The 135,000-nt window shown below is 49.4% G+C and overlaps 1 protein-coding gene, 2 non-coding genes and 1 pseudogene across 11 annotated transcripts; 3 read left to right on the top strand and 1 right to left on the bottom strand.

The window, feature by feature from the left end:
* Positions 1-23,931: 23,931 nt before the first annotated feature.
* On the top strand, positions 23,932-132,571 carry PRRC2B (proline rich coiled-coil 2B). 8 transcript variants are annotated; one of them, XM_023216922.2, is made up of 33 exons: positions 49,934-51,087; positions 53,638-53,824; positions 61,205-61,374; positions 63,368-63,545; positions 67,270-67,372; positions 70,132-70,204; positions 75,295-75,438; positions 77,790-78,031; positions 78,473-78,594; positions 79,053-79,195; positions 86,646-86,736; positions 91,010-91,202; positions 96,945-97,263; positions 100,078-100,268; positions 103,256-103,451; positions 105,794-106,010; positions 106,730-108,805; positions 110,020-110,225; positions 110,748-110,893; positions 111,513-111,654; positions 113,993-114,075; positions 114,643-114,834; positions 114,980-115,177; positions 115,615-115,701; positions 116,945-117,049; positions 117,207-117,399; positions 118,357-118,454; positions 119,436-119,563; positions 120,125-120,365; positions 123,836-123,991; positions 124,598-124,680; positions 126,793-126,874; positions 128,123-132,571. In XM_023216922.2, the coding sequence occupies exons 3-33, from the start codon at positions 61,260-61,262 to the stop codon at positions 128,255-128,257; spliced, it is 6,678 nt and encodes a 2,225-aa protein (XP_023072690.2). In that variant the 5' UTR covers positions 49,934-51,087; positions 53,638-53,824; positions 61,205-61,259; the 3' UTR covers positions 128,258-132,571. The 8 variants fall into 8 exon arrangements, 7 of the variants coding, with proteins under 7 accessions (XP_023072692.2, XP_023072691.2, XP_026312916.1 ...); XM_023216924.2 differs by lacking the exons at positions 49,934-51,087; positions 53,638-53,824 and adding an exon at positions 23,932-24,141 and having other exon boundaries at positions 91,016-91,202; XM_023216923.3 differs by lacking the exons at positions 49,934-51,087; positions 53,638-53,824 and adding an exon at positions 23,933-24,141 and having other exon boundaries at positions 114,646-114,834.
* Positions 117,939-118,024, top strand: LOC111545985. The gene has a single exon (XR_002732602.1). It is a non-coding gene; the product is annotated as a small nucleolar RNA SNORD62 (small nucleolar RNA).
* Positions 122,708-122,793, top strand: LOC111545983. Its single transcript, XR_002732601.1, has one exon. It is a non-coding gene; the product is annotated as a small nucleolar RNA SNORD62 (small nucleolar RNA).
* LOC111545826 lies at positions 128,735-132,536 on the bottom strand (annotated as a pseudogene). Its single transcript, XR_002732554.1, has one exon. The product of XR_002732554.1 is annotated as an uncharacterized LOC111545826 (transcript).
* Positions 132,572-135,000: the final 2,429 nt, after the last annotated feature.

Below are 135,000 nucleotides of genomic sequence, written 5' to 3'. Positions count from 1 at the left end.
CAATGGTCTTTGGTTAGCAAGATATAAGTAAACAATTCAAGATTACTTTTGGGTGTTCCTATACTGATAAACAATCCTGTGTTTTTTTCTCCCTAGATAATTTTAATGATCTGGAATGCTTTTAATGACCTAATTTGGGTCTGGGCATTCATACCTGTAATCCTAGCGCTTTGGGAGGCTGAGGTGGGAGGATTGCTTGAGCTTAGGAGTTTGAGACCAGCCTGGGCAATAGTGAGATCCCAGTCTCTACAAACATTAAAAAAAAAATTAGCCTGGCATTGCAGTGTATGCCTGTAGTCCCTGCTACTCAGGAAGCTGCGATGGAAGGATCACTTGAGCCTGGGAGGTTGAGGCTGCAGTGAGCTGCTGATTGTACCACTGCACTGCAGCCTGGGAGAAAGTGAGGCTACGTCTCAAAAAAAAAAAAAAAAATTCTGACTTGGGAATATTTTCTTTTCTTTTTTCTTTCCTTTTTTTTTTTTTTGAGACAGAGTCTTGCTCTTTCGCCCAGGCTGGAGTACAGTGACACAATCTCAGCTCACTGCAACCTCCACCTCCCAGGTTCAAGCGATTCTCCTGCCTCAGCCTTCTGAATAGCTGGAATTACCGGCACATGCCACCACGCCTGGCTAATTTTTGTATTTTTAGTAGAGACAAGGTTTTACCATGTTGGTCAGGCTGGTCTCAAACACCTGATCTCATGATCCGCCCGCCTTGGCCTCCCAAAGGGTGGATTACAGGCATGAGCCACCTCGCCCACCCGGATGTATTTTCAAAACAACTCTAAAGCAGAATGCTATTCAAGTCACCTAATTTCTGCCTCATATGGTGTCTCTTTATATGCATAAGCCTCACTGTTTCCATGGGTCCCTTGGAGATACTATCACAAAGGTGATTGGCTGATGGACTTCATCTTTTGGTATCATTATATACTTCTGGTGGCATGTTACCCTTGTTTAACAAGCCCAAGAGGCACTGCTTGCAGAGATTTTCACTAGACATGATCGTCAGTGTCAGCTTATTAAATATAAACAAGTGGCATCAGAAATAAGATCTACCATTATCCTTTCCCGTTTTTCTGATAACATGGAAATTTTGCCCAGTTTTCAGGCTATTGCCATTCTTGCCACCGCCTAGTTTTACAATCACAACAGAAAGTACAGCGTAACTGAGAATTCGAATAAACCTTCCAAAAATCTTCTCTCTGAAAATGAACTGGATCTCTCTTGGGCCTCATATACCTCACAGATAACAAATTTTCATCCAGAAAAACGTTTAGCTCTTTGTTACGATGAATTTTTTGCGAGTCTTCCATTTAACTTCTTCAACAACTTCACGATGATCTTTGCAGATAAGCTCATTCCCACAGAGGTTCCTTCGAGGAGGGAGTTTTGGGTTTTGTTTTTTTTCCCCCACAGATCAAAAGCTACAGAAATGAGAGGCCATGGCCGGGCGCGGTGGCTCACGCCTGTAATCCCAGCACTTTCGGAGGCCGAGGTAGGCGGATCACCAGGTCAGGAGATTGAGACCATCCTGGTTAACACGGTGAAACCCCGTCTCTACTAAAAATACAAAAAAAGTATCCAGGCGTGGTGGTGGGCACCCGCAGTCCCAGCTACTCGGGAGGCTGATGCAGGAGAATGGCGAGAACCCAGGAGGCAGAGCTTGCAGTGAGCCAAGATCGCGCCACTGCACTCCACCCTGGGTGACAGAGTGAGACTCTGTCTCAAAAAAAAAAAAAAGAAAAGAAAAGAAATGAGAGGCCATGTACCAATTTTTGCTGGTCACAGTTCTGGATCCTTCTCCTTTGACCAAATGTCCTCAATTCCCCCACATGGCTCTGGAGATGGGTTTGTAAACCGAGAGACCCTGCTGTCAGCAATTAGCTTCCCTCCCCCACCGCTGCCGCCGCCGCAGCCGCCAAGACGGAGTCTCACTTTGTTGCCCAGGCTGGAGTGTACTGGCGGAATCTCAGCTCACTGCAACCTCCGCCTCCCGGGGTTAAGCAATTCTCCTGCCTCAGCCTCCCAAGTAGCTGGGTTTACAGGCGTGTGCCACCACGCCCGGCTAATTTTTGTATTTTTAGTAGAGACGAGGCTTCACCATGTAGGCCAGGCTGGTCTCGAACTCCTGACCTCGCGATCCCCCGGCCTAGGCCTCCCAAAGTGTTGGGTTACAGGCGTGAGCCAACGCGCCCGGCCTTTAGCACTTAGCTTTTTGATTTTTTCTTCCCTTTGCTCATAAACATCTACAAGCCGATCACTGCTCTGCCGCAGAAGCGCCACCTGCCCCGACAGACTCAAGATTGTGTACTGCCGCTGATGGGTGTGTCCATTTGCTTTCGGAGAAGTCTCCAGGTCTAGGTTCCGAATTCGGCTGCAAGCTGGGGACTTTACTGGGGGTCCTGTGCACAGACCACGGCGTCTGGCTTCCTCTCAATCTCCCCCACCAAGGCTCCCGTCAGCATCTTGGACGGTCTTTCCCGGGACAGAGGCCACCACCCCGCCAAGGCTGGCCCTCCGCCCTCGAGCCGGACTGTCGCAGTCTCGGATCGCTTCGCAATACCCGACACATGGAGCACGGATACGCGCGGCGGGACCCTGCGGGAGTCAACTGCTAGCGTCTCAGCCTAGCTGACGTGAAAGTTAGTCAAAACGCATGGCGCTATTTCGGCCAGTCGGAGCTGACCAATGGATGAGAGGCAGCTACTTCATGCAATCACGTCCGTCCGATGGCCCACAGGTCGCCCAATCGCAAAACGATGCAGCCAAAGTCGCTTCCGGAAGACGCAGGGAAGGCGGGGAATAGGGAAGGGGTGTGGCCACAGGCCCCGCCTTCCGCTCTGGGCAGCCGCGGTTCTGGGCGTGCGTGAGGGAGGGTGGGTGCTGAAGGTGGAGGCGGCACCCACGCCAGGTGAGCAGACGTTCTTTTGGGTGGCTCTTTTACGATCGCTCGGCTACAAAGAAAAGGTAAATGTTTGAGATAATGGATATTTCCGTCACCTTGATTCGTTCATTACACATTGTACGCATGCATCAAAATAACATGTACCCCCTCAAATAAGTACTATTATCAATTTAAAAAATACCAAAGAAAACCACTCGTCCACACTGTGAGTTAGCGTGGTTAAAACTAAACACACTGTGGCTGGGTGCGGTGGCTCACGCCTGTAATCCCAGCACTTTGGGAGGCCGAGGTGGGTGGATCACCTTCCGAGGTTAGGAGTTCGAGACCAACCTGACCAAGATGAGGAAACCTCGCCTCTGCTAAAAATGCAAAATTCAAAAATTAGCTGGGTGTGGTGGCGGCGCCTGTAATCCCAGCTACTCGGGAGGCTGAGGCAGGAGAATCACTTGAACCTGGGAGGTGGAGACTGCAGTGAACCAAGATCACGTCATTACACTCCAGCCTGGGTGACAGAGCGAGCCTGTCTCAAAACAAAAACAAAAGCAAAAAACGAAAAAAAAAACCACTAAACACACTTCACTGGTTCACTTATCCAAGAGTTGCAGGTGACGCCTTCTGTTTATATTTATCTGTATTCTGAAAAAAGAAAAAAGTCAGAACGATATTAAGTTTTGCTAACATGTATTACACAGATTGAACCCACTCGGCGTCAGTCTGTATAATGCATATGGTAAAGTTTAACCTTGCTCTTTTTTTTTTTTTTTTTTTTTGGCGGGATCTCAGTTCACTGCAAGCTCCGCCTCCCGGGTTCACGCCGCCTTTCTCCTGCCTCAGCCTCCCGGGTAGCTGGGACTACAGGCGCCTGCCACCTCGCCCGGCTAGTGTTTTTTTGTAGTTTTAAGTAGAGACGGGGTTTCACCGTGTTAGCCAGGATGGTCTCGATCTCCTGACTTCGTGATCCGCCCGTCTCGGCCTCCCAAAGTGCTGGGATTACAGGCTTGAGCCACCGCGCCCGGCCAACCTTGCTCCTTTTTGAGACAGACTCTCACTTCATCCCTCAGGCTAGAGTGCAGTGGCGTGATCTCAGCTCACTGCAACCTCTGCCTCCCGGGTTCAACTGATTCTCCTGCCTCAGCCTCCTGAGTAGCTGGGATTAGAGGCATGTGCCACCACGTCCAGCTAATTTTTGTATTTTTAGTTGAGACGGGGTTTTCTCCATGTTGGCCAGGCTGGTCTCGAACTCCTGACTTCAGGTGATCTGCCCACTTTGGCCTCCCAAAGTGCTGGAATTACAGGCGTGAGCCACCATGCCCAGCCGATTTTTTTTTTTAGATTACAGATAAATGTAAATAGAAGGATCATATTTCCCGCACACATCCCAGTGGACCAGCTTGCACCCTCCCCAGGGTACCACTGCCTCTCTTAGGAGACTGCCCCACAACACTTCAGTTTATTGTTTGTAGAGAGGCAGAAGCTGGGCAATTAATGTATAGGTAGACGGGAGACAGACTACCCAGGTTTGAGTCCTGTCCCTTCCATATACATCCTGAGTGACCTCAAGTCACATAACTTCTCCGTGCAATTTCCTCATCTTCAAAATAAGGTCATTGGCCAGGCGCTGTGGCTTACGCCTGTAATCCCAGCACTTTGGGAGGCCGAGGCAGGTGAATCACAAGGTCAGGAGTTTGAGACCAGCCAGACCAACATGGTGAAACCCTGTCTCTACTAAAAATACAAAAATTAGCCGGGCGTGGTGGCATGCACCTGTAATCCCAGCTACTTGGGAGGCTGAGGCAGGAAAATTGCTTGAATCCTGGAGGCGAAGGTTGCAGTGAGTTGAGATCGCGCCATTGTACTCTAGCCTGGGCGACAGAGCAAAACTCTGTCTCAAAAAAAAAAGCATTGCCGGGCGCGGTGGCTCAAGCCTGTAATCCCAGCACTTTGGGAGGCCGAGACGGGCGGATCACGAAGTCAGGAGATCGAGACCATCCTGGCTAACATGGTGAAACCCCGTCTCTACTAAAAAATACAAAAAACTAGCCGGGCGACGTGGCGGGCGCCTGTAGTCCCAGCTACCTGGAAGGCTGAGGCAGGAGAATGGCGTAAACCCGGGAGGTGGAGCTTGCAGTGAGCTGAGATCCGGCCACTGCACTTCAGCCTGGGCGACGGAGCCAGACTCCGTCTCAAAAAAAAAAAAGCATTAACAATAGCTGTCTGGCAGGGTTTTTGTGAGGATTGAATGAGTTATTATGAAGGTGCTTAGAATAATGCGTAATCCATAATCTGCACTTAATAAATGATGCTGTTGAGGGAATGGGTGTTGTCTCAGAGCAGGTGGAAGCTCCCCATGTTATCTGTCCTTATTTCATTGTTTGCCACAGGCTTTGGGGTCGGAAGGAACTTGTCCACGTCGGTTCTCCAAGCATGCACCTTTTACCTTATAAAATTTACCTAAACATTCTGAGACTCAGTCTCCTCTGTAAATGAGAACTGATGTTAAGGATGAAATTAGGCTGGGCATGGCGGCTCACGTCTGTCATCCCAGCACTTTGGGAGGCCGAGGCAGGCGGATCACCCGAGGTGCAAGACCAGCCTGAGGTCAGGAGTTCAAGACCAGCCTGGCCAATGTGGTGAAACCCCATCTCTACTAAAAATACAGAAATTAGCCGTGCATGGTGGCAAGTGCCTGTCATCCCAGCTACTCGGGAGGCTGAGGCAGGAGAATCACCTGAACCAGGGAGGCGGAGGTTGCGGTGAGCTGAGATCGCACCACTGCACTCCAGCCTGAGCAACAGTGAGACTCTGTCTCAAAAAAAAAAAAAAAAAAAAAGGCTGGGTATGGTGGCTCACATCTGTAATCCCAGCACTTTGGAAGGCTGAGGCAGGCGGATCATCATCTGAGGTCAGGAATTCAAGACCAGCCTGACCAACATAGTGAAACCCCGTCTCTACTAAAAATACAAAAAAATCAGCCAGGTGTGGTGGCACGCACCTGTAATCCCAGCTAATCGGGAGGCTGAGGCAGGAGAATTGCTTGAACCCGAGAGGTGGAGGTTGCAGTGAGTGGAGATTGCGCCAATGCACTCCAGCCTGGGTGACAGAGCGAGAGTCCGTCTCCAAAAAAAAAAAGAAGAGGGCTGGTACCATGATGGCAGTTTGGAGGTAGACACCCACAGGGAAGGGTTTTTTTTGAGACGGAGTCTCGCTCTGTCGCCCGGCCTGGAGTGCAGTGGCCGGATCCCAGCTCACGACAAGCTCTGCCTCCCGGGTTTCCGTCATTCTCCTGCCTCAGCCTCCCGAGTAGCTGGGACTACAGGCGCCCGCCACCTCGTCCGGCTAGTTTTTTGTATTCAGGGAAGGGTTCTTAAAGGAGGATGTCCAAGATGAGTCCTGAGGGTTGAGTAGGATTCACCTGTGCCAAGGAGGCTGTGTGGGAATGGGAAGAGTTTCTTCCAGGCAGAAGAGGGTACCAAGGCCTGGAGCTGGGGGAAAGCCGAGTGTCTAGAAAGGGAGGAGGTGAGAGATGACGTCTGGAGAGGCAAGTAGAAGGCGGATTGTATTCCAAAATGCCAAGGAGCTCTGCTGGAGGCACCAATGAAGACCTGGTACAACTGGTAGCTGGTATTTCACTAGTTAATTTCTCCTCTGAAAAGAATGGGAGAGAGCACAGGAGTATTCAGCTCACCCTCCCAGGGCTGGGATGGACGCTGAGCACCTGGGAAAAGCTGCCACTCACAGCCCTTGGGGAACTTTTGCAGGTGGGGACCTGACCTGTGGGGACATAGTATAGGGAAGCCCAATTATCTCATTATTATTGGTACATTTTAGATTCCACACCTGGCCCCCAATGGCATGTCATTCCCCCTCCGGCTATGGTCCTCCTCTGGGAGGCTGGAGACCTGTGGCATAGGAGCACCCCCTGCCTTTGTGAGAATGGGCCTGCCAGCATTTTTTTTTTTTTTTTTTTTTGAGACAGAGTTTCACTCTTGTCGTCCAGGCTGGAATGCAGTGGTGCAATCTCCGCTCACTGCAACCTCCGCCTCGTGGGTTCAAGCAATTCTCCTGCTTCCGCCTCCCCAGTAGCTGGGATTGTAGGCGCCGACCACCATGCCTGGCTAATTTTTGTATTTTTAGTAGGGACGGAACTATCACCATGTTGACCAGGCTGGTCTCTAACTCCTGACCTCAAGTGATCCGCCCACCTTGGCCTCCCAAAGTGTTGGGATTACAGGCGTTAGCCACTGCCCCTGCCTAAATAAAAAAGAATTTCAGTAGAGATAGGCTCTCACGTGCTCACTTCGGCAGCATATATACTAAAATTGGACATAGGCTGTCACTATGTTGCCCAGGCTGGTGTTGAACTCTTTCCTTGAAGAGATCCTTCACCTTGGCCTCCCAAAGTGCTAGGATTACAGGCGTGAGCCGCTGAGCCCAGCCTTGAATATTTTTAGTGGTGTGTGATAAAATACACATACAATTTACCGTTTTAATCACTTTGATGTGTCCACTTTGGTGACATTTAATACATTCAGTGTTGGCAGGCATTACCTCTCCCTAGTTCCAGAATTGTTTTATCATCCCAAAATGAAACTCGATATGAATTAAGCAGTCGCTCCCCATCCCTGCTTCTCAGTCTCTGGCAACCAATGATCTGCTTTTTGTCTCTGTGAATTTGCCTATTCTGGGCATTTTGGGTGGTTTTGTTTTTGTTTTTTTAATTGAGATAGAGTCTTACTCTGTCGTCTAGGCTGAAGTATAGTGGTGTGATTTTTGGCCCACTGCAAATTCTGCCTCCCATGTTCAAGTGATTCTCCTGTGTCAACCTCCTGAGTAGCTGGGACTACAGGTGCCCGTCACCACACCCGGCTAATTTTTGTATTTTTAGTAGAGATGAGGTGTCACCATGTTGGCCAGGCTGGTCTTGAACTCCTGACCTCAAGTGATCTGGCCACCTCGACCTTCCAATGTGCTGGGATTACAGGCGTAAGCCACCACGCCTGACCTTTTTTTTAAAATTATTTTTGCAACCTAATACAGGATGGACATTTCGTACAAAGGGAATCTTGCAATACATGGCCTTTTGTGTTTGACTTCTTTCCCTTAGCATAACGTCTTTGAGCTTCATCCATGTGGTACCATGTGTCAGCACTTCTTTCCTTGTGTCTATCCATTCATCAGCTGATGGAATTTGGGGTTGTTTCTGCCTTTGGCTATTGTGAATAATGCTGATATGAACATTCGTGTATACTTTTTTGTTTGAACATCTGTTTTCAATGTGTTGGGGTATATATCCAGGAGTAGAATTTCTGGGTCATACGAGAATTCTGCATTTAATTCTGAGAAACCACTAAACTCTTTTCCACAGCAGCTGCACCATTTTACATTTCTACCAACAATGTATGAATGTTCCAGTATCTCCGTATCTTTGTCAACACTTGTTATTTTCCATTTTTTTGGATGATGGCCATGCTAGTGGGTATGAAGTTGTATCTCATAGTGGTTTTGATTTGCATTTCCCTGCTGGCCGGTGATGTTGAGCATCTTTTCACGTGCTCACTGGCCATGTGTATATCTTCTTTGAAGAAATACCTATTCAAGTCCTTGGCCCATTTTTTTTTTCCATTGGGTCGTTTGTCTTTTTGTTTTTGAGTTGTAAGAGTTTTTTTTATATACACACACACACACGCACGCATATATATACACATATATACAGATATACACATATATACATATATACACAGATACATATATACAGATATACACAGATACACGTATATGCACACATATATACATATATATAATTTTTTTTTTTTTTTTGAGATGAAATCTCACTCTGTTGCCCCGGCTGGAGTGCAGTGGTACAATCTCGGCTTACTGCAACCTCTGCCTCCTGGGTTTGAGCAATTCTTCTGCCTCAGCCTCCCAAGCAACTGGGACTACAGGCGTGCGCCACCACGCCCAGCTAATTTTGTATTTTTAGTAGAGATGGGGTTTCACCATATTGGCCAGGCTGGTCTCAGAACTCCTGACCTTGTGATCTACCCGCCTCAGCCTCTCAAAGCGCTGGGATTACAGGTGTGAGCCACCGCTCCTGGTCGAGTTATTTATATATTCTAAGTCAGGTGTGGTGGTGCTTAGACTATATAGATGGTGCTCCAAGTAGTCTCAGCTACTAGGGAGGCTGAGGTGGGAGGACTGCTTGAGCCCAGGAGTTGGAGGCTGCAGTGAGCTATGATCCCACCACAGCACTCCAACCTGGGTGACAAAGTGAGATTTTCTCTAAAACATAAATAAAAATCTTAATAAAAGAGTTCTTAGGCTGGGCACGGTGGCTCACACCTGTAATCCCAGCCCTTTGGGAGGCTGAGGTGGGCAGATCACCTGAGTTCAGGATTTCGAGGCCAGCCTGGGCAACATGGTAAAACCTTATCGCTACTAAAAATACAAAAACTTAGCTGGGCGTGGTGGTGCGCACCTGTAATTCCAGCTACTTGGGAGGTTGAGACAGGAGAATCCCTTGAACCTGGGAGACGGAAGTTGCAGTGAGCTGAGATTGTGCCTTTGCACTCCAGCCTGAAAAACAGAGCAAAAACTCCATCTCAAAAAAGAAAAAAAAAAAAAAAGGCCGGGCGCGGTGACTCACGCCTGTAATCCCAGCACCTTGGAGGCTGAGGTGTGCGAATTACAAGGTCAGGAGTTTGAGACAAGCCTGGCCAACATGGTGAAATCCTATCTCTACTAAAAATACAAAAAATTAGCTGGGCACCTGTCATCCTGGCTACTCTGGAGGCTGAGGCAGGAGAATCGCTTGAACCCAGGAATCAGAAGTTAAAGTGAGCCAAGATCACCCTACTGCACTCCAGCCTGGGTGACAGTGTGAGATTCTGTCTCAAAAAAAAAAATAAGTTATTTGTATATTCTGAGAACTAGACCCTTCTCAGACATATGGTGTACACATATTTTCTCCCTCTCTGTGGGTCCTTATCTCACTTTTTTGACATCAGGTTAGATTTTCAGATCTATTTCTCCAGGGCCTACACTTCTGAGATACCGGCCTACACTATCTAGGGCAAGACTCGATTACTAAATTCTGCTACCAATGACCCTTCTTCATCCTACCCTTATCCTACCACTTCTACCTCACATGTCAGCTTCACTAGTTGCTGTGTCTTCCTGGGTCTCCATATTGAGGAATATTCTGAAGCGGTTGAGCAGGAAGAGGACTGTGGTTTGGGAATGCTGCCATGGGCACAGAAAGGGAGCAGGTGGGATGAATTCCTGGTACTTGGCCATTCCTGTTCTTTATTTGGGAGGCTCCTTCGAGAGCTGCCTCTTTTTTCTTTTCCTTTCCTTCCCCAAACTCAACCCTTCAATAGTTCTTCATTGCTTATACTCAGCCAGAGTTTCCAAGTTTTAGTTCTATTTTTTTTTTTTTTTTTTTTTTTGAGACGGAGTCTTGCTTTGTCCCCCAGGCTGGAGTGCAATGGCACGATCTTGGCTCACTGCAACCTCCGCCTCCCGGGTTCACGCCATTCTCCTGCCTCAGCCTCCCGAGTAACTGGGACTACAGGTGCTCGGCACCACGCCTGGCCAATTTTGTGTATTTTTAGTAGAGACAGGGTTTCACCGTGTTAGCCAGGATGGTCTCGATCTCCTGACCTTGTGATCTGCCTGCCTCAGCCTCCCAAAGTGCTGGGATTACAGGCGTGAGCCACCGCGTCTGGCCAGTTCTTTTTTAAAATTTGTTATTTTTTTTTTGGGACAGTCTTGCTCTGTTGCCCAGGCTGGAGTGCAGTTGCGTGATCTTGGCTCACTGCAACCTCTGCTTCCCAGGTTCAAGCGATTCTTGTGCCTCAGCCTCCCGTGTCACTGGGACTACAGGCACGTGCCATCATGCCTGGCTAATTTTTGTATTTTTAGTAGAGACAGGGTTTCACCATGTGGGCCAGGCTGGTCTTGAACTCCTGGCCTCAAGTGATCTCCCTGCCTTGGCCTCCCAGAGTTTCCAATTTATTTATTTATTTTTGGAAACGGAGTCTTGCTCTGTCCCTCAGGCTGGAGTGCAGTGGCGCCATCTCGGCTCACTGCATCCTCTGCCTCCTTGGTTCAAGCAATTCTCCTGCCCAAGTAGCTGGGATTACAGGCATCCACCACTACGCCTGGCTAATTTTTGTATTTTCAGTAGAGACAGGGTTTCACTGTGTTGGTCAGGATGGTCTCAAACTCCTGACTTCAGGTGATCCACCCTCCTCTGCCTCCCAAAGTGCTAGGATTACAGACGTGAGCCACCAAGCCCGACCAGAGTTTCCAAGTTGTAAATCTTACCCTCATTTCTTCTTTTATTCCCCAGTCTCTGGTCTTTGCCTCCTCTCTTCCTTCAGTGTCTGGTGGGAAATGGAGGGCAACATTATAAGGACTGGCTGTGGTTTGAAGAGAGGGTGCCAGGGGTCTCAGGGAGCCCCTGTATCGTTGAGCCCCTCAGAGGAGACTTGCTTTTAGCCTGTGTGTGTGTCCACTGCTGAGGCTCAGATGTCCCTCCCTGCTGTGAGCTCTGGGTCTACATGGGGGCGCCCTGCTGCTGGTCCAGACCCAGTGTTGTATTTTTAGCTCCAGGTCCCCACTCCTGTTTTTTTTTTTGGAGACAGAGTCTTGCTCTGTTGCCTGTTGCCCAAGCTGGAGTGCAGTGGTGTGATCTCGGCTCACAGCAACCTTCACCTCCCAAGCTCAAGCGAGTCTCTTGCCTCAGCCTCCCAAGTAGCTGGGATTATAGGCATGCACCATCACGCCCAGCTAATTTTTGTACTTTTAGTAGAGACAAAGTTTCACCATATTGGCCAGGCTGTTCTCAAACTCCTGACCTCAAGTAATCCGCCCACCTCAGCTTCCCAAAGTGCTGGGATGACAGGCGTGAGCCATCGCACCCAGCCAGGCCCCCCATTCCTGTAGGAGTGCACCTTCCCTCAGATAGGGCCACATCTCCAGTGGCCACCAGAGAGTGTGGGGTGTACTCCTGGTGCTCAGACACTCCCCCGCCCCAGCCTTTTGTTCATGCTGGTCCCTCCATCCGAAATGTTCCCCTACAGTCTCCTCTGACTAAACTCTGGTCTTCCTTCAAGTCCTGCCCTCAAAAGCACCTGCGCTGAGAAGACCTCCCCCGGCTCCCCAGCAGGAATCCATTTCCCCCTGGACTATTGTTCGTTTTTCCCCTTGAGTTTAGAGGACTCCACTTTCTAAACTGAACATGGGAACTCATGCTGTGTCTCGTTAGTACAACTGCACTGTGGAGAACAGGTGCAGAGCATTTGAAAGCGGCCAGTCCAAGAATCCTGGAACAGCTCATGACTGAACCAGCTGGAGGCCTCACATTCCTGGATCAGATCATATTACAAGTTAGCTGTGGCCAAATCCCTGTTATCCTCCTACCCTTTCTCGGGAAGGAGGAAGCACTAGAACACGTAAGAGCCAGGTCCCAAGACTTTCAGGCCCAGCTTAGGCTGTGTCTGGCAGGTAGTGAGAGCTCACGAAATCAGTCTTTATTGTTGTAGGGTTTTGGTTGGCTTGTTTTGGTTTCTTTTTTTTTTTTTTTGAGACGGAGTCTCGCTGTGTCGCCAGGGCTGGAGTGCAGTGGCCGGATCTCAGCTCACTGCAAGCTCCGCTGCCTTCCGGGTTCACGCCATTCTCTCACCTCAGCCTCCCAAGTAGCTGGGACTACAGGCGCACGCCACCTCGCCCGGTAGTTTTTTGTATTTTTTAGTAGAGACGGAGTTTCACCATGTTAGCCAGGATGGTCTCGATCTCCTGACCTTGTGATCCGCCCGTCTCAGCCTCCCAAAGTGCTGGGATTACGGGCTTGAGCCACCGCGCCCGGCCTTGGTTTCTTTTCTTTTCTTTTTTTTTTCTTTTTTCAAGACAGAGTCTCGCCCTGCCGCCCAGGCTGGAGTGCAGGGGCTCGATCTCGGCTTACTGCAACCTCCGCCTCACGGGTTCAAATGATTCTCCTGCCTCAGCCTCCTGAATAGCTTGGGACTACAGGCGCCCGCTACCATACCCGGCTAATTTTTTGTATTTTTAGTACAGATGGGGTTTCACTGTGTTAGCCACGATGGTCTCGATCTCCTGAGCTCATGCTCTGCCCTCCTCGGCCTCCCAAAGTGCTGGGATTACAGGTGTGAGCCACCGCACCTGGCCGGTTTTGGTTTCTTTTCTGCGACAGGTCTTGCTCTGTCGCCCAGGTTGGAGTCCAGTGGCACAGTCATGGCTCCTTGGAACCTCTGCCTCCTGGGCTCAGCTGATCCTCCCACCTCAGCCCCTGAGTAGCTGGGACTACAGGCATCCACCACTCTGCCCGCCTATGTTTGCTTGTTTGTTTGTTTGTTGAGACAGTATTGCTCTGTTGGCTCAGGCTGGAGTGCAATGGCGCGATCTCAACTCATTGTAACCTCTGTCTGCCTTCTGTGCTCAAGTGATTCTCATGCCTCAGCCTCCTGAGTAGCTGGGATTACAGGTGCCTGCCACCATGGCTGGCTAATTTTTGTATGTATGTACGTATTTATTTATTTATTTTATTTGAGATGGAGTTTCGCTCTGTCACCCAGGCTTGAGTGTGGTGGCGCGATCTCAGCTCGCTGCAACCTCCGTCTCCCAGGTTCAAGTGATTCTCCTGCCGCAGCCTCCCAAGTAGCTGGGATTACAGGCACGTACCACCATGCCCAGCTAATTTTTTGTATTTTTAGTAGAGACGGGGTTTCACCATCATGGCCAAGCTTGTTTCAAACTCCTGACCTCAAGTGATCCGCCCACCTTGGCCTCCTAAAGTGCTAGGATCACAGGTGTGAGCCACTGCGCCCGGCCTAATTTTTGCATTTGTGGTAGACACGGGGTTTCACCGTCTTGGCCAGGCTGATCTTGAACTCTTGACCTTGTGATCCTCCCACCCTGGCCTCCCAAAGTGCTGGGATTACAGGCGTGAGCCACTGTGCCTGACCTAATTTTGTACTTTTTTAGTAGTGACAGGGTTTCACCATGCTGATCAGGCTAGTCTTGAACTCCTGACTTTAAGTGATCCACCCACCTTTAGCCTCCCAAAGTGCTGAGATTATAGCTGTGAGCCACCGTGCCCAGTCAAAGGAGACATTTTCACACTGGCTGTAACAGAAGTGGAACCAGAGCTGGAAGATGGACGGGAAGTAAGGAATGAGTGAACCCAGGAGAGCAAGGCTGGAGAGAGTGGACATGAACCAGTGAGCAACTGTTGGGTTGTGTTTTGTTTCCTTTTATTTTAATTATTTTTTTGAGATGGAATTTTCCTCTTATCACCCAGGCTGGAGTGCGGTGGTGTGATCTTGGCTCACTGCAACCTCCGCCTCCCAGGTTCAAGCGATTCTCCTGCCTCAGCCTCCTGAGTAGCTGGGATTACAGGCATGAGCTATACCAGTAAGTTTCCTAATATTTAAAAGAAAACAGCCGGGCACAGTGGCTCATGCCTGTAATCTCAGCACTTTGGGAGACTGAGGTGGGTGGATCACTTGAGGTCAGGAGTTCAAGACCAGCCTGGCCAAAATGGTGAAACCCTATCTCCACTAAAAACACAAAAAGCAAGGCTGTGCGTGTGGCTCACGCCTGTAACCCCAGCACTTTGGGAGGCTGAAGTGGGTGAGATCACCTGAGATCGGGAGTTCGAGACTAGCTTGACCTAAAAATATAAAATTAGCTGGTCATGGTGGTACATGCCTATAATCCCAGCTGCTTGGGAGGCTGAGGCAGGAGAATCGTTTGAACCCAGAGGCGGAGGTTGCAGTGAGCTGAGATTGAACCATTGCACTGGGTGCGAGAGCCTGGGCTACAAGAGCAAAACTCCATCTTAGAAAAAAAAAAAAAAAAAAGCCAGGCACGGTGGCATGTGCCTGTAATCCCAGCTACTTGGGAGCCTGAGGAGGGGAGTTGCTTGAACAGGAGGCACAGGTTGCAGTAAGCTGACATCATGCCACTGCACTCTAGTCTGGGTGACAGAGCAAGACTCCGTCTCAAAACATAAACAAAAGCAAAATTATCCAGGGGTGGTGGCACATGCCTGTAATCCCAGCTACTCCGGAGGCTGAGGCAGGAGAATCATTTGAACCTGGGAGGCGAAGGTGGCAGTGAGCTCAGATTGCGCCATTGCACTCCAGCCTGGACAACAAGAACGAAAAACTCCGCCTCAAAAAAAAAAAACAACCTTACTTACCTATGTAAGTCTCTTAACTTCTGACTTAAATTTCCTTATCCATAAAGTGGGAGAAATAATAATAGTCTTGTAAGTGTTAATTAAGTTATCTTAGCAGCATGCCTGGCCCAGAAAAGATGCTTTAAACAACAGCAATCATCATTCATAACTTAATTAACACTTTTATGAGACAGAGTCTTGCCTTGTCGCCCAGGCTGGAGTGCAGTGGCGCAATCTCAGCTCACTGCAAACTCTGCCTCCTGGATTCACGCCATTCTCCTGCCTCAGCCTCTTGAGTAGCTGGGACTACAGGCGCCTGCCACCACGCCTGGCTAATTTTTTGTATTTTTAGTAGACACGAGTTTCGCCATGTTAGCCAGGATGATCTTAATCTCCTGACCTCGTGATCCACCCGCCTTGGCCTCCCAAAGTGCTGGGATTATAGGCATGAGCCACCACCGCCAGCCCATCATTCTTATTGTTGTCATCTCAGAGAGAAGTGCAGAGAGAAAAGGATTTCCTGAATTTGGGATGTGGTTTGGATGTAGCCTAACCGTTGAGTTTTGCGAGGCAAGTGCAGTATCTGTGGCTTGCTTTTTTTTTTTTTTTTTTTTAAGAGATAGGGTCTTGCTGTGTTGCCCAGGCTGGCGTGCAGTTGCATGAACACGTCTCACTGTAGCCTTGACCTCCTGGGCTCAAGCAATCCTCCCACCTCAGCCTCCGGAGTAACTGGGACTACAAGTGTGCACCAACATTCTCGGCTACTTTGTTAATTTTTTTGTAGAGATGGGGTGTCACTGTTGCCTATGCTGATCTCGAACTCCTGGGTTCAAGCAGTCCTCCTGCCTTGGCCTCCCAGAGTCCTGTGATTATAGGTGTGACCCACTGTGCCTGGCCTATGCCTGTGGCTTTTTAACTCCTAGGGATGCAGCAGCTCCCACTGTCCCCAGAGGGTGTCACCCCACTTCCAGATCTGCCTGACGAACAGAGTCTTTGACTCGACTTTCCCCCTTAACACTTCCTCATCTGTCTTCCCAGAACACCCACGTCCTTCCAGGCTTTTCATATGTTTATGTCCTCTCTTGTCAGATGATAGAAACGGGTAACCCTATGATTCTTAGTGAGTCCCAGGGTCCCTTCTGTTGTGGCCCATGAGGTCAAGGGCCAGACACCCATTCTGCCATTCAACAAACCAACCAAATTAATTGAGCACTCACTGTTTACCAGGCACCATGCTTGGTGCTAAGGATAGCACAGGTGTATTAGGGTTCTCTTAGAGGGACAGAACTAGTAGGATATACATAATCATATATGTAAATCATATATATACACACATAGGAGTTTATGAAGTATTAATTTACACGATCACAAGGTCCCACAACAGGCTGGCTGTCTGCAAACTGAGAAGCAAGGAGAGCCAGTCTGGGTTCCAAAACTGAAGAACTTTGGGAGAAAGATGTAGGCTGGGAAGTTAGGCCGGTCTCTCTCTTTCACAGTTTTCTGCCTGCTTTATATTCACTGGCAGCTGACTAGATTGTGCCCACCAGAATAAGGGTGAGTCTGCCTTCCCCAGCCCACTGATTCAAATGTTACTCTCTTTTGGCAACACCCACACAAACACACCCAGGATTAATACTTTGTATCCTTCAATCCAATCAAGTTGACACTCACACACTCAGTATTAACCATCACAGCAGAGAACCAAATGGACTAAGTCCTTGTCCTCCTGAGCCTTAGACCGATGTGATGTCTCCGTTGTGCCAGACTTAACCCCTGAGGTGATTTGCATCAAATAAGACAGACGCAGTCATCCTGCCTCTCATGGTACCGTCATCTCCTCCACCTCCCAAACTTTGGCAAAGGTTGTGAGGAACAGTGGCGAGGATGAAGAGCTCACTGTCCCTGTGCCGCCACTGAGAGCATGAAACGTGCCCAGCGCTAAGTGACATGTGCTATAAAGTGTAAAATACATGCCGGACTTGAAGACTTCATGTGACCACAAAGAATGTCAATGACCTCATTTATAATTTTACAATATTACTTACATGTTCTAACGGTAATATTTTTGATATAGTAGGCTAAATAAAATTCATTATTAGGCCAGGTGCAGTGGCCCATGCCTGTAATCCCAGCACTTTGGGAGGCCCAGGTGGGTGGATCACTTGAGGCCAGGAGTTCAAGACCAGCTTGGCCAACATGGCGAAACCCCATCTCTACCTAAAATACAAAAAGTTAGCTGGGTGCGGTGGCACATGCTATGTAGGAGGCTGAGGCATGAGAATCGTTTGAACCCGTTGTGGGTGGTGAGCTGAGGTTGTAGTGAGCCGAAATTGCTCCACTGCACTCCAGCCTGGGCAACTGAGCAAGACGCTATTTAAAAAAAAAAAAAAAAATCATTATTACAATTCAATTCAATTCATCTCTCCTTTTCCTTTTTTTTTTTTTTTAGATGGAGGTTCCCTCTTGTTGCCCATGCTGGAGTGCAATGGCACAATCTTGGCTCACTGCTACCTCCGCCTCCCAGGTTCAAGCAATTCTCCTGCCTCAGCCTCCCAAGTAGCTGGGATTACAGGCATGCACCACCACACCTAGCTAATTTTTTGTATTTAGTAGAGATGGGGTTTCACCATGTTGGTCAGGCTGGTCTCAAACTCACCACCTCAGGTGATCCGCCCACCTCGGCCTCCCAAAGTGCTGGGATTACAGGCGTGTGCCACCACGCCTGGCACTTTTTTTCTTTCTTTTTTTGAGATGGAGTCTTGCTCTGTCACCAGGCTGGAGTGCAGTGGCGCGATCTTAGCTCACTGCAACTTCCTCCTCCTGGGTTCAAGCGATTCTCCTGCCTCATCCTCCGGAGTAGCTGGGACTACAGGCACACGCCACTATGCTCAGCTAATTTTTGTATTTTTAGTAGAGACAGGGTTTCACCATGTTGGCCAGGATGGTCTCGATCTCTTGCCCTCATGATCTGCCCTCCTCGGACTTCCAAAGTGCTGGGATTACCGCACCCAGCCCTTGCTTTTACTTTTTTTTTTTTTTTTTTTTTTTGAGATGGAGTCTTGCTCTGTTGCTAGGCTGGAATGCGGTGGCATGATCTTGGCTCACTGCAACCTCCCCCTCCTGGATTCAAGCAATTCTCCTGCCTCACCCTTCCAAGTAGCTGAGACTACAAGTGCATGCCACCACCCCTGGCAAATTTTTTGTATTTTAGTAGAGGTGAGGTTTCACCGTGTTGCCCAGGCTGGTCTCGAACTCCTGAGCTCAGGTAATCCACCCACCTTGGCCTCCCAAAGTGCTGGGATTACAGGTGTGAGCCACTGCACCCAGCTCCTTTTACTTTTTCTTTTTTTTTTTTTTGAGACACAGTTTCACTGTTGTTGCCCAGGCTGGAATGCAGTGCTGTGATCACGTCTTACCACAACCTCCGCCTCCCAGGTGAATCAAGCAATTCTCCTGCCTCAGCCTCCCAAGTAACTGGGATTACAGGCATGCGACACCAAGCCTGGCTCAGTTTTTATATTTTTAGTAGAGGCGGGGTTTCTCCATGTTGGTCAAGATGGTCTCTAATTCCCAACCTCAGGTGATGCACCTGCCTTGGCCTCCCAAAGTGCTGGGATTACAGGCGTGAGCCACCATGCCCGACCTCCTGTTACTTTTTTTAATATAGCCATTAGAGGGCTTTTTTTTTTTTTTTTTTTTTGAGACGGAGTCTTGCTCTGTCGCCCCGGCTGGAGTGCAGTGGCCGGATCTCAGCTCACTGCAAGCTCCGCCTCCCAGGTTTACGCCATTCTCCTGCCTCAGCCTCCCGAGTAGCTGGGACTACAGGCAACTGCCACCTCGCCTGGCTAGTTTTTTGTATTTTTTTAGTAGAGACGGGGTTTCACCATGTTAGCCAGGATGGTCTCGATCTCCTGACCTTGTGATCCGCCTGTCTCGGCCTCCCAAAGTGCTGGGATTACAGGCTTGAGCCACCGCGCCCGGCTAGAGGGCTTTAAATGATCTGTGTGACTCACATTATATTGTTATTGGATGGCCCAGGAGGCTTGGTTTTACTGGAACTTGTGACCGTGGGCAAGTTTTTAAAAATTTTTTTTAAATTTTTTATTTTTTGAGACAGGGTCTCGCTCTGTCATCCAGGCTGGAGTGTGGTGGCATGATCACAGCACAGTGCAGCCTCAACCTCCTGGGCTCAAGTGATCCTCTGGCCTCAGTTTAACGAGTAACTGGGATCACAGGTGTGCACCACCATGTTGGGCTTATTTTTAAAATCTTTTTCTAGAGATTGGGGTCTCATTGTGTTGTCTAGGTTGGTCTTGAACTCCTGGGCTCAAGCGATCTGTCCAGCTTGGCCTTCCAAAGTGCTGGGATCACATGCGTGAGCCACTGCACCTGGCTGGGCAAATCATTGAACTTTCTGATGCTCTATTTTCTCGACTGTTAAGTGCAGGTATTCGAAACACCAGGTACGTTTTCTTCCTCTAACACTTTGCTGGATGCTTTGTCACCATAGTGGTGACAGTGGTGGAAGGAAGGCGGGGCACCCACCTCCAGGCTAGCTGGGGTTTAGAGGCTTTACTGCATGTGCTTATTTGGCTGGTTTTGTGAGCCATGTGTTTTGTGTGGTTGGTCAGGAGCCATGTTTTTGACCTCAGTTGGCCAGGCATCCACTTTTTAACCACCATGGAGATTGAGTGCTTACTTTGTGGCAAGCTCTCTTCTCTGCTTGGGTATCCCAGCTGGAGAGACACTACAGTGCTCCCCACCCAATTTTCTTTTTTTTTTGAAATGGAGTCTCGCTGTGTCGCCCAGGCTGGAGTGCAGTGGTGCGATCTCGGCTCACTGCAAGCTCCACCTTCCAGGTTCACGCCATTCTCCTGCCTCAGCCTCCTGAGTAGCTGGGACTACAGGCGCCCGCCACCTTGCTTGGCTAATTTTTTGTATTTTTAGTAGAGACGGGTTTTCACCGTGTTAGCTAGGATGGTCTCGGTCTCCTAACCTTGTGATCCGCCTGCCTTGGCCTCCCAAAGTGCTGGGATTACAGGTGTGAGCCACCGTGCCCGGTCCCCACCCAATTTTCACAGGTAGAAACTCTTAGGCACCAAAAGGCTAGCTCTGCTGGCTGGAGGCAGAACCAGAACTAAAACCTTGGAATATCAGTTTGTGTTTGTTTGTTTGCTTTGAGATGGAGTCTTGTTCTGTCACCAAGCTGGAGTGGAGTGGCGATCTTGGCTCACTGCAAACTCCGACTCCTGAGTTCAAGCGATTCTCCTGCCTCAGCCTCCTGAGTAGCTGGGATTACAGGCACATGCCACCATGCCCAGCTAATTTTTGTATTTTTAGTAGAGACGGGTTTTCACTTTGTTGGCCAGGATGATCCCGATCTCCTGACCTTGTGATCCGCCCGCCTTGGCCTCCCAAAGTGCTGGGATTACAGGTGTGAGCCACCGCGCCCAGCCTGTGTTCGTTTTATTGACTGTAGTGGCCCCTGTCTGCCCAGTTCAACAGCATGGCCCCAGAGCCTGGCACAGTGAGCACCAGAGTGCAGGTGGCCAATGAACTTTGATTCCCAGGGCTCTCCCCTGGGCTAAGCACTTTGCAGGGATGGATGAGTGCATGTCATTCTCTCCATGAGGATAGGGAGGTAGGAGGTGGCTGAGCTGGATTTGAAGCCAGGTCTTTTCTCTCCCAAGACTGCTAGTTTGCCTTTTTCTTTTCTTTTCTTTTCTTTTTTTTTTTTTTTTTTGATACGGAGTCTTGCTCTGTCACCCAGGCTGTAGTGCAATGGGGCAATTTCAGCTCAATGCAACCTCCACCTCCCGGGTTCAAGCAGTTCTCCTGCCTCAGCCTCTTGAGTAGCTGGGATTACAGGCACGTACCACCACGCCTGGCTAATTTTTGTATTTTTAGTAGAGACTGGGTTTCAGCATGTTGGTCAGGCTGGTCTCAAATGCCTGACCTCGTGATCCGCCCACCTCGGCCTCCCAAAGTGCTGGGATTACAGGCTTGAGCCACTGTGCCTGGCCCTAGCTTGCCTTTTAACCCGTACCTCACCGTATTGCCTTCCGCAAGTCTCCAAGTTTGTACTAGTTTTCTATTGCTACATTACCACACATTTAGTGGCTTATGTAACTTTGTTATCTTAAAGTTCTGGAGGTCACAGTGGTTGGCAGGGCTCATTTTCTTCTGGAGGCTTTAGGGGAGAATCCATTCCTTGTCCTTTGTAGCTTCTAGAGGCGGCCTGCATTTCCGGTCATGAGGTCCTGCATCATTCCTTTGTCAGTCAAAATGATTAATTCATCAACCACATCTTCTCCGACCCTGACCCTTCTTCCTTCCTCTTGTGAGGATCCTTGTGATTCCACCTGCCCAACCAAATAATCCAGGATTCATCTCTGCATCTCAAGATCCTACAGAGTCCCTTTTGCCATAGAAGGTACCATATTCACAGGTTTCAGGGATCAGGACTTGGACATCTTTGGTGGGGGCCTTTGTATTGCCTCCACAAAGTCTACTTTTCTTCTCTGTTGGATAGGCACACTAGTAATGTCTGTTTTGTGGGTATGTTGTGAGGATTACCTGAGTGACTCTATAGGGAGTATTTAGCACAGGGGCTGTCACATAGTAAGTGCTCAGTAAACCACCCTGTTACTGTTCAGCTTCCTCCTATCATTTTGTTTTGTTTTGTTTTGTTTTGTTTTGAGACAGAGTCTCTCTCTGTTGCCCAGGCTGGAGTGAAGTGGTGTGCTCTTGGCTCACTGCAACCTCCACCTCCTGGGTTCAAGTGATTCTCCTGCCTCAGCCTCCCGAGTAGCTGGGATTACAGGCGCACACCACCATACCTGGCTAATTTTTGCATTTTTAGTAGAGATGGGGTTTCACCCTGTTGGTCTCAAACTCCTGACCTCAGGTGATCCATCTGCCTCAGCCTCCCAAAGTGCTGGGATTACAGGGGTGAGCCACCGCACCTGGCCTTACAGATGAAGAATCTAAGGCTCCAGCTTATTTTTTGTTTATTTGCTTTCTATCTTTTTTTTTTTTTTTGAGATGGAGTCTCACTCTGTCACCCAGGCTGGAGTGCAGTGGTGCGATCTTAGCTCAGTGCAACCTCCACCACCCAGGTTCAGGCAATTCTGCCTCAGCCTCCCAAGTAGCTGGGATTACTGGCACCTACCACCATGCCCGGCTAATTTTTGTATTTTTAGTAGAGATAGGGTTTCACCATGTTGGTCAGGCTGGTCTCTAACTCCTGACCTCGTGATCCGCCCACCTCGACCTACCAAAGTGGTGGGATTAAAAGTGTGAGCCACTGTGCCAGCCTTACAGATGAAGAACCTGAGGCTCAGTTTATTTAATTTATTTTTTATTTGTTTATTTGCCTTCTATCATTTTTGTTAGTTGCTGGGTTTTGAGCACTGGGCCGATTCTATGGCCATCCTGAAGATGGTCAAGGTACAAAATGGAAAATAAAAATTAGGACTACATCCTCCCTGTTTTGTAGAGATAGGAAAATATTGAAGACATTGGCAGGGGAATAATGCAAATTTGATGATTTAAAAGAGAGTGGCCTGCACTATAATCCCAACACTTTGGGAGGCCGAGGTAGGCGGATCACTTTAGCCCAGGAGTTCCAGACCAACTTGGCCAACATGGTGAAACCCCATCTCTACTAAAAATACAAAAATTAGTCAGGCGTGGTGGCAGGTGTTTGTAATCCCAGCTCCTCTGGAGGCTGAGGCAGGAGAATCGCTTGAATCTAGGAGTTGGAGGTTGCACTAAGCAGAGATTGCACCACTGCACTCCAGCCTGGGGGACAGAGAGAGACTCTATCAAAAAAAGAAAAAAAAAGTTCTGGAGTTAGGCTGAAGTGGGTTAATTTTCCTTCTGGGTCCAGCTGTGTGGCTTTGGGCACATTCTCTCAGAGCCGCCTTTGTCTCACCTGTGAATTAGAACAGTATCTGCCCCTGGGTTAGGATTGAGACAAACCACGTGCTTTTTAGCATAGGGCATGGGCCGCAGCTGGTGCTTAGTGTGTTAGCAACCGTGCCTGGAAGAGGGTGGGATGATTCGGGTGCCAGACCCTAGCATTTTTTTTTTTAATTTGCTTTTTGAAATTGCTTTTATAGTTGGTTAGGTGTCTAAAAAAGTAAGAACCCTCCTCCGCTCTCCCAACCTCAAACCACAGAGGTAACCAATATGGGAGTGCAGCTCCCGTACCTTTCATTTTGTAATCACACAAACACACAACACTCAAGAGGAGGGGCGTATTAGTTTTCATTTTGTAAAAATGGGACAAAGTACCCATATTGTGCAACAATCTTGCTTTTGAAATGAAAAAAGTATTATTTCTGCTTCCTTTCCGTGCATATACCGTATACATATTTTAACAAAATCCGGGCTCAGTCTGTTCTGAGGCTCTGCAGTTTTGACGGGGGAGGGGGCGGAGATCCGGACTCGCTCCCTGGTCACTGCCCCCTCCATCCCTTCCCCCTCTTTCCGGGCGCTCTTTCCCCGGGCCCAGGCCATCCCCAGGCCCCTTCTCTCGGCTCCTGGCCCCTCCTCCAGGTCTCCTCCCGGAGCTCCGCTCTGCCCGGGTCAGCCTCGCTCTCTCCTGCCCCACCCGCCGTCCCCGAGTCTCCCCCCTTCCCAGCCCCCTCCCGCCGCTCCCTGCCCCTCCCCCCGGGCCCCCGCCCTCGCTCGGCCCCGGGCCGATCCCAAGGCCGCCGCTCCCGGGAGGCGCGACAGGGGGCGCTGCGCTGGCCCAGGCTGCGGGCGGCGACGGGAGGAGGAGGCCGAGGAGGCGGGGGCGGCGGCAGGCGGGGGGGCGGGGAGCCGAGCGCGAGAGGGAGCGAGCGGCGAGACAGGCGCCGAGGCTCCAGCGCGCAGCGACGAGCGAGCCCGGGAGGAGGGAGGGAGCGAGGGAGCGAGCAGCCCGTGCCGCCGCCTCGCAATCCGCCGCCATCCCGCCGCCCCCGCGCCCGACCGCCGCCCGACCGCCATCGCCCGGCCCGGCCGCGCCCGCGGAACCAGACCAGGTGGGCCGGGGCCGGGGCCGGGGCGCGGGGGCGGCGGCGCTAAAATGGAGGCGGCGCGGCCCGGCCGGGCTTTGTCTCCCGCGGCGGCCGCCGGGGGCCTTGCGGCGGCCCTGCCCGACCTTTGTCCGCGAGCGCGGCAGGGCTCGGCCCCCGCCGCCGCCGCTTCCTTCCTGCCGGGCGCGGGGCTGCGGGGCTGAGAGGCCGCGGGGCCTGGGGGCGGCGGGCCCGGGCGCGCTCGCCATTGTTGTGGCGGCGCCGCGCGGCCTCAGTCTCGGGCGGGGTCCGGGGGCCGCACGCCTCCCTCAGGGCTCGCCCGCCACCCCCGTGCCCCCGAGGCCGGGCCGGGCTGGGCTGCAGAGGCCGGAGGGGCCCCGGGCCCGCAGCCAGGTTTCGGGGTTCCGGGGCCAGCGTCCGTGCTCCCCGCCCCGCCCAGTTGACGGAGCAACGCGCCCGAGGCGGGATCCTGCGGGGTCGGGCCTTGGGCCCGGGGCGCTCGGCGGCGTTCGCGGGGCCGTTCCCGGCGCGGGGTGGGCCGGGCCCCGGCGGCGCTAAAGTTGGCGGCCGGGGGAGGGAGGCTAGCGACCGCCCAGTCTTGGTGTGAGTGCGGGAACCAGAGGGTTATTTTCGAAATGCTGAATGCTCCATGCTAAAAATGTTTAATAATAAACAGGATGTCGCCACTCGGGGCCTGCCAGATGGGTTTTTTTTTTTTTCTTCTCTTTTGCCTCCCTCCAACCCCCAAGAGAGAAATTCAGCCCTGTTGAAACTGTGGGTCTCTGAAGAGTGGATTTGCCTACTTAAAAAACTAAGAGGTGGATTTTTTGCCTCTTTTTCCCTTTTCTTTTCTCCTCCTAAATATCGTGGGAGGTCGGAGCCCACCTTTAGGCAAGAATAGGAGGTGTTTTCAGTGGTGAGCTTGAAGGAAGTGGGAGAAGGGGGGCTGGGCAGTGTGTCATTTGCTAAATGGCTTCCTGGGAGAAATCTTTAAATTAAATGCCTTTGGTTTACAGGACTGTTAAACTTTCCCTAAGATTTTTTTGTTTTCTTTAAGGTTTAGTGTGCATTTGATGTGGCTTTGTACAGTATCATCTAATTTGGCTTTTGTAAACCATTCGTATGCGGTCTTAGCATGGTTTCTCCGAATCTCGCTGCGGCCATTTAGTCATGTCTATGCACAGCCCTGTGGTGTAAGGTGGGACTGGGGAGGTCCAGGCATTGGGGTACAGATCCTGCTTCTTTCTTCCCTAAACCTATCAGTCTGGGGCTGTCTGAGGCTTTATCTGCATAAATCGGGGCGTGCACCTCCACCTGGCAGGTTTGGGCAACGGTGAAGGGCCTAGCAGAGGGCCTGATACAGTGGTTCCTCCTATGGTTGTTGGTATAACTGCTGTCAAGTCCTAAGACAGACATGGGCCCCTTGTGGTGCCACCCATAGAGAAACTGTGCCAATGGATGCCACAGGTGCTGGCCTAAGGCATGGACAATACAGAAGGAATTCGAGGCCCAAACATTAGTGGGCACTTGCTTATACAGTGCTGAGCCTCTAGAGTAGCATCTGGAGCTCTCTAAAGCTTAATAGACACGGAGTGTGTGGTAGTTGGTCAGTTTAAGGCAGGGTTAGAACAGTACGAGATGCTCAGGAAAAACAGACGCCCGAGGAATCCTGCCTTGTGAGGATAACTGCTTTCCTTGGGGATTGGCAAATAATCCTTTGAGAGTGAGTTTCTACTTGTTTGGGCAAGTGTGTCTCTTGGAGCCTGAGCAGCTGAATTCTGGTCCTCATTGGTTACCTTTACAAAGCAAGTCTCTGAGCCTCAGATCTTGCATCTGTAAAATGGGAATAATTATGCCTGCCTTGGGTATCTATTAGGGTTCTTGGGAGCGTCACATAAGATTCACAGTGAATTGTTTCTCTCCATAGGAAGGTGATGAAATGTATGTTTTTGTTGGTTGATCTGTTTTTCTGGTTCCTTTCTCCTTCTTTCCTTCCTCCCTTCCTCTCTCCCTCCCTCCCTTTCCCTTCCTTTCCCTTCCTTCCTTCTTTTTTCTTTTCTTTCTTTTTTTTGGAGACAGTCTCACTCTGTCGCCCAAGCTGGAGTGCAGGGGTGTGATCTCAGCTCACTGCAACCTCCGCCTCCTGGGTTCAAGTGATTCTCGTGCCTCAGCCTGTGGAGTAGCTGGGATTACAGGCATACACCACCACACCCGGCCAATTTTTGTGTTTTTAATAGAGACAGGGTTTCACCATGTTGGTCAGGCTAGTCTCAGACATCTGACCTCAGGTGATCTGCCTGCCTTGGCCTCCCAAAGTGCTGGGATTACAGGCCTGAGCTATGGCGCCCGGCCTCCTTTCTCTTAATGCTTATTTTTTCCTCTTGGTTGGTGGAACTGTGACCTCCCCACCCCAAATTTATATGGCTGGCTAATGTTTTGCTGTGGTGACTATCACCCATCTTCCTGGAAGCACCAGAATGGCTTAGTATAGCTGGGGAGCTCAGCCAGATCTCAGTGTCTGCTGTTTGGTAGAGACTATGGAAGGACTAATGCTAAGAAGCAGGAGACAGACTGAACCCAGTGTTGGCCACAAGTGAGGACTGAGACCCAGGTTGCCTCTTGGCTAAGCATGTTAACTGTTGGCTCTGCGGTGGTTCTGCATTTTAGTGCGGAATTTGTTTTGGTTCATTTTGGCATTCCTGCAACCATCTTATTGGTTTTTTGTTAAAATGTGACACCCCCTCCAGACCTAGCTGTGGGACTGAGATGTTTTAGCAGGATCCTGTCATCCTTTGATTTTTCCTTGCTTCCTGCCTCTTGGCCCTTCCTTTTTGTCTGACTTCACTCAGGCCCAGTCTGGCTCTAGACTGTTGGCTGGTTAGTTAGGCCAGGAGACTTCTCCCACGAGCTTCTGCATACCTGTGAATTTTGGTTTTTGGTGGCCCCCTAATGCTGACTGCATGCCCTTGCCTTAGCCCCTAAGCCCACTGTGGGGGCGTCCCATCTCGTACAGTGCCCTTGGCCCTCTCCAGCCTCCACTGGGCCCAAATAGGTAAAAAGAAAGCCTGAGGAAGGAAGAACCAGGAAACCTCGGGAGAGTGGAATTTCAGGAATGGCAAGTCAGAACTGGTTCCAGCATGGGTCTGGTTGCCTTGTGCTTGGCTGAGGGATTTTTGTTGTGCTTTTTTTTTTTTTTTTTTTTTTTTGCCTGTTCACCACTCCTAACCTCTTTTGAATTTCAGTTCTCTTTTTTATCCTGAAGGATTATTTTATTGTACTTTTGAGGGTTTTTTTTTTTTTTTTGCCTTGCACAAAGTACTGACTCATGTTGCTAATGGCTGTGGCTGTATGCTGGTTATATGTCTCATTATCCTACCGCTTAAGATCATTTCTGTGTTGGTTTCTATTTCAAACCAGAATAGGCCAGGTGGGTCAATTCATGTATTTCTAAATTCAATAATGAGATTTCCCTACTGTGAAATCTTGTCATGGGCAGACAGGTACTAAATAGGGCCTATCTATACTAGATTTTAAAACAATGCGTTTCTCCCCAAAAAACCAAAATTGCCAGCAGACCTTGGGCTTCGTGCTCCAAATGTTGTAATTTTGGTTTTAAATAAATTTCATGTAAGGAGGCAGGGCTAACTAGACTGTCTTCTTTTCAGATCATAACTCGATCTCTTGTTAAGATTATTTCTGGGACTTGTACAGCCTCAGGAAACTTGAGTCTGTCATTGCGACAAAGAAATACAGGCACTGGCTGTGGTGTTGGAGATGGGAGCGACATGGGATATCGTGAGCTTTGTCTCTGGTGAAATATAATTGTTTATCATTAGCTTTTAGATTTAAAAGGTGCCATTCAGACTGGACCGCCTCACCTGGGAGCTGGCAGACCTGGGCCTTGCCACTGGCGACATCACCGTTTATACCTATGGGTGGCACGTGGGAAATCTCTTTTGTGCTGGGAGGGAGTTTTGCCTTAGTGACTTGAGCCAGAAGTTGTGGTTGAGCTTTGTTCTCAGCTGTACGTATTGGTTTCCCGTGTGACCTGGGAAACATCCTTCGTCGGAGCTGAAGTGCACCTCTGAGGTGCTGGCAGCAGCGCTGGTTTGTGGAGCATTGCATGCAGCAGGAGTAGCTGGCAGAACAAAGCCTATCTCAAGTTGCTGGCGGTCTTTCACATCTTGTACAGGACTTCCTTCCGTTCTTACCTCTGCAGCCAGTTGTGTGGCTTTCACCTGGACCCTCTTCCTCCTTGCCAAGATAACCATCAACCTTTTTCTCTGTGGGGCTGCAGAAGCAGTATTTATTGCATTTTTAATTCACTTGTAAGGCAGTAGATACTCCTTGAGCACCCATAATTTGCCAGGCATTGTACAGGCCCTTTAAATACATTTTTCTTGTGGTGGGGTGAGGTGCTCATGCGTGTAATCCCAGTACTTGGGGAGGCCAAAGCGGGTGGATTACTTGAGGCCAGGTTAAGAACAGCCTGGGCAATGTGATGAAAAAAAACAAAAAAACAAAATGTCTCCTAAAAGAAAAAATTAGTAGGGTATAGTGGCGCATGCCATGGGAGGCTGAAGCAGGAGGATCACCTGAGCTTGGGAGGTTGCGGTTGCACTGAGTCGTGATCATGCCACTGCACTCTAACCTGGGTGACAGACTGAGACCCTGTTTCAAAAGAATAAAAGGTAGGCCAGGCACAGTGGCTCATGTCTGTAATCCAAGCACTTTGGGAGGCCAAGGTGGGCGGATCACTTGAGGTGAGGAGCTCAAGACCAACCTGGCCAACATGGTGAAACCCCGTCTCTGCTAAAAATACAAAAATTAGCTGGATGCCGTGGCGAGTACCTGTGGTCCCAGCTACTCAGGAGGGTGAGGCTGGAGAATCACTTACACCTGGGAGGTGGAGGTTGCAGTGAGCCGAGATTGTGCCACTGCATTCCAGCCTGGGAGATAGAGTGAGATTCTGTCTCAAAAACAAAAAAAAAAAGAAAAATACTGAAAAGAATAAATACCAAAATAAATATATAAATCACTTGTGACCTCACCATCCAGAGCTAACTACAGTGAAGATGCTGGTGTGTTTCCTCTGATAATGTCTGTGTTTTCATAATTAGAGCAATAGTGTATATATACATTGAATACACAGTTGATAGCTTGCTTTTTCCCTTTTAATGTTACAGTGTATTCTTCTGAGTTGTTTTTACAATTATACATTTGTTTTTTTTTTTTTTTTGAGACGGAGTCTCGCTCTATCGCCGGGGCTGGAGTGCAGTGGCCGGATCTCAGCTCACAGCAAGCTCCGCCTCCCGGGTTTACGCCATTCTCCTGCCTCAGCCTCCCGAGTAGCTGGGACTACAGGCGCCCGCCACCTCGCCCGGCTAGATTTTGTATTTTTTTAGTAGAGACGGGGTTTCACCGTGTTAGCCAGGATGGTCTCGATCTCCTGACCTCGTGATCCGCCCGTCTGGGCCTCCCAAAGTGCTGGGATTACAGGCTTGAGCCACCACGCCCGGCCTACAATTACACAATTGCTATTATACAGATATGCCATAATTTATTGAATCCTGTATTACTAGACATTTAGATTATTGTTGCCCTCTTTTCCCTCTTATGAGAAAAGCTATAAGGAGCATCTTGGCATGTAAGTCTTGGTCCACGTGGCTGATTATCTCCCATAAGTGGAATTTCTGGGGTCAGAGGGTTGTAGGCTTGTTCTTCTCTTCTGGACAGGATCGATTTTCTCCTTCAGTCTTTGTCATCTCCCTCTCCAGCCTTGAGCCCAAGGCAGCCACTTTCTTAGTTTTTTCTTTTTTGAGGCAGGGTCTCACTTTGTCACCCAGGCTGGAGTGCAGTGTTGTGATCTCAGCTCACTGTAACCTCTGCATCCTGGGCTCAAATGATCCTTCTGCCTTAGCCTCCCAAGTAGCTGGGATCCTATAGGCATGTACCACTATGCCTAATTTTTGTATTTTTTTGTGTAGACGGGGGGTTTTGCCATTTTGCCCAGGCTGTTTGTTTTTCTTTTTTTCTCTTTTTTTTGGAAATAGCGTCTTGTTCACTTGCACAGGCTGGAGTGCAGCTATGCGATCTTGGCTCACTGCAACCTCCACTTCCTGGATTCAAGTGATTCTCCTGCCTCAGCCTCCTGAGTAGCTGGGATTACAGGTGTGCACCACCACGCCTGGCTACTTTTTGTATTTTCAGTAAAGATGGCGTTTTGCCATGTTGGCCAGGCTTGTCTCAAAATCCTGACCTCAGGTGATCCACCGCGCCTGGCCACCCAGGCTGTTTCAGACTCCTGAACTCAAGCAATCCCTCCACCTCAGCCTATCAAAGTGCTGGGATTACAGGCATGAGCCACTGCACGCAGCAAGGCAGCCTCTTTCATGAGCCACTAGGTTCTGGGGGTCTCAGTCCTTGTTAAGCCCTTCGATGAGTGGGGCTTCAGGTCTTACTCCATTTACTGGTTTGAGCCTGGACAAGCCTTTTGTCTTAAACAGTTTTTGTTTCTAGGGACATGGAGACGTGAATGCCCCATTGACTCCTTGGGGAGATCCTGGTCCAGTGGGGAGGAGGTGGATACCTCCTTCGGGAGGCCCTGGAGAGCCCCTCACCTAACTTTGATCTCATCCTCCTGTGATTTCTTTTTTCTTTCTTTCTTTTTTTTTTTTTTTTTTAAAGATGGAGTTTTGCTCTTGTTACCCAGGCTGGAGTGCGGTGGTGTGATCTCGGCTCACCGCAACCTCCACCTCCCAGGTTCAAGCTATTCTCCTGGCTCAGCCTTCCCAAGTAGCTGGGATTATAGGCATGCGCCACCAAGCCCGGCTAATTTTGTATGTTTAGTAGAGATGGGGTTTCTCCGTGTGGGTCAGGCTGGTCTTGAATTCCCAACCTCGGGTGATCTGCCCACCTTGGCCTCCCAAAGTGCTGGGATTACAGGAGTGAGCCACTGCGCCTGGCCTCCTCCTGTGATTTCTTCGGCGCCCACTATAGTTTCTCTTTATAGCATTTTTCACAACTTGTAAATAGGTTTTTTTTTTTAATTTTAAAAACTGTGGTGAATATATAACATAAAATTTACCATTTTTAAGTGTACAGTTGAGTGGCATGAAGCACTTACACAGTGTTGTGCAACCATGAACACTATGCATCTCCAGAACGTTCTCATTTTCTGAAACTGAAACTCTGTTCCCATTAGATGCCAACTCCCCTCCCCCATCCACAGGTGGTGGTCACCATTCTTTCTCTCTTTTTTTTGGGGGGGGATAGGGTCTCCCTCTATCACCCAGGCTGGAGTGCAGTGGCACGATCTTGGCGCACTGCAGCCTCAGCCTCTTGAGTAGCTGGGATTACAGACACACACCACCACATCCAGCTAATTTTTGTGTTTTTTTGTAGAGACAGGGTTTCTTCACCTTGTTCGCTAGGCTGGTCTAGAACTCCTGGCCTTGGAGATCGAGACCATCCTGGCTAACACGGTGAAACTCCGTCTCTATAAAAATACAAAAAATTAGCCGGGCGTGGTGGCAGGCGCCTGTAGTCCCAGCTACTCTGGAGGCTGAGGCAGGAGAATGGCGTGAACCCGGGAGGCGGAGCTTGCAGTGAGCTGAGATTTGGCCACTGCATTCCAGCCTGGGAGACAGAGCAAGACTCCGCCTCAAAAAAAAAAAAAATTAGAACTCCTGGCCTTAAGTGGTTCGCTTGCCTCAGCCTCCCAAAGTGCTGGGATTACAGGCGTGAGCCACCATGCCTGGCCTAATTTTTATATATTTCATGGAGATGGAGTTTTGATGTTGCCCAGGCTGGAGTGCAATGGTGCGATCTTGGCTCAATGCAGCCTCCGATTCTTGGGTTCAAGAGATTCTCCTGCCTCAGCCTCCCGAGTAGCTGGGATTGCAGGCGCCTGCCGCTATGCCCAGCTAATTTTTGTGTTTTTAGTAGAGACAGAGTTTCACTGTGTTGGCCAGGCTGGTCAGGTCTGGCCAGGCTAGGCCCCAGGTCAGTCAGCTTATAAGTGGTAGAACCTGGACTTGAAGGCAGCTGACCCCAAAGCAAGGCTTCCAGTGTGGGATGCTGCACTGTGCCTGCAAGGGTAAGCTCTTCTCCACCAGAAAGAGGGGGAATGGCATTCCCAACTCTCCCAGCCAGCTCTCTCTGAATTCCAGCTAACAATAACCCTCCCCAAGAGCCAGAGCAGTGTAATTCCAAACTGCACCTCCTCTTGCCAGAGCACAAATCCCTACACTGGGGTGTGCCAGAGCACACCCCCGGAACCCCTGAACCCGTGGAACCCCTGACCTCAGGTGATCCACCTGCCTTGGCCTCCCAAAGTGCTGGGATTACAGGCGTGAGCCACTGTGCTTGGTCTAATTTTTGTATTATTATTGTTACTATTTTTGAGATAGAGTCTCGTTCTGTCTCCCAGGCTGGAGCGCAGTGGCATGATCTTGGCTCACTGTACCTCTGCCTCCCAGGTTCAAGCGATTCTCCTGCCTCAGCCTCCTGAATAGCTGGGATTACAGGTCCAGCTAATTTTTTGTATTTTTAGTAGAAACGGAGTTTCGCCATGTTGGCCAGGCTGGTCTCGAACTCCGAGCTCCAGCGATTTGCCTGCCTCAGCTTCCCAGAGTGCTGGAATGTACAGGCATGTATAATCCCACGGTGGCAATGGTGAGCCACCTTGCCCTGCCCACCGTTTTACTTTCCTTCTGTGAAACTGAATACTCAAGTACCTCATGTAAGTGAGATCATCCAATATTTGTCATTTTGCGTCTGGCTTATTTTTAGCATAGTATTTCCAAGGTTCATCCATGTTGGAGCATGTGTCAGAACTAACTAACTTCTTAAGGCAGAATAATATTCTCCTATTTGCATGTATTTACCAGATTGTATGTATTCATCCAGCGATGGGCAGCTGCCTGTAGATAGTTTTGTTTTCATGTATTGAATGGTCCTTTCCCCCGGTGGAGTGAGTGAATGCATCCTGAAGCAGAATTCTGTTGTTTCCCGTTCATCACTGTGTGCCAGGTGTCTGAGAAGGGGGGTCTCATGGGAGCCCACCCAGAAACCAAGCTCACCTCAGTCTGGGTGTGGGGCGGTCAGGGGAAGGCGTTCTGGAAAATGTAGCTGACTTGAAATAAGCACCTATTGAAAATAGTGTGCTGAGTCCTGGAACATTAAAAGTGTGTTCCTATGTGGAAATCAGAAATGTATGGGTCGCAGAAGAGAGCTTGTGGGTCAGCCTGCTTTCCAGAGTGCCGAAGCCCTTTCAATGGTGGACATTATGCAAGCGTTCTCGTATGGCCAGTGGCCAGCAGGGAGGAGGGCAGAGAATGACTGTGGCTCCGGGAAGCCTGCGTCAACTTCCCGACACACTTCAGGATCATCTCTTTGTATAGAACCATGGGATAGACTGCTGCAGGACTTACTGGAAAAAGGAGGTCATCTCCAGCACTCTTTCCATGGGTCCTTTGTGTCTTGCAGAACTTTTTTCAGCAGGTGTTGTTTACATATGGTTCAGAGCTTAAAGAACAGCTCTGTTCCAGGCCAGGGCAGAAAGCACAGGCTTGTCTGGGAGGGGCATCATCACTCCTGCCTGCCTGCCCAACCGACCTGTCAGTGGACTGAATGGGCCAAGTGTTCAGAAATCCTTGGGGAGAGGATAGTGTCCTGAATCATAATGTGGAATTTTCTGGGTTTTTTTAATTTGATAAAGCATTAATTACAAAAGTATACTTTTTTTTTTTTTTTTGAGATGGAGTCTTGCTCTGTTGCCCAGGCTGGAGTGCAGTGGCACGATCTCAGCTCACTGCAACCTCCACCTCCTGGGTTCAAGCAATTCCCCTGCCTCAGCCTCCCGAGTAGCTGGCACTACAGGTGCATCCCGCCATGCTCGGCTAATTTTTTTTTTTTTTTGTATTTTAGTAGAGATGGGGTTTCACCGTGTTGTGTTGCCCAGGCAGTCCATCCACCTTGGCCTCCAAAAATGCTGGGATTACAGGCGTGAGCCACTGCACCTGGCCTATACTTTTTTTTTAAAAAAAGAATTTTTTTGTTTTGTTTTGTTTTGTTTTGAGTCGGAGTCTCGCTCTGTCACCCAGGCAGGAGTGCAGTGGCATGATCTTGGCTCACTGCAAGCTCAGCCTCCCGGGTTCACACCGTTCTCCTGCCTCAGCCTCCCGAGTAGCTGCGACCACTGGGGTTGCCACCACGTCTGGCTAATTTTTTGTGTTTTTAGTAGAGACGAGGTTTCACCATGTTAGCCAGGATGGTCTTGATATCCTGACCTCGTGATTCGCCCGCCTCGGCCTCCCAAAGTGCTGGGATTACAGGCGTGAGCCACGGCGCCCGGCCTAAGAAAAGAAATTAAAAGCCAAGTGCTTGAAGAGAAATGAAAGCTTCTCCTCAGCGTCCCAGGCAGTAACCATTATTGATAAATTTGCTTTGTTTATCCTTCTGGGTTCAATGCGCATATAAGTAATGGCCTCATGTAGGGAGGTTTTTAAAAAAACAAATGGGATATACTGTATCGTATTGCAATTTGGCATTGTCAAAATATCACAGTCATTTTTCCATATATATTTTTATTTTTTTATTTTTTTTATTTTTTATTTTTATTTATTTATTTATTTATTTATTTTTTTTTGAGACGGAGTCTCGCTCTGTCGCCCAGGCTGGAGTGCTGTGGCCTGATCTCAGCTCACTGCAAGCTCCGCCTCCCGGGTTCACGCCATTCTCCTGCCTCAGCCTCCTGGGTAGCTGGGACTACAGGTGCCGCCAGGTCGCCCGGCTAGTTTTTTGTAGTTTTTAGTAGAGACGGGGTTTCACCGTGTTAGCCAGGATGGTCTCGATCTCCTGACCTGTGTCGGCCTCCCAAAGTGCTGGGATTACAGGCTTGAGCCACCGCGCCCGGCTCCATATATATTTTTAAGCATAACTTATTTTCTCTTATTTTTATTTTCAGTAATACTTTTTTTTTTCCTTCCTTAGGGATGTGGGGGTGGGTCTCGCTATGTTGATCAGGCCTGTCTTGAACTCCTGGTCTCCAGCTGTCTTCCCATCTTGGCCTCCGAAATTGCTAGGATTACAGGTGTAAACCTCCACACATGGCCATTTTTCCATATTAATGTGAACAGACCTGCCACACTAAATGTTTTAAAATATTAGATTTTTAAAAATACAGGTGTGTAAAGAAGAAAAAATCATTTGTAATCTGATGGTTTAGATATTCCCAGTTGCCTTTTTTTTTTTGGTGGGGGGTGGTTATGAAGTTTTGCTCGTCGCCGAGGCTGGAGGACAGTGGTGTGATCTTGGCTCACTGCAGCCTCCGCCTGCTGGGTTCGAGCAATTCTCCTGCCTTAGCCTACCCCGTAGCTGGGATTACAGGTGTCTGCCACCATGCCTAGTTGATTTTTTCGTATTTTTAATAGAGACGAGGTTTCCCTATGTTGGCCGGGGTGATCTCGAACTCGACCTCAGGCAAGCCACCTGCCTCAGCCTCCCAAGGTGCTGGGATTACAGGCGTGAGCCACTGCAGCCGACCCCCAGTTGAACCACTCTCTGGAGAGTTCGACGTATTTTCCTCTCTGAATCTATTATGAATGCGTTGGTTGGCTGGGTTCAGTAATAAATATGTGAGGCCTTTCATTTCAAAAAAAAAAGAGAAAGAAAATTCAAGTTGCTCAGGGAGGTATAAAGGCTCTTCCCCACTCTCTCTGAAAAGAAACCACTGTGAGAAAGTTCTTGGGATTCCTCCCAGAAAAAACCCACATTATCCGCATGCACGTTTGTATTCTTCAAGCATGCTGCTGCCCTTTCACGTGATAAAATGTCTCGTCGTGCTCCCTGACAGCCACGCAGACGGATTATGTCGTCTCTTTCAGCAATTGCAGAGAATATTTTGTGGGTGTACTTGATTTAACCTGTCTCCTACTAGTGGACATTTGGGCTATTTGTAGTTTTGGAATATTACACGATTTTGGTAAAACTGTACCAGATTTGTTTTCAAAAACATCCAATTTGTGTATAAGCATATAAGTGTGAGTGTGTGGTTCGCAGAGTGGACTCTTCAACTCAATAGCTTTTTGGTAAGAATTCTGTCAAATTTCTCTTCAGAAAACTTTGTGTCAGTTTATATGTGTGAGTATATGTTTCTGGACTATGGGCTTTTCTAAATGAACAGGCTATTTGGATTGTTTTGGGTGTGCACATTTTCCAATCAAAAGCTACTGTTTGCGGCTTTCTGTGGTCAGCACAGGGTCTGATGTTCGGGTGAGCTGGGGCAGGCAGCTATCAGACACAGCAGCTCCGTTCACAGTGCAGAAGCGGCCACTGGAGGAGTTGCTCTGGGTGTCTTGTTAGGTGAAGGCCACTGTGGGAACTAGAAGGAGGCGATAGACGCAGGCAGCCAGGTCTAAGGTTGATTTTCTGTATCAACTAAAATGGTGGTCCTTGCTGCCTGTTTTCTTCCAACTGTTATACACTGGAGCCTGGTGCATAAAATTCAGAGACGGCGTCCATTTTAAGTTTTCTCATAGCCCCGTGTTTCACAGCCCTTGGTGGTTTTGTCGCTGTTAATGTTCATCGCTGTTGGCGCTTTTGCAGCTTCTGATGGTGGTTGTTGTGCACGTCTCACTTCTCGACTCAACCTCTTCGCGCGCCACCCCTCCTGCCCCCCACTTTGGTTTAGTTCTTCCAGGAGATCACACCAGTGGTTGAAGTGACTGCAGAAATGAAGCGCTGGAATGCCTGGGTGGTGGTGTTTCATCAGGCTAGGCTGGCGGGGATTTGTGCTCTGGCAAGAGGAGGTGCAGTTTGGAATTACGCTGCTCTGGCTCTTGGAGGGGGGGTTATTGTTAGCTGGAATTCAGAGAGAGCTGGCTGGGAGAGTTGGGAATGCCATTCCCCCTCTTCCTGGTGGAGAGTAGCTCTCCCTTGCAGGCACAGTGCAGCATCCCGCACTGGAAGCCTTGCTTTGGGGTCAGCTGCCTTCAAGTCCAGGTTCTACCACTTACAAGCTGGCTGACCTGGGCCAGCTTTTAAATCTTTTTGAATCTCCATTCTCTTCCTCTGCAAAATGTGATAGTAACACCTTCATAGGACCTGGGAAGGGGTTCAGAGGGTCGTGTGCTACAGAGTTGATAGGGTACCTGGCACAAGGCAGCAGTCTCTCCATAGACCGCAGCTATTAATGGTTCCTGGATTCAGCCCTCCCCGGGGGCCTCAGGGTTTGGAGCAGGCAGGCTTTTGTACACTTGGGGCTTGTTTGTTACCTAGGTGTTGGGGTTTCTAATTGTGTGCTCAGCACTGTGCTACATGCTGAATATTTGGACCCATAGCGCATTGCCCTCACCTCCTGGAGCTCAGTCACCTTAACTAGCAAGGGCCTCCCATCGGCAGGTGCGTCGGGGTTCTTTCTTCTGTCCATCTCTCCACATTGAACACCACTGCGGATGTCTGTTCCCACGAACAGGGGCGTTTGATAGCTGGCAGCTGCCCTGTGTCTAGTCTGTTCTATTGTGTTCTTGGAGAGTTTCAGGTAAATGTCTTGGAAGGAATGAAGGTAGGCATGTTAAGGCAATTTGTGGGTTCCAGCTGCAAGGGAGACTGCTGCTCGGCCAGCAACAGCCCTGACTTGACCTCGGGCTGACAGGAGTGTTCCTTTTAGTCACTTAGACCTACCTGCTGTGAGGTCTTGAACAAATCATCTCTTTTGCTCCTTTAAGTCTCAGTTTTCTCATCTGCCAAATGGTTATGGAACCTGTCTCATAGCATTGCTGCAAAGAGTGGCGTAATTTCTGGGATGAGTTAGTGCAGTGTAGGAAACCTAGTCAACTTGGAACAGTATATAGTGTTTATACTATGTTGCTCAGTTCACTGAGATCTTAATAACAATGTAAAAGTTACAATACAGGGGTGTAATAGTTACAATACAGGCTTGCTACAAACATCAAGCTCCAGAAGTGCACGGAGTAGAAAGTGAAAGTCGTTCCTTTTTCCCTGCTGTTTCTTTTTTAGTATCAACAGAGGACTGCCGTCTTAAACAATTGTTTTTAACTAAGGAAACTGTTTTAACTGTGCATATGAATTCTAAACCTAAAGTGACCACTGGAAGGTGGGACGTGTGACTGTTTATAGGTAGACCTTAGTATAAGCAAAGACATCTCATATGTGTCTCCTTAGTTTGGTCACTTCAGCTTTTTAAAGGGAGAAAAGGCCATTGTGATTCTTTGCACACCCTGGATAAATCATAGTGTTGTATTAGTAAAGTTCAGCAGCGGCATAGACTTGGTTTAATTAACAAGTGCTGCTTCCAGAGATCCCACAGCTTTACAATTTGCTGTTGACGTGGTTGGAGGGTGGGGGAAGGGGAAAGGTGGGCATGCCCTTAGGCTAATGGGGCAGTGCAATCTGATTTTTTAGGAGCTTTGGGGGAGATGGTGGGTGGGGGAGGAGAGTTGTGAGTATAGGGTTTTGGGTGGGGGTGAGGCGTCTGTGGGTAAGGTGTTTATAATGTGTGTAGTTTATTTGCAGTGAGGGTGCATGCTCCCCTTTCCCACCATTCTGAAGTCACAGCTTAGCATACCTGGGAATGCCCTTGGAGTAGTAATCCCCGCCCCTTATTTTGGGTCTGCCCTTTCTTCCTTTGTCTTTAGAACTGGCTTCGTCAGCAATTGTCCTGGGTTACCTCTAGTGTCTGAGGCCTGGAGGAGAAATCATGCACGGCTTCTGGGGTCCAGTCCTTTGGCCTTTGCTGGAGATTATTTATACCAACCCAGCCCTTTTAGCTCCCACTTCAGTATTTTTGGATTTATTTATTTTCATCAAAGAGAAAGTGCCTTTGTCGCGGCTGAGTTGATGAATCGTCTCTATAGCAGCAAACACCCGAGGGCATGTGGCCCAGCTCTGAGAGGCTGTGGTAGAGTGAGGAGGGCGCCGTGTGACCCTGGTTCTCACTTCACCTCTGAGCCTCTGTTCCCTTATCTGCAAATAGGGGGTGATAGTAAGGACAACCACCTCAGTGGTGGTTAGGAGGTTGCTCTCCACAGCTGTAATGTTTATTCAGGCAGCCCGATGGAGTATTTCCTCACGGGGTAATGGGAGGCTTTGCATCCAGGTTGGAATGGTTGCTAAGGAGTCCTTCTGTGCTTCTGGTGATAGTCATTGGTGGCCCTAATCTGCGTCCTCCAGCTGAACTGTGGGGATGCCACAGCTGGAGGGGGTGGGAGGAAGAGGATGGGTGGTTGTGCGTAGGCTGTGTTCTCTGCCTGTATGGGCGTTTGCTGCCGAAGGGTGTCTGACCCCCATGTAATTTACCTAATGAGAGGTCTCGGGCCTTGCTGGTTACTCTACGTGGGGTTACAGCTTTCAACTCTTTTTCTTTTCTTTCTGTGGACACAAACGAAAAATGTGCTTTGCAGAGATGCCAGGTTGTAAAGAAATATTGGCCCCAGCATGTAAAGATACATGTACTGGAGTGTTGGTTGTGGCATTATTTGTGGTGGGACATGTCCAGTTGGACATTTCCATAGGGCAATGGGTAAATAAAATGCGATGCCACTGTGTAGTGGAATGTTGTGTAGGCATGAAAAAGAATGAGGTCGATCACTATGTGTATTTTTATCTTTTAATTTTTAAGTCCGAACTAAACAGAACTATGTATATTTTTAGAAAGATGACCACTATATAGAAAGAGAAGAACCCAGGTTGAACAATGTAGTAGCTTCCTGCGTTTGTAGAGAAAACCATGACTGCTTGTATGAATGTGTATAAGCCTAGGCTGTCCACCAGTTTGTTAACACTGTTTACCTTTTGAGTTGTTTTCTGGGGCACATTAGTATCTTGTTTTTTTTGAGACAGAGTTTTACTCTTGTTGCCTAGGCTGGAGTGCAATGATATGATCCCAGCTCACTGCAACCTCAGCCTCCTGGGTTCAAGTGGTTCTCCTGCCTCAGCCTCCAGAGTAGCTGGGATTACGGGCACATGCCACCACACCTGACTAATTTTGTGTTTTTAGTAGAGACAAGGTTTCTCTATGTTGGTCAGGCTGGTCTTGAATTCCCAACCTCAGGTGATCCACACGCCTCAGCCTCTCGAAGTGCTGGGATTACAGGCATGAGTCACTGCGCTCAGCCACTTTTTTTTTTTTTTCCCTCAGATGGAGGTTTGCTCTTGTCGCCCAGGTTGGAGTGCAATGGCACGATCTTGGCTCACTGCAACCTCCGCCTCCTGAGTTCAAGCATTCTCCTGCCTCAGCCTCCCAAGTAACTGAGATTACAGGCATGTGCCACCACGCCCGGCTAATTTTGTATTTTTAGTAGAGATGGGGTTTCTTCATGTTGCTCAGGCTGGTTTCGAACTCCTGACCTCAGGTGATCTGCCCATCTCGACCTCCCAAAGTGCCAGGATTGTAGATGTGAGCCACTGCGCCCTGGCCACATTAGTATCTTTTGAAATTGTCTTACTGAATGTGTATTAGTAACATGTATTGATTACAAAGATAATAACAAAGGTAACTTGCATGCATTTCAGTACAGTGAAGCCTGTGGGGGCTGGGCTGGGCTGGGGCAACTGCTTTGTTGGTGGCTCTTTTCCTGGTGCCAGATCAAACCTACTGTGAGATAAGAGCTGCTCCAGGCTTCGTATTCCACGCAGACCCATCCAGTGTGCCCTGGCTCCTGGTATTGGGCCTCAGTAGTTCCTGTGAATTTAACTAGTTCAATCGTCTGTCTCTGTTGATGTGTCAGTGGCCCTCAGAAACTGCTTTGTTGATCTGGTTAGAAGGAACAATCCAATACAAATGCTGTCTCTGATTTATCTTCTTTACTAAATCAGATTGTACAATAAAGAACACAGATTTTGGTTGCATTTTCAGAGTACTTCTCATTTGTTAATTCACCATTATTTGGAGGTGAAAAAGGAAGCAGTAACTGAAAGAAGGCCATGTATTTCATGTACGTGAAATTTGACAGGTCCTTGTTAAATTTTGACACCAGAGAGGGAGGCCTTTGTATAGCACATCTGTCCAACTGTTCATCACTCACTGTGTATTGAAATCATCTTCTTCCCCGCCCCCCTTGCTAAATTAACCACATCTTTGAAAGGGGAGGTAGGCAGGAAATTGTGGACTGCAGGTGGGCTTTACAGCCAGAGTCCTCTTCAGGTTTCAACCCAAGCCTGCCTGCCTGTGAGCTAGATGGGGAGGGGCTCCAGGTAGACCCTGTGGGTGAGGAACCCAGAGCTGGTGCAGACTCTGGGGGTGTGGGATGCTGTATTAGAGTAAAGATACCAGTGCTAGCGCCAGCTCACACCCCACCGCAGGCCAGGCCTGCACTTCACATTCACCTCAGGTCCCCACGGGCGCTGGCAGGGTCAGGGAGTGCTGTGGGCAGGTGGGGCCATTCTCTGGGGCCCACCACATGGGCCTCCCAATCATGGCAGCAGGCGTCGTTCTTCAGTGTGCGACACTGCCCAAGTAAATCTGGGTGTCAGATCACCCTGGGTTTAGGTTTAGGTTTTTTAGACTCACTAACTGGATGATCGTGACCTTGGGCTAGTTATTTAACCTTGTGGAGCCTTCATGTCTGTAAAATGAAAGTACTAATACCCTTCTCTGAGTGGTTTATCTATTTTGTTTTTTGTTTCAAGGAACTAATTTTCTTCATTTTTTTTTTTTCTTTTTTTCCTTGTGGACCTCACCTGACTGAAGGAGCTCCTGTTCTTTTTTTTTTTTGAGACAGAGTCTCGCTCTGTCACCCAGGCTGGAGTGCTGTGGCCGGATCTCAGCTCACTGCAAGCTCCGCCTCCCAGGTTCACGCCATTCTCCTGCCTCAGCCTCCCGGGTAGCTGGGACTACAGGCGCCACCACCTCGCCCGGCTATTTTTTTGTATTTTTTAGTAGAGACGGGGTTTCACCGTGTTAGCCAGGATGGTCTTGATCTCCTGACCTTGTGATCCGCCCGTCTCGGCCTCCCAAAGTGCTGGGATTACAGGCTTGAGCCACGGCGCCCGGCGGAGCTCCTGTTCTTAAATGCAGTTTTATGCAAATATATTTATTACACTCCCTAGCTCTCTTCAGGCTTTTTCTTCATTGTTTCTGCTTTCCCTTACATTCATTTGCATTGTTTTTTTTTCTGATTTCTTTTTTTTTTTTGTTGAGACGGAGTCTCACTCTGTCGCCCAGGCTGGAGTGCAGTGGCCAGATCTCGGCTCACTGCAAGCTCTGCCTCCCGGGTTTACGCCATTCTCCTACCTCATCCTCCTGAGTAGCTGGGACTACAGGCGCCCACCACCTCGCCCGGCTAGTTTTTTGTATTTTTTAGTAGAGACGGGGTTTCACCGGGTTAGCCAGGATGGTCTCGATCTCCTGACCTCGTGATCCGCCCGTCTTGGCCTCCCAAAGTGCTGGGATTACAGGCTTAAGCCACCGCGCCTGTCCTTTTTTTCTGATTTCTTAACTTGGATGCTTAATTTATATTTCTTTTTTTTTTTTGGTTAGGAATTTGGTTTTTAGGATATTTCCTCTGAGTACAAATTTATTTTTGCTTTGAAAGTTTCTTATGGCCTGTAATCCCAGCAGTCTGGGAGGCCAAGGTAGGCGGATCACCTAAGATGAAGAGTTCAAGACCAGCCTGGCCAACATGGTGAAACCCCATCTCTGTTAAAAATAAAAAAAATTAGCCGGGTTTGGTGGCACGCACCTGTAATCCCAGCTACTTGGGAGGCTGAGCCAGGAGAATTGCCTGAACCTGGGAGGTGGAGGTTGCAGTGAACTGAGATCACGCCACTGCACTCCAAGCCTGGGTGACAGAGCAAGACTCTGTCTTGGGGCAGGGGGAGGGGGAAAGAAAGTTTTGTTATGTAGTGTTATGTTTTTCATGTGTACTATTTTCTAGGTATTTTGCAGGTGTGGTTTTGAATTCCACTTAGATTCAAAAGTTTTTTAGTAGAGAGTGTTAGGTTTTCCACCTGTTAGGGTTATTCTTATTTCTGCTTTCATCGTGTCTTGTTTTATTGCACTGTTGTCAGTTTTACTTTACAGAATTTGGGATTTTTCTTTTCTTTTTTCGTTTCTCTTCAGACAAGGTCTTGTTCTGTCACCCAGGGTGGAGTGCAGTGGCACAGTCACAGCTAACTGCAGCCCCAAACTCCTGGACTCAAGGGAGTCCCCCAGGTAGCTGCGATCCAGGCATGTGCCACCATGCCCAGCTAATTAAAAAAATATATATATTTTTTTCTGTGGAGATGGCGTCTTGCTATGTTGCCCAGATTGATCTCAAACTCCTCACCTCAAGCGATCCTCTCCCACTTTGGACTCTCAGAGCGTGGGGATTACAGGTGTGAGCCACTGTACCTGGCCTGGATTCTTCTTAAAGTCTAATATAGTCTCTTTTAGAACATGTTTGCTCATCTACATTGACTGTGTCTATCTTGATGGGCTTGATCTACCAAGGTGGACAAGCTTCTGTTTTTTCTAATGTTTGTACTTTCATTGTGGGTGGTCCCTTTGGCCCTTTTAAACCACCCTGCTCTGCTGCTTGCTCTTTTGTGTCTGTCTCCTTTGATTCAACATTTTTTTTTGTGCCTTTCATCTGTATAGTTGTATATGTTTATTTGTTCTTATTGTAGAATGGTTTTTGGTTATGTGGATATAATATTTATCCATGTGACAGACTGAGCTCATTTCCATAGTTCTTCCAAACAGTGCTGCCACTGGCTTGGCCTTCAGAGCTTGTGTGTGCGTGCATGTACACGCTGTTGGGTACGTACCTAGGTATGGAGTTACTGGGTCATGGGTGGGCATATGGTGGCTGCATGGGCAGTTGCCAGCTCTCAGTGATGGCACCAGGTGCACGAGGGTCATCCTTGCTCTGCTGGCGCTGTACAGATGTTGCTTCTTTGCAAGTTAACCTCTAGATGCCATGTAATTCTAGTGAAAATCCCAGCAGCTTTTCTTTTGTTTTAGCTGTTTATTTCAGAAATTGACAAACTCATTCTGAAATTTATATGAAAATGCAAAACGGCCAAGAATAATCAAAGCATTCTCTCTCTCTCTTTTTTTTTTTTTGAGAAGGAGTTTTGCTGTTGCTCAGGCTGCAGTGCAGTGCGACGATGATAGGTCACTGCAACCTAAAACTCCTGGGCTCAGGAGATCCTCCAGCCTCAGCCTCCGGAGCAGCTGGGATTATAGGTGTAAAAAGTAAAGTAGAAGTTTCATTTTAAAGATTTTCCTCTTCATCTGATTAGGAATAAATAGTAACTTCTTTTAGAAGCAAAATTTATTTAAAGACGTGTGCTAACATTCTTAAATATCTGCTAGCTATAATAAATAAATTAATGTACTTTATACTCTTAGCTCCTACAATTTAGCCTAAATATTTGCCCTGGCATGCTTATACTGGTCCAAGCAAGCATTAGGTCATAGCCTGTTCCTTTTCCTTATTTGAAGGTGTTTTTACCTTTCTTAGCATTCCACAAGTTACTTCCTCCTTCCTTTGTTCTCCTCTGCCTTTGCCTCTTTTATAAAGTTCTAAGTTGCTAGCCAATCAGGACAAATACAGAATGTGAAGTCCCTTTCCAGCCAATGGAAACAGAAAACAGCAGTAGGGTGGATGCGTCAGGTTATAAATGACCTTGTCTCCTTTGTTCAATTACTCTGTCTCCTTCGTTTGGTGGCAAAACTGCTGGCAAATGTGCCCTTTCTGCAGAAAGTATAAAAATGGCCTTGCTGAGGAAATTTACGTTCAAGTGCCATTTCTTTACAGCACCGGGGAGCAAGCATTTCAAACGTAGGCATGCACCAACACACCCAGCTAATTTTTAGTGGAGATGTGCTCTCACTGTGTTGCCCAGGCTGTTCTCAAACTCCTGGCTTCAAAAGATCCTCCTGCCTTGGCCTCCCAATGTGCTGGGTTAAGGTGTGAGCCACCTCACCTGACTAATCAAAGCATTCTCTTTTTTTTGAGACAGAGTTTTGCCCTTGTAGCCCAGGATGGAGTGCAGTGGCGTGATCTCGGCTCACTGCAACCTCCGCCTCCCGGGTTCAAGCGATTCTTTGGCCTCAGCCTCCCAAGTACCTGGGACTACAGGCGCCCACCACCAAGCTGAGTTAATTTTTGTATTTTTAGTAGAAATGGGGTTTCACCATGTTGAGCAGGATGGTCTCAATCTCCTGACCTCGTGATCAACCCGCCTCGGCCTCCCAGAGTGCTGGGATTACAGGCATAAGCCACCGCGCCTGGCCTTAATCAAAGCATTCTTGAAGAAAAACAAAGCTGAAGGACATATCCTACCAAATATCCAGACTTTTTAAGCTACAGTGATTAAGACAGTGCGGTGTTGCCAAAAAGATAGACAAATAGGCTGATTGGATGGAACAGTCTTGAAACAAACTGCACGTCAATAGTCACTTAATTTATGGCACACGACAAAGAGAAAAGATGGCCTTTTCAGAAAAGGTACTGGAAGAACTGAACTCTCCATAAGGGAAAAAAAATGAAACTTTTATCACAAATTATATTCAGAAATCAGTGTTAGGTAGATCATAGATGTAAACATGAAAGATAATAAAACTTCTAGAATAAAACAGAATATCTTCATGGTTTTGGAAAAATCGGACACAGAAGGCAGTAACCAAAGTAGAAAAATTTGATATATTAAAGTTTGTATCTTTTGCTTTTTACATGGCTCCAAGAAAATGCAATCTATACTAATTTCTAATTTCCTGGAAATGGTAGATAATCCATCCTGTTTGTTCCTCCAGAAGCCTCTCTCCTGTTCTTAGCTCTTACCAGGACTGTTGCCCCTCTGGCCCATGGTTGAGCTTCTTTTTTTTTTTGGAGATGGCGTCTCTGCTGTGTCGCCCAGGCTAAAGTGTAGTGGCCTGATCTTGGCTCCCTGCAGCCTCCGCCTCCCAGGTTCAAGTGATCTTCTGCCTCAGCCTCCCAAGTAGGTGGGACTACAGGCACCTGCCACCACGCCCGGCTGATTTTTGTATTTTTAGTAGCGATGGGGTTTCACCATATTGGCCAGGCTGGTTTCAAACTATTGACCTCAGGTGATCCACCTGCCTTGTCCTCCAAAGTGCTGGGATTATAAGCGTGAGCCACCGTGCCTGGCTACCATCTTGGGCTTCTGTTGGTCGTCATTCTGGGACTTGTTTTTGTCTCTCCACATGTGGTCCTCCTGGGTCCTGTTTGTATTGGTTGGATAATTTGGACATAATGACGGCAACTATCTTTTTTTTTTTTTTTTGAGTCAGAGCCTCTCTCTGTTGCCCATGCTGGAGTACAGTGGCACTGTCTTGGCTCACTGTAACCTCTGCCTCCTGGATTCAAGTGATTCTTGTTTTCAGCATCCCGAGTAGCTGGGACTACAGGTGTGCACTACCACGCCTTGCTAATTTTGTATTTTTAGTAGAGACAGGGTTTCACCATGTTGGTCAGGCTGGTCTTGAACTCCTGACCTCAGGTGATCCACCCGCCTCAGCCTCCCAAAGTGCTGGGATTTTCATGCCCGGCTAACCGGAACTATCTTAATAAGAACTATGCATTGACTGAAGTAATTGCAAGTCTGAAAGTAGACAGGTTTGGGATTATTTGGGTGCACCCATTCTGAACCAGTCCTTAGAACCAGGGCTGGGCTTCTCTTAGGCCAGGTCCCCCTCCCCTGGGGCTGGGGCTGGGTCAGCCTCCCTCAGGCTCCGTCAGGAAGGAGGAAGGGAGGATTAACAGCTGGGGAGGCAGACAGGAATGCTCCCAGTGACGTTGCCTGTCCCTGGGTTTGCTCTCTTGTAAAAATCCTGTTTTGAGTCCTTGTGTAAGTCTGAGAACGTCTTTTTCTGTCCCTACTCCTGACTTGGTCAGCTGAGTATTGGAGTCTAGATTGAAAGTCATTTCCCAGAGAGGATGGTGATGCTGCTGAGAAGTCTCCATCATGATTGCTCTTGAGAACTCATTGCCATTCTGATTGTTCCTCCCTGGAAACTTTTTTGGAAGAGGGATGACTTTTAGAAGCTTCTAGGTTCTCAAACTATATCCCTAACATTCTGAGATTTCACATCGTACTCTGAGTTCTTTTTATATGCATTGTTCCGAGCACTTGGTGAGCCTTTAAAGTCTTGACTACTTGGCTACTTCAACTCTGGGAATTATTTTTGGCGTTTTTTACTTGATAATTTCTTCCTCTCCTTCCCCCACCCCACCCCCATGTTTCTGGAACTCCTAGTTAAATCTGGACTCCTGGGTTAATCCTTTGATTTAGGGGTTAGGATGTGACAGGCATTTATCCCTTCACTAATTTTCTGAGATTTGCTTGACTTGCTCTCCCACCTCTTTTTGTTTTGTTTTGTTTTTGTTTTTGTTTGAGGCGGTGTCTTGCTCTGTTGCCCAGGCTGGAGTGCAGTGGCGCGATCTCGGCTCACTGTAACCTCTGCCTCCTGGGTTCAAGCGATTCTTCTGCCTCAGCCTCCTGAGTAGCTGGGGTTACAGATGTGTGCCACCACGCCTGGCTAATTTTTGTATTTTTAGTAGGGATGGGGTTTCACTGTATTGGCCAGGCTGGTCTCTAACCGCTGACTTCGTGATCCACCCACCACGGCCTCCCAAAGTGTTGGGATTATAGGCGTGAGCCACTGCGCCTGGCCCCTTCCACCTCTTCTAATTGGTCTATTTTACTTTAGAATAGTTTAGGTGTACATAAAAGTTGGAGTTCCCATATGGCCTACTCCTAGTTTGCCCCCATTATAAACATCTTACTTTAGTACGGTATATTTGTCACAACTAATGAACCAGTATTGGTATATTATTATCAACTGAAGTTTACGCTTTATTCAGACGTTCTTAGATTGTACCCAGTGTCTTTTTTTTTGTTCCAGGGCACCACATTAAATTTAATCATGTCCCCGTAGTTTCCACTAGATTGTGACAATTAAGTTTTTGATGAACATGACAGTTTTGAGGTGTACCGATCAGCTATTTGGTAGAATATTCCTCGATTGGGATTTGTCGGATGCTTTCTTCATGATTATCCTGAGGTTGCGGGGTTTGGGCTATCACATGCTTAATTCTAACTAGGGTGATTCTTGTTGGGGGAAAAAAAAACACGTGTTTATTTCATGGGTGTGGTATCTTCTCTTGATTTTCAGAGGATATTAATTTTATAATACATATTTTTAATCTTTGATCTCTGGCACTGTGTTTCTTCTGTTATTTTGTCTACTTATCTAGTGTCTGTCTTTTAGTTGGTCATCTCTCAGATACCTGTGGTCTCGGGCACACAACTGATTGGAAATTGGGTGGACTCTTCAGTGTGGGTGCCTGTATGGGAGGCTGGCCTTTTCATTTCTTGAGTCATGTGTTGGTGTATATAGGTTTTCTTTCTCTGGGGCTGGTTTTTCAAGAGAAGACTCCCTTGTCTTTGCCTGGGGAGTGGAGGGTGGTGTGGTGTTTGTCTGCTGCCCTCCTGTGAGGAGCAGCAGAAGTGGGGGCCTGAGGCTTCCGAGGTTTGCCACTCAGGTTCTCTCTCCGCTTTTTTTTTTTTTTGGGTCTCCTTTCCCACCCCTTCCCCCTCTGACCTGGTGTTCTCAAGTCGAGACTTCTCTTGTTTAATGTATCCAGTGGGGGAGGGAAGGGGCTGTGGGTGCCTAGCTGTTGCACTTGCAGCCTTCAACCAGTCCCCCCACATCTGAGTTCCCACCTTCCCCTTTCATGCAAGGTGTATGCCGCCTCCTAGGACTTCCTGAGCCTTCTGTTATCCTGGGTGAAGGGAGATTTTCCCCTCTGCAGTCCTCATGTTGTGGCATCTTTCAGTCTGTTAGATCTGTTCATACTTGTGCCCACTCTTTGGCGAAACTGTCCCTATTGTTTGGGTTCCCCGTTTTCATTTTCGGGGGTTTTGGAAGGATGAGCTGTACAAGCCCTCAGTCTTTCTGCCATGTTTAACCAGAAGCCCCCTGTATTCTAAATAGTGTGTCTGTGAGTTGGATGGAATTGAATTAAGGGCCATCTGTGGGGTGTGTGTGTGGAGATGTGTGCACAGCCCTCTTTATGTACACGGGTGTGGGAGTACTTTTGTTTGAGCACCACTCGGCTGTCTTTTTGTGTCAGAACCTCAAGAGCTGCCATTTGGTGTGGTGGCTGCAGAGCATGGTGAGGCCCAGAGGTAAGGCTGGTTTTGATGTCTGGTCATTGGCACAACCTTCTGACACATATGGAGGGTGAACTTCTCTGTCCTTGTCTCCAGACGCCTTGAGAAGGGGAGCCCAAAGCCCTGAAGGCAGAGGGTTCAGCCAGCTGCAGGGGGTGATGGCGTAACCACCACTATCTGCTGAATTCCTCTCTGCCAAGGAGCATTGCATCAGGGTGCTGGTGGGACACCTGGGGATCATCATCTCTTCCTTCTAAAGCAGCTTTCTGTCCCCAGTTTGTCACTGAGAAAACAGTAAGTGCAGGAGGTGATATTTGGCCCTTGGCCCCCTCTTCCTCCTGGAAGCTTGTGTGTAGAGAAAACTGCTGCTGCCTGCAAAGGGGGTTCATCCTCTGTAGGGACTGTTTGCCCCAGAGTGTTTACCTAGAGGTTAGATGGGAGTTTAGATTCAGCATTGGTTATGATCTGGCGGGTGATAGAACCAAGCTTGGTTTTTTTACCCCCCGGTGTTTTTTTCCATGAGTCTTTGTGAGGACACAGGGTTTAGGAAGGTGGGGAGGAGTGCTTTCTCCTGGACTGAAGGAAGTCACTTGCTGCCAGAGACAGGCCAGCCTGATTTGTCCTCTTCTCTTGTGCCCAGATTCCAGCTTGCTTCAGGTGACGTCATTCCTACAGGGGAAAGGCTTAGGGTGTAAACAATGGCGCTGCCGGGCAAGCCAGGGACAGCTGCAGCTGGCTGGGATTTGGCCTTCCTCCTCCGTGTGCTTGTGCTCAGCTCAGCCTTCCTGCCATCCTGAGTTTTCTTTAAAATTATTTTCATAGTTTTAAAAAACAAATAGCAAATCTGTTTGGAATTAATACATAATGTTTTATGACCCTTACTGCTGAATTCTTTTGAAATAGGAAGTCAAAACACAATAGAACATGGGCAGGAGGCAGATGATTAGTATTGCAGCATGACAGCACCCGGAATTTAGGTGGCTCGTGCTGGTGAAGAGAGATCCAGGGATCTAATCTGGGAGCTGGTTTAGGGATGATACTTCTCTGTAATTTTTTAAAGCTTTACAGTTTTTCTGTATCAAGCGTATATTCCTTTTGTTACTAAAAATTGTGATGGAAAAAGAAACGAACAGAACTGGGATTATCCACTTCCGTAAGGCCATCTATTGTAACATCAGAGGGTGACTGCAGTGAATAGCTATGTTTGTTACCCCAAAGTGGGAAGCCTTGAAACTGGGGCAGTTTAGTGTGGTTTAAATTAGTCACAGTGGAGTGTTTATCTTGAGAGGGTTTTCTGAGAATCTCCCTGCATCTCTGTCTTCCTGAGAATTAATTAAAGGGGTCCGCCAGCAGATCCTAAACACCTGGGAGTTTGTCTTCAAGGTGTTTGAACGTCTGCTGTCTGTACCAGTGCCCTTAAATTGTGACACACCAACATGGGGATGAGTCCCCGGTGCACAGGAGGAGGCAGAAGCACAGGTGCCTGGTCTACCCAGCACCACCCAGAGCAGCCCTGCTGGGGAACGGAGGCTTTCCTGGCTGCACAGGAGTCTGGAGAGATGAGCGCTGTTGAAAGCTGGTAATGGGATGGACCACAGAGAGAACAAGAGCAGAACCGTGGTGCGGTGACAGCTGCCATTGGTCGAGTGCCTACTGAGGACAAGTGCTGGGTCAAGTGCAGGGTCTTTGTTCTCTCATTTATTCCTTACAGCAGACCTGAGAGGTGCGAGGTAAACATGGTATGTTCATCTTACTTAATCCACAAGGAAATAGACCTCAAGTCACAGTCAGTGTGGAGTGGAGGTGAGATGCAAACCCAGTGTTTCAGATTTGAGACTGCTGGGGGTGGGGTGGGGAGAAGGCTGGGTGGCAGCGTGGGGCCAGCATGTTGGGCTGAAGGGGGTCTGGACTTGACCCTGGTGTGGTGGGGGGGATGATGTGGAAGGTGTGTGAGCAGGTGCTCCCTGTGGTCTGTGTTGCTGTGTGAGCCATGGCTCTGGTGGAGGGGGACCCAGCTGACCGTGTGGTTCCGGCAAGAGTTTCACAACTAAGTGCTGGAGAACCCCCCACTGGGGGTGGGGAGTGCTTCTGTGTCCCCACCACATGCCTCAATGCTTGTTTATTTTTTCTTTTCTCTTATTTTAAATTTGTTGCTTCCTATATGTGCTGTCTCCTTGGGGTGTGTGGTCTTCTAGGGGTGGCTTATATCTCCCATAAGGAAAACTGGGTTACAAGGAGCCCCACTTTCCCCACTCTGTTGTTTCCTCAGACCTTATTTTCAGGCTGTTTATTCTTCGAGAGTTTGTGCAGTATTCTGCAGGGACCTCACCCATTTGGGCTTCTGCAAGTAGAATGTGTAGATTGTGCTACAGCTGAACCCAGCCTTCAGCTTTCCAGATGGGCCATTGCCTGGCTCTTAGGGAACAGAAATGTGGGCGCTTTAGGGCTCTTTGAAAGCCACCTCTGCTTTTCTTTTTCTCTCTGTCGCCTAGGCTAGAGGGCAGTGGCGTGATCTCGGCTCACTGCAACCTCCACTTCCTGGGTTCAAGTGAGTCCTGTCTCAGCCTCCTGAGTAGCTGGGATTACAGGGATGCACTACCACGCCCAGCTGATTTTTTTATTTTCAGTGGAGACAGGGTTTCGCCATGTTGGCCAGGCTGGTCTCGAACTCCTGACCTCAGGTGATCCACCTCAGCCTCCCAGAGTGCTGGGATTACAGGTGTGAGCCACTGTACCCGGCCTACCCTTGCTTTTCTGATAGTGCCATATAGGGAGCCTCTGAAAGCTGGAGGTGTGGTGGGGGTTGGGTCAAGCTGTCATTGAGTGAGGCAGCAGAAGTGTCCCCTCAAACCCAGCTAGGGTTCCCCACCCTGGTATGCACACAAGTTCATCATCATCTTGCAATGTATTCATGTCCATACTTGCTTTACCCTCTGAAGCAGAAGGCAGCAAACTGCAACCCCGATTGCAGCCCACCTCCTGTTTTTGTAAATACAGCTATGCCCCTTTGTTTATGTATTGTCTGGGGTTACTTCCATGCTACGACAGCTTCAGGCAGAGTTGAGCAATTGCAGCAGAGAGCTCTGTGTGGCCAGCAGAGCTGAGTACATTTACTGTCTGGTCCTTTACAGACAAAGTTTGCAGATCTCTCCTGCTGCAGGAGTGTAGGGTGGAGTCTCCTGTCTCCATGTCCTCAGCACCAAATGACACAGGGTCTGGCACACACACTGGTCGGTAAACATTTGAGTATTTGAAGTAGGTGAGGTCGCCTTACTTATGTTAAAGGTTTTTTTTGCCAGACATTGATTGACGTGTTGTAGAAGGATAGACTTCCTTAATCTTGTCCCTAGATTTTGTGGTGATGGTTCTTGACTGAGACTTAATAAGTCAACTGTCCAGTGACCATGTCCTTTTTCTGGCCCACACTGTTATTTCCTGAAGTGTTTATCCAGCCTGCCATCAATTTCCATTCCTGTGGAATCGTGATTTTTGTATGTTTTGTCTAGCAGTGGGATCTTTCCATTTCTTCTATAAAGAGACATTCCACCTTTCTCTCTCACTACCCCCAGCCTCATGGCCAGGGCACTTTGCAGCACTCACTATGTCCCCCTGAGGTCGGCCTTGGGCTTTTGTCACTATTGTGAGTGGAGGAAAGAGCCATGAAATCTCTAGGTGCCCACCTGTGAAAAGAGTAAAGCGACTGGACTTGCCTTGGGTGAGAATCTGGCTGTTGGTGGCATGGCGTAAATAAATTGCTTGTTTTTGAAGCTGTCCAGCGCCATCGTCTGTGCAGTTGGCTGGAAAGTAGCTGTTGAGCCTGGGCTGACTTACATCAGAACCCGTCGCACCGCCTTTCGTGTCTGCCCCAGTGCTCTCACCGGCAAAGCAGACTCCAGGTCGTGGGGGCATTCAGTCTGCAGCCTGGTGGTGTCCAGTGCAGCCTGGGCTCCAAGCCTGGCCCTGCACTCGGTTGCCTTGGGTGCATTTCCTTCCCTTCCCTTTTCCCTTTCCTTTTCTTGGCGGGGTGCCGCTCTCTTGCCAGGCTGGAGTGCAGTGGCGTGATGTCGGCTCACTACAACCTCTGCCTCCTGGGTTCAATCGATTCTCCTGCCTCAGCTCCCAAGTAGCTGTGACTGCAGGCACGCACCACCACGCCCAGCTAATTTTTGTATTTTTAGTAGAGACGGGGTTTCACCATATTGGCCAGCATGGTCTCGATCTCTTGGCATTGTGATCCACCCGCCTTGGCCTCCCAAAGCACTGGGATTATAAGCGTGAGCCACCGCGTCTGGCCGGGTGTGTTACTTTTCTATCCTGATTGACTGAACCTTAACGTCCTTCTCTGTCAAACAGGCAGTAGTGTCTTCCAGAAAGTGCTGTTGTGAAGAGGAGTAGAGCACATGAGGGCTCAGCAGGGTGCCTGACCCTTGGCGTGCTGGCGGCCACTGATAACCCCTGAATGCAGATCTGCAGTGGTTCCTGGTAAATGACAGGTCATCCCAGTGCCCTGGTCAGGCATCTGACACTGGCTGGCACTCAGGTATGGAGTGAACTTAAGCCTGTTACCCAGAAATGGCTTTTGATAAATTACAGGGCAGAGATGTTCCCCCTGGTGGACAGATAGCAGGAACCTGTTGGTCAGGCGGGCACTGTCTGGAGAGGCAGGGCTTGGATGTGAAGTTGCCGTTGTTGGCGAATCTTTCTGGTTGTTTTTGTTCCAGCAAAGCCTGGGCGCACTTCTTTAGATTATGTGCCAAAATATGCAACCTGGATTCTTTTTCAGTGTTCTTTTCTCCATTCATTCGTTCCCAAATTTATCTTCATATGGGTTTTAAGCCCTTTTTAAATCTGTCTAATGGCAATATTTTCTTTTAGACTGGCAAATTTCAGAATGCTCTAGCTCCCTGTGGCAGTGCCTCTGAGTGGCTGCTGTGGGAAAGGAGGGCTTACAGCAAGGGGACACACAGGCTGGATTTCTTTCCAGCAGGCGTCATTGGGTTGTGTCTGCTTCACATGTCATACTTAGGTTCCAAGTCAGATTCTGTTTGGGGAGAAAAAGAATTCTGTTGCCTATAGAAGGGAGAGAAGGTGAGGTAAAGCCGTGGCCGTAAGCCAGGTTAAACTTATACTCACCTGCGAGGACCTGGTACGTCTCTGCCGGATCTAGTCCCACAGACCTAGGGGTGGGTCAGACCTGGATGGAAATGCCTCAGATCCGCTGGAGAGCTTTTCTCTTGCCTCAGCCGGCTTCCTGCTTCACTCTTGGAGGCTCACCAGTGCTTTGTCCCTGCCTTCTGATGGGCTAGCTTAGCTTGGGGTATGCATGTGTGTTGATGGATGGAAACTCGGCAGGCATTCGAAGCCTGATAAAGCCCTGCGAACAGCGCCCTGGCCTGATGTTTGTGAAAAGCGCTGGCAAGCAGCGGAGCCAGATGGTTGTGGGCGGGGCCAGGCCTCACACTAGGCCTGGTCAGTGGAGATTCCCTACAACGGGAGGAAATCTGAATGATTCTGGTTTATTTTGGAGTTGTGTCCAGTGAAAGATCTCTCGACTGCTCTGAAGCAGGTGTGCATACGCTTTGTGAAGGACCAGGCAGTGACTGTTTTAAGCTTTGTGGGCCACAGATGGCCTCTTGGTTATTTCTCTTCAGGCTGACTAGTTTGCCAGCCCCTGCTCTGAGGGAACGTTGAAGCTGGAAGATTGTCCACCTTTGCAGTCTTCACTGTGGAGAGAGTGATTGTCCTCGCAGGGGCTGCTTTCATTCACTGCAGCAGTGATTCGCCTGGTTGCTTGTTGGTATCCTAAGTTTGTATAGGAAATAGGATCCAATCCCAGGCTTACAAGAGGTGGCTGATTCCACAGTAAGCCGTTTCTTTCTTTCTGGTGTTTGTTTGTTTAAAACAGATTTTTCTCTCTGTCGCCTGGACTATAGTGCAGTGGCCCAATCTCCGTTCACTGCAATCTCCACCTCCCAGGCTCAAGCAATTGTCCTGCCTCAGCCTCCCCAGTAGCTGGGATTACAGGCATGCATCACGACACCCAGCTAATTTTTTTTTTGTATTTTTAGTAGAGACAAAGTTTTACCATGTTGCTCAGCTTCCCATGATCCACCCGCCTCAGCTCCCCAAAGTGCTGGAATTACAAGTGTGAGCCACTGCGCTTGGCCAGTAAAACCATTTTTTTATTTCTGTGGCTGTCAATTGTCAACATTGATGGACTTGATTTTAGGGTAAGTGCTTGTCTAGGCCACTCCTTCAGTAGATGAGGAAACTGAGGTCTAGAGAGGCCAACAGTGTGCCCAACAAGGGCAAAACTTGGTTAAAAGGTTGGTGGCACTGGCTGGGTGCAGTGGCTCATGCCTGTAATCCCACCACTTTGGGAGGCCAAGGTGAGCGGATCACTTGAGGTTAGGAGTTTGAGACCAGCCTGGCTAACATGGTGAAACCCCGTCTCTACTAAAAATACAAAAATTAGCAGAGCGTGGTGGCATACACCTATAATCCCAGCTACTTGGGAGACTGAGGCTGGAGAATCACTTGAACCTGGGAGCAGAGGTTATAGTGAGCCAAGATTGTGCCACTGCTCTCCAGCCTGGGCGACAGAGTGAGCTTCTATCTTATACCAAAAAAAAAAAAGGGCACTAAAGAAAAAATTTGTACAAGCAGATTAAGTGCAGATGTTAGTCCAATGTGTTTCTTGTACTGGCTTCACCAAGGCTCTGTGATTGGAAGGGGTGGAAAACATTTCACCTGGAACATAGAAGGTGCCCAGTTAGTATTTGTTAGGTGATTGGATTTACTGGAAGGACATACTTCAAGCAACAGTTGTAGACAGACTAACATCTCTTAAACACAATTCTAAATTTCCCAGAGAGTGTCTCATATTTGAGAAAGGTTTTTTTTTTTGAGATGGATTCTCACTCTGCTGCCCAGGCTGCAGTGCAGTGGCACAATCTCGGCTCACTGCAACCTCTGCCTCCTGGGTTCAAGTGATTCTCCTGCCTCTGCCTCCCGAGTAACTGAGATTACAGGTGTGCACCACCATGCCTGGCTGCTTTTTTTCTGAGACAGAGTTTCACTCTTGTTGCCCAGGCTGGAGTGCAGTGGCGTGATCTTGGCTCACTGCAACCTCCGCCTCACAGGTTCAAGCGATTCTCCTGCCTCAGCCTCCTGAGTAACTGGGATTACAGGTGTGTGCCACCGAGCCGGCTAATTTTTGTAGCTTTATTAAGAGACGGGGTTTCCCCATGTTGGCCAGGCTGGTCTCGAACCTCTGACCTGAGTGATCCACCCACCTCGGCCTCCCAAAGTGCTGGGATTACAGGTGTGAGCCACCATGCCTGGCCGTTTTAGTATTTTTAGTATAGGCGGAGTTTCACCATGTTGTCCAGGCTGGTCTTGAACTCCTGACCTCAGGTGATCCTCTCACCTTGGCCTCCCGAAGTGCTGGGATTACAGGCGTGAGCCACCATGCCTGGCTTGAGCAAGGTTTTTTTCCTTTTGTTTCCACTAGGGTCTGGGAAAGTATGAATCAAACCTTCTTTGAGAAGTGTGGTGTGTGCCAGGTAGTTACACCGAGAGCTGTGTGCATTCTACCCTCTGCCCTCAGGCCTGGTCAGCACAGAGTCAGAGAAAGATTTGTTATCAGCGAACTGGTAGAGGCCAGGGCAAACAGCTTTTAAGAGGACTTTTTAAGGAATGTTTATTGAAACAAATGTATTTCTGGTCAGTTTTCAGAATTAAATGACATTTTAGTTGGGCATGGTGGTGCATGCTTGTAATCCCAGCTACTTGGGAAGCTGAGGCAGGTGAATCACTTGAACCTAGGAGGCAGAGGTTGCAGTGAGCCGAGATCACGCCACTGCACTCCAGCCTGGGTGACAGAGTGAGACTCCATCTCAACAAAAAGAAAAAAAAAATCACATTTGATTTAAGAAATCATTCGATATTGCCAGGCACAATGGCTCACACCTTTAATCCCAGCACTTTGGGAAGCTGAGGCAGGTAGATCACTTGAGACCAGGAATTTGAGACCAGCCTGGGCAACATGGCGAAATCTTGTCTCTACTGAAAATACAAAAAATTAGGTGGGGTGACGCATACCTGTAATCCCAGCTACTCAGGAGCCTGACGTAGGAGAACTGCTTGAACCTGGGAGGTGGAGGTGCAGTGAGCTAAGATGGCACCACTGCACTCCAGCCTGAGCGACAGGGAGAAACTCTATCTCAAAAAGTAAAGGCATTCAATGTGAAATCTAGACATGCTTTTTTTTTTTTTTGAGACAGGATCTCACTCTGCCCTCAAGGGGCTCGCAATCTAGCCCAGGAAAGGATGCTCTTACTAATTACGACTTTTGGGGAGTGGGATAGCAACTCACTAGACCCAGCCTCAGGGAGGGAGATTTCAAATGGCCCAAGGACCCCAGGGCAAGGAAGCAGCCAGGTCGTGGGCACTGCGATCAGAATTGGGCACGTGGGACCGACTCCCATCCTGAGCATTGCTGCCCTTTGCTCTGGGGCAGGAGGCGAGCTCTGGGGAGGGCTGCTGGGGTCAAGCAGCTGCTGGCAGGTAACTTGAGGGCAGTGAGTGCTTGGAAGCTCTTTTGCTGGTATGTTTCTTCATTGTGCCAGACTCTCCTACACACTCTAGTACATTCAGCATCGTTGGGCTTGGCTACTGAATGTGGGCGGTCCTCCCATCATTGTGACATCAAAAATGCTCCTGCACATTTTCAAACACCCTGGTATTCCTTGGCCCATGGCCGCAGCTGAATAAACTGGGATTTGGGTGAGGGAAGGGAGTTAAGTAACCAACCAGGATGGCTGAAGCCATGTGGGGCAGAGAGGAGAATTTCCTTGAAGAAGGGTGCAGTGTGGGCCCCTGGTTGTGTCCCCTGCTCGTACAGATTGGACTTATGACCACTCATCCCTTGGCATCCATCTTCTTGCATTCTTCATGAGCATTTCCTGATAGGAATTGCATGCGGATCTGTCCCTCAGTGACCGGCGGATCTTAGGCATTAGTCAGTACCTGTTCAATGAATGAAAGGATGGTTTGCACACTTGCATATTTGACATGGCACCGCCTCAGTCAGCGTCTTTTGTCTCACTTGTTTTGGCCTCTGTTTGTAATCGATTTTCACTCCTTGTGTTTTATTTGGATCATAATATAGTTTGTGTGTGTGTGTGTGTGTGTGTGTGTGTGTGTGTGTGTTTTTGATGGAGTCTCGCTCTGTTGCTCAGGCTGCAGTGCAGTGGCGCGATCTCGGCTCACCGCAAGCTCTGCCTCCTGGGTTCACGTCATTCTCCTGCCTCAGCCTCCTGAGTAGCTAGGACTACAGGCACCTGCCACCATGCCTGGCTGATTTTTTGTAATTTTAGTAGAGACGGGGTTTCACCATGTTAGCCAGGGTGGTCTTGATCTCCCAACCTAGTGATCCACCTGCCTCGGCCTCCCAAAGTGCTGGGATTATAGGTGTGAGCCACCACACCTGGCCCATAATGTAGAGTTTTATCTTTAAAATCATCCTTTAGGGTATAGATTACTGCCCCACCACATCGCATGTGTTCCTCCTGGCCTGCATGGTGTCAGAACAAGATGGTGAAATGGCAAACCTTGCTTCCGCAGCTACTACCAAGTGCCTTTTACCAGACAGTAATAAATTGATGAATTGTAGTTGTTGCCGTTGTGTCATTGAGGGCATGTTAAACATATGCCTTAATTATTGCTTTAGCTTTGTTTTCCAGTGAGAAGTGATGGTCACTTACACAAGTTTTCTTTTTTTTTTTTTTTTTTTTTTTTTTGAGACGGACTCTTGCCCTGTTGCCCAAGCTGGAGTACAATGATGCAATCTCGGCTCGCTGCAACCTCTGTCTCCTGGTTTCAAGTGATTCTCCTGCCTCAGCCTCCTGAGTAGCTGGGATTACAGGCGTGTACCACCATGCCCAGCTAATTTTTGTATTTTTAGTAGAAACGGGGTTTCACCATGTTGGTCAGTCTGGTCTTGAACTCCTGATCTCGTGATCTACCCGCCTTGGCCTCCCAGAGTGTTGGGATTACAGGTGTGAGCCACCGTGCCTGGCCTACAAGTTTTGTTTTTTAAGAGATGGATTCTTGCTCTGTTGCTCAGGCTGGAGTGCAGTGGCCTGATCATAGCTCACTGCAGCCTCAAGCTCCTGGGCTCAAGTGATTCTCCTGCCTCAGCCTCCTAAGTAGCTGGGACTACAGGTGCATGCCAGCATGCCCTGCTAATTATTTTTATTTATTTGAGATGTAGTCTCCCTCCGTCACCCAGGCTGGAGTGCAGTGGGGGCAGTCTCAGCTCACTGCAACTTCTGTCTCCTGGCTTCAAGCGATTCTCATGTCTCAGCCTCCTGAGTAGCTGGGATTATAAGCATGCACCACCATGCCGGGCTAATTTTTGTAATTTTAGTGAAGATGGGGTTTCACCATGTTGGCCAGGCTAGACTCGAACTCCAAACCTCAGGTAATCTACCCACTTCAGCCTCCCAAAGTGTTGGGATTATAGGTGTGAGCCACCACGCCTGGCCTATTTTAATTTTTTTAGACATAGTGTCTTGCTGTGTTGACCAAGCTGGTCTCAAACTCCTGGCCTCAAGCAGTCCTCCCACCTCAGCCTTCCAGAGTAGCTGGGGTTACAGGCATGAGCCACTGAGCCCATCAAGTGTTTTTGGTTTTTGGTAAGGAAGCTTAGAACCTATTGCCACAGTTGGGGATGGAATAAAAAGCAGTGAAGCTCTTGGTCCTCAGTGCCTGGCACACAGGCCCTTGGCGGGCACTTAGTATTTGTTTTTGTTGTGTTTTTTTTAAGACGGGGTCTCGCTTTGTCGCCCATGCTGGAGTGCAGTGGTGCAATCTTGACTCACTACAGCCCAGGTTCAAGCAATTCTCCTGCTTCATCCTCCTGAGTAGCTGGGATTACAGATATGTGCCGCTATGCCTGGCTAATTTTTGTGTTTTCAGTAGAAATGGAGTTTCGCCATGCTGGCCAGGCAGGTCTCGAACTCCCGACCTTAAGTGATCTGCCCGCCTCAGCCTCCAAAAGTGCTGGGATTACAGGCATGAGCCACCACGCCCAGCCAGACACTTAGTATTTTGAGTGAGTGAGTGAGTGAACTGATGAGGAGAGCACTAGTAGACTCATGGACACCTGTAGAACATTAGAACGTGGCAGAGGAAGGTCTTTTCAGGGTTGTCCCTTGCAAGGGGCAAGTACAGATGGCATAGCCCCCATGTGGTCTCTCCCTTGCCAGCCCTGGGGAGTTCTTGCTTTCTGGTTTCCATGCATGTACCTTAGAGAGCCCTTTCGTTGCCTAAGCAGATGTTTTCTCTCTGGGTACTAGTTGTTTATTTTGAAAAGTGCATATACCTGATTATTTCTGAAGGCTGATACTCTGGTTGCCCTCCTTTGATTTGGTTTTGCTTGTCCTTGGGATTAACAGCCATGGCATAAGTGGGTTGTGTACCTCCCCTATTCTGCTAGCCTTATTTTCAGTGTTATACATGGACGTGCTACAAGTACTGAGCATTAATTTTTCCATCTTGAGCTGTCCTTGACTTGGAGAGGGCTCTGTTGAAGTTTACATGTCAGTGTGGTTGGTGTGCAGTAGGCTCCAGCCAATTCAGACACAGTAAGAGGAATTAACAGCAGGTAGGGATTGGGGGGTACTCCACAGATTGCTTCGGGGTGTCTACAAAATGCCCTGTAAATGTGAATGAACAGCCTGTGAGTGGTGAGAGCAGTTTTCTAAGGACAGTCCAAAGCTGTCTTCAGATCTTCAAGGAGATCCATGATTCCTAAAGGATTCACTTTGCTGGATCAGAGGTTCTGCTGGAGTGACACTCGTTTTTTTTTTTTTTTCCTCTCTCTCTCTTTTTTTTTTCCTTCTCTATTTCAAAGGCAGATCGGGAGCGGTGCCGAGAAAAATTTCCTTACTAGATGACATTTCATCGCAATGTCCGATCGTTTGGGGCAAATTACCAAGGGCAAGGATGGGAAAAGCAAGTACTCGACTCTCAGCCTGTTTGATAAGTATAAAGGAAAATCAGTAGACGCGATTAGATCCTCAGGTAAGGCCCGAGGTTGAAGGCCAGTTCCTCAAACTTTCTCCTAGTGACAAATCCCAGAAACCCAGAGTTCCTCACCTGGTTAGATAGATGTGGTCCGTGCACACCAGGCTTCTGGGCATGCATGTAGAATCACTCTCTACTTCCTGCTTGAGGTGTGATTTTAGAGCCTTGAGCATCCTGGCTCTTCCTGTAGTGGAATTTTCTCCATTTATTACCTTATTGAAGCTGGGGAGATTTCTTTTTTCTTTTTTGAGACAGAGTCTCACTGTGTCACCCAGGCTGGAGTGCAGTGACATGATCTCAACTCATTGCAACCTCCACCTCTTGGACTCAAGCAAGTCTCTTGCCTCAGCCACCTGAGTAGCTGGGATTACAGGCGTGAGCCACCACGCCCAGCTAATTTTTGTATTTTTAGTAGAGACAGGGTTTCCCCATGTTAGCGAGGCTGGTCTCAAACTCGTGACCTCAGGTGATTCACCTGCCTTGGCCTCCCAAAGTGCGGGGATTATAGGTGTGAGCCACTGCGCCTGGCCAAAGCTGTGAATATTTTTATCCTGATGGGTAGAGTGGGACTTAATAGGCACTAGTGTTATCCTTTTTTTTTTTTTTGAGATAGAATTTCACTCTTGTTGCCCAGGCTGGAGTGCAGTGGTATGATCTCAGCTCAGTGCAACCTCCACCTCCTGGGTTCAAGTGATTTTCCTGCCTCAGCCTCCCGAGTAGCTGGGATGACAGGCATGAGCCACCATGTCTGGCTAATTTTGTATTTTTAATAGAGGTGGGGTTTCTCCACGTTGGTCAGACTGGTCTCAAACTCCATGCCTCAGGTGATCCGCCCACCTCGGCCTCCCAACGTGCTGGGATTACAGGCAAGAGCCACTGCACCCAGCCAGTGTTATCCTTAAAGAATTTTTAAAATTTTGTTTTTAAATTTTTATATTTGTTTATTTACTTTATTTATTTATTTTGAGACTGGGTAGCTGGGATTACAGGCATGTGCCACCACGCCTGGCTAATTTTTTTTTTTTTTTTTTTTTTTTTTTTTTTTTTTTGAGACGGAGTCTCCCTGTGTCTCCCAGACTGGAGTGCAGTGGCACGATCTTGGCTCACTGCCAGCTCCACCTCCCGGGTTCACGCCATTCTCCTGCCTCAGCCTCCCGAGTAGCTGGGACTACAGGCGCCCGCCACCTCGCCCGGCTAATTTTTTGTATTTTTAGTAGAGACGGGGTTTCACCTTGTTAGCCAGGATGGTCTTGATCTCCTGACCTCGTGATGCACCCGCTTCGGCCTCCCAAAGTGCTGGGATTACAGGCGTGAGCCACCGCGCCCGGCCGCTAATTTTTGTATTTTTAGTAGAGAGGATTTTGTCACATTGTCCAGGCTGGTCTCGAACTCCTGGGCTCAAGCGATCTACCCACTTCAGCCTCCCAAAGTGCTGGGATTACACGCGTGCGCCGCCATGCCTGGTGTGTTATCAGCCTTTTTAGCTGTCATGGTTCCTGATAATTCTGGAACTTATTGGAAAGGTTCATGCTGATCCTGTTCACACCCCTTGAAGACTTCATGAATGTCGAAGGGTTCCTGTTCAGTCTTGGTTTGGGTCTAGGTAGAGGCTGTCCCTTTAGTCCTGTAATGAGACCAGAGCTGTCTCAACTTGCAGAGAGGTGGTTCCTCTGTGAGCTGGGGGTTCCTGGGCCTGGCTTCTCACCCATGTCATAAAGTCCCCAAGCCTCGTCCTGCCCACTAGTGAAATGGAAGCCTTTGTACAGGTTTCAGCAGCTCCTTTGTCCCTGTAGTCTTCAGTGCACAGCTTGTAAAGTGACTAAAGTGACACCAAACACTTGTTTGTTCCACTGCTGGTCTGCCCTTTGTTTTTTGTTTGGTTAGCTTTGTCATGATCACTTAGAGTTTGAAAGAACAGCTAAATGCATCCGGCCTCTTTCCTTCTGTGACCTTTTTGTGCGGTGTCTGTTCCATGCCCCTCACCCTGCAGTTATTCCTAGACATGGCTTACAGAGTCTTGGGAAAGTTGCCGCAGCCCGGCGCATGCCACCGCCTGCAAACCTGCCGAGCTTGAAGTCTGAAAACAAAGGAAACGACCCCAACATCGTGATAGTACCCAAGGACGGGACGGGATGGGCAAACAAGCAGGATCAGCAAGACCCAAAGAGGTAAACGGAGGAGGTGGGTGGTGAGTGGGAGCTGGCACTCCAGGGGTGGTCCAGTATCCTTCCCTTTGGCAGACTAATCCCAGCCCTTTGACCACTGCAGCGCTAGTCTTGCCATGGCAGAGCTGGAAAACTGGGAGATGCAAATGAAGCCGCTTCCTCTCGGGCCCTGGTGCTTCGTGTGTTTCTTGTTCCCTGCCTTCATTTTCTCTGGCTTTTAGAGCCATTGGAGCAGCACATCTGTGGACAGCCTTGTCCCCGGTGACCAGTTTCCCCCTGTGCCTTATTAGGAAAGGCCTCATCACCCCATAGGAGCTTATGTAATGACTCAGAGCCAATTCCTGTAAGAAACACTGTGGACAGAGCTGGGGCTTGAGGACTTCAATCCTGGTGGTGGGTGTCTCTGTGAGCTGAACTTGGCAGAGAATCATGCAGCCTCCGTAATCGTGGGCCCAGCAGCTTCCCAGATAGAGGAGACTTCTGCCGTTGCTCTAAACAGACCCAGTCATCAGAGCAGTGCAGGACTTCCAGAAGCCCTAGGGGGCCGAGGGCAGCATGGTGCTGTCATCAGAAAAACAGCTCCTGTGTGGTGGGCTGAAAACACAGGGCCTGGCTGCCTGGGGCCCACTTGGATGGCTGTACCTTTGTCTCCTACTGCAAATCCTCTCTGAGTGTTCAGCCAGTGCCAAGACAATTCAGGGAAGGGGATGTGTTCAAGGAACGACAGGGCCTTGTTGAGGCTGGCAGGCAGAAACCTGCTGCTGGGGTTTGCCTGTTAAGGAATGTGAACAAAGCTGTCTGATGGCAGCGCCCTCCTGGCCTGCATCTCTGGTGGCCTCCGTGCTGATGTAGGAAACCGGACAGCAAAAGGGACCCAGATCTCACCCTGCCGACCCCTGCATCCTTTTCTTTCAAGTCTGTGCTGGAAATGACCATGGCAGCTTTTGTAAAATTGTTGCCTGTAGTTACTTCAGACAAGATGTAGAGAGTGAGCTAGTTATTCAGCTAGATGATTATAAAGTAGTAATCACAATAGGGCCTTAGAAGTTATTTTTAAAATGTTTCTAACAGTTCGTTTAGGGATCGTATTGATGGGCGGTATAGCATAACTTTTAAAATCTGCCAGCCCTGCGTGGTTTCCAGCTAGACCACTTACTAGCTTGATGGAACCTGGAGAATTGTTTGACTTCTGAGCCTCAGTGTCCCCCCTTGAAGTAGGAATGATACCTGGCTCTGCTGATAGTTACAAGGTATCCATGAGGCATTGATGGGCTAGCACAGATCAAGTGCTTAGCCCAAACCTGGCACAGAGGAGGGGCAGACATTGGCTGCTGTCATCATTGCATTCAAATGGTACTCATTCCATTTACACCATGAGCTCTGGAACAAAATGAATATTGCACATTTTAATGGAAGGACTGAAATGCCTCTGCACCACCAAAAGTTCTAGAGAGGACAGAGCATTACTCCCTCCTGTTGTCCAGCCTTTACTCTGCCTTGGCGGCTCCAGTGAGGGCTAGTTGTGTTGGAGCATGTCTGCCAGGCAAGAGGTGAGGACGGAGTGTTGGTGAAGGCACAGATCCCGGTGTGGTTCTCTGCTGCCCCGGGCCACATCCTCCCACCAAGGTATCAGGTGGCAAGTGGGCCCACAACGTGGGAACTCAGTCCTTAGTTTTGGAGAACACAAAAGTGCGACTTCCTGGAAGCTTCTCTTGTTAGGTAGAAGGAGATGTAAGAACCTAATCAGTACCTTCTGTTTGTAATAATCACGAATGGTGAGTTGCCTGGGTCAGGTGAATCTTGGAAGATGGTGTCTGTATAGAGTTTGGCTTCCATTTACACATAAGCCACTTGTATTGGAGGAGTTCCCATCTTGGGGGTGGCTGCCCTCCTTGAATCTTGTTGAGTGGAAAGTTGCCTACAGTGACTGGAGGGCTGACTTAGAGCAGAAACCTTCGTTCGGCCATTTTTTGTTGATTTCATCACTTCACCTGTGGAGTGTAAATTCACTGACACAGCCTTTTTTGGAGGGCAGCCTGGCAATCGTTTAAACTTCAAAACATCTTTTGATCCAGCATTTCCATTTCTAAGGTCGTATGCCATGGAATTACTTACAGAAAAAGGGTGCAAAGATATATATTTTAAAAATTCTTGACTGGGTGCGGTGGCTCACACCTGTAATCCCAGCACTTTGGGAGGCCGAGGAGGGCGGATCACCTGAGGCCAGGAGTTCAAGACCAGCCTGACCAACATGGCGAAACCCCGTCTCTACTAAAAATACAAAAATTAGCCGGGCATGGTGGTGCATGCCTGTAATCCCAGCTACTCGGGAGGATGAGGCAGGAGAATCGCTTGAACCCGGGAGGCAGAGGTTGCTGCTGTGAGTGGAGATCGTGCCATTGCACTTTAGCCTGAGTGACAGAGCGAGACTCCATCTCGAAAAAAAGAAAAAAAAAATTCTTATTGTAGGCCGGGTGCAGTGGCTCACGCCTGTAATCCCAGCACTTTGGGAGGCCGAACTGAGCGGATCACATGAGGTCAGGAGTTCGAGACTGGACTGGCCAACGTGGCGAAACCCCGTCTCTACTAAAAATACAAAAATTAGCCAGACACGGTGCTGTGTGCCTGTAATCTCAGCTACTTGGGAGGCTGATGCAGGAGAATCGCTTGAACCTGGGAGACGGAGGTTGCAGTGAGCTGAGATCATGCCACTGTACTCCAGCCTGGGGGGCAGAATGAGACTCCGTCTAAAAAAAAAAAAATTCTTATTGCAGTTGTATCTGTAAGGGGGAAAAGAACCCGTTTGAACGATTGGTTAAATTATGACCTATCTAGTTGTATTATGTGGTCATTAAAAGCAAAAGGAAGATCCATTTCTATGGTGATGAAAAGATGTTCCGATGCATGAAGTAGAAAAAGTCATAGAGCTTTATGTATGGGGTCTCCACTTCTGTTGAAAAAATACCATATTCCTGCAGTGTAAAATTCTGCTGGTTAAAAACAAAACTATATTAACAGATATAGAAAAGTCTGCTTGGAGTTTCTCTCTGGGTGATGAGATCATGATGTTCTGTTACCTACTTTTATTTATAAGTTTATTTTTACTATGAGCATGTATTTCTTTTATAAGCTCAGAGAGGGTTAAAAAGTCACCCCTCTGAGTAGGTATGGGCTCTGGGTCTGGAATAAGGGGCACAAGCCTTTCATTCCAGTGATTCAGTTTCCCTGTTGGCAAATCCTTCACTTTCATTGTTTACAGTGAGCTTTTAGTTTTTGCAGACAGAAGGCTCTACAAGAAGGCAGAAAAGTTTCATTTTTAAAAAAAGAAAGGCCAGGCAAGGTGGCTCACACCTGTAGTTCCAGCTACTTGGAAGGCTGAGGTGAGAGGATTGCTTGAGGCTGGGAAGCGGAGGTTGCATTGAGCCAAGTTTACCCCACTACACTCTAGCCTGGGTGATAGCATGAGACCCCCTGTCTCGAAAAAAAAAGAAAGAGGCAGAGGACTGTCTTGTGCTAATTTTAAATGCCAGTGACTAGAACTAAAGCATGGTTTGTTTTCTCATTAGTTTTTGCCAGCATAAAAATCTGCTGGGGAAAGTTGTATTTTTGTTGGCCAGAGGAGGTCTGCTTCCTGTGAGCAGCTGAACAGCTGTGGCTTCTGAGAACGCAGAGACCTGGCCAGCGCACTCTGTGCGGTGCCTGACCCCACTGCCCTGCCTTTGTCTAGTTCCAGTGCGACGGCCTCTCAGCCGCCGGAGTCGCTGCCGCAGCCGGGTTCGCAGAAATCTGTCTCCAATTTGCAGAAACCGACACAGTCAATCAGTCAGGAGGTAGGTGCTGGGACTCCATCCCAATTGTTTCCTGGGCATAGTAGCCCCTAAATGTCCTTGTTGCTGGGGGCTGGGAGGAGTTGCTACTGAGAAGTGTGGTTGTGCATGGCCTGTCTATTCCAGAGGCACACCCAATGAGTGACTTTAGAAAACCAGCATGAGAAACTGTCGTGGTCACTGGTGAAGAAATTTAATCTGCAACTTTTGGAAAAAGACCTCAGATATGGTGCCTGTTGACTTATCTTGAGGCATAGTCACTCAGGCTGGACTGCAGACTAGTTCAGGGTGAAGCTCCATGGAAGCGTCACGTGATCTCCATGGAAGCTTGGGTCACAAGAAGACAAAAAGTGGCAGGTCACAGAAAGGTTCACTGGCCGGGTGAGTTCGAAAAACAAAATGAAGTGAGCTCCTTTACTGCAGTACTTTTCAGTGCCTTTCATGTGCTAATACCTACTGTGGCTCTCTGAGAAGAGGATATAATGGGCAGCAGTCCCTAAATTTATTTGTCCCAGGAAACATTTCTTCACCAAATGTCTCTCGGGACTAATATCTCTTAGAATACACTTTGGGAAATACGAAGCTACAATCCTTTAATTGTTGATACATTTTAAATGTTTCTCTAAGCAGAAAGTAATGTTTTCACCAAGCAAGAGCTCATAACACACTCAGTCCCTCAGAGTCTCGCTACGGGTTTCTAGAGATTGGCAGGAGGATATACTTAGCCGGAGCTGGAAATCTAGATGAGAAGTCTGAATTTTTTAGAAGATGAAAAGAAATGTAGACATAGATACCTCGTATTCACGAGCTCTCTTGGCAGCGGGAATGAACATATTTTGGTTTTGCTTTGCTGCATGGGCAATATGAGGTCTCAAATGTCATCCCCTCTGTGCTGTAACCATACTTGGGAAAGTCTGTGGCTTTGCCAGGACACCCTCTCCCGACCTAACACTGAACTGTGCTTTTAAAATTAAAGACAAAGAAGAAAAGAGGGGTCTGTGATCGTGCAAGATGCCCTTTTCATTGGCCTAAATCTACTGGGACCTTAGGCTAGTCAGAGTATTTAGAGTTGAGTTCCTTTCTGTTCCGCAGAATTTGAAAGAGAAGGAGTGAGCTGATAGAGCTCAGAGATCAGATTTGCCTCTGAAACCTGTTGAAGATGTATGTGCCCAGACCCCCACCACTGGGGGGACTGTGGGTGAGGTCCTGGGCATCTGTTTGAATGAACTGCTGAAGGGGCAGCTCTATGCCAAAGAAGGGGAACCCATCCTGGCCCTGGCACAGGGGTCACCATATCCGGTGCTCAGTGCTGCTTTGCTGCTACCTGGTGTCTCTCACTTGTGAGGCGCAGGTAAGAAGAGGCACCCGGTGTTGGGCGAGTTTTAGAACATCTCCACAGAGGGATCACAGCAGCTCTGCTCTTGGGATGTAGTTTGCCAGCAGTCTCAGTAACACCTTCTTGGTCCTATGTGTGCTCTTTCTAGTTTAATGCCAGGGGAGTCATCCCTGTGACTGCAGAGGGGAGGGGAGTGGAGGGATGGGATTGCATTAGCATATTAAAGGCCCACAGTGGAGACCTTATGTGGAGGGGAGCCCCTGTGCCCCCTGCTTGCTGCTGGATCTGAAGGCCTCTAGCCCACCTGTGGGATGTATCTGGCCCCAGCTGCACTGCTTCCATTGTGCCACTGACCTCACCCTTCTGTAGTCCATGGCGGGGAAACTGTATAGGCGCCCCGGGCCACCAGTGTAAAGCATTCAGGGCACCTCTGTGATGAGTAAATGGATTGCTGTACCCGGTCAGCTCTGCATCACAGACAAGAGAAACAGTTGTTTGCCTTGTGATTGGATGGTGCTGGCTGAGGTGGGTGGGAGAGGGTAGTGATTTAATATAGCATTTCATCTAGTAAGTGGGGAGACTTCACAAAGCAGCAGCTTGTTTTGTGTATTTTTACCTTCAGTTAGAAGAAGAAGTCTGTAAGTTGAATTTTAGTTGAATGGAAAAGACGGGGTGAGCTTAATGGTTAGAGACTCGAAAGGGCACTGGACATAGGCAGGCTGGAGACTGGTCCTGGTTCTGCTGTTCTGCATCTGACTCAGTCACTCTTCTCTTAGCCTCAGTGGTGAATGTGACTAGAGCCTCCCCAGGGTGTGGTGAGCATTTGGTCAGGCTGGGTGTGCCTCGCATAATGCTCACCCTGACGACTTTTCAGCAGAGGTGACCTGGTATGGTTCTCAGGAGGGGAGCTGTGCCTTGTAGAGTCACAGTCACTACAGAATGTGCTGCAGCTGGCCCACTCAGCTCAAGATCTGGCACGTTGGCCTTCCCCTGTTCGTGTTCCTCGTTAGCAGCGGTGCAGTTTTAAAAACACGTGCCGGAACTGGGCCTTAGTCTTTGTCTCTGGAGCAAAATAAAGTAGCTCCATGTGGACATGGGAGGTTCCAGAGCACCGTATAGAGGGAGACAGGTTTGGGTCCTGGCTTTGCTGTGTCACCATCTATGTGACTTGAAGCTGATCACTCCCCAAATCCTGCTCCTTGTCTGTAGAGTGGGCCTGGCATTTTCTGGTCCCTGGGACTGCTGTGTGGAGTGTGCATTGCAGGGGTCGTTCAGGGCTTCGCTGCTGCTCAGAAAGTGGTGGTGGATGGATCTGTATAGGGTTCAAATCTAAGGGGCTGGCCTCTCAGCACCTTGTTGTAATGGGCTGTTATTGTACAGTGGAATAAGGGAGCTGGCCCTCTTCTGATTCTCTTCCTTCTTTCAGAATACAAATTCAGTGCCAGGTGGACCAAAGTCATGGGCACAGCTGAATGGAAAGCCAGTAGGACACGAAGGTGGTAAGTGCACACGTGTGTGTGTGTGTTTGGGGACAGTGGGGAGGGGGAGGTAAATGCCTTTTCCAGAATGTCTGGTTGGGTCGAGGCACCCAGAAGCTTTGAGGACTCTTTTCCGCAAAGAGGTACTGTTCTGTGGAGCCCTTGCCTGTGCACAGCAGGGCACTGACTCTGCAGAGGGGCCAGCTCTTTGGTTTCTTTGGATGAGTGCTCTTGTTGAGACAGGAGTGCTGACTGGGCTGTGCTGCTGGTGGGCTCCTGTTTGCTCCGCGGTCGCGGCGTTACCAACACCATCCGCTTCCTCTCTCCTGGGACTGCAGGAGGGAGGTGTCACGTGGTGTGGCTTGGGTTGATGAAGAAGCTGGCTGTGGGGTTGGAGTGGCCCGCCTGGAGGATGTTCTATCCAAGCACTCCGAGGGTTACGTGGTGTTACCAGAAGTGCTGCGCCCAACATACAGGAAGCTCCCTGGAAGCAGAACCCACTGTGCTGCTTCCGTGGAGCAGCTCAGGAGAAAGATGAGGGCGATGGACCAAAGGAAACAGTGTTCAGAGTTTTAAAAAATAAATGCATGGGAATTACACATTCACACGGCCTCCGAGGCAGGCCCAGGATAGTGGGCTAAAGCAGTTTGGTGAGTTCTGTGCATCCAGGCTGCCCTCCAGCCCCCATAGTCCTTGGAGAATGTGGGTCAGCAGATGTTCTTGAGAAAACCAAAAGATCTGGATTTTCCACATGAGCTCTTCTAATTTTTGATGATGGCTTGAATGTTTCTAGCATACTGTGCTTCAGACCAAACTAGGCAGCAGCTCTGAGTGGGAAGGAAAGTGGTCATGGTGTGGGCCGACAATTCAAAGGAATATACTGGGGAAGGCCCACAATTCACTTTCTCCTGTAAAGCAGCACTGACTGCCCTTTTTTACCTTTTGCCCCCATCCTGGTATCGCCTTCTGCCTCCTGCGCTACCCCTGCCAGCCAAGGCTTCACCAGACTTGGTCTTTAGTAGCCTATATTAGAAAACCAGCTGCACATCCTTCATTCCTTGAACCTCACCCCCAGCCTGCCATGCCTAGGAGACCTGCCCCTTATGGGTTGAAATCCCTGTGCTCAAAGGCTCTTCCCTCAGTCTCCAACGGGAAATGACCGATCAGTCAATGTGCCAATTGGATTTCAATGCCCCAGCTTCTCCCAAGGGGCTGAGGGTACAGATCGAGTGCCAGCAGGAGTGCGGTGGTGCGATTATAGCCATTGCAGCCTCAATCTCCCGGGCTCAAGCAATCCTTCCTGAGTAGCTGGGACCACAGGTATGTACCACCACACCTGGCTGATTTTTTTTTTTTTTTCCCATTTTGAGTAAAGAGAAGATCTCACTATGTCGCCCAGGCTGGTCTTGAACTCCTAGGCTCAAGTGATCCTCCCACTTCAGCCTCCTGAGTAGCTGGGGCTGGGACCACAGGTGCATGCACCACCACGCCTGGCTTATTGATTGATTGATTGATTGATTGAGATGAGATCTCACTGTGTTGCTCAGGCTGGTCTCCAACTCCTGGGCTCAAGTGATCCTCCTACCTTGGCCTCCCAGAGTTTTGGGATTACAGGCGTAAGCCACCGTGCCTGGCCTCGAAAGGGTCTTTGAAGATGCTTTATGAAGAACATTCACTGGACTTGTAACTGGTTCTTTGGCTTTCCATATCTTATATTTCTGTAAGGTAGAATTTTTTGTTTGTTTTGTTTTGTTTTTTTTGAGATAGTCTTGCTTTGTCACGCAGGCTGGAGTGCAGTGGCATGATAGCTCACTGCAAACTCCGTAAGGTTAGAATTTTTAAAAGTAGATAGAATATATTTTATTTAAAAAGAACTACAAAAATTAACAGAAAAACCCCTATATAGATTGGCCCAACTCCTGTGGAAGCCAGTTTGGCACTGCCTGGCAAAATAATAACACATAATAGCCTTTGACCTAGCAAGTGCACCCTGAGGAAATTACTCTACAAATTATACTTGCCCATGTGTGAAATGACCTGTGTACAGGACTATTCACTGCAACATTCTAATAGCAAGAGATTGCAAACAGTCCCTTGAAATGCCTGTAAAATTATGGTACTTTAATGAAATGTGATTTGGCTATAAAGAAAAAAAGCAGTTTTCTATTGATTTGGCAAGATATCCAGGTGAAGAAAAGTACAGAATGGTATGTATAGTATCTTACAATTTGTGTAAAAAATGGGGGTGAGGGCTGGATGTGGTGACTCACACCGGTAATCCCAGCACTTTGGGAGGCTGAGGCAAAGGGATTGCTTCAGTCCAGTAGTTTGAGACCAGCCCGGGCAACATGGCAAAACCCTGTCTCTATAAGAAACACAAAAAATCAGCCGAGTGTGGTGGCAGACACATGTAGTCCCAGCTCTTGGGAGGCCAAGGTGAGAGGATTGGTTGAGCCCAGGAGTTTAAGTCCAGCCTGAAAAGCATAGCAAGACCCTATCTCTACTCAAAATTTAAAAAAAGAAAGAAAATAATTGCAGGCAGAAACCTGCCAGCCCACAGAATTGACACACTGGGCAGGGTGAGGGCCAAGTGTAAAAGTCAGTTTCGGTTCCCCATCTTGTGCTAGAGTCACGCATCTATGACACTGTCAGGAGTGTGGGGATTGGAGGGTGTTGTCCACAAGTGTTTTCATGACTCTTTGGAATTCAAAAGGGCTTTTCCTGAATTGATAGACTCAATTGATAGGTCACCTGAAACAGACCCAGGAGACCTGATTGCATGTTTGGGCAGAGGTCAGACACTCAGACACCAGCTGCTACCCCACCAGTGGCTCAGCCTGTGACCTTGGAAGAAGCCCCCCGACTTTCCTGCCTCAGTTCCTTATGGTGGAGAACAGATGGCAGGTGAACATCATAAAGCATTGAGACCTTATAAATACCGGTATTTTGCTGTGAGACTTTTTTCCTACTACGCTTTATTCTTATTAAGATTAATCCATGCTTACAATAATATCTTCATGATTCTTGAAGCAGAAGGAGGAGATGGAACGGCAATATTGAACAGATGCTGGTTTGTTTCCTAATTTCAAATCTACCATATTTTTTTTTTTTTTGAGTCAGGGTTTCGTTCTGTTGCCCATGGGGGCTGGAGTGCAGTAGCGCAGTTTTGGCTCACTATAGCCTCAGTCTCCTGGGCTCAAGCAGTCCTCCCACCTCAGCCTCCCAAGTAGCTGGGACTCCAGGCACACACCACCATGCCTGGCTAATTTTTGTGATTTTTGTAGTGATGGGATTTCATCATGTTGTCCAGGCTGGTCATCCTGTATTTTAAAAATGAGAGTTTTTATTTGATTCTTGCCAGTGACCTTCTACCATAATGAAGCGACTGAGTCAGAGCCCCCTTCACAGAGCCCCGGAGCTCCTTCATGACACTTGGAGGCCATCTCTGGCTGACCATTGGTGAATGGTGTCCAGTCTCACCCTGTCAGGTTTATTTGAGCAAATTGCTGCCACATGCCTGTGTGGTGATCCAGCCGCGCCTTGCTGGCACCGTCAGCTTTACTGAACAGGTCCATGGATCAGTGGTGCTAAGAATAATTTAAACTACTTAAGGGAAGACTGGGGTTTAGCTGTATAGGGAACAAGGCATTCCACAGGGGGCCATTTGTTGTGTGGTGTCGCCCCTGTTCCTAGATTTCTCCTGTGTGGAGTGTGCTGCGTATTCCAGATCAGAAGACACGTCCCATTTTTAATCCGTTCATCTGAAAATGGTGGCAGAACCTCTGCTAAGTTCTGTGTGTGAGGGAACAACATTAGGAAAGTCTTCTTCTCTAAAGCAGGTTGTAATGTCAAGGAATGAATGAAAGAATGAAGAAATAAACTGTTCCCAGGATTATAAGAGTGGAATGTTTGGCCTTGTAGGGCTCAAGGAACTTAGTAGAAAATGCAGAAGGACAGGTGAATGAGGAGGTCCTCGTGTGTACATCTAATTTCCATCTGATCTTACCAGCAGCTTTTATGTTACGTTACGTAACGTTACGTTACGTTACGTTACGTTACGTTACGTTACGTTGTTATGTTGCTTCTTTGAGAGGGAGTCTCACTCTGTTGCCCAGGCTGGAGTGCAGTGGCTCACTGCAAGCTCTATCTCCTGGGTTCACAGCATTCTCCTGCCTCAGCCTCCCAAGTAGCTGGGACTACAGGCGCCCGCCACCATGCCTAGCTCATTTTTTTTTTATTTTTAGTAGAGATGGAGTTTCACCATGTTAGCCAGGATGGTCTCAATCTCCTGACCTCATGATCCTCCTGCCTTGGCCTCCCACAGTGCTGGGATTACAGGCGTGAGCCACCGTGCCCGGCCTGTTTTATTATTTTTAGAGAGAGGGTCTCACTTTGTCACCTAGGCTGGAGTGCGGTGGCGCGATCTCGGCTCACTGCAACCTCCACCTCCCGGGCTCAAGCGATCCTCCTACCTCAGCCTCCTGAGTAGTTGGGACTACAGGCGCCTGCCACCAAGCTAATTTTTTGTAATTTTTGGTAGAGACAGGGTTTTGCCATGTTGCCCAGGCTGGTCTTGAACTCCTGAGCTCAAGTGATCCACCCGCCTCGGCCTCCCAAAGTGCTAGGATTACAGATGTGAGCCACTGTATCTGGCAAAAGCAGCATCTTAATCCTTTTGGGGTCGCCTGGGTCAGGGATGGCAGCACTCTCTGTAGGTGTTGCCTCCACAGGAAAGCAGTTGCCTTCTTGGCCTCCCCTGGGCTGATTTTACAGGAGGCGGTGCTTGTCTGTGGTCCCAGGCAGTCCGCAGAACCTTCCCTGCTGGGGCAGGCTGTGGCCTGGAGTTGCTGTGATATCTTACCCCATTCCCTTTGTAAGCAGGCACTGGTCCCTGCAGGTCAGCTGGGAAGGGACATCATGATGTCAGCAGCACCCTCGCTTGCCACCCTCAGCGCTCCCCAATGGCATCTGCCAGCACAGAGCACCCTTGTGACAAGGCTCCCTTAGAAAGCCCAGTTGCAGGCAACATGTCTTTCAAGGTGTGGAGCTGGGAAGCAGACGACTGTTGACTCCATCTCACTTCCTCCATGTCTACCCCGTCTTCTTGACAGGTTTAAGGGGCTCAAGCCGACTGTTATCCTTCTCTCCCGAGGAATTTCCGACGCTGAAAGCAGCTGGAGGGCAGGACAAGGCTGGCAAAGAAAAGGGCGTCTTAGATCTGTCGTATGGGCCAGGACCAAGCCTCCGCCCTCAGAGTAAGTGACCGCAGCCTCTGGGCACTCGATGGAGTCACAGAACTTCCTCCCCTCATCTCTCTGTGCTCCTAGAAGGGTGCTGATGTCACTGGGGTCTCCGGTTCAAGCTGGAAACGTGGCTTTTTGGCTCGTACCCGATCTGTGCGTCCATTGGACTTGCTGCCTAGGCCATTGGGCATTGTGCCTTTTTTGTCTCTTGGGTTGGGCCAGGCCTGTCCCCTCCCCTTCTGTCATCCAGTTGTTAGTTTTGCTGTGCCTGGTAACTGTGGCAAGGATGGACAAAGGACCAATTAACTCAGGTCCCCAGTTCAGGAGCTTGTTTTCTAAAGCTCCCAATCCTAGCTGCGTCTAGTCAGAATCACTGGGGAGCTGGTGAAGGAGTCTGATTTCCAGTCCTCCCCTCCCCCAGCCCAGTTAGGACCTGTATTTTTAACCCATTCCTCTGGGGATTGTGACTTAAATCAGCCGGCACTGTTCTCTACTGCTCCCTCATCTTAGGTCGGCCAGGGAAGGGGCCAGATTGTGTAGCACTTCTTGCTGGAAATTTCTCCTTGGAAGCCGAGGGTGGCTGAAGGTTAAGGTGGTGTTTAGGAATGCGATTTTCCACGTGTTCTACTCAGGGATTTTGAAGTGGCTCATGTAGTCCAGGGGACTTGATCAGGTCTTGAAACGTGAGGGCCTTTTGTTTGCTTGTCTTGAGGCCTCTCCCATTCAAGTCAGAAGTGATGTCCTGTAAGTCAATGATCACTGTGGATGTGTCTTACTTAAACCAGCACTCACTGCCTTTCCAGTGGCCCACACAGGACTGGTTTATTTTGCTTCGTAGTTTTGTTTTTTTTTTTTGAGATGGAGTTTCACTCTTGTTGTGCAGAGTGGAGTGCAATGGTATGATCTCGGCTCACCACAACCTCCGCCTCACAGGTTCAAATGATTCTGCCTCAGCCTCCTGAGTAGCTGGGATTACAGGCATGCGCCACCACGCCCGGCTAATTTTGTATTTTTAGTAGAGGAGGAGTTTCTCCATGTTGGTCAGGCTGGTCTTGAACTCCTGACCTCTGGTGATCTGCCCGTCTCAGCCTCCCAAAGTGCTGGGATTACAGGCGTGAGTCACCATGCCCGGCCTTTTTATTTATTTATTTATTTTGAGACAGAGTCTTGCTCTGTCCCCCAGGCTGGAGTGCAGTGGTGCGATCTTGGCTCACTGCAACCTCTGCCTCCCAGGTTCAACCGATTCTCCTGCCTCAGTCTCCTGAGTAACTGGGACTACAGGCGCCCGCCACCATGCCTGACTAATTTTTTGTATTTTTTAGTAGAAATGGGGTTTCACTGTGTTAGCCAGGATGGTCTCAATCTCCTGACCTTGTTATCCACCTGCCTCGGCCTCCCAAAGTGCTGGGATTACAGGTGTGAGCCACCGCGCCCGGCCTGTTTGCTTCATTTTAGGGGACATGAATTATATCTTTCTGGGATTAATTAAGATGAGCTGCTTTGTGGGACTATAAAAATGCGGACATAGAAGAAGCTTCTAAGCATCAGTTTCATCTCCTCATTGGAGAAGACGAGGAAACATGGATGGGGTGACCTCGCCTTGCCCCAGATCTCACAGCAAAGGGGTTGAAGGACTGGGGTCAGACACGTCCTGGGTCTCTTTTCCTTAAGGGTTGTGTAACTCAGAGACTGTTGTGCTTCAGCTTCTAACCAAAAGGTGACCGAAAACAGGGATCTGTTGTCTCATTTGATTTCTTGTTGGCCTCTAATAATTTCCACCCGATCTTACTACATTTGGCAATAGAAAGCATCATTTAAAAAAGACAGGTTGGCAGGTTTCCGTCTGTGGGCTACACAAGTGCCCCGCACCTCCGCTGGAAGGACAGCAGCTGCACTTTGCCTGTCTTGTGGGCTGGGGGATCTTTATTAAAAGGTGCCACTGCTAATCAAAGCCTGAAACCACCGCGCCTGGAACTCGCTCCTGTTTTAACGTGTAGTCCAGTGCTGACCCTAAGTGGGCTGGTCAGCGTTCGTTGGAGGAATGACCCAAGGCTGTTTTCATCAGGGCTGGCTTTGAAGACTAGGGGGGAGGGTGGTGATTGTTACTCACTGAGGAAGCCTTCTCTCTGAGTAGATCTCATTTTATATTTCACAGTCAGACTTCCCTCAGCAAGTTCATCCCCATGGCCAAGGGTCTGCCCCAACCTTCCCTGACAGATTTAACAGTTCTTCACTTTTGGTGTTTTTTGTTTTTCATTTTATTTTTTTGTTGAAGGAGGGGGTCCCTTGACCTTCAGAACCTCATACGATCCCTCCTTCCCCCTCCTCTTCCCTCTCCCCTTTTGCTGCCTTTCAATTTCCAGATGTGACAAGCTGGAGGGAGGGCGGTGGGCGACACATAATTTCTGCCACGTCTCTGAGCACCTCCCCAACTGAGCTGGGCAGCAGGAACTCGAGTACGGGAGATGGAGCCCCCTCCTCGGCATGTACCAGCGATTCTAAGGACCCCTCTCTCCGCCCGGCTCAGCCTGTCCGAAAAGGGGCTTCACAGTTCATGGGAAATGTATACCACCCACCTACATACCATGATATGCTTCCTGCTTTTGTAAGTCTTCAGAGTGTACTTTTTTTCCCCCATCAAGTTGGATTGTGTCCAGCAGATAGGTCAAGTGGTTGAATGTCCCCCTTGGGGTCTCCTGTTGGCCCTGTTACCCTACTTCTGAGGCTTCCACTCGTTTTGCATTTTCTCTCGCTGCTTTTTAAATCTTCAGGGCCTCTGGCTTCTTTCCCTGGTGATGTGGATATCATTTTAGCCTTTGATTCTTTAGAAACAGGAGAGGCAGGTTTTCCCTGACATAGGTCCCCAGGTCTACTTACTGACAGCAGGAATGAAATGGGGGAGATGGCGGTAGGATTAATTAGGAAACCCCAAGACTTTCCTGTTTCTTTTTCCCATTTTCCACTTTACAAAACACATTCTGATTTCAGTGGAAATTGCAATTTGGGCCATTACCAGCAAATCCTGTTCATCGATGTTATGTTTCAGATGTGTTCGCCAAAGTCATCAGAAAACCAGGGTACAGTGGAACGAGGCTCTTTTCCCCTTCCTCAGCTCCGCCTTGAACCTCGAGTTCCTTTTAGACAGTTCCAGATGAATGACCAAGACGGGTGAGTCCATCGCGTTACAGTCACAAGTGTAGAGATGAGTCCGGTGGTGATTCTGGTCAGGATGAGGGCACGATGAACAGAAGTGCTGTGTCTCCTGGAGACCACAGAGAACTTTACCAGCTCAGCGTGGCAGGGTGTGTGGGGTGGTGGCTGGGATTCGGAGCTGATTGAGAGATTGAATCATGATTTCAGGTGCCTGGTAGAGTTGAAGTTCTGGCACGTGCATGTTGCTGCTGCCCTAGGCCTTAGCGACAACCATGTAAAACTGCAGGACAAAGCAGAACTTCTTTCTGGGATGTACTTGTTTGCTCATTATATATTTCTTTTAAAGGAACTGATAGAAATATTAAACATGAACCTTTGCAGTGTGGAACTTATTTTTGGAAAGGTATTTGATTTTGCTTCCGTCTGTATACTGAACATGATTCCATCATCTTTACTTTTCTCTCTTTTATCAGAAAAGAAAACAGGCTGGGAGTGTCTCGCCCACTCCGTCCGCTAAGGCAGCTGGTGGAGCGGGCACCACGGCCCACTATTATCAATGCAGAAAACCTGAAGGGCCTTGACGATCTGGATGCCGATGCTGATGATGGCTGGGCAGGTGGGCAGAGAAGCACGGATGGTTTAGACGGGCAGGACCAAAATACATCTGTGCTTACCAGGGATGGAAACCCCCTGGCGCCACCGTGTGTTTTCCCTTGGCAAGATAGGGACTAAGAGCAGGACAGGGAAGCAGCCCCGATGCCCTCCTTCCTCATTTACTCACCGACTAGCGGTTCCTTCGTGGCCAAGCCATTAGCTTCTTTTGGTTTTTAGTCTCGATCTTACAGTTTTGTTGTTAACTTTTAAAAAATTACTGATGATACAAAATTTAAACAAAAAAGAAAATAATAGCTCCCAACCACTGATGACTCAGGTTCAATGAGTACCAATGTTCTGCCATTCAGTTTTTGTTTAATTTTTTTCCAAGAGACAGGGTCTCAGCTACTCTGGGCATGCTACCTATGGGTTAGCCCTGCTTTGCAAGGAGCAGTAAAAAAAATAAAAAGGAAGGCTGGGCACGGTGGCTCATGCCTGTAATCCCTTTGGGAGGCCGAGGTGGGCAGATCAAAAGGTCAGGAGATCGAGACCATCCTGGCTAACATGGTGAAACCCTGTCTCTACTAAAAATACAAAAATCAGCCAGGTGTGGTGGCACACACCTGTAATCCCAGCTACTCAGGAGGCTGAGGAAGGAGAATCACTTGAACCCAGGAAGCAGAGGTTGCAGTGAGCTGAGATCGTGCCATTGCACTCCAGCCTAGGTGACAAAGCGAGACACCGTCTCAAAAAGGAAAAAAAAAAAAAAAAAACAGATAGAGAAAGGGTCTGGCTGTGTTTCCCATTCTGGAGTGGAGTGGCTGTTCGCAGAGTCCATCATGGTGAACTGCAGCCTCAAACTCTTCCTCCTGCCTCAGCCTCTGGAGTAGCTGGAACTACACGTGGGTGCCACAAACCCGGCTTGTTCTGCCACTCTTACTCCTTTATCCCTACCCACTCCCTATCCCCCAACCTGATTATTTTCTTTCATAATTCTTTTTATTTATTTTCAGGTAGATTTTAATTATAGTGAAAGGCACTCATGTCACATTTTACCTGTACAGTTTTACAAACGGATATGTGTATATCATACACATCCATATCCAGAGAGAAAGAACATTTCCCTCACCACCCCAGGCTTCCTCATTGCCTCTCCAGAGTTCTGCCCGTGACTGCTCACCAGCCTGCTGCTCTTCTGATTCACTTTACCCTAGATTAGTTTTGCCTAGTTATCAGACTTCAGATGAGTAGAGTCATACAGTTTTTACTCTTGTATGGTTTTCATATTCATCAGTGTTGTTTATATGTCAGTTGCTTTTAGTTGCTGAGATATGTCCTAATGCATCAATATACTGTAATTTGTTTATTCATTCAAAAGCCCCACTCTACACCGTACTTCTGTTTCTCTTGGTAAATATCTAGAATTGTTGGGTCAATGGGTAGGCATAGGATTAAGTGTTTAAGACCTGTCCAAACCTTTTCCCCTGGTGGTTATGCCATTTTACATTCCCAACAGCAGTGTGTGAGAATTTGGTAGGTCTGGAGCTTACATTTTGGTGTTCATCTTTTTTTTTTTTTTTTAAAAAGAGAGAGGGTGTCACTTTGTTTCCTAGGTTGCAGTGCAGTGATGTGATCAAAGCTCACTGCAGCCTTGAACATGTTTGTCTTTTTAATTTTAGCCATTCTAGTGGGTGTTTAGTGGTGTCTCATTGTGCTTTTAATTTGTGTGTTGCTGATGACTAATGATGATAAACACACTTTTAGGTGCTGTTTGACAACTGATATATTGTCCTTTGTTTGGTGTCTGAATTTTAACAGTGATAGGATACCAGCCCTGGATACAGACCCTTTGCAACTTTTATTTTGCAAATATATTTACATATCGCATTCTTTGTCTTAATTTTTTTTAAACACTGTTTTGATGAGCAGAAGTTTGAATTTTGAAGTTTAATTTATAAATTTGGGTTTTTTTGTGGTTATTATTTTTGTGTCCTGTTTAAAAAAATGTTTGCTTTCCCTTGGTGGTAAAGATATTCCTAGATGTTTTATAGTTTTAACTATTAATTTTAGGTCTTTGATCCACATTGGATTAATTTTTGTATATGGTATAAGATAGGAGTCAAGGTTTGTTTTTTCCCGTATGGCCAGTTCTCCACAACATTTGTTGATAAGACTTTCCCTATCGAATTGCTTTGGAACCTTTGCCAAAAATCAATTGACTGTAAAAGCATTGGTCTATTTCTGGACACTGTTCCATTGATCTATTTGTTCCTCATGCCAATACCACACTGTGGGTTTATAGTAAATTTTAAATTTCGGTAGTGTAAGTTTTCCAACATTGTTCTTTTCCAAGATTGTTTGCTTCCACATAAATTTAGAATCAACCTGTCAGTATTTACAAAGAGCCTGTGGGCATTTTGATTAGGATTATGTTGAATCTATAATGAGATAAGTGACATCTTAATTTTTTGTTTGTCATTTTTTCCGAGACAGAATCTTGCTCTGTCGCCCAGGCTGGAGTTCAGTGGCACGATCTTGGCTCATTGCAACCTCCGCCTCTCAGGTTAAGTGATTCTTCTGCCTCAGCCTCCTGAGTGGCTGGAATGACAGGCGTGCACCACCATGCCCAGCTAATTTTTGTATTTTTAGTAGAGATGGGGTTTCACCATGTTGGCCAGGCTGGTCTCGAACTCCTGACCTTGTGATCTGCCTACCTCAGCATCCCAAAGTGCTGGGATTACAGACATGAGTCACTGCGCCTTGCCTGACATCTTAACTTTGAAACTTGGTGGTGTGTTTTTTTTTTTTTTTTTTTGATATGGCTGGAGTGCAATGGCATTATCTCAGCTCACTGCAGCCTCTGCTTCCTGGGTTCAAGTGATTCTCATGTCTCAGTCTCCCAAGTAGCTGGGATTACAGATGTGGGCCACTTCGCCCAGCTAACTGTTATATTTTTAGTAGAGACGAAGTTTCACCATGTTGGCCAGACTGGTCTCGAACTCCTGACCTCAGGTGATCGGCCCGCCTTGTGGCCTCCCAAAGTGTTGGGATTACAGGTATGAGCCACCGTGTCCAGCCCTTAATTTTGAATCTTTAGGTTCAGGAACCTGGTGTATCTCTTTTTTAGGGCTTTCATTTCTCTCAGCAGTGTCTTTAGAGTTTTCTTGTAGAGGTCCTGAATGTTCTAGAAAAATTGTTAAATTTATTCTAAGGCATTTTATGGTTTTTTGATGCTATTATAAATGCCATTGATTTCTAAGAACGATTTTATTTTTCAAGGGTTTGCTGTCGTTATATAGAAAATATAGCTGAGGCCGGGCGCAGTGGCTCACGCCTGTAATCCCAGCACTTTGGGAGGCTGAGGTGGGTGGATCACAAGATCAGGAGATGGAGACCATCCTGGCTAACATGGTGAAACCCTGTCTCTACTAAAAATACAAAAAATTAGCCAGGTGTGGTGGCACGCGCCGGTAGTCCCAACTACTTGGGAGGCTGAGGCAGGATAATTGCTTGAACCGGGGAGGCAGAGGTTGCAATGAGCCAAGATTGTGCCACTGCATTCCAGCCTAGGTGATAGAGCAAGACTTAGTCTCAAAAAAAAAAAGAAAAGAAAAAGAAAATAGAGTTGATATTTGTTTTTTTGTATTCACTGGTACCAGACACTTTGTTGAGTACGTTAGTTTTACTAGTTTTTGTTGATTTCTTAGAGTTTTCTACATAGACCCTTATGGAGTTTGTAAATAAGGAGTTGTCTTTTTCAGATTATGTGCCTTTTATTTATTTATTTGTATTTGCCTTATTGCACTGTGGTATACTTCTAGTACAGTGTTAACCTCAAGTTCTTTCTGATCTTAGAGCGAGAATGTTTCGTGTGTCAACATGAGGTGTTAGCTGTGGGTTTTTCAGAGATGCTGTTTTTCAGATTGAGGATGTGTTGCCTTCTGAGTCTAGTTTGCGGAGCCTTTGGGTTTTTTGTTTTTTTAAATTATGGGTATTGCATTGTGTTCACTGCTTTTCTACATCCGTGGTCATATTATTTTTCTCTTTTATTTTGATAATAGATTGCATTGATTTTTTTTTTTAATGCTAAACCAACCTTGCGTTCTTAGAATAAACCCTCCCTTTTTGTATGCCTAGACCCAGTTTGTTAATATGTTATTAAAGTTCTGTCATGAGGGATATTAGTCTGTAATTTTCTATTCTTTTAATGTCTTTGTCAGGTTTTGGTATCAAGTTATGCTGGGCTTATAAATGAGTTGTGGAGTGTTCCTTCTCTACTTTCCTAAAAAATAAGATTGGTATTTTTGTAAGATTGGTATTACATATTTTTCTTTTTCTTTTTCTTTTTTTTTTTTTTTGTTTTTTGAGACAGGGTCTGTCACTTTGTCACCCAGACTGAGTGCACTGCTGCAATAATGGCTCAACGCAGCCTCAAACTCCTGGGCTCAATCTTCCTGCCTCACCTTCTGAGTGGCTAGGATTACAGATGTGGGCCAGTGTGCCTGGCCAGTATTACTTTACCAGCGAAACAGTTTTGCCCCTGGAGCTTTCATTGTGGAAATGTTTTCAGCGATTTATTTGATTTGATTAGTTAGGAGACTGTGCAGATTTCTTATGTCATTTCCTGTGAGTTTTTCAGTAAGTTATGTTTTTTGAGGAATTTTTTCATTTCTTTTGAGTTGTTGAAATTATTAACATAAAGTTGTTGAAAATACATTACAATATCCTTTTGATGTCTGTAGGATCTATAGTGATTTTTTTTTTTTTTTTTTGAGACGGAGTCTCGCTCTGTCGCCCGGGCTGGAGTGCAGTGGCTGGATCTCAGCTCACTGCAAGCTCCGCCTCCTGGGTTTACACCATTCTCCTGCCTCAGCCTCCCGAGTAGCTGGGACTACAGGCGCCCGCCACCTCACCAGGCTAGTTTTTTTGTATTTTTTAGTAGAGACGGGGTTTCACCGTGCTAGCCAGGATGGTCTCGATCTCCTGACCTCGTGATCCGCCCGTCTCGGCCTCCCAAAGTGCTGGGATTACAGGCTTGAGCCACTACGCCTGGCCTGTAGTGATATCTTTTAGTTCCTGATAATTTATATACTACTTTTTCTTCATTTCTGCCAAGGAATTGAATTAAGTTTTATTAATCTTTACGAAGCAGCAGCTTTTGGCTTTGTTCATTTTCTCCATTGTTTGACTTGTTTTCTGTATCTATTTTAAATGATTTTTTAAATCATTGAGGCAATTTTTTATTATTGGGGCATTTCTAGATTGCTAATTTAGATGTCTTATAGCCAGAGAGCACATTCTGTGTGATTTCAGTTGTTTTCAAGTTAGTAAGACTTGTTTTATGACTAAGATATGATCTGTCTTGGAGAGTATTTCAGGTGCACTTTGAAAAGTATATATTCTACAGTTGTTATTGGGCGTCATGTTTTATATGTTCCAACTTAGTCAAGGTGGTTGATGGTGGCATTCAGATCTTATTGTATATTTACTGATATTTTTGTCTGCTTCTGTCAGTTAAGGAAAGTGAGATGTTAAACTCTAATTATGCATTTATCTCTTTCTCCCTTTTATACTGTTGGTTTCTGCTTCATTTATTTTGAAGCTGCTTACACACATTTATAGTTTCCATGCCTTTCTGGTGTGTTTCCACATTTCCCTCCTTATCTCTAGTAGTCTATTATCTTGCAGTCTCTTTTATCCTGTGTTCATACCATTGCTCTGACTTACTGTTTCCAGGGAATATCTTTTTCCATTCTTTTCCTTTAAACTCCTTTGTGTTTGTATTTAAAGTGATTATTTAGTAGACAGCACATAATTGCAACTTGCTTTTTCAGTTCCTAACTCTGCCTTTTAATTAGATTGAGTTTTTGTTGTTACTTTTTAAAATTTTTTTATTTTAACTTAATTTATTTTTTCTAGAGATGGGGTCTTGCTCTGTTGCCCAGACTGGGTTTTAAATTCCTGGGCTCAAGCAGTCCTCCCGCCTTAGTCTCCTGTGTAGCCAGGACTGCAGGCATACATCATGGTGCTCAGTTAGCCTTGTGTTTGAGGCAGGATCTTGCTGTGTCACCCAAGCTGGAGTGTGCTGGCACAGTCACAGCTCACTGCAACCTCAACTTCCTGGGCTTAGGTGATTCTCTCACCTCAGCCTCCAGAGTAGCTGGGACTACAGGTGTGCACCCCTATGGCTGGCTAATTTTCCGTATTTTTAGTAGAGATATGGTTTCGCCATGTTGCCCACGCTGGTCTCAAATTCGGGCCTCAAGTGATTTTCCTGCCTCGACCTCCCAAAGCACTGGGATTACAGATGTGAGCCACTGTGAATTATATGATTATATGATTCACATAATTTTAATACAATTATATGATTGACATGATTGTCATATAACATAAAATTTACCTTTTAAAGTCTATGGTTTAGTGGTTTTTAGTATATTCACAAGGTTGTACAACTACCATGACTCTTCAATTTCAGAATATTTCCATCACTCAAAAAAGAAACCCAATACCTGTTGGCAGGCGCTCTCTGCCACCTCCTAATCCTGTGGCAAAAATAAATCTACTTTCCATCTCTATGGATTTGCACATTCTGGATATTTCCTATCAGTGGAATCAATATGTGGCCTTGCTGGTGGTCTGGCTTCTTTCAGTTAGTATAATGTTTTCACAGTTAATTGTGTTATAGCATGTGTTTGTATTCATTCTTTTTTATGACCAAATAATACTCCATTGTGTGGACCTACCACACTCTGTTCACACAGTCCTCAGTGATGGATGCTTTCTGCCATCTCAGCCACTTGGGCTGATCAGTGCCTAGGGCAAGTAGTAACTCACAAATCTCCCAAGTCAAGCTTCTGTATTATAAGGGTAGACAACTACTTGGTTTCTGCCTACTTTGTTCACCCTCTTGGACCTTGAGATAGATTTTAAAGATTTATTGTTCAGATTTAAGAATTGTTACCTGTGGGATGGTTAGTCTAACCAAGCTGCCCTGCTCTTACCAGAAGCCAAAACTGCCCTTCAGTCACAGGGGGAGGCAGCCAGGTGATTGACTCAGCTCCTCTGTTGGGATAGCAAGATTCCTGGCCAAAGGAAGCTCTCCGATGGTGCCTGGGCACCACTGACCTTTTCTTTTTCTTTTTTATTTTTTTGATACGGAGTCTCACTTTGTCGCCCAGGCTGGAGTGCAATGGCATGATCTCGGCTCACTGCAACCTCTGTCTCCTGCCTCAGCCTCCTGAGTAGCTAGGATTACAGGCATGTGCCACCACGCCCAGCTAATTTTTGTATTTTTAGTAGAGGTGGGGTTTCAGTTACCCCATGTTGGTCAGGCTGGTCTCAAACTCCTGACCTTATGATCCGCCCACCTCAGCCTCCCAAAGTGCTGAGATTACAGGCATGAGCCACCGCGCCCGGCCACCACTGACCTTTTCATTCTTTCTCATTCTTCCTGGGCCCTTCTGCTGTTGTAGGCCTCCATGAAGAAGTGGACTACTCTGAGAAACTGAAGTTCAGCGATGATGAAGACGAGGAAGAAGTTGTGAAGGACGGCAGGCCAAAGTGGTAAGGACCTGTCCCTGCCCCATCAGCGTGAGTGCATCCCTGCTTGGTGCTGCTGTGTGCCGAGAGCATTTCCCAGTTTCCATAGCAACCTGGGTGGGCAGACAGATGCTGTTTCCAGTTTCTTCTGGGGGTGACAGCTGCTGCTGATGGCTGTGAAGGAGGGGAGCCACAGTTTGCCTGCAGGTGTGACTGTGTCCTGTGCATAGTCGGCCTTTCCACCACCACATCAGTGTGTCCCCAAGTGTGTTATGCAGACCACGTCTTCATGGATTGCTTGTGGCTGTTGTGCCCAAAAAGGCTTCTGTGGCCAAGAAAGTCTGGGAAACCTCCCTGGGTTCAACTTTTTTTTTTTTTTTTTTTTGAGACAGGCTCTCACTCTCGCCCGGGCTGGAGTGCGGTGGCGTGATGTGATGTTGGCTCACTACAACCTCCATCTCCTGGGCTCAGCGATTCTCCCACCTCAGCCTTCTGAATAGCTAGGACCACAGATGCACGCCACCATACCCAGCTATTTTTTGTATTTCTGCTAGAGATGGGGTTTTGCCATGTTACCCAGGTTTGGTCTCAAACTCCTGGGCTCAAGCAATCCCCTGTGCCCAGCCTCAATTTCTTTCTTTACTCCAAATTCCTCAGAGGCTTGAACATGATAAAGTACACTGGGGGCTGGGCACGGTGGCTCATGCCTGTAATCACAGCACTTTGGGAGGCTGAGGCAGGTGGATCTCTTGAGGTCAGGGGTTTGAGACCAGCCTGCCCAAGGTGGTGAAACCCCGTCTCTACTAAAAGTACAAAAATTAACCAGGTGTGGTGGCATGTGCCTGTAATCCCAGCTACTCAGGTGGCTGAGGCAGGAGAATTACTTGAACCCGGGAGGCAGAGGTTGCAGTGAGCGAAGATTGCGCCACTGTACTCCAGCCTGGGCGACAGAGCAAAACTCTGTCTCAAAAAAAAAAAAAAAAATTACGTACACCGGGGAAGTGAAGAAGCAGAATGCATGCCAGCTTTCCTGAATTAATTTGAGCATGTTAATTTTGTCTCTTTTTTTTTTGATCATTTCCTCAGACTAGTTTAGGTTTACTTAATTTCCTTTAGAAAATACTGCATTGTACTGTCATCCCTCCAGTTTTTATAATGTTAGTAGCATTTGCTAGTACTTTTAAAATAATACCCCACAATGGCTGGGCGTGGTGGCTCACGCCTGTAATCCCAGCACTTTGGGAGGCCAAGGCGGGTGGATCATGAGGTCAGGAGATCGAGACCATCCTGGCTAACATAGTGAAACCCCGTCTCCACTAAAATTACAAAGAACTACCCGGGCATGGTGGCAGGCGCCTGTAGTCTCAGCTACTTGGGAAGCCGAGGCAGGAGAATGGCGTGAACCCAGGAGGCGGAGCTTGCAGTGAGCTGAGATCACACCCCTGCACTCCAGCCTGGGCAACAGAGTGAGACTCTGTCTCCAAAACAAAACAAAACAAAAAAATAACCCACAATTAGCCAGGCATGGTGTACACCTGTAGTCCCAGCTACTCATGAGGCTGAGGTGGGAGGACTACTGGAGTCCAAAAGGTTGAGGCTGCAGTGAGCCATGATTACACCACTGCACTCTAGCCTGGGTGACAGAGCAAGGCCCTGTCTCAAAAAATTAATAACAACAATCGTACCTGTGGTTGTTACAATTTGTATTTTTTGAGTACTAGCAAGTAAGAATTTTTCCTTTGTATAATGCCTGTTTCCTTCACATTTATCACTGCTTTCCTTTAAAATGTGTTTTATATTGTTTAGATGTTAATGCTTTGCTGTTGTCTTGCAAATATTTTTCTCTTTGTTTTCTTGTCAATAACTGAATATTTGTTTAGTCAAATCTGTGAGTCATCTTTTTCTTTGTTATTTCATCCTTTACTTAAAAGCTCCTAAAATAAGTTCCCATCTTCTAGAAGGAGTTGGTAATAATCTTTGCTACTCTTTTTCTGATGACACACAAAAAATGAAATACTGTAATGTCCTTTCATGCTGTTTGATTTCAGCTGAAGCTTTGGATGCAGTCGGGACGTACCTATGGGGTCAGTTCCTGGAACACTAAGCTCAGAAGGAGCTGTGATCAAGAATTTAAATCAAAGGCAAAGACATAAACTCTTAGAGCCTGATTAGAGCAGTAGGACACTCTGTTCCTTGTCTCTTTGAGGTGATGGGAACCAAATATTGCCCTGAAGGAATTGGACATTGGTTTTGGAAGCAGTTTTGCCCCTGGCTTTGACCACTTCAAAATCAGAGTGCCCGAATGACCTCCTGAAACCTGCTCTTTTTCTCGTGTTCCCTGAGCTGGTTGGTGACCTGGTAGAGACTTAGTGCAAGCGTCCATGTCTTATTTGGCATCTTTATTTCCTCATACACAATTGGCTCCCAAAACTTGCCCTGACTCTGTCTCCTCTTTTCATTTTCTCTCGGGCCACTGGGACCTCCTCCTTTTCCAGACCATCCATGGGTCCGCCAGTTCATCTCCATCCTTTCAGCCTGTCCTCTGTGGCCCATCCTTCACACCCTGTCCATAGTCATCTTCTAAAAACACAGGTCTTTTAGACAGGTCAGCAGCTTTACTGTGGTCTCCATTTCTCACAAAGTCAAGTCAGAATCACCGTTGTCCCCTCTGTAATCTCCTAAGCCGTGTTACCTGCCTCGTCTTCCCTCCCTCCCCATGTACATGTGTATGGGTAGACATACAGGCCCACACATACGCCATCCCTGATTCCTGCTTTTCTGTGATCTGCGGTGTTATCAGGCCCTTGTCAATGCTTTGCCCCAGTCCCACTGCTTCCACTGTGAGGCGTCCAGATGAGCATGGCACCCATCTCCCTTCTTGTCCAGCTGCCCCTGCAGCTCTGTTTGAAATGCCTCTTCCTTTTCCGTGGGCTCTGCTTGTCTCCTCTTGCTCTTTTTATTGTGACGCTGTTTGTTATCATCTTATGTTCTTTTGAGGGGCATTTATTGAGCAACTGGCTTGTGCAGAGTATAGGAAGGGAGCTGTACCAAAAGGAGACTGACATGGACCTGGGAGTCCTGATTCAAATCTGTGAGCTCCTCCCTGTGAGGGGTGCCCCCTTAACCTTGATGAGACTCAGCTACTGACTTTTTAAAGCAAGGGTGTCCAATCTTTTGGCTTCCCTGGGCCACACTGGAAGAGTGTGTCTTGGGCCACACATAAAATACACTAACACTAACAATAGCTGATAAGCTAAAAAGAAAAAGTCACGAAAAAATACCTCATAATGTATTATTATTATTATTATTATTATTTTTATTTTTTGAGACGGAGTCTCCCTTTGTCGCCTAGGCTGGAGTGCAGTGGCCGGATCTCAGCTCACTGCAAGCTCTGCCTCCTGGGTTTATGCCATTCTCCTGCCTCAGCCTCCCGAGTAGCTGGGACTACAGGCGCCCGCCACCTTGCCCGGCTAGTTTTTTTTTTTTTTTTTTTTTTTGTATTTTTTAGTAGAGACGGGGTGTCACCGTGTTAGCCAGGATGGTCTCGACCTCCTGACCTCGTGATTCACCCGTCTCGGCCTCCCAAAGTGCTGGGATTACAGACTTGAACCATTGCGCCTGGCCAATGTGTTTTTATTGTTTTCTCTCTGGGTTGGGATCTTGTTCTGTTGCCCAAGCTGGAGTGTAGTGCCGCGATTTTGGCTCACTGCAACCTTCACCTCCAGGGTTCTAGCACTTCTCCCACCTGAGCCTCGAGTAGCTGGAATTACAGGTGCCTGCTACCACACCTGGCTAATTGTTGTATTTTTAGTAGACACTTGGTTTCACCATGTTGGCCTGCCTGGCCTGAAACTCCTGACCTCAAGTGATCGGCCTGCCTCAGCCTCCCAAAGTGCTAGGATTACAGGCATGAGCCACTGCGCCCAGGCCCTCTTGTAATGTTTTAAGAAAGTTTACGAATTTGTGGTGCACTGTATCCAAAGCCCAGGGCCATCCTGGGCCACATGTGGTTGGACAAGCTTGCTTTAAAGTGAGGGTCATGAGGACTTTTTTTGCATCAGTGAAATAGTGTGACACATCCTACCTGGGGCTCTGTTTATGAGAGTGACTTGATAAATGGTGGTGCTGAATTGTGGAATTCACATGGAAGTGGTGGGAGTGGTGGTCCATTCTAATGAAGGAAATGATCTGGACAACAATGGACAACTGACTGTGGAATTCCCAAGGCCTCTGACCAGTGACATCAGACATGCTTGGCCTGACTGCAAAAATTAACATTAAATGTGGTTTGTCCTAGGAACAGTTGGGACCCTAGGAGGCAGCGGCAGTTGTCATTGAGCTCTGCAGACAGTGCGGACGCTAAGCGGACTCAAGAGGAAGGGAAGGATTGGGCTGAAGCAGTGGGTGCGTCCCGTGTCGTCCGAAAGGCACCAGACCCTCAGCCACCGTCCAGGAAGCTTCATGGCTGGACACCAGGCCCTGACTACCAGGTACCAAGGGCCCTTGGCTGTCCTATGTATTTGTACTTCATTGAGTTCAGTGGCTGGGTTTCTGAAAAGTCCTAAGTGGGCATTTCTTTTTCATTTTTATATTTCTTCTTTTTTTTAAAGTATTTTTTTCGTAGAGACGGTCTCACTGTGTTGCCCAGGCTAGTCTTAAACTCCAGCTCAAGTGGTGCCAAAGTGCTAGGATTATAGGTGTGAGCCACCATGCCCTGCTATTTTTACTTTTTTTGAGAAAAGGCCTTGTTCTATCCTTCACCTCCCACCCTCAAGTGATCCTCCCACCTCAGCCTCTTTGAGTAGCTGGGACTACCGATGTGCCGCCACATCTGGCTCATTTCATTCATTTTTTTTGTAGAGATGAGGTCTTACTGTGTTACCCAGGCTGGTCTTGTGCTCCTGGGCTTAAGGGATCCTCCTATCTCAGCCTCCCAGTGTGCTGAGATTATAGGCATGAGCCACTGAGTTTGTCCTCTCGTTTTAATTAAAATAAAAAATAAAAAACAGCCGGGCATGGTGGCTCACACACTTTGCAAGGCTGAGGCAGAGAGATTGCTTGAGAGACCAGGAGTTCAAGACCATTCTGGCCAAGACAGCAAAACCCTATCTCCAAAAAAAAAACAGCCAAAAAAATAATTAAAATAGCCTCAAAGTGATAGAAAAGTTGGAAGTACAATACCAACGATATTTTTTCTAAACTGATTGAACAGTAGGTTGACAGCCTGATGAGACTGTACACTGTGGTGCTTGTTTCCTACCAAGATGGGGACATTCCACCCAGGTAACCACAGTGAGTTCCAGGAAATTAGCCTTGATAATTGATTGCCATTTAATCTGCAGACCCCATTCAGCTTTTACCAGTTGTCCCATTAATGTCCTTACTTGAAATAATCCAGTTCAGAATCACACACCTCTGCCCTTCAGTGTGGATCCGTTCCTCAGCCTTTCTTTCACTTTCATGACTTTGAGGCTTTGGAAGATTACAAGTCAGTGGAGTGCCCCTCAAATTGGGTTTATTATCATCTTTCTTGTGAAGAAGTCCAAGATTTCCATCCTTGGCAGGGATCTTCAGGCATGACCTGACTTTTCTCATTTCATCCCACCAAGGCAACCACGACCTCACCCCGTCCCCCTCTGGCTACGTGCGCTTTGGTCTCTTGATTAACGGGGTGCCTGCCAGCTTTCATGCTGTAGTGTTACTCTTTTCCCTATTTGTAGTTGATAATAATTTTTTTGGGAGAAACTTTGAGTCTGGACATCTCGTTTTTAATTAAGCTTTCAGTTTATTCATGTATTTACATCAGTGGGTGGTAATCTGCTGCTCTTACCCGGTTGGCCATTGGGAGTTCCTTCAGGCCAGTGCATGTCATTTTTACCTATTCTCCATCCTTTTTGGAGCCCTCCCTTCATCTTTCCTGGATGCATGACCTGTCTTGTCCTGGATCAGCCCTTTCTCCATGAAGTCCTAATTCCTTTTAGTGAAGGATGGTATTTAGAAACCAGTGTCTGAGCCCCAGCAGTCTCCTTGCTGCTGGGGTGTCACTGCTCCTGGGCCTCCTCAGCAGAGGTATATGTGTGTGCACAAATACACACATTCATACCTGTATTATTTCTATGTCTGTCCATCTTGGAAACTGTGTTCTCCTTGATACCTCCAGTTCCACAGACTTCACTCCACTTCCTCCCAGCGCATGTTTGCACCTCCTTTCTCTCACAGTGAGAATCTGTCTCCCATCGTCCCTCATATTTATACTCACTTGGTCAGTCTCCCTGTGTGTGACCAATCTCATTTCTGCTGCCACACTCTCTCCCTTGCACAGGTGCCCTCCTTGCCACTCAGATGTTATTGTCCCCACTCCTGGATACCCTGAATGTCCCTGCTGGGTCAACTCTGCCTATGAATGTCGCCCTCATCTAGCTTGGGCTCCAGCCCCATACCTCCATGTGTGTGCCCTCCTCCCCTTGCCTGTGCTCTAACCATTTGGAGTGCAGTGAGCTGCGAGGACTCCCCGGCACCAGGCACCTGACTCGCATTGCCACACCTAATGACTCTGGGACTGGACTGTTGAGTGGGAGGGCTGGGGAAGGGGGAGTCATGACTTTGAGTACACTTGGTAAAACCTGCTATTTTCAATGCTCTTTGTTATTTATTTATTATTACTTGTTTTTGGAGACGGAGTCTCACTCTGTCGCCAGGCTGGAGTGCAGTGGCGCAATCTTGGCTCACTGCAACGTCTGCCTTCTGGGTTCAAGCGTTTCTCCTGCCTCAGCCTCCTGAGTAGCTGAGACTACAGGCGTGCACCGCCATGCCTGACTAACTTTTGTGTTTTTAGTAGAGACGGGGTTTTGCCATGTTGGCCAGGCTGGTCTCGAACTCCTGATCCACCCACCTCGGCCTCCCAAAGCGCTGAGATGACAGGCGTGAGCCAGCGCGCCGGCCTGCTCTTCGCTATTGAAAGGGCTCCTATTCCACATTCTTATGAAATGAAAATGCCCCTTAGCTGCAGTCTTCTTATTTGAGTAGTTATTATCTGCCAGGCACAACATACGTGCTGGGTACAAGAGACACAGAAGTGAAACAAAATAGACACAATGCCACTGCTGTTGGAAATTATTCTGCAGTTAATCCACATTTTCACTCACATGTTGAGGTTGCTCAGTATTCCTTTTTTTCCCTTTTCACCAGTTAGGAAGTAGTACTGATCAGTATTCAAAAGGTTTCACTTTAACCTACTCATGACAGCACTGTAAATTAACTGAACATCAACACTGATGAAATCTACGTATTAAATTTATGTATTCAAGGCATCTTCTGACCAAATTTCCAGTTTCCTTTCCTTTCCTTTTCTCTTTCCTTTTCTTTTCTCTTTTCTTTTCTTTTTTGAGACAGAGCCTCACTCTGTCACCCAAGTTGGAGTGCAGTGGTGTGCTCTAGGCTCGTTGCAACCTCTGCCTTCCAGGTTCAAGCAGTCCTTCTGCCTCAGCCTCCCACGTAGCTGAGATTATAGGCGTGTGCTACCACACCCAGCTAATTTTTGTATTTTTAGTAGAAATGGGGTTTCACCATGTTGCCTAGGCTAGTCTTGAACTCCTGACCTCAGGTGATCCACCCACCTCAGCCTCCCAAAGTACTAGGATTACAAGCATGAGCCAATGCACCCGGCCTCTTCTGACCAAATTTTTTAAAAAATGGTCTGAATTTGCCCAGCCGCAGTGGTTCACAGCGGTAGCAGCCGCAGTAATCCCAGCACTTTGGGAGCCCAAGGCAGGCGGATCACAAGGTCAGAAGTTCTAGACCAGCCTGACAAACATGGTGAAACCCCATCTCTACTAAAAATACAAAAATTAGCCGGGTGTGGTGCGGCGCACCTGTATTCCCAGCTGCTCAGGAGGCTGAGGCAGGAGAATCACTTGAATCCAGGAAGCAGAGGTTGCAGTGAGCCAAGATTGCACCACTGCACTCCAGCCTGGGCGACAGAGCGAGACTCTGTTTTTTAAAAAAAAAAAAAAAGGCCAGGCGTGGTGGCTCACGCCTGTAATCCCAGAACTTTGGGAGGCCGAGACGGGCAGATCACGAGGTCAGGAGATCGAGACCATCCTGGTTAATACGGTGAAACCCCATCTCTACTAAAAATACAAAAAAACTAGCCAGGCGTAGTGGCGGGCACCTGTAGTCCTAGCTATTCAGGAGGCTGAGGCAGGAGAATGGTGTGAACCCGGGAGGCGGAGCTTGCAGTGAGCCGAGATGGCACCACCGCACTCCAACCCGGGCGACTGAGCAAGACTGTATCTCAAAAAAGAAAAAAAAAAAATAGGTCTCAGTTCAAATTACTTTGCAGAACATTTAGTCTATAAAATGATCACTAATTTCAGGGCTGTTTAGGAAGGCACGTCAAAGATCTTGACGATGTACGCGTGCCCTCTGAGTCTGTTATTTCCTTTCCAGGAAATTATCTGAAGGAAGTAATCAGGGCTAGGTGTGAAGGCTATGTGCAGTGGTATATTGAATCCCATGGGATAAAGGCAGATAGGCAGATTTTGGTATGAGCCATGAACTGATCAATACACAGCCATTAGAAAGGTATGGATGCTCATGTTCGATGGCAAAGTGAAAGGAAACTGCATGCTTCGGCTCCGATGATATTATATAAAATGTACCTTCATGCTTCTAAATTGGAAATTTATAATCTTATGATTATAGTACTTATCTCTGGCTTATGAGAAGTTAATTTTTAGGAAACTGCTTGACTACAGTAAATTTGTTGTATATTTCTTTTACCGAAGTGTAACTCACCTACAAGAAAAGGCCTAGATCCTGTTTCTTTGGTTTGATTTTTGACAGCTGTATACATTTATGTTAACTAGCATTCAAAACAGGAAGTCCTGTCTTTTTCTGATAGTCAGATCTCATTAGAATTTCAGTGGCCGGAGCTCAGGTGACAGCTGTCCATCATTTGTGCCGTTGCCAGATCTGCGTGCTTGACCCCTGCAGACCAGTGCGAAAGGGCCCCAGTGTCGAGCTTTTCACTCTGCGTCTTTGGCACTCTTGCAACCAGCAAGAAACTCAGAAATGGACAAATATCCAAAAGAGATTTTTTTAGGCATGCCTTTTTTTTTTTTTTTTTTTTTCTTTTGATGGAGTCTAGCCCTATCCCCTGGCTGGAGTGCAGTGGTGTGATCTCATCTTACTGCAGCCTCCTGGGCTCAAGTGATCCTTCCCGCCTCAGCCCAGTAGCTGGGACCATAAGCATGTGCCCATGCCCAACGAATTTTCCTAATTTTTTTGGGGGGGGGGTATATATGGGGTCTCACCATATTGCCCAGGCTGGTCTTGAGCTCCTAGGCTCATGCAGTCCCCCACGTCGGCCCCCCAAAGTGTAGGAATTACAGGTGTGAGCTACCGCACCTGGCTAGACATGCTTGTTTTTTTTTTGAGAGATGGAGTCTCCCTCTGTTGCCCAGGCTGGAGTGCAGTGGCATGATCTTAGCCAACTGCAACTTCTACTTCCCAGGTTCAAGCGATTCTCCTGCCTCAGTTTCCCAAGTAGCTGGGACTGCAGGTGCACGCCACCATGCCTAGCTAATTTTTGTATTTTTAGTAGGGATGGTGTTTCATCGTGGTGGCCAGAATGGTCTTGAACTCCTGACCTCAGGTGATCCACCTGCCTTGGCTCCCAAAGTGCTGGGATTACAGGCATGAGCCACTGTGCCCTGCTGACATGCTTCAGTGTCTGACAGCTTTATGTCTGACAGTGAATTTCATTTTGCCAGGGCTCTTTCTACCCAGGGATTTATGTATTTTTGTGCGGGCAGGAGTAGCAGTTTCATGACCCAGGAATGATCAGTGTGTGGCTTCCTGTTCTGGTTTTTAGCCATGGAGGCCCTTAGCTTGCATGCCCATCAGCAGTGGTGAGAGTGTTTCCCGCGTGTGGGTCGCATATTGCTTTGCAAACGTGGTTTTCACCTTCACCATCCTAAGAGCTTCCTTTGTTGTCCCCATTTTAAAAACAAGGAAGTGAGGTGTGGAGAGTTGGCACTTGGCCTAAACCACATTCTACATACAGCAGAGGCCAGAGCAGGATTCAAACCCAGCTCTGTCTGCCGCACGCCTGTGCTGCCCCTTGAAGGTGCTTGCGGATCTTGGGAGGAGAACTGATCCCAAAGTGGGAATGATCCCTGTATCCCGGGTCCACGACCCACCACCTTATCTCGGAGATGTTCTCTTGGCAGAAGTCCTCAATGGGCAGCACGTTCCGGCAACAGTCCGTTGAGGACAAGGAGGACAAGCCCCCGCCGAGGCAGAAGTTCATTCAGTCAGAGATGTCCGAGGCGGTGGAGCGAGCCCGAAAGCGCCGGGAAGAAGAGGAGCGCCGAGCCCGGGAAGAGAGGCTGGCCGCCTGTGCTGCCAAACTCAAGCAGCTGGACCAGAAGTGTAAGCAGCAGGCACGAAAGGCAGGTGAAGCCCGGAAGCAGGCCGAGAAGGAAGTGCCCCGGTCTCCAAGTGCTGAGAAGGCATCTCCCCAGGAAAATGGCCCTGCTCTCTGCAAAGGTAAGAGCTGGGCCCTCTTCCCACCAACTGGAAACTCTGGCCTGTTGTCATTGGCTTGTTACTTGCAACTGCCTTCCTTCTTAGCTAGCAGAACCTATGGCTTACAATGAGATCGTATAGGGAAGCATTGGTTATTAAGAGCATAGGCCTGGGTCAAATGCCTGGGTTCTGATCCTGTTTGAACTTCTTTTTTATAATTTCAACTTTTACTTTAGTGTCAGGGGGTACATTGTGTGATGCTGAGGTTTGGGGTATGAATGATCCTGTCACCCAGATAGTGAGCATAGTACCCAATAGGTAGTTTTTCAGCCCTTTTTCCTTCTCCCTCTGAACTTGTTTAACTGGTGAGCACCTCACCTCTCTGAAGCCTGTTTCTTCATCTTCATACGTACCTGCCAGCATGCGGAGGGGTGTACAGCACACTCGTTTCTGGGACATTGAAACCATGCATCTACTCACTGGTGATGCTCATCATTGTCACTATTATCATCACTATCCCTGCCCAACCAAAGACACATGTGCTCCAGGACTTTAATAAAACCACAGATCCTTTAACACGGAATAAAAATAAGCCCACCTGCTTGGTAGAATACAGTTTTTCCTGGTGTTGATTCTAAAAGGAATGGATCACATGGCCCTATTTTTTTTTTTTTTTTTTTTTCTGAGACGGAGTCTCTTTCTGTCACCCAGGCTGGAGTGGCACGATCTCTGCTTACTGCAACCTCCGCCTGCCAGGTTCAAGCGATTCTCCCAGCTCAGCCTCCCGAGCTGCTGGGATTACAGGTGCCCGCCACCATGCCCAGCTAATTCTTGTATTTTTAGTAGAGACAGGGTTTCACCATGTTGGCCAGGCTGGTTTGGAGCTCCTGGCCTCAAGTGATCCATCTGGCTCGGCCTCCCAGAATGCTGAGATTACAGGCATGAGCCTGTAATAGGGCCAGGCAGCATGGCCCTATTTAAGAGTGATAAGCAGTGCTCTGTAATGCAGAATGTCTCTTTTAGCAATTTTAAAGAATATAGGCCGGGCGCGGTGGCTCAAGCCTGTAATCCCAGCACTTTGGGAGGCCGAGACGGGCGGATCACGAGGTCAGGAGTTCGAGACCATCCTGGCTAACACGGTGAAACCCCGTCTCTACTAAAAAATACAAAAATCTAGCCGGGCGAGATGGCAGGCGCCTGTAGTCCCAGCTACTCCGGAGGCTGAGGCAGGAGAATGGCGTAAACCCGGGAGGCGGAGCTTGCAGTGAGCTGAGATCCGGCCACTGCACTCCAGCCCAGGTGACAGAGCGAGACTCCGTCTCAAAAAAAAAAAAAAAAAAAAAAAAAAGAACATAATCAGCTGTTTTCTTTGTAATTTTCTTAAATATACTCAGATCAGCTCTTGTTAGGAAACAAGGGGATGTTTGAGGCTCTGAAAGTTTTTCAGGTTAGAGAGCCCTAGCACCCTTCTGGCCAGGGAACTCATCTCTAGTTTTCCTTCTACCCTCCTTTCATTAAAGGTTGAGTGAGGACTGTGCCAGTCTTATAGGGAAGTTGCACTGAGCATTTTCTGCATTTTCTGCACTGAACATTTTCTGAAAACAGGCACTGTTTTCAGTATATTATTGTAATTAATTTAATTCTCACAGAAGCCCTTGGTGAACACATGGTAGTTATTCTTATTTGCAGATGAAGAAATGGCCAAGGAGAGCCTGAAAAATGTGCCCAGGTCACACAGCCTTTCTCTTGTTTTTGTTTTTTTTCCTTTTTTAAAAAATTGTTTTTTCTTTTGTATCCTTGCCAGCAGGAAGCCATACACAATATTTCCATATGTTGAGTTCCTGCTGTTCAGATGTTGGATATGTGGGCTGTCACTGAGTTCGTGGCTGTTCTCTGTCAGTCCTTTTTTTTTTTTTTGGGAGATGATGGAGTCTTGCTCTGCCACCCAGGCTGGAGTGCAATGGTGCAATCTCACTGCAACCTCTGCCTCCTGGGTTCAAACATTTCTCTCACCTCAACCTCCCATATAGCTAGGATTACAGGCGTATGCCACTATGCCCGGCTACTTTTTGTACTTTCTTTTTTTCTTTTGAGAAGAAGTCTCACTCTGTCGCCCAGGCTGGAGTGCAGTGGCGCGATCTCAGCTCACTGCAAGCTCTGCCTCCTAGGTTCACGCCATTCTCCTGCCTCAGCCTCCTAAGTAGCTGGAACTACAGGTGCCCGCCACCACGCCTGGCTGATTTTTTGTATTTTTAGTAGAGGCAGGGTTTCACCATGTTAGCCAGGAGGTTCTCTATCTCCTGACCTCGTAATTCACCCACCTCGGCCTCCCAAAGTGTTGGGATTATAGGCGTGAGCCACTGTGCCCGGCCAATTTTTGTACTTTCAATGGAGATGGAGTTTCACCATGTTGGCCAGGCTGGTCTTAAACTCCTGACCTCAAGTGATCCACCCGCCTCAGCCTCCCAAAGTGCTAGGATCACAGCTGTGAGCCACCGTGCTTGGCCTTATTAGTCCTTTTTAATAAAACATCTTCCACCTGAAATCAGATCTCGGCTCTGCCACTGACTGTGTGACCCTGGACATTATCTAACCTCTTGACCCTTAGTGTCCTAGTCTGTAAGGTGACAACAAGTGGAGCCTCCTCACGTGTGTTGTGGGGAGTCCCTGAGCTCATGCACGTGGTACGTTTGGTGCAGGCCCAGGGTTCAGGGACGTGACTGTTCTAGCAATAGAGCGTACGTGCCAACAGGAAGAAGTACTTGCTTGTAAACACTTGGTTGGTTGAGCTTCTGTGAGCTCACTGTGTTATTTCTCTGCTGGTATATTCTCTAGGCTCCCCAGAATTCCCTGCCCGAGAGACCCCCACCACGTTCCCAGAAGAGGCACCCACAGCGTCCCCAGCAGTGGCACAGAGCAGCAGCAGTGAGGAAGAGGCCAGAGAGGCTGGGTCCCCTGCTCAGGAGTTCAAGTATCAGAAGTCCCTTCCTCCCCGATTCCAGCGCCAGCAGCAGCAACAACAGCAGGTAAACAGATGAGATGGTAAAAGCCTGTGATAAACAGGCCTGAGTGCCGAGTAGATACTTCCCGTCACCATCCCCATGCCCACCTCCAACTTAGAAGAAGTCCAGAATACCCCTTATGTGCCCCCAAGACCAGAGGGGACCTCAGGAGTTGTACCTCAAAACTTACTGACCTTGGTAGATCAGCCCCTGGCCATTATTTATTTCTCCAAGCGGTGGAGGTCCCTGGGAATGAATGTAGCCCTTGTGGTTTATTGACCTGGTTTTCTGATATTAGTAAGGAACCTGTTTAGTGCTGTATGCAGTGAGCTCCATTTTTCTAGTGTGCAGGCTGGTTGTTTTATTTAAGAACAGTGCACCTTGGACATTCCTTAGAGGACAGTGTGTCCCGCCCTGGGATCCTCCCAAGGTGTAAGGGAAGCCCGTGAGCTGTTTCAAGACCTGCCAGAGAGAGGCATGTCACCTTTGGGTTATGGACATAGGTTTGCAGGTTTCAAGTTGGACAGCTCCCTTCCCGATGTTGCTGTTGAACTAGTTGTGCATGGCCTTGGACGGGTCAGTTACACCCCTCTCACCTATATTTCTTCATGTGTAAACCAGGAAGAATGAATACCTGCCTTTCAGCATGGCAGAGCGTTTCATGCCATAACACCTATAAACTGGTTTATCGGTGTCACCGTTATTGACTTTTTATAAACTTTATTTTTTAATAAATTTTAAAAGGGACCTACTTTTTGTCATAAAGATCATGTGGATAATGGTTGTAATTCCACAAATCTCTCCTGAAGCACTCATCAGCAATCGTGCCTACTAGAGCAGTAACAAGTAAAAGAACACAGTAGTCAATACTGAGGAATAGTGCATTTTGTTGGGAAACTGAGGTGATACATAGACATTACTTAGTGCACACCAAACAGCAAGGTGTGCAGTAAATTATTACTAATATTAGCCGAAAATATTTCAAAACGTGTGGGCTGTGGAGAAACAAACCAAGGACTTAAGGCTTTTCCCAGTATCTCACTTAATTACCTTTAAACTTCTCTGCTCAGCCTCTTCTCTCCTCTGGGCCCTTGGGAGCATTCCAGGGACTGCCTTTAATGTGATTTTAGAGCATGGGAGCGTAGGCGAGCACTGCACAGTTACTCATGTTCGTGGGTTATAGAATTACTGATGGGGGAGAGCTCTGGAATTACTTGTGCCAAACCTAGCAGTGACAGTTGCGCTAGGTAACTCCTTGGGGTGTGGAGGGAAGTGATGGGTAAGTCCTTCCTTAAGAATAGAAGGAATTGCCAGGCGCGGTGGCCCACGTCTATAATCCCAGCACTTTGGGAGGCCGAGGCAGACGGATCACCTGAGGTCAGGAGTTCGAGACCAGCCTGACCAACATGGTGAAACGTCATCTCTACTAAAAATACAAAAGGTAGCCAGACGTGGTGCCGTGCGCCTGTAATCCGCTACTCAGAAGGCTGAGGCAGGAGAATCGCTTGAACCTGGGAGGTTGGAGGTTGCAGTGAGCCGAGATCGCACCACTGCACTCCAGGCTGGGTGACAGAGCGAGACTCCATCTCAAAAAAGGGAAGTCTGAAGCACAGGGCAGCCTGTCTAGTCATAATCGCTGGAAACCTAGGGTGCAGACAGGAATTGGAGCTGGGAGATGGAGGCCCACAGCCTTCTCTGTGGACTGGGAGCGTGAATGACTCAAGTCTCTTGATTGATGACCTGTATTTATTGAGTGCTCTTAATAGGCACTGGGAGCACCAACAGAACCGTCCAGGAAATCAGCTCAGGATGTGCTGTAGACTGCCAGGCGGATTGGCCACCTTTTTGTTTTCGGAATGGAAGGATGTGTGCGGGAGGCTGCTTGGGCGTCCTCAGAGTGTGAGGCAGCAGTGAGTCCTTCCCCAAGGCCAATTCAGGGTTCCTTTAGGAATTAGCACCCGGGGTCACTGATGGGATAGAGCAGGGTCTGAAATGAACCCTCTTGAGTCAGGCAAGAGCCTTGATTTTGAATAGTTGACTGATACTTTGTTTACCCATTTGTGCAAATGTTCTGTATCCCGAGTGTGGTGCTGTGGGCAAGGGTGCACAGGGAGTCTCTTAGGGTTCGGTGAGGGTTACCAGCAGTCCAAACCATCAACTGCTGTGAGTGCAACAAAGGAGCACTGGCCATTCCATGGGAGCAGAGAACCAGGGACCTGGTCTCGTCTGGGCGTAACGACAGGCTTCCTAGAGGTTGTGTTGAAGCTGGAAACCTGGATTTAGGGATGGAGGGAAGAGGCGCTTACCTAGGGGCCCCAGTGTGTTCCCATGGCCTGAAGTGGTGGCAGGGATATATTGGAGCAGAAAGCAGAGGGCCAGTCGTGCAAGGCAAAGCTAGAGAGGCAGACTGGGCAAAGTCACATGGGACCCAACCCTCACCCTAACCCCGTAGGTCACGAGTAGCCTCATAGGATTTAGGCTGTTGGGTGGAGAGCGGTGGAGAACCACTGAAGGCTCTTTTGAGCTAGGGGTCGACCTATTGGGCATGGGGTGTCTGTGTGAAAAGATCACCCTAGTCGAGGATGGAAAATGGATTGAAGAGGCCAGGAGGGAGCAGGGAAGGGATGCTGGTATATTATTTAACCTCAGGTGGTAGCTGCAGACAAGGAGCGAAGTGGCCAGCGTCCAGACATACTGTGGGAGGCTGCTGGTGGATTCCAGGAGTGTCTGATCTAAGTGAAAACCTAGCCTGTCTCGTGTACCACAGGCGCAGATGGGCCTCCATTGTGATAATGGCTTGGCTGTCTACCAGCCTTGGACAGGGACCTGAGCTTGCAAGCTGTAACACATTGGGGGCTCCCCCTTGAGCAGCTGCCCATCCCTCCCCTCCTTGGTCTTCTGTTCTAGGTGGGCTTTTTGTGCTGCCTGCTGGAAAGCTGGAAGGCGTGTGTTGGGTGGCATCTCAGCCCCCCGCCGCACCAGCCTGACCAAGTCTCTCTCTTTGAGGGCAGGAGCAACTGTACAAGATGCAGCACTGGCAGCCGGTGTACCCCCCACCATCCCATCCCCAGCGCACCTTTTACCCACACCACCCCCAGATGCTGGGCTTCGATCCCAGGTGGATGATGATGCCTTCCTACATGGACCCACGCATCACGCCCACTCGGACCCCAGTGGACTTCTACCCCTCTGCCCTGCATCCCTCAGGTAAGCACTGTGGTCTAATGGTCCATACCTGTATCACCCAGGATAGCGCGGTGGTCAAGGGTGTCATCTTGAGTTAAACAGATACACCTGGATTTTGGTCTGGCTCTTTGTCATGTACACGACTGGTCTGAATTTCAAAGGACTCACTGGCAAAGTATAGGTACAGTAATAGTTCTGTCATAAAGATTTGTCGGGAAAGTCATGAAGATCGTGTATCATAAATTGCTTTACTTAATTTTAGATTTCTTCTGTGTCGTTTTGTCCTTCTCATTCCTAAATGTTCTTTGTGCTGTCTCTGTTTTCCTTGATTAGTCTTTCCCAAGATTTGTCTAGTGCCTTTTTAAAATCAGTATTTGGGCTTCTTCATTACTGTATCTTTTTTGGGTTTTATTTTAATAATGTCTGGTTTTTGTTTTCTTACTTCCTTTAAAATATTATCATATACTTAGTTTACTAATTTCTGGCTTTTAAGATTCTCTTTGTGGTACTAATTTCTAATGTAGTTGCTCTGTGGTCAGATAATATGGTCTGTGTGTTACAGACCAGGGGTCACCAAACTTCTACAAATGACCAGATAGTCTTTTAGGCCTTGATCAACTAGTCAGTTTTGGTGTTGTAGGACGAAAACAGCTGTAAACGATAGTAAGTGAGTGAACATGGTGGTTTTTCCATAAAACGTTACTTATAAAAACCTGCAGCAGGCTGAGTTTTGTTTAATGGCTGTAGTTTGCTAACCAATGCCTGACTTAGGTTGCTGGACATTTGTTGGGTTTTCTCTGTAACCACTTCTGTGGTGATTCTTTTTTAACATTCTACATTTGCCTGAAAAGACTGTATTCTCTGGTTGGAGATAGTCCATTAAGTTGAGCATGCTAATTGTGTTGTGCAAATGTCTTCATCATTGCAAGTTTTTCTCCCTTTGACCAGTTACTAAAAGGTGTTTTAAAATGTCCCACTATGATTATGGATTTGTCAAATCTTCTTTGGGAGCCTGTCAATTTTTGCCGTGTCTATCTGGAGGCATACAGGTTTAGAATTTCTGTATCTTGTTCCTCCTATCCTTACGTAGTACCCTTGTTATCATTAATAGTGCTCGCTATCTTTATTGCCTACTTTGTCTGATAGCAGTATAATAATTCTAGTTTTTTGTTTATAAGTATTTGAAGTCTTTTGTTCCAATTTTTACAGTTAGCTTCTTTGAGTCCTTATTTTTTGGGAGTATATCTTTGTATCTACAAGATGTGTATGGCTTTACCATTCTGAAAGTCTATGACTTTTAATTGCAAAAGTTGGTCCTTTTAGATTTATTGGGATTATTATTATTGTTAGAGACAGAATCTTGCTCTGTCATGCAGATTGGAGTGCAGTGGTGAAATTTCAACTCACTGCAACCTCTGCCTCCTGGGTTCAAGCGATTCTCCTGCCTCAGCCTCCTGAGTAGCTGGAATTACAGGCACCTGCCACCATGCCTGGCTGATTTTTTTTTGTATTTTTAGTAGAGACGGAGTTTCACTATGTTGGCCAGGCTGGTCTCGAACTTGACTGACCTCAAGTGATCTGCCTGCCTTGGCCTCCCAAAGGGTTACAGGCATGAGCCACCACGCCCAGCCTTATTGGGGTTATTATATTTAGATTTTCCAACTATGATATTTCATGCATTCCATTCTTATTCTTATCTTTCTATGCCTTTTCTTCTTATTCCTGCCTTTTCTTGATCCTATTATTGTTTTTCTTTTGCTTCTACATTTCATTTCTATATGTTAGTGGTTACATGAACATTCTAACATGCACCTTCAACTTAGCAAAGTATTTGGGGAGGTAGAAAGTCTTTGTCCCTTAAACCCCCATGAAAGTAAGCATGTGAGTCTGAATTCCTGGGATGGGGACAGTTGTTTCCCTGCCCTGGTCCAGGCCAGACAGACCGCCAGTCTGTTCCCAGTAGTAAAGTGCATATGTCTATCTAATGTGCCTTTTGAGGATGTGGCCCTTTTGGGTCTTTGTTTTAAACAGTGTCTGAGTTGTATCTCCCTGCCCTGTGTAGAAAGACTTCATTCCCTGTCCTGTGAGTGTTAAGGACCAAGCCCATATCTGACAAATGTGCTTTTCTTGCCCGCTTCCTTGGACTTCACAGGTCTTTGAACCAGGCAAGGTGCATGTGTGTGTGCTTTCAGAGGTCCTCAGGTCAGGAAAGATTAAGAGCCCTGTGATGTGTAGGTGGGTGGGGTGCTGTATCCACGGGACAGTCAGGGTAACTGTTGACTTCTTTGGGCCTTTGGTTGAGCCTGAGATTGGAGCAGGGCTTTCTAAATGAGATGATGTAGATCAGTCTTTGCCTTCTTCAGGACTGATGAAGCCCATGATGCCCCAAGAGTCCCTCAGTGGGACAGGCTGTCGCTCTGAGGATCAGAACTGTGTGCCCCCACTCCAAGAAAGAAAAGTGACCCCCATCGATTCACCCCCTGTGTGGAGCCCAGAGGGCTACATGGCACTGCAGAGCAAGGGCTACCCGCTCACGCATCCGAAGTCGAGCGACACCTTGGCCATGGACATGCGTGTCAGGTGAGATGAAGCCTGGTCCTGCTGCCTTGCCACTGAAGGAAGATTCCAGGTCCGAATCGAGAGGTCCTGGGATGAGCTACCATCCTAATCCACAGGGCCCTGGGATGAGCTATCATCCCAGGAGACACTGCCCACGGGAGACGTGCTCTTTTGAAGGGACTCCTGGTTCCTTTGGGGAAGGAGAGTGTGAGGAGGATTGCTTGAATGCTTTGTGCAAGAGGCTCTTTTCAGATGGCGAGACTTAAGGTGAAGGAGAGGTCCTGGGGTCATCAAACCCTGGGCACAGGGTAGGTGGGTGGGGGCTTTACAAGGCAGGTGGGGTCCAGAGCATGGGTCTTGGCTCTTCTGTGGAAGTAAACAGAGTTAGCCCTGCCACCCTCATGGCCCCAGACTCTTCACGGCCTCCCAGGCTCCAGCTTGCTCTTTGACCCGGAGGATTGCCCGGCTCCTCTGTCTCAAGGGGGCCCGCCGCGCCCACCCAGCGGCCACAACAGTCTTCACTGTCATGGACTCCAGGGGCCACCGACCAATTCATGGCCTGGCATTTCTGAGACATGTTTAAAGATAGAGCAAATGTTGGTGCTTATGTTTTTTTTTTTTTCTTTCTTTCTTTTTAAAAAGTTGTTTTTTTTTCTTTTTAAAACTAAGCTCTGTGTTCAGCATGGAGACCAGGAACCAGGCTCCAATCACATTGACTGATTTTTCTGGTTCCTTTTCAGGAATGAAAGCTCTTTCTCTGCCTCACTCGGAAGGGCAGGGGGCGTAAGTGCCCAGCGCGATCTCTTTGAGGAGAGAGGGGAGGAGTACTTGAGTGCTTTTGACAAGAAGGCCCAAGCAGACTTTGACAACTGTATCTCTTCTCAAAGAATAGGCCAGGAGCTTTTGTTTCCGCCCCAGGAAAATGTTCAGGAAGCGGGTGCTCCTGGGGGTCACACCCAAAACCTCAGGTGTTCCCCATTGGAGCCTGACTTTGTCCCAGATGAGAAAAAGCCAGAGTGTGGCAGCTGGGATGTTAGCCACCAGCCAGAGACTGCTGACACAGCCCATGGTGTTGAGCGGGAGACACCCCGGGAGGGGACAGCCTTTAACATCTCCTGGGACAAGAACGGGAGCCCCAACAAACAGCCGTCCTCGGAGCCTGAATGGACTCCTGAGCCCCGGATCTCCAGCAGCCAGCACCCGGAGCAGACGGGCAGGACCCGGAGGTCGGGACCCATCAAGAAACCAGTCCTGAAAGCCCTCAAGGTGGAAGACAAGGAGAAGGAGCTCGAGAAGATTAAGCAGGAGCTAGGGGAGGAGAGCACCCGGCTGGCCAAGGAGAAGGAGCAGAGCCCCACGGCCGAAAAGGACGAGGACGAAGAGAATGACGCCTCTCTGGCCAACTCCTCTGCCGCCACTTTGGAGGACAGAGGCCCTGGCCATGCCACTTTTGGCCACGAGGCCACCAAATTTGAAGAGGAGGAGAAACCTGACAAGGCCTGGGAAACCAGACCCCCACGAGAGCCCAGCGATGTTCCCCCCACGAAGAGAAATAACTGGATCTTTATTGATGAGGAACAAGCCTTTGGAGTGAGAGGGCAGGCCCGGGGCCGGGGCCGTGGTTTCAGAGAGTTCACTTTTCGTGGTCGGCCTGCTGGCGGAAACGGGAGCAGCCTCTGCGGCGGGGGGGTCCTGGGTACCCGCAGCATCTACTGCAGCAGCCAGCGCAGCGGCCGTGGCCGGGGCCTGCGAGAGTTTGCTCGGCCAGAGGACTGCCCCAGAGCCAAGCCCCGACGGAGAGTTGCCAGTGAGACCCATAGCGAGGGCTCAGAGTATGAAGAACTTCCCAAGCGCCGCCGGCAGAGGGGCTCCGAGAACGGGAACGAAGGCTCGCTCCTGGAGAGGGAGGAGAGCGCCTTGAAGAAAGGCGACTGCAGAGATTCTTGGCGGTCCAACAAGGTGTGCTCCGAGGACCATAGTGGTCTAGATGCCAAGAGCCGAGGCCCTCGGGCCTTTGGGCGAGCCCTCCCTCCCCGGCTGAGCAATTGCGGGTATGGACGGAGAACCTTCGTCTCCAAAGAGTTACCCCACTGGCAGAGCAAAAGTCCAGGCAGCCCTTGGCAGGAATATGGCCCTTCTGACACATGCGGATCCCGGCGATCTACAGACAGAGACTATGTCCCGGATTCCTACAGACACCCTGACGCGTTTGGTGGCAGGGGCTTCGAGGACAGCCACTCAGAGGACAAGAGGTCCTTTTTCCAAGATGATCATGTGGCGGATTCTGAAAATGCAGAGAACCGGCCCTTCAGGAGAAGGCGCCCCCCACGCCAAGATAAGCCCCCTCGCTTCCGGCGCCTCCGGCAAGAGAGGGAGTCCCTGGGCCTGTGGGGACCCGAGGAGGAGCCCCACCTGCTGGCAGGTCAGTGGCCAGGCAGACCCAAACTGTGTTCTGGGGACAAGAGTGGCACTGTGGGCCGCAGGTCCCCTGAGCTCTCCTACCAGAACTCCTCCGATCACGCCAATGAGGAGTGGGAGACGGCCTCCGAAAGCAGCGACTTCAGCGAGCGGCGGGAGCGGCGGGAAGGCCCCGGGTCTGAGCCTGACTCCCAGGTAGACGGCCTGTCGGGGGCCAGTTTGGGTGAGAAGAAGGAGCTGGCCAAGAGGAGCTTCTCCAGTCAGAGACCACTGGTTGACAGACAGAGCCGAAAGCTGGAGCCGGGAGGGTTTGGGGAGAAGCCCGTTAGGCCAGGTGGTGGTGACACCTCCCCTCGCTATGAGAGCCAACAGAATGGGACGCCTTTGACAGTCAAAAGGTAAAACCAGACACCATCTGGGCCCTTTTTGTTGTTGTGTTCTGTTCTCAGCAGCACTGAGTTCACGCATGCATGCCGCCGTGTGTCGGGGCTGGGGGCCTGCCCCCAGCCCGTCTGTGCGCGTCTTCATCACCTGCCCCCGCATTGCCTGTCTGCTTCTCTCGTGGTGGTGTTATTGTGGCTAGAGTCCCCCCACCTCCCCCCTCCGCAGTGGTGCTCTTGAGGCCGCTGTCCAGCACCTGGCCTGGGAGTCCAGGAATGTGTCCCTGCGTGTGTCCCTGGAGCACCGCCGAGGGGCCGCTGCAACGAGGAGCGTTGCCTGTGCACAGTGCCAGGTGCCGGTCAGTCCACTAGAGTCCTTTACTCTGAAGTTGCTGCCAGGCAGCATCCTAGGGGGCATCACTGGCCTCGTGGCTGCATGGAAGTGACTCTTGCCAGGTGGTTCTGCTTCTCCACTGTGAGGAGATGTGGCCCCACGGTGGGGTTGCCACCTCAGCATGGCAGGAGCCCAGCAAGTGCAGAGGGGAGCAGGCTGTGCATAGTCTGGCTAGTACCTCTTCCACAGACAGGGGCATTTGGGTGATGACCTCTGCTTAGGGACTGGGAGAGGGTCCCCTGCATAGTCTGGGTTGACTGACTGCGCTTGGCTTGTGGCTCAGACAGGGAGGTGCAGGGGCTGCTGAGGCCTTCCCTGTCTTCAGCATACTGAGGAAGACGGCTTCACACCTCCACCCTCCTTAGAATTCAAGGCAGAGAAATTCCCAGAGGAGCCACAGGGAACACTGACTCTTTCAGGTGGCGTCTAATCTAGCTTTCCAGGCGCTAGAGGCTGACCCTTGGCTTCACCTCAGTTTTATGCCCCAAGGGCCCTCTGGCAGGGCAATCCTGGAGAGGAGCAGAAATGCTGGCAGCTCCATTCCGAGTACATGCCCCTTGACTCTCTCCCCGCTACACTCTCTGAACATAGCATGTGGGAGAGCCCTTGGGAGCAGAAGGTGACAGAGCCACTTTCCCCAGGAGCAGGCAGAGCCAGCGGGGGCAGCCTTCCACGTGTGTTTGCACACGGACGTAGATGCACTGTGGCCAGCCAGCCACTCCTCCCCACCCGAGGAGTCAGCGAGAGGAAGTGGACCCAGATCAGGGTGCAGTGTGCACGTGCGGTGTTTTCCCTCCTTCCACAGCCTGTGGTTAACAAGATCCTCTTTCCCTTACAGATCCCCGGACGAGGCCTTGCCTGGAGGTCTTAGTGGCTGCAGCAGTGGGAGTGGCCACTCCCCTTATGCCCTGGAGCGGGCAGCCCATGCCAGTGCTGACCTTCCCGAAGCCTCCAGTAAGAAGGCAGAGAAGGAGGCCAAGTTGACTGCACCGAGGGCAAGTGAACAGGGAGAGGCCATGAAACAGTTTGACCTGAACTATGGAAGTAAGTCGTCCTCACATCTTCAGGGGAAAGAACTCAGGTGGAACCAGGGGCCGGGCAGTCCTCGAGCCTCCCGAGTTTGCTTTTGCACTGAGTACCGCAGCTTTCGGGAACAGCTCGGCCAGGCACTGGGCTGGATTCTGGGTCTGTAGGGTTGAGCAGAGTAGGTAGGATTCCCACGGGTGTTGCTCACAGCCTGTTGAATCCCTGTGACACCCTGCGGCTTCCGCGTTTTAAAGAGAGGAAGCCTGGGGCCCAGAGATGTTCGGTGGTGTGTCCAGGGTCACACAGCTGTAGGAGCAGAGCTGGGGTTTAAGCCCTTTGTGTGTTCTCTCAGTCGTGCCCTTGGGCCTCTTTGGTTTGGGATAACAGCGTTTTAGATCAGAGGTGGCCTGAGAAAGGTGCAGAAGTGCTGTCCAGGTTTCTGTTGAGCTTGACGCTAGATCTTAGGTGCCTGTTGAATTGGGTTGTTCTTGCCTCCTGGTGAATGGAAAGACTGTTCCTTCTCTTGAAATCTTGGTTCAGGTGCCATCATCGAAAATTGCGGGTCCAGTCCCGGGGAGGAGAGTGAGGTGGGTTCTATGGTGGGCGAAGGCTTCATCGAAGTCCTGACCAAGAAGCAGCGCCGCCTGCTGGAGGAAGAGAGAAGAAAGAAGGAGCAGGCCGTGCAGGTGAGGGGTTGGGGGGCGGGGCATGGGGCGGGAGGGCAGGCTGGCTGATGCCCAGGAAACCCAGAGCCAGAGAGTAAGGGAGTTCTCGGTCAAGCTCAAGGTGGCAGAGAGGAAGACAGTATTTAGCAAGCACACATTGTCTCCCCTTGCCTGCTATTACTAAGGCCCTTCTATCAAAGTAGGACTAGGTGGTGGCATCACTGTTATGCAGAGGAAGAAACTGAGTCTTGAAGAGGGTGACTTGTCTAGGGTGATAATAGTGGAAACTCGTCCAAGCCAAGATGCAGACCTCTGTCAGCTCCCGGCTCCTCCTCCCTCCTCATTCCTGAGTGGAATGAGATTTGTCTCCCTGAAGTCACGTGGATCATGAACCCTGTACTAAAATGGAGTCAGGGCTGGACCCACACACAGGTCACGGTCCATTGGCCTTTCAGGTCTTTCCTGGGGGGTGCTTTGCTTGGCATCACAGTTCTGCTTGAGTTTTTGGGAGATGAGCATCCCACACGTCTCTGGAGCATTTTCAGGTGGTGTGATTTTGGTACCTGGGACACTTATCCTGGGGAGAATTTATCGGTCTTTGTGCCTTAAGCTAGACTACAGCACCCTTTCTTCCCCTCAGGTGCCTGTCAAAGGTCGAGGCCTTTCCTCCCGTATTCCTCCTCGATTTGCAAAAAAGCAGAACAACTTATGTCTGGAGCAAGGTGACGTGACCGTGCCTAGCAGCAGCCTGGGCACTGAGATCTGGGAGAGCAGCAGCCAGGGTGAGAGTTGGGGGGTGTGACCCCAGCTGTGGTGCCCAAGGTCACATCACAGACCGGGTTTGTTTCTTGGGGAGGATCCTGCTTTTGAGCTATGAATATAGATGGAGTAGTACCTGTTTGCTGGGTTCCGCTGCTGAGCTAGTGCCGAATGCCATCTGAGCGATTTGCTGCTGCAGCCCCCAAACAGATACACAATTTTCCTTGCCTCAAATTTCGTAGAAGAGCAGAGCATTCATTATGTCCAGCCATGTGGAAAAGGATGGCCCCTTGAGCTGAGATTGTGCACTAGTGGGCCTGGCCGCCTTTGTCAGTTGTCATTTTCTCCCACTAACTTACGGGAGAGAAGCAAGTGACTGAGAGACCAGCAGCAAGCGTTCAGGAGCTCTCTTCTGTGCTGTGCACCCTTTCTTAACATGGGGAAGGCTCTGGAAACTCCTTCCTGAATGCTCTTCTGGAAAGGCAAACTGAGACCAGAAGAGACACCCTCTGTAAGCTAGTTTTTAGAAAATTCGTTGCTCTGAAAATTTTTTTTTAAATTCTATATCAAATGTAATTTTTCTGGGCATTTTCCCTTGTAAAATAAAAAGCTGTTTTCAAAGAATACGTTCTTCTTGAGGCTTACGTGAGCCAGGAGCCTGCACTGTTAGTTAGCCCAGAGGGTGCATAAATGAATACAGTAAGGACATTTGACATTTCACAGCTCGGGCCCATGAGGGGAGCTCGGAGAGGTCACCTAGTGCCAGCTCAGTTTTCTGCAAAGCAGCTGAGGCTTTAGAGGAAAAGGATTTGACTCCGGGGACTCCAGGGTCATAGGACAAGCACCCGAGACACTGAGTTCTGGGCCTTGATTCTTTCACTGTTTCCACATAGCTTGTCCTCATGTGCTCGGTGAAAACTTTGGTTCTTGTAAACTACAAAATAATATTCGACATGCCCAGCTTTGATGGAAAGGGAGCACAATCCTTTGATAAAACATCAATGACGTACATTTGGTAGTGACTGAGTGACAGGTGTCTTAGTATTGATGTCCAAAAACGCCCAGGCGCCAGATTGGTTGAGCTGCCAGATGTGACTCTCAGGTGTGAGTCATCATCCCCTTTTGTCAGATCTTTTCCTCCAGAATTCTGCAGGGTCTCATTGGTTCCTCAGACCACGGGTTGTGTCCAAGGATGGCTTCAGAGAGCCCTTGGATATTAAAATAGCATGTGAAAGGATTTTTGTTTTGTTTTGTTGTTTTTTTGGTTTTTTTTTCCAGGTGGGGTCTCACTATGTTGCCCAGGCTGGACTTGAACCTCTGAGTTTAAGCAATCCTTCTGTCTCAGCCTCCTGAGTAGCTGGGATTGCAGATATGTGCCCCCACCCCCTGCTAGCATGTCAACTTTTGCATGCATATCTATTTTTCTGGGCTCAGGATCCAGGGCCACTCAAGAAGTGGTCTGTGAGCTTAAAAAATTTTAGCAATACCCACTTGGATCTTTCGGAGACTCTGTAAAAGCCACCAACTTTGGCCAGGAGTGGTGGCTCACACCTATAATCCCAGCACTTTGGGAGGCCAAGGCGTGAGGATCACTTGAGATCAGGATTTCAAGACTAGCAACAGAGTGAGACCCTATCTCTATTGTTTAAAAAAAGAGAAAGAAGGCCAGCCATGGTGGCTCACGCCTGTAATCCCAGCACTTGGGGAGGCCGAGGCGGGCAGATCACAAGGTCAGGAAATAGAGACCATCCTGGTTAACACAGTGAAATCCCGTCTCTACTAAAAATACAAAAATAAAAATAAAAATTAGCCAGACGTGGTGGCAGGCGACTGTAGTCCCAGCTACTCGGGAGGCTGAGGCAGGAGAATCGTGTGAACCTGGAGGGCAGAGCTTGCAGTGAGTGGAGATTGCGCCACTGCACTCCAGCCTGGGCGACAGAGCAAGACTCTGTCTCAAAAAAAAGAAAGAAATATATATTTTTAAATTAAAAAAAGCTACCAACTTTTAGAAATAGTGTAAGTGAAAGAAAGCGTGAGCATAGCAGAAATAGCAACCGAGAATCCAGATGGGCAGGAGTGAGGGCTCTGCCCTACTCATCCTCTCCCGTAATGAGTGAGATGCTGAGAAACATATTGGGTGAGGATGCAGAAAGTTGGGTAAGACTGTCAGACCAGCTCTTCCACGTCACAGCTGTTCACTGGGTGTCACAGGTAGGGGGCTGGGGTTGGGGGTGCAGGGGAGGCAGGGGAGTTGGATTTCTGCAAGCTGTGCCTATGCTTGTTCTTTAAGAGCTCATAAACTCGTGTTTCTCTAGGCGGGTTGCTCTTTGATGCCCTGACTCTGTCTCCCTCCCCTGGCAGCTCTCCCTGTGCAGGCCCCAGCCAATGACTCCTGGAGGAAAGCCGTCACTGCCTTTAGCAGCACCGAGACTGGCTCCGCGGAGGTGAGTGTGGCCGCTGCCCGCATGCTGCTCCTGGCATGAGTGTGAGCTCACCATCCAGACAACCGGCTTGCCATGGATCTGTGCATCCAACCCAACCAAGCCCCTGCCGCAGCAGCTGAGCTTGGAATTAGGTTGTTTCCATGGGGCCAAGCTCATCAGTGGTTTTCCATCTTGATTTCTGGCCTGTGCGTGGGGTGTGCATGAGCAGGAGAAAGAGAAAAGGGTAACAAGGGAGGACCCAACGCTGGGTGGGTAGAGGGATTCAGGGCCTCCTCTGAACTGGCATCAGTGGCCACGTGGTCTAGTGTGGGTCACAAGTGAGATGGGTATGGCAGCCTCGGTCTGGGGCCCGCAGAAGATTCTGTGGTCACAAGCTGTATCGGGGTTGGTGTGTTTGGCCACATGTAAGTTGTCAGGCATCCTCAGCAGGGCAGGATCAAGATCAGGACCAGACTTGGCAAGGGGCATGCAGCTGGGGTAGACAAGTCTCTGTGCCACACGCAGTTTTACTCTCTGGATAATCGAGTTGGGAGTTTGAGGCTATAACCCATTTTGTGCTCTGCACAGCAGGGTTTTAAGAGCAGCCAGGGAGATAGTGGCGTTGACTTGAGCGCCGAGTCTCGGGAGTCGTCTGCGACCTCCTCACAGCGCAGCTCCCCGTATGGGACTCTGAAGCCAGAGGAGATGAGCGGGCCCGGCCTGGCGGAACCCAAGGCTGACAGCCACAAGGAGCAGGCCCCAAAGCCATCTGAGCAGAAGGTAACCTGGACATTCCAGTCACAGTGGCCAGGGCCTGGGCGGAAGGGGCCATCGTCTCGTCGTCTTCCTCAGTTCCTGTGACAGTAGAAGCCAGAGAGTGTGGTCATTCCCGTCTGTGTCTCCACCCCTCTGCTTTTTTATCAAGGATTCAGAACAAGGCTCTGGACAGAGCAAGGAGCACAGACCAGGACCCATCGGCAACGAGCGTTCTCTGAAAAACAGGAAGGGCTCAGAGGGGGCCGAGCGGCTGCAAGGGGCTGTGGTCCCGCCTGTTAACGGGGTAGAGATTCACGTGGACTCCGTGCTGCCTGTGCCACCCATTGAATTTGGAGTCAATCCAAAAGTGAGGCTTTGTTTTCTTGCTTGCTTTTTTTACTTTTTATTTTTGGTACTTGGAGAGGTGGGGGGCTCAGACAGGATTATCTCCTAGAAAGAATAGAAGGACGGGAGCCAAGCACTCTTCCAGCAGCTAGAGTGTTGGTGTGGAGTCCTGCACGTGGCCAGTGCTCTGTGGAGTTGCTTTAAAGATTGCTTCACTGACACCAGACAGGCCAGTGATCTTCCCTGTTTCTGTCAGGCCACCCAAGGGACAGGGGGAAAGGAGTGGAGCTGGCGTCCTGTCTCCTGTGCCTCTGGCCATCTCGCTCATGTGTGGCTCCAGTGAATGCTGCTCAGTGGAGTTTTCGAGTCACGGAAACTGTATCACGTTAACGTGTGCCTCTGGGGAATGGAGAGCCAGGAGGATCTCAGTGGGCTGTGTGGCTTTATTTTTTCTTCCAGGACTCCGATTTCAGCTTGCCACCTGGTTCTGCCTCTGGTCCTGCTGGGAGTCCGGTTGTTAAACTTCAGGATGCCTTGGCCAGTAATGTAAGTCCACACTTCCACTTCTGGCTGCACTCGCTGCTTGGGGCTGGCAGGCCCTGGGCGAAGGAGACAGCACATGTATTTTAGGTGACCTGAGCTGGCACGTGACTCAGTTGCTAGCAGCTCCATGTCCTTAAAAGGTGCTTAAATGTTCCTGCCCAGGTTTTGTGACCTTCCAGTGGGGCTCGTATAGTTCCTAAGGTCTGGTTTATTTGGCTGTCTTTGGTTCCATTGTCTCCTCTATGCCAGGTGCAAGCCCACACTCAGGCTACCTTTTCCGTGGCCAGGGGTAAGGGGCACACAGATTGAGTAGGAGAGCCCTCCTCAGGAGGCCCCATCTCACCATCCAAGGGTCCCTGCCACCTGCGATCTGTTGTGATCCAGAAGACCTGGCGCTCCCCCGTGGGCTCAGGAGCTGGCAGTTGCATCTGTTGTGGCCACTTGGGGCTGTGGCTGAGGCTGCCGCAGCGACGTCTGGTTCACTGCTCTGTCCTCACCGCCTGCAGGGGTTGGTGCTAGTGCATATGTTGAATGAATGAGTATCATTTGGGCAGCGTTTCCCAGAGGATTCCAAGGAATGTGAGTGCTGTACAATGTTCACAGGTGTTGAATGGAAAAAAATGTGGAAGTGCTGGGCTCTACAAGGTTCTTTACTCTGAGAGTCTGCAGTCCCTATCATGTGTGGATGGACACCGGGGATCTGCAGGAGGCGGGGGGCACTGTTGCATTTTCAGCCTGTTACCAGAGCCCTCTTTTTCACTGTTTGCTGAGGGGCACAGCCTTCCCTGTCTGGCCCAAGGCACCTCCAGGCCAGGTGGCAGGTGCCTTCTGAACCAGGTGCTTGCGTGCAGGCAGCCAGTCCATGTTTATACTGCCGGGACGCGGCTCTCCCGTCTGGCGGGCACCATGGAGTGTGGATATGGGGGCGGCTCTCTGTCTGCAGAGCTGTGTGGAGGAAACTGATGGAGGCAGCCATCTCCAGGAGATCAGTCGTGGTCTTGGCTGCCATCAGTTTCATCTGGGTGGTCTTGAGTACATGTGGCCAATACTAAAGATGCATTTGGACAATTCATAGATGCTGCTGGGCACTGTAGGTGCTTTTGGGCAAAGCCACGGATGGGTTTGGGCAAGTCATAGATGGCATTTGGACGAGCCTTGAGTGTGTTCAGGCGAGCCGTGGATGGGTTTGGGCAAAGCCGTCTCTGTGCCTGTTTGTGTTCCATGGTTTCTTTTTCCTCCTCTCCAGGCAGGGTTAACACAGAGTATCCCCATCCTGCGGCGGGACCATCACATCCAGAGGGCCATTGGTCTCTCCCCAATGTCCTTCCCCACCGCCGACCTTACTCTGAAGGTAACACCAGCCCTGAGCTGGGCGAGGGCCCACCTAGTACCTTAGCTTACAAAGAGGCAGAAGGGAGGAGTCCCCGAACCCCCGAAAGCTTAGATCGGTGCTGCCCACTGCCATCATGATAGTAATTTTCATCCCTCCCCCACCCTTGCTTCTGAAGATGGAGTCTGCGCGCAAGGCTTGGGAAAACTCCCCCAGTTTGCCGGAGCAGAGCTCTCCAGGCGGCGCTGGCTCAGGCATCCAGCCTCCATCCTCTGTGGGTGCCTCCAGCGGGGTCAACTACAGCTCCTTCGGTGGAGTGTCCATGCCACCCATGCCTGTGGCCTCTGTAGCACCTTCTGCTTCTATGCCAGGTATCTCATCCCCTGAGCCAGGCCTTGGGGTCCTTCTCCATTTATTATCAAGAGAAACGGATTAACAGCCCCGAACGCCACCTCCTGGCCTTGTCTTAAGTAGCAGGTAGAAGTAGCAACTTGTTTTTAGGCACAGTGGCCATGGCTCCCATGTGCTGCTGGTAATGTGCACGTTCTGCTTCCCCGTGCTGGGAAACAGAACTGGGGGACGACAGCGAGGCACTCCTGCCTACTGCTGAGAGGAGTGAGCAAAGGCTTGGCTTTGAGTCAGAGCTGGGTTACGTGCTGGAGCTGTGCTGCCTCGGCTGGTGAGCAGCTCTCGCTGAACCACAGCGTCCTCCTCTCTTAAATGAAACGAGGGCGATGACATTGCTCCATGAGGTGGCCACACCCGTGAAGCCAGGTCTTACCTGGAAAAGGCTTTGTATCAACAGAGCTCTTAGTCACTGGTAGCTGTTTTTGTCCTGACTGCTGCCATCCTTGTCATGTGTCGATGACCCCAAGGGAAAGTGTGGGGGTTTTGAGGGCCCAGCTGCCAGTCTCAGTGATGTAATTCCAATAGATCCTTCTGACCCTCCACTGTGGACTCAATAGCAGGGAGATGAAGAGGACAGTGACTGAGAGACCAAGGCAGCCCTGGTTAAAGTAGAATGTCCCTTCGAGTGTCTGGGGCAGTTGATGAGCGGGAGGTGGGAAGGGTAGGCCAGAGCCCACCTGCCTCCTTCCTCCTCCTAGGTCTGACGCTGCACCCTCCCTGGGTTCCCTGAGGTGCGTGCCAGGCGTGTTGTGAGCAGGCGCGTGCTTCAGGCACACAGGGAACCGAGCAGCCTCTGTACACACACCCTTGTCCCCACTGACTCTCCTGGGTAGAGCAGACCTGTAGACTTGTCGCCCTCAGGGACATTCAGAAGTAGTGAGGCTTGATCTTCTACCTTCCTTCTGCCGCTCTGTTTCCAGGCAGCCACCTCCCGCCCCTGTACCTGGATGGTCATGTGTTTGCAAGTCAGCCCCGGCTCGTTCCTCAAACGATACCTCAGCAGCAGAGTTACCAACAGGTGACAGCAGCCAGCCAGGTGGCCTGGCTGGGGGTGGTGGGGAGGAGCCAGTGCAAGGCGGAATTGACTTGCTCTATCTGCTCATTGTCTGTCTGGTTTTCCGTCCCCCTCACATGTGGTGACCAGCACCTGGCCCGCCACAGCAGCCAGGAGTCATGTGTTAAGTGAATAAACAAGAGACAGGGAAGAGGAGTGGAGTTGGCTGCTCCAGACTCTGCTTAGTTTTCCTTTCTCAAAGTTCTCCCTCCTGTGTCCTAGCCGGGGAATTAGCTAAAATGGAATTTTCTTTGGTGATCAGGTATCCTTCTGATGAAGAGAAGAAAGGCCTAAACTCCCAGGCATGGATGCATTAGAAAGAGGTAGTCGTAGAAATGAGCAGGCGTTGGTTATTTATGCAGGACTGGCATACTTTCTGTGCTGCCAAGGGGTGATTTTTGGAAGTCTCCCCTCTAACGCTGGTGCTGGGCCTTTGGGATGGTTCAGCCGCCCCTCAGACCCATGTGTCTGCACAGCCACGACAGTGGACTTCCAGGCAGAATCTGCTCCAAGTGCAGGCTTGCTGATGGAGGACGTGGTCTCTGCTGACCTCTTTAAAAACATGTTCTTAACTGCTGTATTGTTTGGTTTTCAAGATTTTGGTTCTTGCATAACTGAGTCAAACTGCATGTACCTGTTTTTGTACGTTGTTAAATTCAGCATTATGTTTCTGGGACTCACCTCTGTTGATGTATGTGCTAGAATCCATTTTTGTTGCTGTATAGAATTCCAGGGTAGGGAGATGCTGCGGTTTGGGGCTGCTATCAGTTTTTCATTATAGGCTTCATCCCAATAGCAAGGGAAGCCCAGGAATGACATGCTGGCATTCGAATTTTGGGCGGTGTTCCAGCAGCCATGTGGAGAGGGGCAGGGGAGGTGGGAGGGGAGGAATCACCTGGATGGGCCTTGCGGGTTACCTCCACCACCCCATTTTCCTGTTCACAGGCCGCCGCTGCCCAGCAGATCCCTATCTCCCTTCACACATCTCTGCAGGCACAAGCTCAGCTTGGACTGAGGGGTGGGCTTCCTGTGTCCCAGTCCCAGGAGATCTTCAGCTCCTTACAGCCCTTCAGGTGAGCTCATGTACCAGCTTGTGGAGCTGGCAGCTCACAGCCAGGGCCTCAGCCCTGTGTGCAGCCTTTGTCCTGCAGCTGTTTGGTGCTTCTCTGCTTTGGGGCAGTGGGGTGGGGAGGGGTGGGGCTTTGCTCTGGATCACTCTTCAGTCCGTTGTTAACTGTGCTCTAGGAGAGGCCCGGGGCGAGCTGATATGTGGCAGGCCTTGTTTTGCTTTTCCATGTCATCTTGCTTCCTTCCCTTGCTCCTTCCTCCTTCTCTCCCCTTGACTCCCTGCCTCCTCGCCACCGCGGGCTGCTCCGTCAGTGTGGCTGCCAGTCACTGTGGCTGATGTCCTGTGCCTCATACAGCCTGGATGTGTTCACTTGTTTAATCCAGCAGCATCAGCGCCATCTAAGAGCTTGTTCTCAGGCCCCATCCTGGACCCTCTGAGTCGCGCTCTGGGAGTGGGGCCGGGGATCTGTGTTTTAGCAAGCTCTCTGGGGGATGTCTGAGGGGTGGGACGAGACCCGCAGCTGGACTCATCGACCTGATCCCGACCATCTGTCTGGCTTTTGCAGATCTCAGGTGTACATGCACCCCAGCCTGTCACCGCCCAGCACCATGATCCTCTCTGGAGGCACAGCCTTGAAGCCTCCGTACTCTGCGTTCCCAGGCATGCAGCCCTTGGAGATGGTGAAGCCGCAGTCTGGCTCACCCTACCAGCCCATGAGCGGGAACCAAGCCCTGGTCTATGAGGGCCAGCTCAGCCAGGCTGCCGGCCTGGGTGCCTCCCAGATGTTGGACTCCCAGCTCCCACAGGTCAGGAATTCAGTCACTCCACCCGAAGCCCTGGGCTTCTTTCCTTCATGACCTTGCCTTTTCTTTCCGCCCGCCTCAGTGTGTGCTGGCCCATCATGCTGTTCATTGGTAGCCACCGTGCCCGCTCCTCAGTGTGCAGGAAATCAGCCTCTTCTGAGTAGCCCCATCACTTTTTTTTTCTTTTGGACAGAGTCTGTCGCCTAGGCTGGAGTGCAGTGGTATGATCTCGGCTCACTACAACCTCTGCCTCCCGCATTCGAGCGATGCTCCTGCCTCAGCCTCCTGAGTAGCTGACTACAAGTGTGTGCCATCGCGCCTGGCTAATTTTTGTATTGGTAGAGATGGGGTTTCACCATGTTGGCCAGGCTGGTCTCGAACTCCTGACCTCAAGTGATCTACCCGCCTTGGCCTCCCAAAGGGCTGGGATTACAGGCGTGAGCCACCACCCCTGGCCCCTCATCCACCTCTTTATTCTCAAGACCTGGCTGTCCCCTCAGCACTGCCTGCTCCTGCAGTCCCCAGATGGGGGCTCCTTCCTTTCTCCCTGCCCTTGTGCAGTAGGGTGTGGAATGGGGTAGGCGTCCTGTTTGCATAGTTGTTGATGCTTCTAGACTCTTTCCTTCCTCCCTGAAACCCCAGCTTTAAAGCCACACTATAGACTGTGCCTGAGAAGCCCTCCACACTGCTATGGTGCCGTCACCACATCCAGCGTCTGCTGTGAAATCTTCTCCATCGACCTGTGGGCAGCATTTGGCACCTTTGAGGGTCACCCTCTTTGTCTGGCCTGGCTTGCAGTCTGTCTCCACTCTCCTGTTCCAGTTCCTAGTGGTTTTGATGTCTGCAGAGATGACCCTGGGTCTTTGTGCCATGGACCCTGTCCACCCAGTTTGTACCCTCCTCGCCACTGGTGCTCTTGTTCACTTGGGCCCCTGCTCTGTGCAGTCCTCTCTAGGCTTGGCCGCTCCCAGTAGCTGTAGCTCTCGCATAATCTCAACTTTCAGCGTCCCTCTCAGTTGTCACCTCTGGCTTTTTCAACTCCCTCTAGTGACCCAACTCGAAAATCCTTTTTTTTTTTTTTTTTTCTTTTTGAGATGGTGTTTCTATCACCCAGACTGGAGTGCAGTGGCACAGTCTCGGCTCACTGCAACCTCTGTCTCCTGGGTTCAAGCGATTCTTGTGCCTCAGCCTCCGAGTAGGTGAGATTACAGGTGCCCACCACCCACCGGCTAATTTGTGTATATTTAATAGAGATGGGGTTTCATCATGTCAGCCAGGCTGGTCTCGAACTCCTGACCTCAAGTGATCCACCCACTGTGGCCTCTCAAAGTGCTGGGATTACAGGTGTGAGCCACCACGCCCAGTCTCCGCCACCCACGTTTTTGTCATTCACCCACTTGGCTTGGCTTCTTCCTCCCCATCAGCAGGTCCGTTGAGCCACATGGCCTTTGCATTTCATCCAAGCTGTGGCTCTGAGCCAACCCTCACCCTCCTAGCAGTTTTTCAGACTTGCATCTTGCCCCTCGCTGCCTCCCATCCGTGACCTCCCTTTCTGTGTCACCCAGGAAACAGAAGCAGTGACAGTCTCCAAGCCCATGTGGCCACATCCCTGCCTGGGTGCTGCCTGTGCCCCTGGGGGGCCCCGCCCCAGCAAGTCTCCCTCTCTTTCATGCATCAGATGGCCCTTCCTGTCAGTACACAGATGAGTTGCAGTGCTGACCCCGTAATCCCGCCCCCCACACCCTTGAACCACTTTCTTCACCCAGTTACCAGGTGGTCACTCCTGGCTTTCCTGCTGCCTCAGACCTCCTCCTCAGTCTCCTTTGCTGTCCCCTCTCCTTCCCAGTCCGTAACGGGTGGCATGACCCTGGGCCCTGCTTTGGGCATCTTTGAAGAGTCATGGCTCTAAATTCCTCCATCTTCTCCTCACTCCCAAATGGACATCTTCAGCTCAGATCTGTCCCTGGAATTGAATCTGAAATCCAGTGGACTTTCCAGCATCTCTGCTGTGGTGTCTCATGACTTCTCAAGACTCATTGTATCCAAAACTCGATGTTCCTCCCCGTCCTTCTGCTCGTCCAGTCCACGTCCTCTTTGGCTCCCTGCTCCCCTCCCCGCAGCCAACCCGTCAGCGGCCTGTCAGCTCTGGCTTTAGAAGCATTCAAATCCAGCTGTGTCTCATCCCCTCCACCCCGCTCCACGCTGTCCAGCTCCTGCAGGGGCTCCTACCTGGCCTCCCGGCAAGTCAGATCGTACCCCAAGTCAGCACTCTAAATGGCAGCATCCTGCACCATGTTGGTGCTCCAAGGAGGAGCATGGTGTTTTGCGGCTCTGGCCACTGCAAGTCTCAGTGATGTAATTCCAATAGATCCTTCTGACCCTCCACTGTGGACTCAATAGCAGGGAGATGAAGAGGACAGTGACTGAGAGAACATATGTGGCCCTGCCCCGCTACCCCATTGTGTCCCCCTGTCCTTAAGAGTCTCCAAGCCCACATCTCCCCCTCGCCTATCTTCTTCTAGTTAGTTAGGCCCTGCAGCCACCCTGTTCTCCTGTCACAGCATGCTTCAAAGGACCCCCACAGCCCAGAATCCAGCCCAGTCTTGTTTTTACCACCACTTGATGCAAAACAGTGAAAGTCTTGAATGTGCTGTACAGAGGAATGCAGAGATACACGTCTGGTGTAGCTTTCATCTTTTGGGATTTGGCTTGGCCATTACTTCTGACTTTCCTCACTCGTCCTCTCCTTGCCCACCCCGCCCCGTGTGCACCCACAGATCTGGTGTGCACACACAGATCCTGTGCTGCTTTGCACCCTGAGTGTCCTGCAGCTGTGTCCAGCATGTGACATACCACCCTGGCAGCGTGCAGGCCCATGTCGGACAGGGCCCTGCCGCTTCCCCAGCACCTCGTATGCTTTTAGCAAGCACTTGCCGGACAAAGGCAGAAAGGGCCGAAGATAGACGCAGCCCTTAGCAGAGATGCGGATGAGAAAGATAGACGCAGCTCTTAGCAGAGATGTGATGAGAAAGATAGATGCAGCTCTTAGCAGAGATGCGGATGAGAAAGATAGACGCAGCCCTTAGCAGAGATGCGGATGAGAAAGATAGACGCAGCTCTTAGCAGAGATGCAGATGAGAAGGATAGACGCAGCCCTTAGCAGAGATGTGGATGAGACGCACGTAACGCTGTTAGCTCCTGTGCCTGCAGCCAGCTTCGTCTTGCCCATTTTCTCACCACCTACTCCATTCCAGCAAGAAGACGTGCCCCTGCCATCGAAGGTGTGAAATCCTGGGCGATGTCTCCCGTGCTGCAGTAGAAATCAGAGCGTGTCCTGCTGTGTGCAGGCTTTGCTTTAGTTCTTCTGAAATGTATGAATTTGAAGTACATGTGCAGTCGCTCTTTGGTGCGTGTTTGGGGTTTCTCCGTAGCATCGGTCGGTCCCCCTCCTGACTGTCGTTGTCACCCAACAGCTGACCATGCCACTGCCTCGGTACGGCTCCGGGCAGCAGCCGCTGATCCTGCCCCAGTCCATTCAGCTGCCGCCTGGGCAGAGCCTCTCTGTTGGGGCCCCCCGAAGGATTCCTCCGCCCGGGTCCCAGCCGCCAGTCCTGAACACCAGCAGAGAGGTAAGGGGACCCATCTGTCTCTGATCCTAGGGAGGGGGCCTTGTGTCACCAGCCTTTTCTAGCAAGCTAAGTACTCCTGTGTGGTAGAAGGAGCCAGTGGTTTGGGTGTGCGCAGGACTGTCAGGGCAGAAAGGAAGGTGACCGTGTGTGGGGCCATCACACATGCAGGTCCTGGGGACTCTGAAGGTGTCGAGGGCTGAGGGCCAGGAATCAGCATTCCTCCCCGGCTCTCCAGGAGGCCCTGCTATGGACGGCCATGCTTCATTGGCTCTCTCACCTCACTTTAAAAAGAACAAAATATTGTGATGGTTCTTGCTTTCTAAGAAGCAGCCCTCTTGAGTCTGGCTTGGAGGGGAGGGGCTTGCAGACTCCTCTAGAACAGGGGTCCCCAGCCCCTGGGCTGCAGAGCTGTCCTGGTCTGTGGGAAAATTGTCTTCCATGAAACTGGGCCCTGGTGCCAAAAACCACTGCTCTAGAAGATGCCTCCCTGGGCATTCCCATGCCCTCACCGCCTCTGCGCTGGGTTGTTGAGTGAGTCTGTGTGGTCCAGCTGTGCCCAGGGCCTCAGATGACAGCTTGTTGCTGCGTGGTCTCTCGCCCCCTCAGATGGAGATGAAAGGCTTCCACTTTGCCGACAGTAAACAGAATGTCCCTTCAGGAGGCCCCGTGCCATCGCCACAGACCTACAGGTAAAGCCACTCCCCGGGGACTGTGCTATGAGCTGAGCAGTTGCCAGAGCCGTGGCCCGGTGGCTCAGAAGAATCTTTGGGCCTGGGGAGAGCCACCAGAGACCTGGTCCCTCTGTGGGCCACGTGTCACTGTGGTGTTTCGGCACTGGGATGCACCTGTGTTGCAGTTAAACATGGGGGAGTGAGGAATCAGGAGAGTGGTTTTGGCTTTAATCATTATAATAAGATGCTCTGGATTGGGGAGCTTCCTGGAAAGGTAGGAAAAGGAACGGCTGACATTTAGTAGGCGTCAGGACTGACGTGACTTCCCATCAGATCCTAAAACAGGACCCACTGGCCACAGGGCTGCATCCTGGCAAGGGGAGAAGCATGGCCTTTCCTAGCGTCTCTTTCCTCGGACTTGCCCTATGACCCCTGCCAGGGGACTTTTTATTGCTGGGCTTGTGGGGCCATTCCTTCCACACTACAAACCAGCACTCTCTTTTTGCTTCCTTTGTGTCTGTCTCCACCTCCAGCAACTGTCTCAGGGTCCCCTTAGCTGGATACTCAGGTGGCTCTGTCGGATGCCGGTGAGAGCCTCTGGTCCACTGCCTTTTCTGCCCGTGCTGGTGTGTGAAGGCAGCATGCTCTGGCCCTGGGCTCCGAGGGCTTGTACAGTCCACCCTTGTTACATGTGGGAGAGTCCTGAGACCCCTTTGTGTTTATAAATGAGTGAAACAGACCTGCCTGACCCATGGTGCCCTGTGAGGTTAATACCATCAGGCGCCACAAAGTGTTCCCACGACTACACAGGTACTTGCAGACCCGAGGAGCGCTCTGCAAGCCGGGCCCCCATGGTCTGCAAGTTGCTCTGGCTGCGCCCCCTCTGCCCTGCTGCCCTTTGCCTGTCTTCCGTCACGGCATTCCACTCTTGTACCTTCATTTCCAGAGAAAGGGGTTTTTGTGAATTTTCCTCCCATTCTTTCTTTTCTGTTCTTATTTTCACTCTCCTGGCTTCATTTATTTCTGTTTTTAGTACATTTTGTTTTCCTACCATGTCTATCATACAGACCAAAACATCAGGACTGTGTGAAAAAGATAGCTGGACAGTAGCGACCATGGAGCGGAACTGGAGGGAGGAAGGCAGCTGCAGGTCTCAGCAGATGCTGTCCTGCTGCTGCCACAAGCAGATTCCAGAAGCCTCTGGCTACAGAGCCTTCCTCAAAAAGGCAAAACCCAGAGAACAGAGCCTCACAGGACAAGAGTCACCTGTGTCTGTGTAGTTGTAGGAATGAATGGCAGCAGATTATTCTTTGGAGCCTATTTAGACAGTGGAAGCCTTAAACTAGTAGCTTTGTTTCTATGGTGTTTTAGGGGGGTTGGGGAATTGCTATAATTGTGTAAAGTAGTGTTTCCCAAAGTGTTCTGGAAATAGAGCTGCTGAGATGTGCGCTGCAAAAACAAGGGTTCCCTGGTCAGGTCCTTGGGGGAGTGCTGTCCCCTGGGTGGCCTGCTGGGGAGGGTGTTCACCACACAGAGGCTGAGCGGCCCTAGGTTGAGAGTCCTGTTGAACTCTGCACACACGGCACTTAGGCTTTTTGACTGCAGACTTGTTTTCCACGTAGCACCTAATCAACATCCCTGGGAACTAACTAGTGGTCAGTGGGACACATTTAGAAGTATGTTCTACATTTTGGTTCCCCCACCCCTTCTTCTAAAAAGTTAAGACTAGAACAATACTCGGCACAGTTCTGGCTCAGTGTCAGGCTTCTAGGCCTTTCGTCTGGGGCACTGCATCATGTTGGTCCAGACCCTGAGACAGCCAGTGTCGCTTTCTGCACAGCAGGACAGCTGTTCCCACCTGTACAGGGCCTCGGCCTCCGTCTCTTGTGGTGCGTCTCCTTGAGCTCTGTCCTGGAGGTGCTGGGGTGGTCAGTGACGGCCACCCCCTCACCCTTCTGCATTCTGGGCTGTCTTAAGTCTATGGTGGTTTTCCATCCCACGGACCGTCCCGAGCACGCGCCTCTGGCCACAGGCCCTTCCTTCCTTGTGCCTCCTCCGTGTGCTAGGCTTTGACTCCATTTCTGTGGTGACACGTTGTGTATTCTCAACCCCTGCCTTTGGTTTTTTCAGGCCTAGCTCTGCTAGCCCCAGTGGGAAGCCCTCTGGATCAGCAGTTAACATGGGCTCTGTGCAGGGACACTACGTGCAACAGGTAGAAGATGGCTTTCCAGACCCTTCAGCCCTGGACACTTAGGCCTGTCTCCAAGCGCCAAAAGAGAAGGGACTGTCCAACCTATCTGAGCGCTCCTTGTCTAAAGAGAGCCATGCCCTAGCGGTTAGAGCACGGAACCAGGAGCTGGGCCATCCGCGTCCCTCCTGGCGAAGGCATTTCTCCTCTTGACGGGCGTCTGGATCCTTCCTTGTCCTGCAGAGAAGGGAGGATGCCGATTCCTCTGAGGAGGTGGTGCTGGAAGGTGGACCAGCCCTGGCAGGTCGGGGCTGAGGTGCCCTGGGAGACTCGGTTAGGTTTGGGGGTTGGCTCTAGGAGCCCGGGTGCGCGCGCTGGTTCTAGTCAGTGGTGTGTCTCGTTTTTGTCTTGGCTGGGTGGGAGCACAGGTGAAGTTAATTTTACCCATATAATGAAAAGGACATCGCAGTGTATTTTCCTGCAGGCACTATTCTCTTCTCTGTTCTCTAAAACATGGTGAGGCTCAGAGCTTAGGCCCCTCAGACCTGGGTTTTGAATCAGTCACTGTGCCTGGCTGGTAGAGGTGGGCAGTGATTGCTCTCATTGGTTCCCTTGGGGGTCATGAGAGTTGTGTGGAATGAGCTTCTAAAGCTTTCTTCCAGAGGTCAGACCTGGTGGGGGACAGATGCGCTGACTGCTCTGTGACTTCCCCACCCACTCCCTGTGTAGAGCCACAGACCAGGGGAGCCCTGACTAGGAATGGGGCCCCAGGAAAAGGTTACAGAGTGGGAGTGGTAAGGGGTTTGGCTGAATCGCGGCCAGAGATCTGTGGGGGCCAAGTCTGCCTAGGGCCCCAGCAGACAGTCGGGGGCTCCGAGACGTGCAGGGGGCACTTGGATCTACTCGAAGGAGGTTTTTTGCCTGCGGGGCAGGAGGTGCACTGATTTGAAAAGGTTCTTCCAGTTGGCCTTGGGACCAGAACTGCTTCCGCCCTGGGATGTGCCATGGCGGAATTCTTTGTGGAGGACCCGGTGTCTTCCTGCCTCTCCGAATCACTGCACTCGGGGCTCATGGGGAGGGAGCAGAGAGGGCACTCGCGCCACTTTCCTTACTAGGAGGAGGGTTTCTAAGTCTGGTCCTTCAGCCAAGGGACGGACGACTTAAGGGAGCTTTCCCTGCAACTCAGGAGCAGGAAGGGAGTGGTGGGAACTATGTGTCCAAACACACTTCAGCGCCAGGGTCACTTTTTTTTTCTCATTCATCTGTCCAAAGGCAAAACAACGAGTGGATGAGAAACCCAGCCTGGGAGCCGTGAAGCTGCAGGAGGCCCCCTCGGCTGCCTCCCAGATGAAGCGAACCGGAGCGATCAAGCCTCGGCCTGTCAAAGTGGAGGAGAGTAAGGCCTGATGGTGCCTGGCTGCCACCTCACCTCGCCCCACTGGGGATGGTGCCGCCATGCGGCCTTGACATAGCCAACACTCGGGAGCCTCACCAGATCCACCGTCCAAATGCCTGGCCCGGACTGAGAGACCTCCCTCCTCTCCACTCCCGAAAGCTCCGTTGTCAACCAGCTTGCACCCGTGGATATATGGCATTGACCCGCTTGCTTTGATATGAAACAAAAAAGCAAACGACACCTTCATCCCATCTGCTCCCACCGTGACCGTGGAGTGACGCCTCCCGTGCAGTGCAGATCCGCCCTCCCTGCCTCCTCCCTGTCCTGCCGCACAGCCAGGGCGCCTTCTCAGCAGTGCTTCCGGCCCAGCCGCCCATTCCTAGGCACAGTGGTTTGGCAGCAGGGTCATTTTACTTTGAGGCTTTTTGTTTTAAAATGTAGCCAAGGTTTTTACAAAGGGGAAAGGAAAAGAAAACAGAAACGCAAGCTCCCTGTGTATAGCTGAACTTTTATATGTTTCTCGCCAGCCCCTCCCCTCCCTCCCATCTCTAGCCTCTGTCCTGTTTAATTTGATACATCACTGCAGTACCTTAAGAGGTGACTCTTAAGAATGCATCCCCTCCTGATTCCTCAGCTGGTTCATCTTTGAGGTTATTTGCAAAAAGAAATGGAGGTTCTCCAGGGCACCCGTCGCGAGCACTCTGGTGCCTGGCTCCCCGCCTGGGAAGCAGTGGGGTGCGCAGAGCAGCAGGCAGGTGGCGGCAGGGGGAGTCACAGTTGGGTTCCAGCTTCTGGCCTGATGAGCCCAGGGTGCCTACAGGCAGCCCATGAAGTTGATGATGGTTTTAGCATGAGGATCACACAGGGTCCCTGTCCCGAGCTCCTCTAAAGCCAGTGGATGTGCTGAGCACTAGAGACCAATCATGGAGATGGCTGCTGGTGGCTCCCAGGTTGGCCCAGATGGGATGAGCTGAGATACCACAGGCCCATCCCAGGCCCTGTGGGCTCTGCTTCTGGGACTCCATACCCTGCCCCTCAGGGGCGCTGTTTTTCACGCACTTCTTTCCTTGAAGCCTTCTGTAACCTGTTGTTTTCCTTCCTTCCTCTTCTGGAGCCTGCTGCTTTCTCTGGACCCGTCTCCACCTCCCACACAGCTAGTTCATCGTCAACACCACTTGGTGGCGGAGGAGTGGACCTGCGTGTGGTCCCCACGTGAGGCCACTGGGAGTTTGTCCTGTTCCTCCTTTGCTTCACTCCCAGCAGCAGACCCAGGTTGTCAGGACAGGAGGGCCTGAGCTAAGCAGCAGGCATCTGTCTCATTTGTCTTCAGATGGCCGGGGCTGGGGGGGCAGGGTGAGGCTGGGTGGAGGGCTGACCAAGGTCCAGAGGGCCTGCGCAGTCTCTGCAGGGGCAGCTTCTCCAGCCAGAGGCTTGTGTGAGCCATCGTGTGCTGGGCTTGTCGTTTTTAAATAAGAAACAAGGAAATCACTCCAGATTCTGTGATTCCGAGGAAAGGGAAGGGGACAGTTCAAGTTTCTTAGCTGTTCTTAGGGGTCATTGAGCGTCTACCTGCTCTTCCAGAGGAGGCCAGCTCAGAACACTGTGAGGAGAGGGCCGGGGATGCACCCCCCCAGAGGCTGCCCTCAGCATCTCACGGGTGCAGGACAGCGCTCGGGCTTGGGCTTTAAGCTCTGTGTCCAGTGTAGAACATGGGGAAGGAGCATCTTAGGAACTGCTAAAGTAACTTCTTACTGCTCTCACAATTCTAAGGAAGTGGGAGAACGGCCTCCTACAAACAGCGCCCACCCCAGAGCTGCCTGGGAAGGAGCAGTTTTACTGAAAGCTGCTTTACTGTTCACCTGCATCTTTCAGCAGCTCCCCTCCTGCCCTCCCCTGGTCTTTTCCCTCTTCGTCCCGAGTCTTTACGCTTGAGTCCTTTCCCCAGGGGCTGTCCACCTGACAGTTCGGGCATTCTCTACCTGAGCTGCGTGTCTGCTTTTCCTTCTCCCACTGCAAGCGGCTGCTTGTGGGGCCTGGGATGAGCCCTCTTTGTCCCTATCCGCCCCCCTTGCCAAGCCATTCCTGGGTGAGTCCAGGCCTGCAGGAGCCACACATTCATCTCCACCTGGACACTTGAGCCACATGGCGAGACCCCTCCCACCTGACGCGGTGGTGCGTGTGATCTGTCGAAAGAAAAAGCCTCCCGGATGCTGTTAAAAAGATAGACCCTTCAGGTGAACCTGGCATCAGACCCACAGTACTTGCTGTTTGAGAAAAAATAAAAACAAAAAGGTCACCTGTTCTCCAGCCCTTTTCTCTTACCCGGTATTTCCTTCCTTCCTTCTCCCCGACCCCAAATAAAAAAACAAACACTAGAATTTATTTATATGTATTGATGTTGTAGGTCTAGATGAAAAAAAAAGAAGTAAATGTTTCACTGCTCTATTTATATATAATGTCTGAATTAATTCTGTGCAGGAAAGGCCAGGAAATTGCATGTGAAGTTCGGTGCAGTCACCACCTCTGTGTGACCTGAGCTGCAGTCTCTTCGCTGAGATGCAGATTTTAAATGAGACTGGGGGCTGAGGGCAGGCCTCAGGCCTCCCAGCGCCCCAACCCCTCCTTGGTCTGATTAAATGCAGTTCTTAGTGCAGAGACGTTTTAAGGTGCAATATATCTCTTCCTTTCACGTGGTTTTAGAGCCAAGCTCAAGGTAGTAGGACGTAGGGTCTTATTTTGTTTTCAAACCCCCACCTTCAGAGCGCAGATACATGCAGAGGCTTCTGCCAGGATACCACGGGGCCTTGGTAGGAACAGGTGGAGACCAGCACTTGCCTTTTCTGCTGCTGAGTGGGGGGTCAGAACCCACTCACTTTTGCCTGCTAAAGTTGCCCTCCTCCCAATGCTGGCAGCTCTGCCTTTGCCATCGGGGGTGCGGCGCATTGCTCAGCAACCAGTGGCCTTGCGGTGGTATTTGTCCACTGTCCGCTAGAGTGGGGAGAAGTCCAGAGTGTGGGTGTGCATCTGAAATGCTCACCCACCCACTGGGGACTTCAGTGCCAGCTGCATTCGGTGTGATTTTCTTCACTGTTGGCTTCTCCCCCCAGTTGTTTTTGTTGTTGTTGTTTTTAACATTTGTGTTGTTTTCAAACTTGGAACTCATAGACACTCTGGCTCTAGGTTCCTTAAGGGGGAAAACAAAGGATGGTTTTATTTCACATTCGAGAAAATCAGTTCAGTTCCAAAGCTGTGGTCCTTCCAGCCACTTCTAGGGACACTGGGGTACATTGTTAAACATTGACATCAGTGCTCTCCAGCTGAGCTGTCACCCTCCTATCTTCTGGATCTGCCTTCCGGATGGTCAGTGACGCCTTCTGGAAGCTGAGCGCACACAGGTGCACGGCCATGCTGTGGCCTGGCCTGCTGCGGCGGCCTGGCAGCTCTGGTGGAGCCTTCTCCCTTGCCATTTGGTTCCTCTCTGCCAAGTAGCTGCAGGCTGCCCCTCCAATCTTCATTTGTCCCTTTTCACTTCCTGCAGAGCAAGCCTAGGTTAGAGGGTCTGCTGGAAATGGCCTTTGAAGACCAAGGATACCAGAGTGTGTGTGCTCTGTCATATTCTGCGATGAATGGGAAACGTAGGCTTCCAGAAAGTCTTCTGAAATGTGATGGACCTAAGCAGGAAGTCATTCAGGACGGGAGTGGCTCGGTGTTGGAGATGGACGCTGTTGCCCAGCCATCCTCCACCAGGGCCACCAGTGTATATCTGGCTGGTGGTCTTCGGGCACGTGAGACCTTCTTCATCACTGTCTCCACCCCAGTTGGTGACCTCCAGGATGGTAGTGGCACCCCCAGAGCCCCATCTTCGGCATGTTCTGGAGCCTCGGAGTGGAAATTCCTGCTAAGGCTCTGTGTGGACGCCTTTCTCCCATGATCTAAAGGGGACACTGTACTCTTAAGCTTTTGACCTCATGCCTTGTGTAGTAAAAAAGGATTTGGGGGTTTTTGTTTGGTTCCTGAGAGGGTTGTGTTTTGTTTTGTTTCCTTTTGTTTATGTTTCGGCCTTTCCTCTTTTGTCTTTCCATGTAGACCAGATATTTGAAAGGGCAGACGATGGCTAGAGGTGTGAGTGCAGCTTGTTGAGACGTTATTTCGGGAAACTCGCCTTGGATGGGAAATGGAGTCGCGGGTTCACCAGGCCGGTGCTGGCACACTCAAACCCTCGCCCTTTCCCTCCGGTTCAGTACCTGTTGTTTCTCCTTTCAAATATGTGATTGTACTAGCTCTTTCCATATGAAAGAATTCTCCTTATTTAAATAAAAAAAGTTAAAAACGATAAAGCTGAACATGCTTTCTCAGGTGGTACATCCCTCTTTTCTTGGTAATTTGACCAGAGAGAACTACAGATCAAAGAGTTCTAATTTTACAGAGTTCACATGGAAATTAGGAGTGGCACGGCCGAAATGCCTTAACAGAAGCTGCATGGGTAGAGAAGGGATTGAAACCCGTGGTTAAGAAGCATCTTCCAAATGCGGCAGCACCAAGCACTCTCCACTCTCTTCCCACGGATGGCATCTGGCTGTGTGCAGTGCCTGCCTGTGGCCCCATCACTTGCCATGAGAAATGAGCTGGTCAGAGGAGGTAAGCATTTGATGTGGTGTGTGGTGGTGTCACTTCCAGCAGTGCTTTTGCAGGAAGTGGGTGGAGGAGGATTATGCTGTGCTTTGGGGTGGGGAGGGAGCAAGCCACCCAGGCCTGCGGCAGCAAAGAATAAAAGGTAAGAATGAGTTGAGGCAGCAGTTCTCAGTTTTGCCATTGCCTCACTGTGTGACCTGGGGAAAGAGTCAGTCTCCTTAATCATAAAATGCAGACGGTAATAGTATCAACCTCATGGGGTAGTGCGGATTCAAAGTCACCAGTAGCTTTTAGCTTGGTGCCTAGAACCAGCTAAGAAAACTTTTGTACAAATTACCTCCAAGAAAGAAAACACTGTTTCTGCGAGAAACACCAATCCCTCAACTTCCTTCTAAGCCTTTTGACTGTGGAAGAGAGTTGGGGCCTGGGCACAGACATCTCGGCTTTAACCAGCCACACTCGCTGCCCTGATTCACTGCTTCCTAGGGACAGGTGGCTCAAAGTCTCAAAAGGACACGGGCCCTGAAGGAGGCTAGTCCTGAGGTTGGGGACTTGCAAGATGGAGGCTCTCAGTCCTGAGGCACCACCACTGTTAGCATGGCATGAACCAAAGCTCCACAGCCCAGCCCCACTCCCTCCTGGGGCCCAGGGAACCTTCCCTGCCCACCGTAAACACAGTTTGCCTGCAGGCTCTGGCCACAAACACAGGCGAGCCCCAGCTCCTTCCCTCTCTGTGGGATCTTGGGTGAGTCACATAACCCTTCAAGGGTAAGCCATAAAGAAGTAGCCACTCAATTCTCAACTGGTGTCATCTAATGCTATGTTGACCAACATGGAAAAAAAAATCTTGCAGACAGCCAAGAACCGTAATTAAGGTTATTAAACCTGCAGTGTGTCCTTTTGGTCTGTATAAATTAACATACAAATAGACCAGGAGATCAAGAAGCCAGGCTGAGAAGAGTGATCCATCAGCCTGGTTGCGTTGCTGTCAGTTACCCTGCTCTGGGTGCAGACTGTTCCAGGGAAAACATGGGAAGGGGTGCATTCACCCAACCAGAAGTACCATGTCTGCCCCAAAGCAGGCCTTTGGGAAGGCTCTTGACCCCTGAGCACAGGGGGCTGGAGAGGCTGATGGAGGAGGAGGAGGAGCCCTGGGAAGGGAGGAAGAAGCCTCCAGTCTTTTGCCATGGAGTTTAGGGGAGATGCCCCCACTGGAGCCTCTGATGGTCTTGCAGCCCCCACTCATGTCCGGGGTTGTTTTGGTTTTGTTTTCGTTTTGAGACAGGGTCTCACTCTGTAGTCCAGGCTGGAGTGCGGTGGTGAGACCAAGGCTCACTGCAGCCTCGGCCTCCCTGCCCCAAGCGATCTCCTGCCTCAGCCTCCCTTGTAGCTGGGACTGCAGGCGGACGCCAACAGGCCCAGCTAATTTTTGCATTTTTTTATGGAAACGTGGTCTTCCTATGTTGCCCAGGCTCTTCTGGAACTCAAGCGGGCTCACACGATCCTCCCACCTTGGCCACCCAAAGTGCTGGGGTTACAGGTGTGAGCCACCGCCCCCGGCCCTAGGTGCTTTTTAAATGCACTTATCCTCAGCCACTTCACTAGATGTATGTGCAAGCAGATTCGTGGCATCGATGTTTTTTGGCAAGAAAACTAGGAGCGCCCACGGGCGTGGGAGCACGCACCTGTGGTCTCAGCTGCTCTGGAGGCCGAGGAGGGAGGATCGCTTGGGGCAGAGAGGTCGAGGCTGCAGCAAGCCGTGGTCCTGCCACTGTACTCCAGCCTGGGCGACAGAGGGAGACCCCGTCTCAAAAAATTAAGGCCGGACGCGGTGGCTCACGCCTGTAATCCCAGCACTTTGGGAGGCCGAGTCGAGCGGATCACTTCAGTTCGGGAGTTCGAGACCAGCCTGGCTAATATGGTGAAACCCCGTCTCCACTGAAAATACAAAAATTAACCGGGCGTGGTGGCGGGCGCCTTTAATCTCAGCTACTGGGGAGGCTGAGGCAGGAGAATCGCTTGAACCCTGGAAGCGGAGGTTTTGGTGAACCGAGATAGCGCCATTGCACTCCAGCCTGGGCAACAAGAGCGAAACTCCGTCTCAAAAAAAAAAAAAAAAAAA

This window comes from Piliocolobus tephrosceles, chromosome 14 (genome assembly GCF_002776525.5).
Source record: "Piliocolobus tephrosceles isolate RC106 chromosome 14, ASM277652v3, whole genome shotgun sequence".
In the NCBI taxonomy this organism is placed as follows: Eukaryota; Metazoa; Chordata; class Mammalia; order Primates; family Cercopithecidae; genus Piliocolobus; species Piliocolobus tephrosceles.
Note: the sequence above shows the minus strand (reverse complement) of the source record. Positions and strands in the feature narration are given on the sequence as shown.

Bases quoted from the DNA above. Each gene is read 5' to 3' on its own strand.
- PRRC2B (XM_026457131.2), top strand. From the start codon at position 61,260: ATGTCCGATCGTTTGGGGCAAATTACCAAGGGCAAGGATGGGAAAAGC. The intron at 100,269-103,255 runs GTAAACAGATGA...CTTTGAGGGCAG, and splicing joins AGCAGCAGCAACAACAGCAG to GAGCAACTGTACAAGATGCA. The intron at 124,681-126,792 runs GTAAAGCCACTC...TGGTTTTTTCAG, and splicing joins CCATCGCCACAGACCTACAG to GCCTAGCTCTGCTAGCCCCA.